Here is a 142,572-nt window from a genome sequence, read left to right on the forward strand (position 1 = left end):
TTGAAGTGTAGAAAACGGCCTTCGTTATACCTTTTTGTAACTTGGCCCTAAAGAAACCGAGAACGTGGAAACAAAGGCATCTTCCTGGGGCCAAGCTAGTGGCATCCAAAGCAGGTGACTTTCTGCCGGACCCATGTGGGGAGAGGGTGGGGGGATGTGAGTGTGCAGGGGTGGGGTGGGGGGTGCGTGGAGGCTGGGAGCCACAGGCACCCCTCACACCCCTCGCACCTCTGAAATCACTCGTCTTGGCAGCCTGGAGAACCAGAAAACAGTGTCACTTATTAGCACATTTTAAATTTGCATTTAATCAGTTTGGGATATTAAAAGTGATCTTTAAAGACGTGCATGTTTCACGGCCTCTTGCCATAACTAACGGCAGATTGAATGAAATAACACAAGGTTAAGGTTTTGTCGCCTGCCTCGTTCAGTTTCAGTTCTTTCTGATGCATTTTAGCAAAACTACCCATGAAACACAATCCCTCTCCCTAATAGGAGTGTCTGGCCCTGGGCTGTGAGCTTTGCAGGAGGAAGCGCTCTCCGCACCGGGCCCTGAGAGGAGGAGGGAATCTTAAATCAGCAGGACAGCCGGCGCTCTCTGAAGTCTGCCAGTTCTCTGCTCTGCTGGCACATCCGTCCCCTCCTGGTCTGAGGGCACAGAGGGGCTCTCCCTGGAACAGGGACGGGCTATGCCCCTCTCCCCTCTTACCTCCTTTGCTCTCTCATCCCCAAGGCTGCTGTAGTATTTTTGTGTAAATAACATATTAGGCCTGCCAAGTGGCTCAGGCTTGTGATCCCAGCACTCTGGGAGGCTGAAGGGGAAGGATGGCTAGGGCTCGGGAGTTGAGACCAGCCCGAGCGACACAGCGAGCTCCAGTCTTTGCAAAGAATTAAACATGTAGCCGGGCGTGGTGGCACCCAGCTCCTCGGGAGGCTGAGGCAGGAGGGTCACTTGAGCCCAGGACTTGGAGGCTGCAGTGAGCTCTGATAATGTCACTGCACTCTAGCCTGGGCAACAGAGCAAGACCCTGTCTCAAAACAGGAAAAAAAAAAAAACCCCAGAAATAAATAACACCTTTATGTGCCTACAGCACACTGTTGTGCAGGTCAATTCCAATCATTTTAGATATTAGTTAAAATGGAAATGTATGAGAAAAATACCCCAAATTATAGACTCATACTTCCTTGTGTATCCCTGTGTTTTAGTCTGAGTCCACCAGGGCTGGGCCACGTGCTTTGGCTCTGCCGTGCTGTCAGCTCCCAGCGTGGCAACTGGGCAATGCCTAGGGAATACGTAAGAAGTCCTGACGCATCATACTCTCGCACCCCCATGAACACTCTCCTCCCCCAACTGTCCCAAAGTTGGTCCCTTTTGGGGATGAAGCCACTCTCGTCACTCTGCCTGGCTTGCATCCTCGGGACTAACAGCCATGTGCCGTTCCTTCTTGGGGTCTGGGGGAGGAAGGCCTGTGGCACTGTCCCTCTGGGGTGGGCCAGCACAACCCTCAGTATGTCGGTAACCCCCCCACCCCCCGCTGCCTGCCCTGGGGACCCTTAGGATGTGAGTTCTGTGATCCTGGGAGGAAGGCAGCTCACATGTTGTCCAGCTACATCTCGCCCAGCAAAGATGGCTCCTAAGGGGATGGGGACAGCAGCCAGGAAAGCTTCTGGAAGACACTCTGAGGTCTTTTAAATCATTGTTGGCTCCCACTGGCCTGGTCCCATGTGCAGGGCTTTGTTGATGACCTCCTGGGGTGATGTGGGGGGACACGAGGCATGAGGCAGGACAGCCACAGGGCTCCAGAGTGTCCACAGGGTCTGCAGGCCTCTCCGAGCCTGCCTGCCCAAGGGCACGACCCCTGTGAGCGCAGGGAGCCCTTTCCGCCAGTTCCAGCTCATCACCGCCCTGCGCACCCTCCCCGGGACCAGGGCCCACGCCCGTGCACCCACAGCCCCTGTGCGGGGGCACCTTTCCCCACCGCCACCCTGGTGTGGGTAACTCCTGCCTAGCCTGAAGACCCTGTTCCGGCATCTTCTCCTAGGAAGGCTTCTTTGATCCCACCAGACCAGACTGAACTAGAATCCTGGGGGGCGGCTGGGGTGGGCTGGGGCGGGTGTGGTCGGAGTGGAGCTAGCGTTCTCGACAAGCTCCCCGGTCTGCGGCCATCACTCTGCCCAAAGCATCCGTCCAAGGCCGTGCTGATGCTGTTTACTTATTTATTTTTGTAAACTTCATCAGTTCTTCAAACTTTCTCCCTGAAAAGGATCTTTCAGTCTCAGATTCTGGACAAGACACTCCAAAATGAATATGCCTAACATGGAAAAACAGGTACCTCTCTGGGTTTGACTGCAGTGGTCCGCGGGAGGTTGAATGGGTGGGCGTTGAGCGTCTGATCTGGCGCTCGGCGGTGCCCGCCTGCCGGCCGCAGGGATGAGCAGGAACTGATGTCTCTGGGCACTTGTGACGGGCCGGGCGTGCTCCAGACACCTCACTGTGCCGACGCACGCATGCCAGCCCATCACGCCCTCACAGGCAAGTACGGCTGTCACCCTTGTTTATGGGGGAAGAGGACACGGAGGGCTGGGGAGGTCGAGGTGGCTCAGTGCACTTGGGATTTGACCCAGACCTTCCGGCTCACAGCTGTCTTAGGTCCGGCTCCCTGGAAGCAGAGCCTGAGATGGATTCTTCGATGATCCAGGGGTGCCCCAGACACTAGGAAAGATGGGAGGGAGCGGGAGAGGCCGGGGAGGATGTGAGGCGGCGGCAGGGGTGTGGGTCCCTGGAAGTGCAGCTGCACGGGCTGTCCCAGCAGCTCAGGTGCACGTGCTGTGTGCTTTGCACCCCTGCCTCTGTCAGTCTTTGGTTTTGGACCTACCCTCTGGACGGGGACACAACTTCCTGGCACCTCTGGGGAGGTGGCTTCTGTTGCTCAGGGACGTCCTCCAGGGGAAGCTGCAGGTGTGAGCTGTCGCCAGCAGCACCTGCAGCAGCTGGGAGGTGGCTCACTTGACCAGGAAAGGGGTCCCAGGTGCCGGCTGGGGGGTACCCAGGGGTGTGGCCACAGGAGCCCTTATCCGTAACCACACACAGGACTGCCGTATTCATCTGGCAGCGCCACGCCCCTCCAGGACGGTTCTTGAGAGGGGACAGCTCTGGGCTTTGCTCTGGGCTCCGCAGTCTTGACTGTGGTCGTCTCGTCACTTGGTTACCAGGCCTCCGTCTGCAGCGCTAGCTGAGGTCTCCTTTTCCTGGGCGTTTGTGGGTGACAGGGGATGCAGAGGGTCCTGCGAGTACCAAGCCCTTCCGCCTCACCGAGAACACAGGCTTCTGTGCTGCGCGTCCTTAGCCCCTCGTAGGGTCTGGCCTGCGATAGCTCTTAGGGGCGGCTTGGCTGTATGAAGGAATGATGAGCAAAGCAATGATGCTATCAGCCTTATTGCCACCAGGTCCCTGGCCGTGCTGCTGTCCTTGTCCAGAAATCCTGTCGGGGAAAACCGAGGCCTTGTTATCCGGTCCCTCTCAGTCTCTCTGCACAGCTGGCAGCCCACCCATCCCTCTCCCAGAACGTGGCCGGCAGGTCCGAGGTGGGTCTCGGGAGCCTGCTCGAGCCTTCACTGTGTGTTTCTGGCATGTTTCCAGCTCGCCGCTGCTGTGCAGGTGAGAAGCGATGGGGTCCCTGCTCTGGGCAGGGGCGGCCAGCCACGGAGACGGTGGGTGGGGACGCCCAGGCATGGTGACTGTTGCTGTTTACAGCCTCTTGCCGTTCGTGACTGTGGCCAGTGGAAAAAGGGCTTCACCGTTGCTTATAAACCGTGAATCAGCAGCCGCCCTGGCTAACGGCTTCCTTGGTGAGTCTCTCGTTCCCTTGGCTCTGGAGCGAGGGCTGGTGGCAGCTGGCACTAGGTGAGTCTGTGTCGGTTCCTATGAAGGGCTGCTGGGCAGCCGCTGTCAGGGCAAGATGCCTCATCAGCCCGGCCCCGCTCCAACCCCTCCCGGTCTGTGGCCACGGTGGGCGGGTGGGAGGGGATGCTGGCTTTCCCCTGCTGGCCTCCACTCTTACTCACTGCTTTGTCACCCACCGGGGCTGGCCCCGCCCACCTGCCAGTGGTTTCCATCCTGGGACAGCCTGGCGGGGAGCCCTTGTTCCAACTGTGCATCCATAGCCTCCTTTGTCCACCCCCAGTGCACCGGTGCTCCCTCCCAAAGGGCTCATCCTCTCCCGGTCCGTCGTCAAGCAGGGTGCTGGGTGCAGAAAGCTCGTGTCCCGTCTGCGAGGGGTGCACAGGACCATCACAGTGTGCAGAAGTGACAACACAGGGTTGTGGAGCACAGACCCCTGTCAGCCTTGTGGCAGGAGGGGACCACTCTGTCTGCGGTGCCAAGGACAGCTGTGTAGCGGAAGTGGTTGCTAAGTGTTCTGGGCAGAAGAGAAGGGAGAGGATGTTCCAGGCACAGAGAACAGTATGAATGGCTATGAAATTCCAAGACTATATTTCTCACTCCTGCCAGAACATTCTGTGGCCTTCAAATCTCTTCTACTCACTCAATCTCCCTAACAACCCTGTGGGACTAGAAAGATGAGGGCATCATTCTCACTTCCCTGGAGAGAAAATTGGAGCTCAGACTCGGAAGCCAACTCCAAGTCCCATGGATGGTCCCTGGGAGAGCTGTGTCCACAACCCACTGCCTGTCCTCAGGCCAGCGACGGCCTAGCCCGCCCTCCGCCTTCACCCCCCATTACTTGGTTGATCCACAAGATGCATCATTTCAATCCATGTCATTTCCTCTCATCTCATTTTATCCTCCTCCCCCATCCCCCGGTTCCAGGCAACCACAGTCTTTTCGCCTCTGTAGATTTGCCTGTTCGCACACTGCATGTAAGTGGGATCGTATAATACGTGGTCTTTTGTGTCTGGCTTTCTTCCCTTAGCGTGATGCTTTCAAGGTTCACCCACATTGTAGCATGTGTCAATACTTAATTATTTTTCATGGGTGATTAATATTCCATTGTATAGAAATAACACATTTGTTTAACTGTTCTCCACTTGATGGGCACTTGGGTTGTTTCCACTTTTGGGCTGTTATGAATAATGCTGCTATGAACATACTTGTACAAGCTTTTGTGTGAACATACGTTTTCAGTTCTCTTGGGCACATACCTAGGAGTAGAGGTGCTGGGTGGTATGGTAACTCTGTGTTTAGCCTTTTGAGAAACTTCCAGAATGTCTTTTGAGGTGGCTGCGCTGTTCTGCATTCCCACCCGGAGTGTCCGAGAGTTTCACTTTCTCTGTGTCCTCACCTGGACTTACTGTCTAAGTCATCCCAGTGAATCTGAAGTGGTGTCTCCTTGTGGTTTTGACTTGCCTTTCCCTAAGGATGATGACGCTGGGCATCTTTTCATGCTCCTGTTGGCCATTCACATATCTTCTTTGGAGAAATGTCTATTCAGGCACTTTGCCTATTTTTAAAAATCGGGTTGTCTTTTTATTATTGAGTTGTGAGAGTTTATGATATATTTTTAGATACAAACCCCTTATCAGATATATGATTTGCAAATATTTTCTCCCATTCCCTGGGGTGTCTTTTCACTTTCTTGAAAGTGTCTTTTGAGAGACAATAGTTTGTGAATTTGACAAAGTCCAATTTATTTTTTCTTTTGTTGCTTGTTTGATGGTGTCATATCTAAGGTTGTAAAGATTTACCCCTGTATTTTTTTTACAAGAGTTTTATAGTTTTAGCTCTTACATTTAGGCTTTTGATCCATTTTGAGTTAATTTTTGTATATGATGTGAGGTAGGGGTCAAAGTCTATTCTATTGGATGTGGATATCCAGTTGTCCCAACAATAATTGAGAACACTCTTCCTTGGAATTGCTTTAGCACCCTTGTTGAACACAAATGTAAGGGTTTATTTCTGGACGCTGTTGTACTCCATTAATCTATGTCTATCCTTACGGGAGTCCCACATGGTCTTGGTTACCGTCAGCTTGCAGTAAGTGTCGAAACTTGGAAGAGTGAGTCCTCCAGCTCTGTTCTACCTTTTCAAGATATTATGGGCCCCTTGTAAATATTTATTAATTTTGGAACCAGCTTGTCAATTTCTACAAAGAAGTCAGCTCTTCCTTTCTTTATATAGAGCCAAATTTCCAATGCCCTGGTCTTATTAAGCCCCAAAGATACGCTCAGACTGGCAGTGGAAGAAACACTAAGAGAGCAGGTGCGATGGAGACAGGAATGGGGGCACAGGCAGGAGGTGGGGGAGTGGACCATGGGCCCCGCTTGCTTTGGTCGGTGCCCTTCCCTGGGATGTGGGTGGATTTAGGGAACCAACAGGCCTTAGAGTCCCATGAGCCTGTTCAGCAGCCTTTGCACAAAGTTCTCACCAAGCTAGGGACCAACTTATGCTTATTTGGGGATTAATAGAGAAGAATTTTGCTGCCAACCTTGTACTTATTCTGCCTTTAAGACAATCAAGCATGTTCATTTCTTGGAGACTTGTGATCCCAAGCAGCTTTCTTAAAACCTGTATAGAAACTTTGAATGTTCCAATTTTGGGTGTGAGCTGAGGGCTAGAAGTCCAGCAAGGAAGGGCAAAAGAGCCTGTGCTTTTCCCTTGAATGTTGCAGGGATATGACTCAGAGTCACTTAGGTGATGCCCATGACATGAAGGAAAAACCAAGGCTGATTTGCTATGTGGAAAAGTCTCATTATAGTGTGTCTCTTAACAGAGACCTAAATAGTAAAATCTGTCTACATTTTCAGGCTAAAAATAAGCAGAATGGAGAAAAACTCAATGTTCTTTTCAGGAAGTTTGTGGTTAAGGGTGAGAGAATGTAGCATCCCACAGAGAGAACCGCAGAAAAACGAGAAGATTCTCGGGAGGGCCTGGGCCTCACAGGCTGGGAGCTGGAGGCTGAGTCCCACGCTGGCCCTGTGATAGGTCTTCCTGGGGCCTGACGCGTCGTGATCTTTCCCTGCCTTGGTTTCCTCATCTGTACAATGAAGATTTTTGCGCTGAATGCTGTCGTGGGAGGCTTTCGGTGACTAAATTCTCTAATTCTGTGGACTGACAGATTTTGGTGTGGCAGGAAGCTCTCCTGTTGCACCAGCAATGCCAGTAGACTCCTGGGAGGAAGAGGCTCACGGCATTCATTAGACTGAAGAGCCGGTTAAGAGTCAGCATCTGTCTCCTTTGCCACCTGACAGCATCCAGTTAAATTGCGAGGAGAAATGGTTTTCGTTGGCAATGCATTTGTTTGCATGCGAGGAATTGAGGAAGCTTGGTTTTCTTCCAGCACTTTTACAGAATTAATCTCGGCAAATGTCATGATGTTTTAAGAGGAAAGAGCGGGAAGCAGTGTGGAGAGGAGTCATGAGTGGAGGAAGAGTGCGGAGTGGCTGCCTGGCTGGGGCTCTCTGCGCAGGCCCATCCCTTCCCCAGCACCGCTAGGGCTGGACTCCGGGTCCCTGTGAAGTCCGTCTTCATCTTCCCTGCTTGGGAGGATGTGCGGGGTTCAAATCTCAGCTCTAGCACTTATCAGAAGGGTAAACTTGGGCAAATTTCTTAACTGCTCCAAGCCTCAGTTTCCTCATCTGTAGATGCTAGGGCTGACGGTGGTCTCTCGTGGAGTTGCTGTGAGGTCAGATGAGGCAAAGCATGTGATGCCCTGAGCCCTGGGCCTGCCCTGGATGCTGTCACTGGATGGGGGTGGCAGGGGCTCCCACAAGGGGCTCAGAGCCTGTGGAAGATGAGGCTTGGGGCTCACTTTCCAGAGACTGGGGCTCCCCAAAGTGACTCAGAGACTGAGAACATGCTGATGAGTCAGGGAGGCACCTGGTGGCAGAGAAGAGTTGGCATTATTAGGTAGTGAAGAACACCCGAACCACAGCCAAACCCCAAAGCAAAAACAAGACCCGAAGCTCGGCGTGTCTGATGTGCTGTCCTTAACCAAGCAGATGAGAGTGACGGCGTCTTTGGGGGGGAATCCCAGCCATGCAGAAACTATGGGCTGGGAGGGACAGCCGTGTTGCAGGAGGTGAGGGAAGAACTTCATGTCACAGGGACGAGCAAAAGCTACCGCAGAATGTCTGGGAAGGACCACTGTGCTTGTGAGCAGCAGAACCTTTAACGGCCAAAGTAGAGATGTCATTAGAGCCCAGTGGTAGGACATGTGGGAGGGGCTGGTTGGCACAACCTCACAAGTGTGGGGTTGGCATTACAACTGACAGGACATGAGCTGGTGGTTTTCAGCTGCTGAGTCCTAACGCCCTTGGAGCTGTGCGGTATTCGTGCCCGAGCAGTGGTGGTCAACAATGATGCCTTGGCCGGCCCGCCATTCAGGACTCATAGAGCTCATCGCGGGTGTTCACCTTCAGGGGCAATGGGGCCAGTGAGCTGTGACCTGGCCGCACAGCTCTGAATTCCTTCTGGGCCTGGCTCCCCTCCTCCGCCATGGGATGGCTGTGACTTTTGCTAACTCTGGCCTGTTTCTGTTTTGAACTTGTTTAACTTTTATCAACAGCTACCCATTGAAGATTTGTCCATTATAACTTTTCTGGGCCACCATAATTTTTTTTAAATGGCAAATTAAATCAAAAGAGGACCTGAGATATATTGTGTGATTTGTCGGTTCTTTGGAGAGTTATAGTGAAATAGAGTGCCACCTGGGCGCAGTGGCTCACTCCTGTAATTTGCACTTTGGGAGGCCGAGGTGGGAGGATCGCTTGAGGCCAGGAATTGGAGACCAGCCTATGCAACATAGTGAGACCCCATCTTTACAAAAAATAGAAAAATTAGCTGGGTGTGGTGGCGTGTGCCTGTAGTCTCAGCTACTCGGAAGGCTGAGGCAGCAGGATTGCTGGAGCCCAGGAGTTTCAGGTTGCTGTGAGCCTATGGTGACATCACCACACTCTGGCCCAGAAGACAGAGCAAGACCCTGTCTCAAAAAAAAAAAAAAAAAAAAAAAAAAAAAAGAGTGCCAGGTGATATGAGAGATGCCCAGTGGAATACTTTCTTTTAGGAAATAACTGCTTTCACTAGAAGTTTCAAAGAACTCAGTCCATATCTTAGGGTACAGATTAAAAGCAAAGAGTAGGATTTGGCCCTGAGAAACAAAAAACTGAAGACATTTTAGGAAGAGAGAGAGAGATGACAGCTAAGCTCCTTATATTTTAGGGAACAATCTTCCACCGTCTCTGTAGCACACAACTGTTGCAATCATACTGCTGACCTAGCCTGCTGGGGAGCTCCGCTCTGATAACAACCCGCAAACCACAGTGGCTTTAAACATTGCGCATTTATCCCTTTCTCACGTCCCAAGAAAGTGGCTGTGGGTCGGCCCCCAGCTGCAGCCTCAGAAGCGGCTCTGGTTGCGGTTTTGCAGCTTGTAGGAGAGGGAGCTAGAAAGTGGGGCTTGTGCAGAAGTTTGTGAGGTGTTTCGTATGTATCCCATCTTCTCACACTTCACCGGCCCAAGCAGTTATGTGGTGGAGCTGACAGTGGGGTGGGGGATTAAAGCCTGCGTGAAGATGGTGCGGTAACGCGTGACCACGGAGGAGATGCTCTGTCTTCTACTGGGGAAGAGAATGAACGATGGACGGTACAAGAACAATAAGAACCTCCACCCCGCTCAGCGTGATTTCCTCTCTCCCTGTCCACAGGGGAAACGCAGCAGATCCTGGAAATGTCGGGTCGACTTTGCAAGGTGGAGCGAGCTGTTCGTCAGACTGTCTCCCTGCGGTTAGCCAGGCGCGCTGAAAGAGTTAAAGAAGGAGGGGTCGCAGGCGTAGTGGAGCTGATCGTGTGTCACGTTCTTTAGTAGCTGTTTTATTTGTGTTGCCTCAAATATTTTAAAACACAAAAGCTGCAGTGGATCTCATTGACGAAACTTTGTACGTTTGGGAAGCAGCTCTCAAAATTATCCTCTGGATTTCTTTTCTAAGCAGGAAAATTTCCTGGGGACACAAAATGGCAGTTTATCTAGAATTAATGCAAAGCAGATATTTATAGCAATGTTTAGAAGTTTTTAAGAACCCCTCCTGAAATAAGGCCCTTGTCTTCGAAGAATGATTAAAAACACCTTTTGAAGGCAGAACGGCATGGCACAGCTAAGACCTTCAGTTCACGTCAACGTCAGGAGGGACTCGTCAACAGCAGCTGTCCTGGGCTCGCGACCACACCATACAGGCGGCGTCCCAGGCCACTCCGTAAATGTTGTCTTCAGGTCACCAGGGACGAGGTTTGCTTGTTGGTTTGTGACGAGGTTGGAATGTCTTGTGCAAACACATCCGTCTGTTTTCATCACGACAGAGAGACTGAGTTGCAGAAGAGCAATAGAAGAGAAAAAGCATTTTAAACAAAGGTTCTCCCCACTTCAGCTTCATAGAGGGCAAACGCTTGAAAGGAGACATCCAGACACAGTAGACGCGCCTTGGCCGTGACATGCAATTATCTTCTACGGCTGCTTTGAAGGATGTTGTGGATTTCAAGAAAGCACTAATGGTTTTCCCTTTTTTTTTTTTAAATTATGAAAATGGAACAGACATGTGTATATAATTTATGCCTGAAAGTTGTAACTTTAAGCCAAAACCTCCATTTCTCCAAATTGAAAAGGATTGCTTTGGGGCAAATAAACTTGGTGCTGTTGCTAGGATCCCCTTCCCCAATTTCCCACCCTTTAATCATCTTCATAAATTTTGAAAATGAAGAATGAAACTGGAAACGACATTATTTGATTTTCATCCTGATTTTGCTTTTCTTTCTTTTTAGAAATCCTTCCCGAAACCACTTTAACTCTTTTCCCCTCGTCTCCTGCATCTAGCCGTGGGAGATGCGTGTGCTGTTCCTCTGCCTCTCCGCGGCTAAGTGTCTTCTGACCTCCTTTTATGGAGCGAATGCTTAGCTGTCTGTGTCAGCCATCCCCCTGCCCTGATACTTGTATCACAGTTTTAGTTAAAGAATTCTGCAGTGCTTACGTGACTATGAGTCCATAATTACTTTCTCTGTGGCTTGCTTACTTGTCTATGAAACTATATATTTTCCCCCAAAACTCCTTCAATAATCATCAAATGCAACACTAACCTGTTTTTCTTCTAGGTTCCCGATGGCCTCCCTCCTGGAACCCCTGCCCTCCTGGTCTAATCCTGGCCCACTGATCTTGACCTTGTGTCCTGCACAGGCTGTTGTCAATTTTTATCTACCTGGAAATGCTGTTTTTGTCCTATTGGATCCCGTCTTCCGGAGTCCTTGTTTTCCTCTTTCCTGGTTTCTTTCTCAATGTGGTGGGGCGCATCCGTTAGTGAGCTCCTGAGCAGAGATAATGGGTAATAACTGGTAGAGATCTTGCCTGGTAGTACCTTTATTCTTCTCTTACCCTTTGACTAGTAGTTGGTTGGGTGTAGAATTCTCGGTGGAAAGTATTATCTTTCCAGGTGTGGTCTCCTTGCTTCCAGCGTTGCTGTTGAGAATGTCTGATAGGTTTTCTGATTCCTGATCCTTTATAGAACCCTGCTCAATCTTTTTCTTTTCTTTTTAACTTTCTGTAAGTTTTTGGGATCTTGTCTTTATTGTCAGTGTTGTGAAATGTCACAGTGATGTGTCTCGGTGAGGATTCTTCTTCATTAATGATTTCACCTTTCAAACTGGAAACTCACACCCTCAAATGCTGGGATTTTTAAAAATATTATTTATTTGGTCATTTCCTTCCTATTTCTGTTCTCTCATCCTGTCACTTCTGTTGCTCAGATGTTGGACCTCCTGGGTGAGCCTGCAATTTCTAGCCTTCCCTGTTTTATTACCTTTCTTTTTGATTTTTTGTTGTACTTTCTCAGGGATTTTTCTCAAGTTAATCTTCCCAAAGACTACTATTGATTTTTTTTTTTTTATTTTTACCATGGTACTTTTAATTTCTAAAAGTTTTTTTTAATTTTATAAATGTTCTCATTAAAAAGCAACATTCATTTCTCATTTCATGAATATAGTATCTTTCCTCTGATCCCTGTGAATATTCACTGTTACTCTGTAGAAAAGTTTTCTTTCTGAATTGTCTGTTTCCTCCGAGCTTGTCCATTCCCCTCTCCCGTCTCCGTTCCCCTCCTTCCTCACCCCCCTTTCTGTTGTTTGCATTTCTGTTGCCTGTTTGGGGATTTCCTTTGAGGGCTGGATTCATACTTGAGAATGAGGCCCGGCAAAGCCAGCTGGAAGCTCTGTATTTATGGATTTATGGGTGGGACTTGGTGAACAGTGGGTTTCCCAGGTGGATGAGAACTTACCTATTTTGGGGGGGACCTTATATACAGGCATCTTATATCTTTTCTTTTGGTTCCGTCAGTTTCTGGAAGGACTTTCCCATTTCTGCTGGGAGAGTGCTATGGCTTGAATTGTGTCCCCGCACAGAGACGTGTTGAAGTCCTAACCCCCAGAACCTCAGCATGTGACCTGATTTGGAAATAGGGTCATTGCAGATGTGATCAGTTAAGTGATGACCAGGTCACACTGGAGGAGGGGGCCCCAATCAATTGTGACCATGTCCTTATGAGAGGAGCAGAGACAGACACAGAGGAGAACACCCCGTGAAGACAGACAGGCAGGAGGAGCCACGTGAGAAGGGGGAGAGATGGGGGTGAGGCTGTCACAAGCTGAGGAACACCTGGAGCCACCAGCTGCTGGCAGAGGCCGGAAGGGCTTCTTTGATAGGCGTTGCAGGGAGTGGAATCCTGCCAACACCGGATTTCAGGCTTCCCGCCTCCAGGGCAGTAAGAGTGTAAGTTTCTACGTTTCAGGTGACCCCGTGTGGCCCTGTGCTGTGGTCACCCTGGCAAATGAGTGCAGCGAGTACCTGAGGGGACAGGGCTCGGCAGGGAGTCCCCTCTTCAGTCCAGACCTCACTTAACCTCCCACCACTTCCACGAGTTTGCGGTCTCGCTCTTACCCCAGTCTGTGTCTGGCGTCCCTGGGCGGAGCGTCTCTGCTTTAATTGCTCTTGAAATTAACCTTGGAGTGAGGAGGGGGCGTGGTCAGTGCAGGGTGGGCATCTGGGGCCTGAGTCCTCCCCACTCAGACGCCCAGCTAATCCTTGTGCTTTCAGCCTCAGCACCTGGTGACAAGGGAACCTCCAGGCCTCCAGCTGACTGTCCCTTGTCCTCAGCAAGGCGGCAGGACCCCTGCATCCTCCCAGAGGGAGGTGAGGGCGCCCTCTTCTGGCCGGCCCGAGCGTGTGCGCCCTGCGCCCCAGGTCTCTGCCAGTGGAGTGAGGTCCTGGGGGGAGTCTCCGCTGATTCATCTCGAGTCACCGCCACTTCCTAGCGCGGCTCTTGCCCACACAATAGCCCCTCAGTGCACATCGGTTGAGTAAATGAAGGAATGAAGGGATTGAGATGGCTTTGAAGCTAAACTGAGTAGACGTCTGAGTGTATGCCTAAGAGAAAATCAACCCTAAGGCTAAGAGTGTTAAAAAAAGAACTGATCCACCCATCCTTTACAAATGGAAATTTATATTTCAAACTGAAAAAAAAAGTGAAATTGGCACTTTAATGTAGTCCTATAATTATAAAACCAAATATCTCCTTGCTAAAATTTTTGAATTCCAATCAACTGCAAAAAGTTTCTTGGATCCTCTCACACTTGGGTTTGACATCCTTAAAATTAATCAGCTGAGCATGGTTTACAGCTCACAAAATTCTAGGAAAAATGCTATATTTTTAACTGGGCAATTTTATACCAAGTTTCCTAGAACCAGCTAAGTGCTGGCGTATTACTTCTCCTTAATGTGATCTTCTCGTTCTCCCCAAATGGAGGGGTTCACGTGCCCTGACAGAATTACTCATTCTAGATAAATATAAAACCTTGTTAGGTTGTCTTCACAAGAATGCATATTTTCACAAGGTGTTTCCTGTACACGTAAAGTCAAAGACTCACTCCAGGGCCCACGTCCTGGCCTATGTCTTGCGTGGCTGGTGCTTTATGAACACGGTAGATCTGATGTCTACTTTACACTTCAGGCCTCTCTGTGCAGTCAGCGACAAAGACTTCCCTTCCTGTCTGTTTTGATTAGAAAAACAGTTTTAGGAAAAGTCAAGGAAAATCAAGATGAGGTGCATTTTCAGCAGAGCAGAAGAAATCATGGAACCACAGTGGGAATTAGCATGATGCCCTGACGGATCTGCTAGGCCAGGACTTGTTTCAGAAATCTGTCCTCTTTGAGTAGATTTTATTAGTGCATCAGGCAGGAATCCTTTCTTGTAAGTGTCAGAACCCAACTTGCATTAGTGTAGAAAATGAGTAGTTTGGGGCTCAAGTAATCTAAGGGAGAGTTGAGATGGGAAGGTGACCACCAAATTCTGGGGCAGGCTTGGGCATGAGGATGTCACTCTCCTTCCCTCCCTCTGCATCTCTCAGCTTCCCTGTCCCTGGCTGGCCTCCTCCAAATGGTGGCAAAGATGGCAGTTCCCAATATCATATCAGGGGGGGCCCGAGACCGACTGGCTCTAGATCCAAGAGAGCAACCCTGGGGAAGGGCTCCCCATCCCTAGATCACCCCGTGGTGGAGCTGCTGGAAGGTTCTGCGGGAAGATGGCAGCTTTCGTTTGAACCCCTGACGAAAGCAGGGAAAGGGCATTCCCCAAATCAGGGCGGTGCTGGTCTGGACACATGACCCAACAGACACGCGTCTGCCATGGGCACTGCTTTCCCTGCTGTGTTTTGTAGCATGAAGTGAAGTGTCATGTGGTTTCAGACCCTCAAAAATTGCTGAGGCCACATTGCTAGAGCAGTGGAATGGCGCAGTGGAGGGTTTGCATCTGTGTGTGTACGAAGTGCTTAGGGGACAGGGGAGGGGTGTCCTCGACCCTGAGCTTGGGGCAGGGTGGGGCAGGAGTTTGCAGATTGGGGTAGGAAAAGGCGTCAAGGCCAGAAACGAGGCAGCGGCAAATACAGTTGACACGGCCCAGACCCCGGGGGTCATGGCTGGATTGTCCTGGACATCACCCGCATAGCTGCCACTCACTCTGCGGACGGGGAATCTGAGCCTCAGAAAGCTCAGCAGACTAGCCCAAGACCTGTGGTCAGTTAGCAGCAGAGAAGGCACTGGGGCCTCCTTCCCAGAGGAGGGCGACTTTCCACTCTGCTGCCTGATGAGGCTTAAAACAGGCACAGGGTTGGAACGAGAAATCCCTGCTGCCCTCGGCCATGGGTCAGTGGAAACTTCAAGTCCTCCTCATTGGTTGCGTTTCCAACTCTTCTTGCCTTGAAATAGTAGAGTTGCCTCTTTGGAGCATTTGGCTTTGAGCTGACTTGGAATCTCGCGCCCCTCCTCTGGAATGAGAGGAAACTCCAGCTTCACAAGGACAAGCAAATCTATTAACATAATTGCAGTTGCATCACCATCACCAGCGGTTGGTGGGGACACCCAGAGGGGTGGGCTTGAGCTGGGCCTCCAAGAATAATTCCCAGGACACCCCGGCACCGATCCTCTGCCCTGTCCGGAATCGGGGAGTGGGAGGTTGCACTGGAGAGGCTGGATTTAGGAACATGCCGCACAGCTGCAGTCCAGGGGTTGGGGGGCAAAGATGGGGGCACTCCTCAGCAACGGCCTGGATGCTGGAAGGTGGAGTCTGGCTGCTGCGACTGCGGTCACAACTTCCCTTCGAGTCCTGGAGCCGGTGGTGGGACTCTGGGGTGCTGAGTCCGACTATGCTGCCGCCCGCCACCGCCTCTTGACGACACTCAGGGAGCTGGAGTCTTGAAATTGGCTTCTGTAGGACCGGGTGTCTGTGTTCAAGTGCCCTGAGACAGAGCCTGAGACAGGGTCCTGTGCGTGTGCTCACGGAGGGGGAGCTCCCAGAAGAAGCCTGGAAGGGGGAGGGAAGGAGGACAGGGTGGGAGAAGCCCCTCAGGAAGGTGCCCTGGTGTGTGAGCTGCGCTGCGGAGGGTGTCTGGCCCAGAGGCAGCGGCCCGGAGTGCACCCACGTCAGACGTCACTGGCTGTGGGCACCCGAGGGAGATGGGATGTGACCCTGTACTATAATAGTTATCTATTGCTGTGTGACAAACTGTCGCACACTTAGCAACTTACAATAATGCACATTTATTTTCTTGGGTCAGGAATTTGGGCATGACTTAGCTGGATCTTCTGTTGGGGTCTCAGAAAAGCGGAAATCTTGGTGTCTGCAACTCAGGGTCTTTTCAAAGCTCACAACATGTTGGCAGAGTTGAGATCCCCATGGTTGCAGGACTGAGGTCTCTTCTCCTTGGTTGTCAGTCGGGGACTGCTGACAGTCCCTGGGGGCCCCCACATTTCCTAACCGTGTGGCCCTCTCACAGTGTGTGGCTGACTTCATCAGAGCCGACGTCTTGGCCCGTTTGGGCTGCTGTGCACAAAATACCATGAATCCGGCAGGTGGCTTTGACCACAGAGGCTCTGGAGGTTGGAAAGTCCAGGATCAAAGTGCGAGCAGATCCGGTATCGGGCGGGGGCCCACTTCCTGGTTCGTAGATGGCGACTTCTCTGTGTCCTCACGTGGTGGGAGGGTTGAGGGGTCTTTCTCTGGCTTCTTTTATGAGGACACTGATCCCATTCACAGGGGCTCCTCCCCTATGATCTAAAAACCTCCCAAAGCTCATACTACCTCCTTGGGGGTCAGGATTGCAACGTACGAATTTCTGGGGGGACACAAACATTCAGACCATAGCGACCAGCAAGACAATCTGTCCCTCTAGTCTTCTAGGAAAGAGTGTTATGTAACATAAGGTTATCACTGGGGTGACTTCCCACACTTTATCATAACCAAGTCCAGGGAGGGACACCTAGCATCTTTGTCATATGCTCCTGGCTGGAATCAAGGCTCAGGTTCCACTTGCACTCAAGGGGAGGGGATTACACAAGGGCTCGACTCCTTGGGGGTCACCTTAGAATTCCACCCACCACACGTACCCCAATATCTCCAGAAGAGGCAGCTCCCGCATCCACGGGCAGTCCCCCAGGAAAGGGCACAGGGGTGACCCCTTGGTGACTGACTGTCATGAAGGGGGTCTGGGAGAGGCACCCACAGCACCTTCCACACTGTGCTTGCAGCCAAAGTAGCAGAACGGCTTCCGGCGCCTCCCGTCCGCCTTCCACATACCACGGCAGGTACCTGAGGGAGCAGCCTCGTCCCCATTCAGAGCCGGGACTACGAGGGAATCTGGGAAATGAGTTTTTAACTTTTAACTTGTGCAGTTCAGGGAAAGATACGGGAAAGGGATGGAAAGAGGTGGCAAGGGTCAGTTCTACCCAGTGGTTAAGGGGAAACTGAGTCACGAGATTCTGTGACTTATGAGGTCCCTCTGATGGCCAGTTGCAGACCCAGGACTCTTGATGTTTAGGTCAGTGCTGACTTTTGGGATGGTTTTCCTCTTGGGACAAGGCGGCAGAGAGGAACTGGACATTTCAGTGAGGATCCCAGACACTGGTGATTAAGTGAGAAAGCCGTAGACCAAAAATCCTTCCTCGTTAGCATAAGGAAAGTTTGCCACCAACTGCCACCAGCTTCCAGAAGTTTCCAGAGCCACAGGCAATGTTGGAGAGAGTGTGGATCATCAATGATTAGTTGTAGTTAAGTGTGAAAGAGTATGGATCCTAAGTGAACAGGGGCTTTTACTCTTTAAATCTTGTTCTAAATTATTTATCACCCTTGCCACTTAAGCCCAGTCATCCCTCGGCATCTGCAAGGGTTGGTCCCAGGATCTCCCACGGATACCAAAATCCCTGGATGCTCAAGTCCCTGGTTTAAAATTGTGTAGTGATGCATATATCATGCACACTTCCTCCCAGTACTCTAAGTCATCTCTAGATGTCTTATAACACATAATACAATGTAAATACTCTGTAAATAACTGTTACACTGTATTGTTTAGGGGACAATGGTGAGAAAAAAGTCTGTACATGTTCAGTACAGATACGATCACCTGTATTTTTTGAATATTTTTGAACCATGTTGAATCCATGGATGTAGAGATCACCCATATGAGGGTTGACTGTAATAGTAATTTCTAAAACCAAGGAATGTGTATTCTTAGCAATCTTGAAAAGAAAAAGGTGTATTTGTAAAAGAAACCATGTAATGGGAACATGTAAAAGGTGCTTGTCCAGTTAACTTTTGTGAGCGGAGCTGCTTGGAGCACGAGGTTGCAATCAAAGGTTGTCTTGTTTGCAGCTGACAATGTGCCTGGAGCAATTGTTCCCTGAGCGCTCAGCTTGCAGACTCTCACCAAGGACGCGGCAGCAAATATCCCAGCGTCCCACGGGGCCCAGTTCTGTGCCTGCTCTGTGGAGAGAGGATGTGGGTGGGACACCCGGACTCCCCCTGCAGGGGAGTCATGTCTTCCCACATGCTACATGTGCAATGTGGTCCACACCCAGAGCCTCTGCGGGGTTCACGGCCACCTGTGGGTGATGAGTGGGGAGGCCCCATAATCCAGGCCTCCATCCTTGCTCCCACCTGATGTCCTGCAAGTGAGACCTTTGGGGCAGAGTCGGGTGAGCCCCTTCATGGGTGAATGAGGGGCCTGGAGCTGCAGAGAGGAGAGGCGTCCTCTCCCCTTCTCCCCTAAACTGCAAGGAGATCATCCTTGGAAAGGAGTTACTGATTTCTCTACTCTTCAAACTTGGCTTTGGAAGGTTCTCAAAGTCAATAGTGCCTTCTAGATATCTCTTGCTATTTCTCATTCACTTAGTTTTCATATGGGCCACGAGATAGGAGAGGATCGAGAAGGTTGGGGGTGTCCCAGGCCAGAGTAGCCATCTGAGCTCTGCTACTAACCCAGGGGACAATAACAGTGTCACTTATCCTCTCTGAATATTGTTTTTCTCATCTGTAAAATGGAACCATAATTTCACCTAACAAAAAGTGGCGCCTGTCTATTTAAAAGTGCTTAGGGTGGTGATGTTTGTGATAAGAAGAGATAATGTATATTAAAAGTGTTTTGAAATGTGCAAAGCTTTGTTGAAACACAAGAAACTCTGAGCGAGACGACCATTTTCATTCCCCTGGTCTGTGTCCTAGAATGGGACTATTAGCCCCACAGTCAGAATCATTATATACAGAACTTAAAAGAAATGTAGCCTCCTTTTTTTTTTTTTTTTTTGCCTTTTCACTGGCAAACAGAGCTTTGGTTAGTGGAAAGTCTAAGCGATTTCAATTGCTGGTTTTTATATTTGAAAGGGGAGGTTATTAGGAGAAGTCTCAATTCAGAAACTTCAAGAAGAAATGGGAGGGTGTGGTGAGGGTTGGGGGGGATTACATTTCCTGTTTTCCTTTCAGATGGTGTTGGAAAACATTGCAGAAAAACCATGGATACCTACGAAGAAATTCCAAAATTTATTCTTTTTGCCACCAGGGGCCCAGCCCAAAGGTGACGAGTAGAAGTGGTCAATTTTTTTTTCAAGAGTTGGGGTTTGCAGGAGTCCAGCTGAACGCTCGTGGGGTGAAGACAGCGTTCGGAGGGTGACATCAGCCTGTGGCGGGGGCCAGGAGCAACAGAGCGCGGGAGTCTGGTTTTCATTTACAGTTTGGGTCAGTCCGCAGTGAGGATGGGGAGAGGAGGGGTCGGGGAGGAAGGGAGGGAGGAGGAGGAGGAGGAGCTGGAGGAAGCCCTGACTGTATCCCTGGCCCCCGTCCAGCTTGGAGCTCAGTCGTCCACCAAAGGCCGCTCAGTTCTCCCGGGCTCCAGCCTCCTGCAAGGACGGCAAGAGGAGTTTTCCTGGCAGCTCCCGGAGTCCCCGCTCCCTCTGCTTGGGTAGAGAAAGGCTGCAGAAAGCGAAGGAGACGCAGCGCATGGGAAAAATATGCGTCCCACTCAAACATAATTGAATCTAGAAGCCCAGGGACACACACATCTTCAGGTTTGCTCAGGGGTAAGTGCGATTTCGCCTGTTTTCTCAAGCTTGCGGTAAGAGGGAAGCGCTCTAACCCCGAGGTAGCCGTTTTCTAGGTGGCTTTAGTGGCTCTTACGTTCGCTCTGTCCGTCGGTTTTCCGTACATGTTTCAGGTCTCTGCAGAAGTCCGCTGATTTTTCTTTCTCACTCTGTGGCAGCTGGGTTTCCTTACCCTGGTTAAGGTCGCTGGTCGCCCGAGAGCCTGACGGCTTTCGGCCCCATCTGCGGCTGTCTCCGCGCCCCGTGGCGTCCCGACTGCAGTGTGTTTCAGCTCGTGATTTATTTGAAGTTCTCTCCTCCTCCGAAAACCCAGTGGGGATCTGCTTTGTCTGCAGAAGTGTCTTTGCTGAGGATAGCAAAGCTACCTGCGGGCAGCTCCATGGGGAGACTTGCTCTGAGCTCTCGGGGTGGTGACACCACGTCAGGGCACGTCTGGTGGGTTTCCTGCTCAGGGCCACCCCTGGGAAGGGGCCGGTGGGCGAATCTGCTGCCTTCAGGAGATTGGGTGGCTCTGGTGCCCAGGCTCGGGGCCAAGGCAAGGGCCACTCCGTTGCTGATCGCCATCCTGGCTTCACCTTCTCAGGAACCTGAAGTCACTGGTGTAGACAGTGCCCTTTGGGGTTGCTTAAAGGAGCTGCGGGGTCAGAGCAGGAGAAGGAATTTGGCGTTTGGGCGGCACGCCGAATGGATAAGGCAGGGCTGCTGGGGCTGCAGGGCCGGTCATGTTGCCCAGAGGTGAGGCCGGTGCCAAGCTGGGAGGCCCAGGGGCTGTTCCCTGGCCCGGAGGACGCAGGGTGGGGCCCAGGTCCTCTCTCCCCGAGGATGGAAAGTGTTCCCTGACAGTTGCTGGCCTGTTTTGGGGACCTGTTTTAAGGGCTTACTATGTTAGAAAATGGGCTGGGATTGCAGCAGGGGTGGGGTCCCTGGGCATGCCCGGGGGGACGGGGGAGTGGGTGAAGAAAAGTCAGCTTTCACAGCAAGCCCAGGAGCAAATTTAGAGGCTGGCGTGGACCCGAGAACAACCTTCTCTGAGCTCAGGGGAGGACCCTGCACCCCATGGGGACGCAGGGCTGCTGCCCGTGCCACCCGGCCCCTCTCCCCGCACATGGGGGAGCCCAGATGGGAACCACGGGACCCCAGAGCTGCGAGGGTGCTCCGGCTCCTGAGGGAAACTTATCCTCAGCCTGGGACCCCCCAACTCCCCGGGGGACCCACTCCTAATACTGCAGAAACTGAACAGAAGTGGCTTACGATCCAAATTATACTGCTCCTACCACAACTGCACTGAAACCGGCTGGTTGGCTGTAGATGGCAGATTTCCGAGTTCTTTGCTGGGCTAAAGATAGTGGAAGAGACACGAGTTGGAAGCCACTGATTTTAAAACCGAGGAACCAGAGGCTGTGAGGTGTGAAGCCCTTGTCAAGGCCGTGAGTGTCTGAGATGGCAGCAAAACTGCTCTCCCACTGCAGGGAGCCCGGGGCAGATGAGCCAGCCCACAGCGATTCGCATCTGGATGGGAAACCCGGTTTGGGCTCCTAAGAAGCTCCCGGCTAAGGGAGAAAGAAGTGAGGCAGACCGCAGGGAGGGGGCAGCGGCTCTGTGGCCAAACATCGAAGCCGGCCCCCCTCACTCCAGCCACCTCCGGGGGTGGAGGCCCAGCGGGGCCTGGGTTTGCCTCGTCCTGGTGTGGGCTTGCAGCTGGCGTGAGGGCGCAGGCGTGGGAGGTGGGCTTTTACAGAAACCAGCGTGCAGGGAGGGCCGTGTGTCTGGACGTCGTCTTTGTTTAGGCAAAGGGGCAAGGGTTTTTCATTACCATGAGGTTTGGTTTTCTCTTTCCCTCACTCACGGCACCGAGAGACCAGTAAGCAGACGTTGAGTGGAGACGAGGACTTGGGAGGGAGCACGGTGGCGGGGGCAGGGTGGGGCAGGGTGGGGCAGGGCGGCCGTCCTGCCTCTGCCTATCTGGGAGTGGGACCGTGTGGCCACAGCACCTTTCTGGGAGGTGGCTGGGGAAGCCTCTAGAATGTTAGCCCTTGTCCAGGGCTCTTCTCCCACTTGGGAGGGTGTGTCCCCCGCCCATGGCTGTGGCCCTTAGGTGATGGGACATGGCAAATGTCCAGACCTCGGCTCTTAATGATATTTTGATAAGAGACATCTTTCTGAACAAGAATCCTCTTTGCTTCTGCACTTCACTTTACTTCTAGAGTGTTTAGAAATAACTACATCTCATTGACTTATCACATGGGCCCTTTGTGATTTAGTATCTTAGTGACTTGTCACTGATGGTAGAGTAGGAAGAAACCCCGCTATTCAATCCATTATCGGTTATTGATTAGTGGTTCAAGGGAGGCTTCCCCTCCTGACCTCAGTTTCGGGTATGGAGCTGGTTGACACTGATGCTTAATGCCGGCTTGGAATGAGACCTCCTTCCTCTTTGGAAGTTGGTGGCGCGGTTGTGCCCGTGACGCTGCCCTCGTTTCCTTGCGCAGAGCGTTTAGGCAACGGGGCAAGGTGTGGTCCCCACCAGCAGGCTGCGCCACTTCCCACTTTGGTGTGAAATTCCACGTTTAGGATTTAAAATTCACTGACAAGTCATGAATTCTGTTGCATGAGACTTTCTTGCAGGCATGCTAACAACTTTAGCAAAACATTTTTGTTTGAAAATTAGTCTTTGTCACTGTTCTTTTTGGAAGAAGCTGAGAATGTGGTATCTCTTGGGGGAAGAATTGCAGGTGGTTTCTCCAGCTGAGGGGAACCTCGGGTTAGGCAGCTCTCCACGCTGACCTATAGAAGCAGACTTTTCACGATGTCCTGGCTGTGGCAAGCAGTAAAACCCTCACCAGTGCGACAGAAATAGCTGACGGTGTAGGAGTGACCTGACATTTAAAAAATGCTATTAGTAGCTCTAGCTGAGGAAATGAAAGCCCAAAATGATTCAGATTTTAAGTCAGGGGAGCTTTGAAAGCTTTCTGCTAATTCAGACCGCCAGCTGGACAGAGCTAGCAAGGATGGTCCTCTTCGTTCCCCCATTTCTAGGTACAGCTTCTCTGTTTCCACTGTCAAATTTCCGGGAGAAAATCCTACTCTTTACATAAAAGACGTTGCTTGTCCCCTCGAAAGCAGAGCGATGCATGTCTTATTCTCAGGGAGTGCCCACAGGTCCTCATTTTGCAAAAAGGGGTTCTCTTCAGGAATTCAGTTTATTAATTTTTTTAAAATATAATTTTTAATGCATGCTGGTCTCTCAGTCCTACTTTGGGAAGGAGATAAGATTTTGAGTTAGCACACTTATCCCGGTACAGCTGTTTCTGAAAAGGCAGTTAGGTTTTCTTTCCTCTAGAGGGCGGCGTATCCCACCGAGCTCCAGAAAAATCTTGGCACGGTGGCTGGAGTCTCTCAGGGTGGGGTTTCGGGTTCTCCGGGACTCAGTGATGCTCATCTTCACAGAGCTTTAGGACAGACAACTCTATACATTATTGTTTTATTATTAACAATAATAATAAAATTATTATTATTGTTAATAATTTTGTGGCTGCTCGTCATAACTAAAGTGGACATAAATTTAGAGCTCTGTTTTTCTTCTATGCTCAGGTGTGTGCACGTTGAGATGAAATTATGTCTTCGAATGAGGCATTCTCCATTCTAAAACAATTGCATTACCGGGGCATTAAACAAGTAAGACATTTTAAAGGAAACATTTTAACCACGTCTGTTAATAATTACAAAAGTTTAAATTAACAGTCAGGTGCTTGGGAACCAAAGCTAGTTTGCCATCTCATGCCATGCTGTGTCCCTGTAGAATTTCTGAACTTTGGAACTGGAAGGGATGCTAAGATTAACCCACCCAGTAACTCCCAAAGTTTTCATTACCTGTCCTTTGATATTTTCCCCTAATGGATAACTGGTTTAATGTATTTTAAAAAAGATTCACACAAACTATAATTATAAATGCCCCATTTTAAATATCTGTTAATAAAAAAATATTACTGACTTTCAGACTTATGATTGTTAGCTTGAGATGACCACTGTTCAGGCCCTGAGGTACAGATGCCAGCTCAGAACAGAGACCTAACCCTTCATTTAATCTCAGTGCCCCCATCTTCACCTAAGCTTGGTGAGACCTACGGTGCTCCATGGCACTGAGCTTCAAGATTGGGGGAGGGGACTTCGCTGAGTAAGACGTGGCCCTGCTCTTGTAGTTGGCCGGCATAGAATTCCTGTTTGGCTACATGAAATATTGAAAAACCATTGCCTTGGTGGATACTTTCCCTGCACCCTTTATGCTTCAGATGAAGAAATGGAGCTCAGAGAGGTGAGTGCCTAGTGCTAAGGCCACGAGCAAGTAGGAGAAGCAAAACCAGCATCTTCTGAGAGCTCTGCACACAACTGATCCATCCAGTAAGCAGGTATCTGGGACCTTAAAAGTGGGACAAGACTTTAAGGGTATATTTTAGGGGACCACGTGGAGAAACACACTCTATCCATTTACAAATCTTCTTTAGGGTAGCATCTTTTAAGTTGACTAAGCAGAGGGGTAACTGTTGTAAAAAAAAGAAATCTGGAAAAAAAAAAAGAGAGAAGAAAAATAAAACAAATACAAAACGTTCTGCCAAGCCCTCTCCCAAAGGCAAATTGTTAGTCTTGTAAGGGTCTGGCTGCACTTGGCATAGCACGGTCCTGCTGCTCTGGGGTTTCAGACTCCTGAAACGCACAGCAACATCGGGAGCTGGGAGTGGCCAGGGAGAAGTACAACGGGAAACCACATTTCTGCCCAATTCCCCCGGTGTGTGCTCTGTGTTCGATTTTCAGGGACCCGGAGCATCGGGAATTGGCCACTGGAAGGAAAAGCTCATGGGTCGGTTTAATTTCAAAATTAAAAATTGAGCAGCAGCTGGAGATGACTCAGGTCTCAAGGGAAACCATTCCAGGAAACTGGCTTTTCACTTCTGGAATCTTCATTAATTGATTCAGCAGCCCAGTGCCGGCACCCAGGGTTAGCGCCAGCTCAGCTAAACCCGCAGATGGCCTGGACCGTGCACTGGGGTGGGGGTGGGTCTCTGCTTCTAACTGGGGCAGAGCAAAGCCATCACCAGTCAGAGCCTCGGCTGGGGTAGCAGATGGAAGACAGCGGTCACAGGACCGTTGCCTGTTCAAGCAACACACAATTACCCTTATTTTACACATAGAAAAAGTGAGGCTGGGAGACGTTAACTGACCGTTACTGACAGACACAGTAAGGAAGTAGATTCTCCCAGGTTGTTACACTAAATCCAGTATTGATATTTTATCAGGTGTTTTTACCCATTTTTTAAAAAGGTCTTTATTTTGGAGAATCATTTTCTCTTCCATACTTGATTATGAATCAGACTAGAAAACAAACAACAGAAAAGTATCTTTTCCTGACAATGTGAGAACATTTCAGCCACTTTACTTGCACAATTTTACAGTGGAACGCGGTGGCGTGGAGGAGGTCAGCAGCGCCGCGATCAGTGCCGGGAAGGGACGGCAGGGTCAGCAGCGCCCTGTGTCGGGGGTGGAATGGGATGGGCACTTGTGCAATTTCCTTTGAAGCATTATCTAACGCATTCTCTTTCTTAGCGTTAAGATGGAAATAGTCTCTGCCTAGTGTTTATAATTAGCAATAGAAACGGAGACAAAAGTCTCATCTGGCTGCCATACATTGAGGAGTGTAGAATGCTTTTCACATTTGCATGGTGGCATGGAGCTTTCCAGACCACAGCAGATATGGAACATTCTGCCTCACAGTTATCATGAATGCTAGGAATACGTTTTAAAGTAAATTTCCAAATATCTGGGCAACTAATCTGGAATTTCTTAAAGTTGCCTTTGTGGTAGGAAGGAAACCAGCCTCTGAGGAGCTTGGCTGGAGCCCGGCCCGTGTCCGCACGTCCTTACATGCTATCTCACTTATGGAGGCGGCCCAGCGCCAGAGGACATCCAAACCCTCTCTTTCGACGTTGCTTTGCTACGGCTCACGAGCTACCGGGCAGGTATTGCCGCGCTGGGCTTTACCAGGAGGAGCTGACGCTCTCAAATCAGCTGCTCAGTATCTCACAGGGACACCAGCAGGTGACAAGGAGGCTGCGTTACCCTAAGTGATGAGAAGAGTTTTTGAATTTTGCTATCACAGGATACATACTCAGGCTGAGTCAAACAGATTATTGTTCTATAGTATTTTCATAGAATAGACATGCAAGAGCCAAGTTGTAAAATAAATGGTAAAAACCCAAAATCTTGATGTATTTCTTGGGAGGGTTCCCTTCGGGTTATTCCAAGTCAGTTGCTCTTGCGGATTTCCCCAAAGATCTTTCAAACAGCAACAGCATGTTAAACTCTACTCTTCTCCCACCCTACACGCAGGGCCTGATAAATCCCCTCTTAGCTTCCTCCCTGGGGACAGAATGGGGACTCCTTCCCCAGGATTCAGGTAGAAAAGGGGAGAAAGAGTGAAAAAAAGCAAGAAATAGGCACTCCTGTTCCAGCAGGCAAGGGAAGGGCGTGGCGAAGGTGAGGGTGGTGAGTGCCTCAGAGTGACTGAAATCTGACTTCTCATTCCACGGTGGGTGTGCGTGGCCCCCCTGCTGTGGTCTCTGACTATCTCTGCAGCTCCCACTTTGAACAGGACAGTCAGGAGTTAACAGGAATCCCAGAACTTGATAGAAGGTATAGCCTGATGTTAAAAAGCAGTACTTGGAGAAAACCAAATAAATGACTTCAAAATGGGAGCTCTGGATGTGTTTAAGCCTTTGTTTTAAAATTACTTCCTTGTGTGTATGTGTGCGTCTCTTTCTTAAAAAAGATTTCCAGACATGGAAAATGAAAAAGCTTTTGAGTGGGCTAAACGAAAACTAATTTCACAGAATTGCAAAATAGCTTGGGAAAGTCTTTGGGATATAATTGGATATGATTTCAAGTTGAAGGGCTGTGTAGGGCAACTTTTACAAGAAGAAGTACATTTTCAAATTCCAAGGAAATGGCAAGCAAATAGAAAAAGGCACCTCAAATCCATTTTAGAGTGAGAGAGAGTGGGGGGAAAAAGGAATGAACAAGTCTAAATTGAAAGATGAGAATAAAAATTTAATGACCCTCTCTTATTGAATCTGTTGGCTTAGGACACAGAATCTATGGCAAAGGAGCCCCCAGCCCCCAGCCCAAGGGTCTTAAGTGGTCATTTCTGACCTTTTTTTTTTTTTTTTTTCATATTTGAAAGAACAGCAGCAGGCAGTCAGGTTCTGTTGACACAGAATCTGTGGTTTGTCACCACCAAGGAAGTCTCTTCCCTCCACCAAAGATATGCAGAGTTTCCTCGCGATCTGAGCCAGATCCGGCCCAGCCTCCAGGGTCTCCTGGGTTTCCCAGGGGATTTGGAAACGCAGACTCGGGTTAGGATTGTGGTTCTATCTGCTTTTATCTGCGTGACTTTGGAGGATCACTTTGCCTCGCCTGGTTTCAGTTTCTCAGCTATAAAACAGAGGGAAAAGCAGACATTGGGTTGTTGGGAGGAAGGCGTGAAATCCTTCCCGCGAGGTACAGGCGCAGTCAGTGTTACTACGCCAGCCTGTGTCCCCTTCCTGGGGCAGTGCCGTGGGAGGGGAAGGAGCGGGCATGGCTGCCTCATTCCCCCTCATTAAAATGGTCAAGGCGGGTGGCCATTTAGCGGGATGGTGTTTGGCATCGTTTAATGATCTAAATTAAAAAAAATTCTCCAAGATTTGCTGCCAGGGAATTCAGTTTTAAAAATTGAGACTCCAGGCCATGATAAACAATAGAACAGATTTAATGACAAACAAAAGCATTCACAAACATTCAGCAGCTGGGCCAGGCACCAGTGAGCCACAGGACTGGCTTCCAGCAGCATGGCAGGAAGAGCGTGCGCAGCCGAAGGCGTTTTTCCCACCCGGGAATCCGGCTGATGCAACCGTGTGGGCCGCCTGGTGGTGAGCGCGGGCGGAGCGCCCATCATCCCAGGGCAGCACCTCCTGCCTCCCCTTCAGAGTTGGAGGAACTTCTGACCACTCCCCCCCTCCGCTTCCCTTAGTACCTGCGTATATTCTGGAAAAAGTAATTCCTGCGAACTGTGTATTTATCTCATTACTTTGTGTCCCAGTGGAAAGCACCTCATTTAGGGAGCCCCTCCTCTAAAGACGAGTATCTTGGAAACAAAAATCTTCACATATGAGTTTCAACCAATTCAAAGCTCATTTTCCTCAGAGAATGGTTGAATGGTGCTGGCTCAGACAGACGTCACAGAGTTCCTCCTGTTCCTATTCAGACTTTCTGGAGTGCTCTTGAGGACAAGAAAAGAATTTTGGAACGGCTCCATAGCGACCCCACTCAACGTTTAACATATGACAGAGTTAGTGGATTTGGAGGGGTCCACCGTGTGAGGAACAGGGCTGCTTAAGATCCGTAAGCGAAACTTGCTCAGGACGCGGTTCACGTTCTCTGTCCATGTTGCCTGCCGAGCCCTCGGCAGCTCTTCCCACCCCGGACCCCACGGTGGTCGGACAGACCTCGTCTCGTCCTGTCCTCTTCCCTCCCATGTGGGTTACAAGGTCCAGTGCTTTGCAATAAGACTCTGTAATATTCTCTTGTTCTTATTCTCAAACAAAAATACTACGTAAAATTGTAAGTCTTGTGGATGGATTCAATATTTAAAATAATTAAACTGGATCTCCCGGAAGATTTGAATTACAATTTTTGACTGAAGTAGTGATGCTTAAACTTTGGAGGTGGTGGTGGCACAGCTGCCTTTTAGAATCACGTACGAACATGGACCCTGTTCCAGAAAAGCCATGTTCACAGATGCAGTTTTGTACACAGTTGTGGGAAGGTCACAGACTCTTTGAATCTGCAGAGCCCATATTAAAACATTTATCGTGACCAATTACAGTATTACAGGTTGTTTGGAAAGAGCAGGCCATATTCCTGGAAAGAATCAAGCAAGATGCTTTTTTTAATATCAAAAATCTGCCATTCAATTTTAATAGAAAGAGCAACATTCTAAAGTGTATATCATCACTTAATTGAGGTCATACAAAAAAAATCACAGACATTGCACTGGCTTTTGTTTTTTAAAGAAACACTCAGTAATGGGTCTAATAGAGTGTGGGGAAGGAAGGTAGAGTTTTCCAGAAATGTCTGGAAGATTCCCAGGGTAGCACAGGCTTGAGGGATTGCTAGAGCAAAGGGGCAAAGCCAGGGCTGCGGGCGCAGTGGGGCCATTCTCAGTGGGGGGCAGACCAGCCACGGAGTGGTGGGTTTTCTATGCTGCCTGTGGGGAGTGCGCTGAGCCTGCATGTGGCTGGAAACTGCTAGAACTTGGGAACGTTGTCAAACCAAAGCACAGAGTGTCGGAGACTGCTCTTCTGTATTGTATATATCCGTGTCCAACAGGCATGGACCGTTTCAAGCCAAGAGGCTTGGACTGTGCTTTTGCAGTCTTGCCATCATCACCACACATTGCTGTCATGTCACTGCAGAGAGAAATACATTCTGTTGATGACCGGCCTCCTGACCGTCATTAGAACGGCATTCCCCTCTCACTTGATGCATTTCCAAGGGAAAGTTGTACTGACAGGTGGTTCTGTTCTAGCTGCTGAGATCATGTCTTCAAGTTCACAGAATCTGAAGCACAGGGTAGATTAGTGTCGTCACAGGTGAAACTTTTTGTTGACCTTCTTTGGCCATCCAAAACCACAGTGGGTTTGGAGCTCATTCCCTTGCTTATGGCTTTGTCTTTCTCCATCCCACCAAGCTTTGGCAGGCCAGGCCTAGGGCCCACACTGTGTCCTGCTCCTCCTCAAAGCTGGGTCTCAAGAGTCAGACTCCAGCTCTTTCCTTTGGACCTGACCTCAGGCAGGAAGGATTTCATGGCAAATCCATGGACTGAGCTTCAGATTTTCTTTGCATCCACCTCAGTCTTGTCCCTGAATAAGGGGCTTCCCCCTTGCTCTCTGTGGCCCTCCCTGCCATCTTGCTAAGTGGTCCATCTGGACATAGTGTCCTGCCTCATTCATGGCAAAGCCACGTCACTACTCAGCCAGACAGACTTTCCTCTGCTGTCACTCTCTAGATGGCAGGGTTGAGAGCATTAGACCATCCTCGTCTCTGGTTCCATTCGCGAGGCGGGGAAATGGATTTCCTGCAGTGCATAAAGGGCAGCCATGAGCAGAATCACAGGGCCCATGGAGCACCTACGGCTGGAGGGAAGCTAAGACGGAGACAGGAACTTAGACCTTAGGTGGAGCCGATTCCGTGGCCCAGAGGACAGTAGTTAGGGCAGGAGTAATGTTTGCCGGGTCTGAATGTTCATGTGGGTTCTCTCTTATTTTCTTAAGACTCAAGTCTTCTGCCCCAAACTCTAACATTCTGCATGCCGTACACTTCTTTTTCCTTTTGGAATGTTTTCTAGAAGCAAGGACAAATACCATGTTGCTTGAATACTGGAGCACATGCATACACTTTCAGAAGTGTTTAGTTGCATTATTTCCCCTTTTTGCCCTTAAATTCCATCATACCTGGAAAAAAAGAGATACCACATGTACGTCATTCCTGTGAAATTGTTGGCTACATTTTAGGTGTATGTAGTTACCCATGATTTTAAAACCCAGAAGGTGGTTTCTCCTGTACTCACTTTTATTTATTTAGTTATTTGTGGTAAAAAACACATAATATTAAATTTACCCTCTTAACCATTTTAAGCATATGGTACAGTAGTGTTAACTGTGTGTACCTTACTGTGTAACAAACATCTAGAACTTTTTGCTCTTGCAAAACTGAAACTCTATCTCTGTGGATCAGCAACTACCCTTTTCTCCCTCCCCAGCCCCTGACAACCACTATTCTACTTACTGTTCCTGAGAGTGTGACACTCTAGACAGCTCATGTCAGTGGGATCACGCAGGATTTGTCTTTGTGTGACCGGCTTATTTCACTTAGCATGACATCCTCAAGGTCGATCCACATTGTAGCATATGACAGGCTTTCCTTCTTTTTTAAGGCTGGATTCTATTCCATTATATGTACATACACATTTTCTTTATTCATCTGTTGATGGACATTAAGGTTGTTTCCATCTTTTGGGTATTATAAATAATGCTGAAATGAACATGAGAGTGAAAGTATGTCTTCCAGATCCTGTTTCCAATTCTTTTGGATATATATCCAGTAGGGGATTGCTGGATCATATGGTAATTCTAGTTTTAATTTTTTGAGGAACCTCCCTACTATGGTGGCTATCATCTCCCCATTGTGTAGCTTTATTGAAAAAGGAAGATCGTTTGATCACATACACAAGGGTTTATTTCTGGGTTCTCTATTCTGTTCCATTGGTATATATGTCTATCTTTATGTCAGTATCATATTGTTTTGACTACCATAGCTTTGTAATATGTTTTGAAATTAGGAAGTGTGAGGTCTTTAGCTTTGCTTTTCTTTCTCATTGCATTTGCTATTTAGTGTCCCTTGAGATTCTGTATCAATTTTAGTATTGTTTTTCTATTTCTATAAAAAATGCCATTGGGATTTTGATAGGGATCGCCTTGAATTTGCAGATTCCTTTTGGTAGTGTGGATATTTTCATGATATTAGTCTTCAAAGCCATGAACATAGGATTTATTTCTATTTATTTGTGTCCTTTAAATTTTCTTTCAACAATGTTTTGTAGTTTTCAGTGCACAAGTCTTTGTTTCCTTGGCTAAGTTTATCTCTAACTGTTTTATTCTTTTTAGTGATATTATAAATGTGATTGTTTTCTTAATCTCCTTTTCATATGGTTCATTGCTAGTGTATAGAAATGCAAATAATTTTTATATGTTGATTTTATATTCTGTGACTTTGCTGTACTCATTTATTCTAATAGTTTTTTAAATGTGCGGAATACTTAGGATTTTCTACCTATAAAATCATGTCACCTATGAATAGAGATAATTTTACTTTTTCCTTTCCAATTTGGATGTGTTTTGTGTCCTTTTCTTGCCTAACTGCTCTGATGAAAACTTCTAGAACTATGTCAAATAGGAGCAGTGAGAGAGGATACACTTGCATTTTTCCTGACCCTAGAGGGCCCACTTTCAGTTTTCCACCATTGAGTGTGGTGCTAGCTTTGAGTTTTTCATCTATGACTTTTATTATGTTGAAGGAATTCCCCTCTATTCCTGTTTGTTGAGTGTGTTCTTTTTAATTATGAAAGTGTTGAATTTCATTGAGTGCTTTCTCTGCATTGAGATGATCCTGTGTTTTTCCCCCTTCATTCACACCCACTGGTTTCCATATTCTGAACCATCCTTGCATTCTAGAAATAAATCCCACTTGGTTATGTTGTATAAGCTTTATAATATGTTGTTGAATTTGGTTAGCTAGTATTTTGGTGAGAATTTTGCATCAATTTTTATTAGGGATATTGGTCTCTATTTTTCTTTTTTGTAATATCTTTGTCCAATTTTGATTTCAGGGTAATGCTAGCCTCATAAAATAAGTTTGAAATTGTTCCCTCCTCTTTAATTTTTTGGGGAAGAGTTTGAGAAAGATTGGTGATAATTCTTCTTTAAATGTTTGGTAGAATTTTCCAGTAAAAACATCTGGACCTGGGCTTTTCTTTGTTGGAAGGTTTCAATTACTGATTCAAACTCCATACTAATTATACCTCTGTTCAGATTTTTTATATCTTCATATTTCATTTGAATATCTGACATGTACTTGAAAACCAGAGAGAAAGATGTTTTTTATTGTCATTGACACTGATATCGAATGCCTTTACATGTTGTAATCCACTAAGTGGACTTTTTAACCTTCAATCCCTATCAGTGAGGTTATAATGGTAACTCAGTCTCCCTAGACTGAACGTATTTCAGTTTCTTAAAACAAATGGAGTTGTCCACTTAACTGTAGTCTATACTATATCATTTCCAATGTCAAATAGTTCTTCCTGAAGCTCAGTACAAGAAAAAAATAATTCACAGTATTAAGCAGTGCCATGAACGTTCATGCTGATAATGAGACTGGCTCTGGTCCCTACCCTGGGCCTCTCTGGAGAAACTTCAGTCATCTGCACCTCCTAACTCTCTCACCTGGTCACTGGGAGGTGGTGAGCTCCAGTGTCAATGGAAATGGATCCCCACTAGCAGTTAGTGGAGTCCAAGAGGGCAGACATCTGCAAAACCAGTGACCTAGGTGCAGGGGAGACCTGGGCAGGTGGGGATGCTTTTGGTTGGTGCTTTTGAGAAGCAAGAATTTAGCAAAACTAGACATGGAAATGAATAGCGTTCCTATCCCAAAGGGTGCAGCTTTTTTCGTGGGCTGTGAATAGCTGTTATTGAAAAAAGATGTGGTGAAATACATGTTTGGGGAATCTAGGTTAAATAAGGTGCGACAGGTTTCTTTTCTTTGTTCTTTACTTCCCAGAGCTGCTGCATTTGATGTATATTGTTAACTGTTTCAGAAGAAGGCATGCTATTCAGTGCTTCCTAAACTGTGTTGCTCATGGGATGACTTGCTTTTTTCCCTTAGAATATGTCATGGAGTGAGTGTTCCATGGAATATACTTTGGGAAATGCTGACAAAACCAGCCTGGGAAGAGAATGGTAGTTAGAACTCACTACTGCCCATGCTCCACCAGGCATTTAACAGGTAGTCTGCCTTGTAATCCTCATAGAAGGCTGGCAATAATAATAATTATTATTATTCTCATGTTATAGAGGAGGAAACTGAGGCTTTGAGCAATCAGAGGACCTGCCTGAGGTTGGGTGTCCAGGTGTACTTGACTCCAAGCACCTGTCTTTCCCCACCATCACTGGCTCCTTCTCTGATTCCTACAAAGGCTATTGAACTGGATAGACAAGTTGTTATAGAATCATGGAGTTTTCATGCTGAGAAATAAAGTTTTTCTTCTTATCTTCCCACCTCTTTACCCTTCATAGTGGCAGGTGCCATTTGAGCACCAAGGTCTCTTAATAGTGTGACCTGGGCCCCTTATTCTCTGAGCCCCAATGTCTTCACTGTAAGCATGAGGATCGGCATATATCAGCAATGATGATGCAAACATAAATGAGATAAATTTAGAAAAATTATGAAAAACAGCAATTGGCACATAGCAGATGCTGAATAACTTTTGCTAACATGACATCAAAAACACTGGCTTGTTAACACCCTAGCCGACTTGTGTCGCCAATGCCGATACTGTTACTCAAATCTCTGACAAGGGAACCCCAGACCAGGAACCCCTGACGGTCTGCGCAAGAAGAGTCACTGACATGCACAGCTGCAGGCGGGATCAGCTACGTAATTTGTGGCCCTAGTACCAAATGAGAACGAGGGGCCTGTTGTCCAAAAGTTGCTAAGAATTCCAAGACAGCAGCAGCAAAGCATTAAACCAAGTGTGGGGCCTGTGTGAGCGTGGAGTCCCGTTGCAGCCCTGGCTGTAGCCTACGGAAAAGTCAGGGAAACCACAACCTCGGGCCAAGGGAGGAGAAAAGAGACTTCAGCCTGGACAGAAAGACCTAGGCCAGCTCTCTGGAGGGGTTAATCTTCAGGGAGACTTCAGCCCCCAAGCTGCTCTCCCTGGATCGGGGGTTGGAGAGTGGAGAGGCTGACGTGAAGGTTTGAGGTAGGAAGGTTGCTGGCAGGGAGAAGGTCTGAGGACACAGGCTACTGAGCCCACGTGAACGTGAACTTGGCTGGTGGGAACCAGCGGTTGTGGGGGTGTCGGAGACTTTGCGGCGGGCACTTAGCCCTCAGGTCTGCTGCAGTGTTGCTAATTAAATCCGCCTGGGCGCGTTCCACTGTGAGATTGGGGGCAGCATACGGCAGGTTTCCTTGGAGGAAAAGTGCTAAATATTAATAGAAATAAGGGCAGGGTTAGCACAGTCCCCGCTGCTGTGGCTGGGTTTGCATGTGCTGTGATCCGGCAAAGCCCATTCCGTCCAGGAACCGAAGCTTCCTCTGAGATTCCTTTGAACGTGATTTGCAAACTTCAGCTGTGTGTCATGACCTCCCTCTTTCTGTGCCTGTGAGTGCCTTTACCCCGAGCCTTTTCCATTCCGAATTTGCTTGGGGATGCGCTATTGCCAAATTGCTGCCTACCTCCCTTTGGGAAGAAAAAGGTTTAATTGCACAGATTTTAGTTGTGGCCAAAGTTGTAGTCACTAGACTCAAAGATCCTCATTTATATGTTTAGTCACAACTACCTTTCATGAGGGATAAAAGCTTGGCTCATTAGTTCATAATCTGAGTAAAGAAAGAGAATATTTCAGATTGTGGAGATACTACTATGAGTGTTCATTAAAAAAATGTAACTGTGTTCTCTGAACTAGGATTGAGACTGTCCAGCCAGGAAAGCGAGCAGCCCCGGCATAGGGCGACCTGTGTCCTGTAACTGTAGGAGGCGGGAGGTCTCCTCACACAGAGAGCGCTGTCCAGCCCTGTCCCTGTGTCATTTGTTCCCTTCCCTCCCTCCCTTCCTCTCTCTTCCTTCCCTCTTTCCCTTCCTCCCTCCTTTCCTCCCTCCTTCCTTCTTTTCTCCTTCCTCCTTTGTCCCTCCTTCCTTCTCCCTCCCTCTGTCATCTACACGTGTGTGCACATATGTGTGTGTGTGTGCGCATATCTGTTTTGTCTGCCTCTCTATCTATCAGTCGGTCATCTACCTACCCATTTATCATCTACCCATTTGCTGCTGGTCTGAAGAACAGACCAGATACAAGCTTCCTTGGAAGTCTAGAAAGGACATAGAAAGCATGGGATTTTGAGTGATTTTGCAGAGTAAAAAATGACTCTTCCCTTTGCCCTGTTTTCTCTTTAGGTTCCTATCTGGTGCTCAGACAAACTCAAAATGAGGCGGCACCGACATGTGCCCTTAGTGGCCGTCTTGTGCCTCTTTCTCTCAGGCTTCTCCACGACTCACGCCCAGCAACAGCAAGCAGGTAAGATCCAGAAACATCCTTGACTTTATAAAGAGAAATAGCATTCTGCGATTTTAGATCTTAGACATCATGAGCTTGACATAAAGCTTAGACATGTTTTTCAGAGATAGCTAAGCCATTTATTATAGGATATTCATGTATTTATAGACCTCTTAAGATGCTCTTTACCCAGTGAGCAATGACTTATTTTTATCAAAGCTTTGGTTTGCTATCTTGGAATTGGTTTGAAAATGATCTGTTTTTACCTTGGGTGTGAATAGAAAGTTTGGATCCAAAGAGATTTTCCCACATTCTGGCATTAGTGGGTCTCTGAGCACATAAAATAGGGAGAAGACAACTATGGAGAGTAAAAGTCATCTTCCTTGAAAAAAAAAAATATCATCCACTCTCTATAACTCTGGACATTGAAAGACATTTTTCATCTAGAATTATTGTATCTTAAAAAAATCTATTTCCAAAACTGTTTTTAAAAATGGATTCTAATGAACCCTATTAGGAATTTGCCTCCAGAGTTTTAAAAAAGTGAGAAATGCTTCATGCATTGCAATCTGGGAAGGAAGGCCGTGGGTCTCCCCGTGCTTTGCCTGGAGAGCAGGGCCTCTGCGGGGTCCTCCCGCCAGGCCAAGCTGCTCTGAGGTGGCGGGGAGGCCAGCGCCACCTTGGGGGAGGAAGAACGTGGGTTGGGGCACCAGGTCAGCCCGAGGTAAGTGGGGTCCCGGAGCCAGCATGGCGCACAGCCGCAGAAGGCCACCTCCCAGGGCCACTGCTGGCCTGACTCCCTGAGCACCTGCCCTGGAGGGAGAACCGGATTCATCTGTGAACAAGACAGATAATGTCAAGTTCTGCAAAGACTTTTCTGGCTCTGAAAACATGCAGTAACTACTTAGGTACCTTTCTTCATGCTCAGACAGCTGGGGAAAAAAATGAGACTTTTCTCTTCTCTGCATTCATACAGATCTTCCTCACTTAAATAACATGTATTTATTTCATTTATTTTTCTTGCCAATTACCCGGAACATTGGGGGTTAGTTAATGTAAAACACCAGTAGTTTTCACTTTCCCTTCTTGCCAAGGCTCAGTTTCATACTCAAATGGAAGAATGAATTTATAAAATGATGGTTGGTTGTCTGTGATAGCACATCCTTCTGGTCTGGTCAGGTGGGTCTTAGGGCTCAAAATGTCGCAAGGAATCATGCTTGAGATACAGACAGCCCAGGAAATGTTTTCTGTTCTCGAGTGTGCTGCTGGCCCACACCTGGTGGTCACTGATACGGAATTTGGGTCAGTGTCTGGGGCCAGCAGCTGTCGGGGCCACGGGCCCAGGTCCCTGTCCTCAGGTAAGTCTGTCCACCTTCCTGCAGGACAAGTGAGGCGTGAACTGCTCAGTAACAGCGTAGTGTAAACTGAATGTGTTTAGGAAGGTTTTTCACTGATAGGAAGTGATTGCTTGAATAGTAGAAAAATCTAAACCAATGTCTTTTTTTAAAGATGTCAAAAATGGTGCCGCTGCTGATATAATATTTCTAGTGGATTCCTCTTGGAGCATTGGAAAGGAGCATTTCCAACTTGTTCGAGAGTTTCTGTATGATGTTATAAAATCTTTAGCTGTGGGAGAAAATGATTTCCATTTTGCTCTGGTCCAGTTCAACGGAAACCCAGATACCGAGTTCCTGTTAAATACGTATGGCACTAAGCAAGAAGTCCTTTCCCATATTTCCAACATGTCCTATACTGGGGGCAGCAATGAGACTGGAAAAGGATTAGAATACGTAATGCAAAACCACCTCACTAAGGCCGCCGGAAGCCGGGCCGGTGACGGCGTCCCGCAGGTTATCGTAGTGTTAACCGATGGACACTCGGAGGAAGGCCTTGCTCTGCACTCAGCGGAACTTAAGTCTGCTGATGTGAACGTGTTTGCAATTGGCGTTGAGGATGCAGATGAAGGAGCCTTAAAAGAAATAGCAAGTGAACCGCTCAATATGCATGTTTTCAACCTAGAGAATTTTACCTCACTCCATGACATAGTAGGAAGCTTAGTGTCCTGTGTGCATTCATCCGTGAGTCCACAAAGGGCTGGGGACACGGAAACCCTTAAAGACCTCACAGGTAAACGGCAACACCGCCAAGCTGCGCCCTGCCCTGCTGCTCTGTGCAGATGAGCTTGGCCACCGCTGGCCTCAGAGCGACACTGCGGCTGCGGGGGGCGGGCGGGCAGGGAAGAGATGAATGTTCACGGGTTTAAAAACAAAGGTTTGATTAGACTATTCTTTCTAGTCCGCTTCTCAATAGGGCACACACCTACATCTGCACCTACGTCTGCACCTGCATCCGGGAGCAGTTTCTTTCCTAAACAACTAATACTTCAACTCTGGAAAAAAACGCCTTCTGATATCCCCATCCCGCACGAGACACCTCTGCCTTTCTCAGAAAAGAAAGCCTCTCCGAGGCCAGCGGGTGTCTAACAAATCCCCTCCCACCTGTCATCGGAAGCATCAAAGAAAGCTCAGAAAGTGCACGAGCTGTGGGGACAGAGCAGGGTGGCAGTGGGATGGCGGGGAGCGCCTCTCTTCTGCCCCATGGAGTTTGTTTCGGAGAATTGGCAGAACTAGAATTGTGACAAGCCTTAGCTACGGTCCAGGCCAAGTCTGTCTTGAAGACGTTGGGTCCTGGATGGCAGGTGACAGGGCCAGCACTGGAGGCCTCCTGCCTTGGCCCTGGCTTTGGGCTTCTCTCTTATCTCTGTGCCTGGCCGTGGCTCTGCCACAGAGGCCCTTCTGGTCCTAGTGGCCCCCATCACCGCCGCTCCAGGAGCGTGGGCGAGTGTGGACGTGACGTTGGCATGTCACTGCACAGTGACCGGTCAGGCCCATTGGCTCTCCTTCCGGCGCTAAACGCCTAAAAGGCTGATGAGGAAGGAATTTGACAAGTAAAATTTCAAAAAGTATCTTACCACAGCAATTTTGCTGAGAGCCCAGAGCTGGGCTTACTCATCAGCGATGGGCAGGCAGAGGGATCCCCCGTTGTGTGGCCCTTTGGTGGCTGACAGCTGAGCGTCCTGGGCAGAACGGGCGAAGGCTCAGGGAGGAGCCGGGGAGGGGTGAGCTCAAGAAAGGGGAGACGTGTCCTCCGAGCTGGGGGACAGGACAAAGGAGCTGTTTCTAAGATTTTTAGGGGAATAAGAGGGATTCTGAGAGTTCAGGCTGAGTTGATATCAATCATCTCAGTAAACGCAAGAAGCAGTAGGGTTTGGGAGCTTGGAGAGACTGGAGTTATTTTGAATAGCGGCTACAGGGATGTCATGAGCGAGTCACAGAACATTCAGGACGTAGCTGCTGACTGGCAGTGACGACCAGCTGTCAGCGGTGACCAGCATTAGCAGGGCCCCTGCCTCTCTGGAGGCGTCTCAGGCACTCCCGGCATCGAGGGGTTTCCAGGTCTGGATCTCGCAAAGAGGGAGGGACCGAGGGGGAAGAAGAACATTGTCCCGGGAGGCAATCAGGAGTGGTAGCTAGTAATTCCTGACGTGTCCCGGCTGGGTGGGCTGGGAGACTGAGGAGCCGAGGACGGCAGCTGGGCGGGGTGAGCCCCGGAGGCAGCTGAGCTGTGAGCGGGAGACACTGCCGGTGTGTGCACGGGGGAACCCGAGGGCAGCCCGTGGGGCTCGGGGGGCTTCAGGAGGGGCTCACAGCGTGGTCCGCACGTGAGCGGGTGCTACAGACAGAGGGGCCGCTGGGAGGAGACGCTGAGACCTGAGAGGCTGGCGCTCAGAAGGATGTCCGCGTAGACGTTAAAGTCTCCGGAGCCGACCACAGTGAGGACGCGGGCTGGCTGGCTCTGCACGCCTGGGAGAGGGAGTGATCGCAGGGAGCAAGGTTTGTGGGCGTATGTCCCCTAGGCTTTTGGAAATGGTCGCCTCCAGGAGGGCTGGGGTGACGAGAAGTCAGGTGACTTCCAGAAAGTCACTCTTGTTAATTCAGTGCTGGAGGTGCGGGGGGGGGGGGGGGGGGTCAGGAGGAAGAGCTGAGGCCTGAGCTCAGCAGCCTGCAGGGCCTATGGCAGGAAGCTAAGGTTGGGCAGCAGAAGGCGGCCAGGGGAAGGCAGAGCCCCTGGAGCCCACAGAATGACGGGTGTCGTAGGGACACCGACTGGATGTTGGTTTTTCATGAGAAGGATTCAGGAAGCAGGAGATGGGAGAGAGATGACTAGACCTCAGCAGAAAGGATCCAGCTGTCTTGGGCAGGCAGAGCTTGGTTAAGAGAAGAGTTTCAGAGCCAACCCATCCCAGGGGGTTTCAGAAGTTGCTCGTGGAGACTCCCCAGTGGGTGCCCACAGTTTCGGCCGAGCTGGGGGTGGGCGTGCGATGCCCTCGCCAGTGGGTCCGTTCTCAGTAGGAAGGACGGAGAGGCAGTCTGGGTTATTTACCTGTAACTCTGAGAACCGTTTCCTGCTTCCAATGAAAGTGCCTTGTCCCCGGCACCACGACACAGGCATCAGTACTGCCAGATTGCAGGACAAGAAGGAGGGTGGCCTTAGGAGCACCCAAACCAAACACTCCAGGTTACAGAAAAGGGCAAGAGGGGTCTCTAATACCTGCTCTGCTCACCACAATAGGCTCAGCATCAATGATTCACTGATCCATCACATTTTCGAACGTAGGGATAATAACAGACATGTTGGAAAACAGTGCAAGGGATCAGTGGAGAAAGGGGACATCTTTTTATTGATGTTTTGGCAAATCCATGAGAAAGAACAGATGAATTTGCCTTTATATTTAACCATTGTATAAATGGACAAACAATGAGATTACCATAGTGAATGCCAAATGAGCCTACCAACATAGTATATTTCCACACGGATGAGAAAACCTTTGTTTTTATGCCAAGAAAGCATCTCTGTCTTCTAGTGTCCAAGCCACTAGCAGCACCAGGGTGGACTATTAATCCATTCATGTTTTCTTTTCTAATTAACATCACTCTGCAATTACTCTAGTACCATGTCCTGCTGCATGTTCCATAGCACAAAAATAAAATAATAATCTAAGTCTCTGCTTACAGTTTTTTTGAAAGGCAGCTAGAAGGGCACTATAGAAATTGCTAACGAGTTAGGGCCTTTCCTTCTCATGATGTAGGTTACTAGGTAACTTTTCCAAAAGAGTATTCTTGATTGTAAAACATATATAGGAATAAATGATCGCCACTGTTCTAATGAACTCTACCCAAGCGATAAATCGCAAATAGGTTGTGTTTTAAAAACCCCTTTGTCATCCTTTTAAAAATGGATAGAACTCAGATACAAAACCTTTGTTCTGATGCAAAAGCTAAAGGCGACGGTGAGGGTTTCAGCATGAGGTTCCTTTTCTTTTTTTCCGCAAAATATGAAGGTTTGAAAATTTTGCGAAACATATCTACGATTTTGTGTTTTGCCTAGGACATAAAAATTTGAACTTTTTTTTTCCTTGACAAAAAGAAGCGTCACTCGAGCTAAGAAGGGCACTGTGCCCACGCCAATGTGCTCGGGGGAAAATAGCATTTCCGGTGCTGTCGAAGGAACCTGTGATTTTTCCGTGGACATTGTGAAACTTTTCCATAGGAGATGCCACAGAGGATGTGATACATGAGCCATACATGCAGAAAACCAGACAACTTCAAACATTTTTGGCTGGTAGATAGATCTGACCGCGGTAGCAGGGATACTGGCGGGCGGTATGCCTTGCTGCACGCAAGAGCTGGCGGCTCCCGTGCGCCCTCGAGGCTTGGCTCCCCTGGATAACACGGCATGCTCTCCTGTGCCCCGTCCGTGTCTGTGTGAGATGGGAATGTTGTTTACTCGGTGATGACAAATTATCCAACGTTTTTCTATGACCCGCTGCTGTAGACGTTCAGTCTTTTAGAAACGGTCAAGGACCTCCCCTCAGGGCTCGTTTATCTTATTTACACTATGATAAGTTTCAACCAAAAAGTAAGTAATAAATGAAGAAGAAATAGTGTTATCCTGTGACTTGACTTAGGTATCATTTTTTTAATCGACCATAGTTAATCCTTATTTTAAATGTCCTGATACGCTGAGTAAGTGACACCTCCTCTCCTGTCCCTCAGGGTCATTGGTTTAGGCCTGGAAGTGTTGAGGAATTCCGGGTGTGATTTGCAGAGCTCCTGCTTATACGATGACGTGGGCCATTTCTGTGGCCTGCCGTGCAACCCACACTCCCTGGCACCACGCCACGCCCGCCCAAGGATCCTCCAGGACTGTTTTGGCCAAACAGTGGCAAATGCTTTGGAGTTCTAAGCAAAGGCCCAGTCTTATTTGACACTTTTGTGTGGCAATTGTTAAAAACACAAGATCTTAACTACTGCAGAAAATAATTATACTCCTCATTATATCTTATGAGAAGGATTGTGATAGCAATATTTCCGAATTAATATATTTCCCTATGCAAAGAATTAGTCTGCAAAGATGTTGTCAGGGACTTCTGTGTACATGAGGGAGAAAAGAGAGCAGTTCCAACCCCAACAGCATTTCAGTTTGCACAAGGAGAGCGCTTTGGGAAGAATGAAGTTCCACTCGTGCAGAACTCTACAATTTTATGAGACAAGCTTTGTAGCCATTTCCATGGTGAGAATAAAAACAATTTTTCTGGCACAAGGAAAATTAATTTTAAATATAAAGTTCTCACTGTCATTAAAAAGATCAGAATGAATGGTCTTACATATAATATTACAGTTATACCCCAAGTGTAGCTTTTCTGGAATCCCAGATAAATATATAAGCTCAGGTAACAACTCTTCCTGTTCCTAATACATCCTTAAATTGTTAAAAACATTTACCAGGGTTATTTTGCTTTTCCTCTAATTTAAATCAGTATAATGTAAATGTTTTAACTGAGCCTCTGAAATTCCCTGCCCCGGTGTGTTGACTTACTGACCACGACTCCGTGCTTTGGGTGTCCTGTAACCCCGTTCTCAGTAATGAGATGGAAGCTTCCGGTTCACCATCAGCCATTTTTATGTCCCCAGTATGCACCAGAGCTCATTCTGAGTAGGGGCTTGTTAGATGTTCATGGTCCTGCGAGGTAATTAGCTTAGGATGTCATAAAAAGAAGGTTGGATAATTATGTCATGACTGGTTTCATATCACCCTGCTTAACGTTGTTCTGCATTACATGGCTGGATACAGAGGCAACAGCGGAGCACGTAGCCCCGTCCCAGACCTGCATCTGCGTGTCATACACTGGAACATTGTGCAAGGAAAGAAAATCAAACAAAAAATTCATTGAAATGGTTTTAAAATGAAACCTTTAAATGTAGTTTGAGTTTGATTCGCAGAGTTGTGTATAGTTGGCCGTTTTGGTTTTCAAAGAAAAGGAGAAGAAATGACAGCAGCTCCAGGAATCAAGGGACACACTGGGGTGACGAGTCCCCAGAGTGTGACTCTGAGATTCTGCTTTGTAGCTGTGGCTTTGTACAAAGAAATTCTTACAATCATTTGCGGAGGCAGAAGAAGTGACCAAAAATTAGAAATAATCTTTCAATTTTTGTTAGTCTACTCATCATTTCCCTCCAAATTTAGTAGAAATTTCTCACATATGTACCCAAAGTTTTTCCCTCAGAAAAGTAAACATGATACTTTGAAATTTAACTACAAAAATGGCGCAAATGAAAAATTGCTGTAAATGCTGCTACGTTGCACGTGATTTCTAAGACGTTGCCTCTTATCCATTCAGAATGCAGAACTAAAAGAGAATTTCACCTTCCTTAATCAACATGTGTTTCATTTGTCCATTATTTCGTGTTTCTTATTGGTTTCCAAAGAAACATGTCAGAACACTGAATAACGCATGTGGTCACTTGTTCTAATGCTTTCACGTTTTTTGCATTTCTTTCTTTTAAAGCACAAGACTCTGCTGACATTATTTTCCTTATTGATGGATCAAACAACACCGGAAGTGTCCATTTCGCTGTCATTCGCGACTTCCTTGTAAATCTCCTTGAGAGACTGTCAATCGGAACGCAGCAGATCCGAGTGGGGGTGGTCCAGTATAGCGATGCGCCCAGAACCGTGTTCTCCTTGGACACCTACTCCACCAAGGCGCAGGTTCTAGATGCAGTGAAGGCCCTCGGGTTTGCTGGCGGGGAGTTGGCCAACATCGGCCTCGCCCTTGATTTCGTGGTGGAGAACCACTTCACCCGGGCAGGGGGCAGCCGAGCAGAGGAAGGGGTTCCCCAGGTGCTGGTCCTCATAAGTGCCGGGCCGTCTAGTGACGAGATTCGTGACGGGGTGGTAGCACTGAAGCAGGCTAGCGTGTTCTCATTCGGCCTCGGAGCCCAGGCCGCCTCCAGGGCAGAGCTTCGGCACATAGCTACTGATGACAACTTGGTGTTTACTGTCCCGGAATTCCGTAGCTTTGGGGACCTCCAGGAGCAATTACTGCCGTTCATTGTTGGCGTGGCCCAAAGGCACATTGTCTTGCAACCGCCAACCATTGTCACACAAGGTATGTATGCTCTTCTCGCCATCTGCATGGGAGTGGGGTGTTTGTGTCTTGGTTTTCGTAGAAGTGAGGTGGGCACCAGAATGACCCACCTCGGGAGAACCTGTAAGTACCCGCAGCCAGTCCTTCCCTGGAAGCTCGCTCCTGGGTGTGATGTTCGTGGTCACTGCAGTGTTTGGAAAAACTGAAGATCAGTGAGTGAATGGAAAGCTCTGGTTGAAGTGTGAGTTGTTGGGAAAGTGTGCTTTTAAAGCAAACTCGACAAACCTGTTACTCTGAGATTATTCAACATCCATGTTATTTATAATCTAGTCATCTTAAAAATGGATTTGAGGGGCTCACTGCAATTCAGAGAAAACTATCCCAGGACAAGGCATTGACCTCTATCAGTCAGCATGGTAGACGTGTGCTTTCCAAAAAGCAATGGCGGAGTGAGGGTGTCTCAAAGTCCTTTCGTGCTGGGGTACTGAGAGTCACACTTCTGAAGGTAAGAAATAACAGGGCATTCACTTGATGGAATATTTGTAAAAAAAAATTTTTCCCGTGTTTGTCAAGTTTATGAGTAATTGTTCTGAGTGGCAAGATTATGATATAGACTCAGATGGAAGGCCTTTGGTAAATAGCCAATTGGAATAATTTAAAAAACATAAAACAACCAACCAAGTCACGTAAGAAACATATACTTAGGAGACATGGCAGGCATTCAAATGACAGGTTCCTCCAGCTGATGAGCTGTTTTCTGAGACAGGAGCCACTTTCCAGCTGTATCAGTTTCAAGACCTATCAGGTCAAGCCAACAGGATGTCACTCAGTATATTAGGGACACTGGGACCCCCAACTTCCTGGAGTTGTGTGTGCCCTGGGATGCTCTGAGAAGATTTGTCATTGATATAAGACCTTGCTCTTGACTGTCCTCCAGCATGTGAGCTCAGTGGAGTTGGAGCGTGAACACCGAGGCTCACGGGAGACGCTGGTCTTCACTGCAACCAGCCATTCACATTTTCTTGGGGGAAATAACATATCTTCACAGCTCTCAGTTGCTGACTTTATAAAGAAAGGCTGCATGTCTGGGTCTATAAAATAAATATTGTGATAAAATACTGCTTTACTCACTGTACAGCTGGGGCTCCAGGTAGGTTTTCTGTTGAGAAAGGAGTGGCAATAATTGACAAGTAAACCTTCTGGGGTAATATGCCATTGTATGAAATCAAGAGCGGAGCATTTTAAATTCTTAATGAAAAACACTGATATCTGCTCACGTGCAGAACTGACCTCCAGCTCGTGGCACTTTGCCGGTCATTAGTTCCAGGGCTGCATCCGTGTAAAGGTCACGTGGCCACATTGCCTGACAAGGGTCACAACATTCAAACCGAGGTAGCTCAGACTTGCTCCAGATGATTTTAAAACAGGGCTTTGGTTGTAATGAAAACTGTAGGCAGAAAGCTCAGGACTGTGACAGCTTTACTTAATTGGGACGTTGGAACGGTGACCTGGCGATGTAGTGAGAAGAGTGTCCGTGAACATTACTTTCTAGAGAATTCTCTTTCTGGCATTTACCGAGGTCAGATGGGCCCATCCTGTGGGGCTTGTGTTTCTCCTCGTACAGCTTTCCGGCTTTCCCCCCTCACTCGGCGGGACCAGAGAACGGACCAAAGTCCTTCTGGCGAGCTAATAGGGAGGTCAGACCCTGAGTAGAATGTTCCGAGCAAAGTGGACAGCGAACAGTGGAATGCGGTGCCCAGAGCTGCTCATGCGCCTGTCCATCGTGGGGCTGGTTGTGACCCTGGCAATTCAGGAAACGATCAAGGGAAAATTTGCAACTTGCTGAGGTTCCCTGGGCAGCAAACTATTTTCTGTGTTTCATAAACACCACAGCTGCCGATGGGAAACCCGGTCTTCTATCCCGGGTCTTACGTGGACCCGCTGTGTGATGCCGGGCAGGTCATGCAACCTCTCTGGGCCCTGATTTCTGGAATTTACAGCACAGGAGTTGTACTAGATGAAGAAACGTCTGTTCCAGGAGGAGTTTCAACTTTTTAGTTAAAATGGGCAGCACGTTGCCATCATTTCAGATTTCCCCTAGCTAACTAGAGTTTTTACTCCTCGATTACAAACATCATCTTTAATATTCGCGGTTAACTTGTTTTCAACAAATATTCCCGACTCTCTGGTATGTGCCAAGCGCTGGAGACCCAGGGCTGGCGAGCGAGACAGACGGGGCTTCTGCTCTGCTGTAGTGCAGTGGGAGAGATAATAAAAATGTAAACTAATGACAAACAGGATGTTCCCAAAGTGTTACATGAGGGCACTAAACCGGGCTGTGACAGAATGAATGGGGGCTGGGTGTGGGGGTGTGCGCCTGTAGTCCCAGCTACTTAAGGGACCAGGTAAGGTGGAGGGGTCCCTTCAGCCCAGGAGTTCGAGGCTGCAGTGACCTATGATGGTGTCGCTGCACTCCAGCCTGGGCAACAGAGCGAGAGCCCGCTAAAAAAAAAAAAAAAAAAAAAAAAAAGAAGAAGAAGGAGAAAAAAGGAAAGAAAAGAAGGTGGGAAGTGAACTTTAGGTGTGGTGCCCAGGGAAGGCCTGTCTGAGCGGCGGTGGGGACAGGAGCCCACGAACAGCAGGGAAGAGCGTTCCAGGCAGAGGGAACAGCGGGAGGGTGGCCCTGCAACCCCGAGGCGCTTGGCCCTTTCCCAGAACTGCAAGACGGGGCTGGGGAATCCCGGGGACATGGCTGGGCAGCCCGGGGACGCGGCTGGGGCAGGGGCGGGAGTCAGCAGCTTTACTGTGGGCGTTAGGTTTAGTGGCACGTGTGGCATTCGGAGGCCAGCACGTCTGTGTCCCGAGGAGAGGTCTGAGAGCGATGCGTGCAGGGTCAGGCGGCTGGAGAAGGGACGGCCTGGGGGCCAGCGGGTGAGGAGAGGAACGCCCTGGGGGGGAGTCCCAGGAGGAGCCATCGGGGATGCGGGACACGAGAGTGTGGGGAGGGCCGGAGTCAAGAGAGGGCGTCCGGGACCAGACTGCTGAGAAGCCGAGGAGCAGGAAGGCCAGGGGCAGCTATAGGATGGTCAACGTGGAGCCACCGGTGCCTCTGGCAGGTCAGCAATGGCGGAGGGGGGACAGGGGAGAAGGGACGGCAGGCCGGGGGAAGACAGGTGAGCGGGGCAGATGGCAGGTGCGGGCAGGCGGTGGTGTGGGTGGTCGGAGTGGAGGGTTCTCCTCCCACGGCTTCTGTTTTCTCAGAGACGTGGCAGGTGAGCCCCTGGCGTGGCGGAGGAGAGGACGGGGCAGAGAGCAGAGTTGAGGGACAGTTCCTCTGGAAAAGGGGGAGCAAACTTCCCAGGGAAGCACCGCAGGGGCAGCTGGGCTGGGGGTTCCCAGCGTGGCGTGCAGGCGTCCCTGGCTGTGGTTTTCTCAGGGGACATCCCTCTGTGTGGGTGACGCATGAGAAGAGAGAGGAGCGGATGGAGGCTTTGTCAGGAGAGTCTGAGGGAGGCCAGGGACGAGGGCGCTGAGGGCTTCACGTCACAGAGGCTATGAGGACGGGCCACGGCCCTGGGGAAGGGAGCCGGACGGGGCTTGACCGAGAGTGAGGAGGGGCAGGGCCAGCAGGTGGGGACCTGGGTGAGGCTGGAAGGGAGGAGGCCGTCCGAGGGTGGGGTCGGTGAGGTTTCAGGTGGCACCATCTGCAGTGACCACGAGGCCGGGTGTGGCTGTAGAGCAGGTGCTGGGGTGGACAGAAGGACACACTTCACTGGAGGACGGTGTTCAGGAACGGCGACAGGGGAGTGGACGGGAGGACAGCGCTGAGGAAGAGGGATGGGGATTTGCACATTTGAGGAGAATCTATTTGGAAGCGGTATGTTGAAGTGAGAAGACACTCACCCCAACTCCTGGGCTGGCGAGGGCTGCCAGAGGCCCAAGAGGGTCGTGCAGCAGGGCCACTGAGCAGTAGGACCTTCCAGTCACCTCCCAACCAGGCCACACACTCAGGCCCAGCAGAGCCGCGTGAAAGGGAGGAGGCGGCTCCGTTAGGGTCGGCGTTTCACGCCAGGCGGAGGAAACCCTCATGCCCCCGTGCCGAGGCTCCCAGGAGGCGCAGCTCTGAGGTTTTTATAACTGGATTTGAGGAATTCCGTGGCGCAGCCCCTGCGTCTTACAGATGAGGAGAAAGAAACCCTGAGAAATTACACGATTCTGCAAAGGTCAGACGACTAGTGCCAGAACCATGAGGTAGAGGCAGGAATTTAATTATTATTTGGGCCATCGGTACTTTCAGTGCTTATTTTATTTGGCTAAGTGCGGTTCTAGGTGTATTACCTGTTAGGAGTTCTAGGACTTTAGACAAACATCAAACGTAAGTGATCTCTTACCTAATCAGAGGGGACCGTGGCATGGAACCTCTGAGATTCACGGAGCCGATTCCGTGTTCCACCGGATCTGGACGTCAGCCCTGCCCTCTGCCCACTGGCTGAATTTATAGTGATGCAGTGGCAGGAGACGTTAAAATCTGGGAGGGCTGAGTGTGACATTGGCCTCCTGCCCCACATGCTGTGCCACTGCCAGGGCTCATAAAGACTGACAGAACCGGCCGGGCCACTGGGTGTGGGGCAAGGAGCAGGGTGGACGCGTGGCATAGTCAGTGCAGATAGAGTGTGTGTGTGTGTGTGTGTGTGTGGGTGTGTGCGTTCTCTCTAATGGCGTAAGGGCGTGAGAATCCACCAGACGCCTGCACATTCAGGTTTATCTGCTAAGATATTTCAAACCAAAATCGAAGGGGTAGCCCAGAGAGACACAAGTTCTAAATCAAAGGAGGGAAGGAAAGCCCGGAAAGGATGTTCACAAATGACCATGATATATGGAGAGAAGGTAAAACGATGATCTGCGTACGCTGCGAGGCCGGTAGGTAACTGCGTAATTGTATTACGGATGTTAGAGCACAAAATGTCACCCTTCTGCTAGAACGCAGATCTCCTCTTGGTGCTGCAGGTGTGTGAATGAGGTGTTGCCATCCTCAAATGGTTTTTTAAGGCACGTGTCAGTGATTCTGACAGCGGGCATCATACTCCCAGCCTCCTGTCCAGACAGCTAGGAATAAGCTATATCTTAAAGATTTGTTATAGGAGGTAGCTCTAATTCCTGGAAAGTTCTTCCTTACCTTTATTCCAAGCCTCTTTCCTCTGCCCAGCGTTGCAAAACCAACGTGCCATACACTCTTTCCGACGGCACAGAGTAGCAGAGGACTCCTTTGCAAACACTCCTCTCTCAGGCGGATCATTTATGTCTTACGAGCCTTGGGGCTCCGTCAGGTTCCCGGACGAGGTGCTGTGGTCTGACGGGGCTCACCGCTCTCCAGACACAGGCGGGGCTGGCTGCACATCGGCCGGCAGCGGCTCGCAGCCACTACGAGACCGTGGTCTCGGGGAGGCGTTTCTGCTTTGTGGTTTGTGGTTAAGTTACAACAGTCCCCCCATGTTACTTAGGACTTCATAGCACAGGTCTCTCATGTGAAGAAAGTTTGTGGCACTTGTTGGCTTGGGTGCTGATTTTCCCTTCATCAGTTTTATGTTAAGTGATTTATTTTTGCCTGAAAAATGAAGATAGAACTGAAGAGAACGGGGATGCGTATGCTCTTTCAGACTTTGCACTTGGCGATGTCTGCCCGCTGTTGAAACCAAGGCTGTGACTCGAGGGCTTGCTAGGCAGAGACTGGATTCTTCACTCACTCAAGCGATGGCTTCACTCTGGCCGAGTTAGATATTTATGGCAGGAAAGGACTTACTGAGGCTTTGATGACGGCATGCTAAATGGGTAGCTACTAAAACTGAATTGGTTTTTGTGTAGCTATTTTGTAAAAAGTTTCGAAGAGTAGGAAGGGTAGGAGGGGGGCCAGCCTACCTACAGGGGGAGGATGCAACTGTCACTAATGTGTGTGTTGTGACAAATTCCTCTTGGGGCACCCCTGATGTCACATTGGCCAAAGCAAATGAGAACATCCTTTAAATAGCATTAGCTTTGTAGAGAGTCATTGCTGAATGAGGCTGGTGAGGGCACTCTACTCACATTATCATGTCGCTACCTACAGTTATTGAAGTGAACAAGAGAGACATAGTCTTCCTGGTGGATGGCACGTCCGCTCTGGGACCGGCCAGCTTCAATGCCATCCGAGACTTCGTTGCCAAAGTCATCCAGAGGCTGGAAATCGGACAGGACCTCATCCAAGTGGCAGTGGCGCAGTACACAGACACTGTACGGCCCGAGTTCTATTTCAATAGCTACCCAAACAAGAGGGAAGTCATAGCCGCGGTGCGGGCAATGAAGCCCCTGGACGGCGGGGCCCTGCACACGGGCGCCGCGCTCAACTTTGTGCGCAACAACCTGTTCACGGACTCGGCCGGCTACCGGGCTGCCGAGGGGGTCCCCAAGCTCTTGGTGCTGCTCACAGGCGGTAAGTCCCTAGATGAGGTCAGCCAGCCTGCCCAGGAGCTGAAGAAAAGCAACATCATGGCCTTTGCCGTCGGGAGCAAGGCTGCTGACCGGGCTGAGCTGGACGAGATCGCTTTTGACTCCTCCCTGGTGTTCGCTCCCGCGGAGTTCCGAGCCGCCCCGCTGCAAGGCATCCTGCCCGGCCTGCTGGCGCCCCTCAGGACCCTCTCTGGAACCACTGAAGGTACGGTGGCAATGGCTTCAGACACACGCTGGGGAGTGTCTGGGGAAGACCTTGGAGAAAAGCACAAAATGAAATGTTATTTGTGTTTAAGAGACAATTGTTAAAGGATGAAACAAGATTTATTTCAGGTTTCCTTTTGCCCTGGGTTGAGAGTAATACGGTTCAAAATGTCATAAGGTAAAATTTCATACGCTAAGAATTGTATGCCTTAAACTCGAGGGCCATGCGGGCACCTGTCTTTGAAGCCTCTGGCCGAGACGGTCACATCTCAGTTCCTATTCCCTGCCAGGTCCCCGTCCTCCTCTGAGCCGCCTTGTCACCACCGAAGTGCCCTGGCTCCTTCCTGTCCCGAGCTGCCGGGCTCCTCCCCAGCCCCAGCCGCCCCATCAGGGCACAGTCTCCCCACTTTTTACCCGTCTCCCCTCTCTAAGGGATTCCCCTCGATGGAAAAGTACGTTGAATGGCTGGGTGTGGAGACCAAACCCAGTGGTTCTTAAAATCCCTCATTTCATATGATCGTTGTCAGTGAAAAGCTATTTTTCGAGACATTGTAAAGGACTATGAGCTTACGAACTGCGTAAGTACAGTCCGCCATCCTTAACGAAGAAGATGCATATCACGGGTCCAGCTTTCCCGCCGTGCACACCTGGCCACCGTAGGGCTGCTCACGCGTGTCCCGTGTTGCATGGATACCTGGTCTCTCGTCACCCTCTCTGGTCTTCTGAAAACCTCTCTCTCTCTTTAAAATTTTTAACAAACTTTTAATCCACACTTTTATAGCCAAAGTTCAACCTGATAAACATAAGATAAAATTAGTTGTGAGGTCTCAATTACAGTGAGGTGTCAGGGAGAAATGAGGAATAAATTATTAAAGGCGCATGCTAAATGTGTTGGGGGAAAGCACTCTAATTTGAGAATTATACTTTTTATTCTTCATGTGGATGACTTTGGCCAAGCCTAGCAAACAGTCTCTTTGTATTTCACCGAGTGCCCACGATCCCGTCCTCTCCCTTTGGGGGAACCCCTGGGCACCCCGTTGGATGCTTGCCCGGCGAGGCTGTGGCACCCCGAGAGGGGAAGAGTGCCAGGAGAGAATGATGAATGGGCAGTCTGGGGAAGACTTCAGAACGAGAACAGCCTACTTTGTTATTGTTTTGCAGCCTTAGGGAACTCACGTTCTCAGGTTAACGTGGGCTGACTGCTTCTAAGCTGTGGGTGGAAAACCTCCTGTGAGTGTAGAGGGGTGGGCCGCAGGGGACACGGCTGTGCACACGTGAACCTGGCTGTGACTCTGGTCACAAGGATGAGCGATGCAGAAAGGCAGAGCAGCCACGTAGAACTCATTTCCAGAGAACGAATGTTCTATTTCAAGGATTCTGATAATCCTTGTTGGTTGCAAACATTCTAGCTTTGGTGTTCTGTCTCTCTGTGAGCCAACTTGGTTTTGTAAACTTGGCCATCAATATGCCTCCCAAGCACCAGCCACCACCGGAGGAAAATATGCAGCCGTCTGCCATATTTTGTGAGATGGAGATGCTTTGCCGTGCTGACTGTCTCTGTGTCCTAAATGTTGGCATGTGTGCACCTGTTGTGGGCACACATGATAGAACCCTCCGCGGTTGTCTATGTCTCACGTTGTTTTCTGTGCTTCACTGCAGTTCACGTAAACAAAAGGGATATCATCTTTCTTTTGGATGGATCGGTCAACGTTGGAAAAACCAATTTCCCTTATGTGCGTGACTTTGTAATGAACCTAGTTAACAGCCTTGATGTTGGCAATGACAACATTCGTGTTGGTTTAGTGCAATTTAGTGACACTCCGGTGACGGAGTTCTCTCTAAACACGTACCAGACCAAGTCAGAGTTGCTCGCTCACCTGAGGCAGCTGCAGCTCCAGGGGGGTTCGGGCCTGAACACTGGCTCGGCCCTGAGCTATGTCCATGCCAACCACTTCTCCGAAGCTGGCGGCAGCAGGATCCGTGAACACGTGCCGCAGCTGCTGCTCCTGCTCACAGCCGGGCAGTCTCAGGACTCCTATTTGCAAGCCGCCAACGCCCTGGCGCGCGCGGGTGTGCTGACCTTTTGCGTGGGAGCTAGCCAGGCGAACAAGGCAGAGCTGGAGCAGATTGCTTTTAACCCGAGCCTGGTGTATCTCATGGACGATTTCAGCTCCCTGCCCGCTCTGCCTCAGCAGCTGATTCAGCCCCTAACCACGTATGTTAGTGGAGGTGTGGAGGAAGTTCCACTCGCCCAGCCAGGTAAACCTCCCCTGCTGCGCGGGGCTCACCCCCTTTCCTTCCGCAGACGCCCCCCGGCGGGTAGTTGGCCAATCCGGACTCGAGAGCGTCACGAACTGTAGAATGACAGATTGGCTCACTGTCGTTGAAATATGGTGAATGGGGCCTGAGACACTGTACCAGCAAGTGCAGGCTCTCTGTCTGAAGGGTGCTCATTGATCAAAGTCTAGAACATTCAGCCTGTGTTCTGTCCGTTTGTCTCACCCTTTACGCAGAAGCTTTCTTCCTCCCTAATTCCTATGACGATTCTGCAGTGCTCATCCAAAGGCTGCGTCTTAATTGACAGTGAAATGGGTTCCAATGGGTTATCATTATTTTTGCAAATTGTTATGGTGGTGAGAGGTGGGTGGATTAGGTCTCCTGGCTTGCAGCATCACACAGGTGGGCAAGACTAAACCGATTGAAACCTACTCAAAATAGTTCTGAGAACTGTCTGAACTGAAAATAATATTCACATTACAGGATGTAGCCCCATTCAGGCTGTCATCCGTGTTTTCCGTTGTCCGATTATAGGGGTTTGGAGAGCACTGAGCTGGACAGCAATGATGGGGCTATTTTGGGTCTTGATCCATAACCTCAAATTTCATGAAAAGCTAATCCAATTAGAGCAGATCTGTGGCAGCCCGGTTATCCTTGGGTTGTTAACCCATATCAGCCTTTGTCCCTAGAGACTGAGATTAGTTTTTTAGCAGGAGTACGATAAGAACCACATTTTCAATAGCTTTATCTATAGCAGTTTGACAGCGCTGCCTGTTCCCCTGGAGTGACTGCCACCTGATGTGAGCACAGGGCCCGAGGGGACTCTCACGGACTTGCTTTGCTGAGGAAGCAGGATGCTAGCCTGGATATACACGTAGCGTAGTTCTAAGCTTTTGCAAATATACACTGTTGTGAAATGGGCCATTTTCATGACAAGTGGCGTGGGTTTTCTCCTCTCTTGCTGGTACAGTGGTCATCGGGTGAGACTGTGAATCCCGCTGTCAGAAGGTGCTGGGCTGGAGTCAGTCTGGGGTCTGTCGCGCTCCCATCCCTCACTGTGTCCTCCTCCACTTTCATTGCAGAGAGCAAGCGGGACATTCTGTTCCTTTTTGATGGCTCGGCCAACCTCCTGCGCCAGTTCCCTGTGGTCCGAGACTTTCTCTACAAGATCATCGATGAGCTCGACGTGAAGCCGGACGGGACCCGCATCGCGGTGGCTCAGTACAGCGATGACGTCCGGGTGGAGTCGCGCTTCGATGAGCACCAGAGTAAGCCCGAGATCCTGAATCTCGTCAAGAGGATGAAGATCAAGACGGGCAAAGCCCTCAACCTGGGCTACGCCCTGGACTACGCGCAGAGGTACATCTTTGTGAAGTCCGCCGGCAGCCGGATCGAGGAGGGCGTGCTTCAGCTGCTGGTGCTTCTGGTGGCGGGAAAGTCCTCAGATCGCGTGGAGGAGCCGGCCAGTAACCTGAAGCAGAGCGGGGTGGTGCCTTTCATCTTCCAAGCCCGGAACGCGGACCCTGCCGAGCTGGAGCAGATAGCGCTTTCCCCGGCCTTCATCCTGGCTGCGGAGTCGCTTCCCAAGATTGGAGACCTTCAGCCACAGTTCGTGAACCTCCTGAAATCGGTCCACAACGGGGCGCCAGCACCAGGTACGCCATGGAAATGCCGGTTGCTTCTGCAGCCCAGTTCTCCAGCACGTGAGTGGGGTGGGCTGCTGGTCTCTGGTCCTCAGACAGAAACCCTCTGGGGTCACAGGGCCGATGGAAAATTAATAGGTGGCTTCCGCAGGACGACAGGGTATGAGTTTTCTTCCCTCGCTTTGACGCTCTGGCTGCTCTCTAGGGCAAAACAGGAGAATCAGGGTGATTATGTTTAAAAGCATTAGAATATTCATAATAAGGTACACCATAAAGATCTAGAAATCAGTGGTTACAATCCTTTTTGAAAAGCACCGTTTTTACTGCGCGCGTAATAACAGCCACACAACATGGCTGTGTTGCAGCTACACCATCTTCATCTGCTGAGTCCCCCAACTGCTTTATTTTAAGTGGGTGTCACGGTGTTAAAATTCCTTCACTGCATTCACTAAAAATTAAAGGCATCAGAGGAGGCAGATAAGTCCCCATCATAAACGCTGCATTGAAGTTCCCGACGGCTGGTCTACGCCACTGTGACTTCGTGTCTGACCACTTGTCATTGGGTGAGACAAACGCAGTGAACAGAGTAACTAATTTCACATATTCTCCCTTTGACTAAAAGCTGAGGCTCTGGAGCGTCTACACTGACGCCTGGGACCTTTCACAGTTGGCTCTGGATGGGAACTCGACCATCGGGGTCACGGTTTCTTCCACGGATCCACTTGTGACTTGCAGCAAATCCCTTCGGACCTCCCCTCTGCAAAACGCTAAGCTTACGCAGGCTTCGCCGTGCTGTGTCTCTCCTCCTACTCCTGTTTTTTATTCAGTACACCTTTGAGAGCTGGCAGTACTCTTCAAGCATTGACAAGTTCTAAAATAAAAGGGCTCAATACATTGGTGTATTAGTTTCCTGTTCCTGCTGTAACAAATGACCACAAATTCAGTGGCAAAAAACAGAAAAACATTGGGGGGAGGGGATGGGTGCACACCTACTTGATGAGTGCGAGGCGTACTGTCTAGGGAATGGACACACTTGAAGCTCAGACTCGGGGGGATGGGGAGGCAAGGGGAATATATATAACCTGAACTTTTGTACCCCCATAATGAGCTGAAATAAAAAAAAAATAAATAAAAAAAAATAAAATAAATACTCTATGTGCAAACATCAAACAAACAAACAAAAAAATTGTCTTCTGACAGTTTTGGAGGCCGGAAACTGGAAACCAGTCTCACCGGGCTGAAGTGCCGGTGCTCGAGGCGCTCTGTCTTCCCCAGGGGATCACCCTCCCTGCCTTTCCCGCCCCCAGAGGCGCCTGCGTTCCTTGGCGAGGCCCCTCCCTGCATCCCTGATGCCAGCAGTGCACCTTCCCCACTCCTTGCCGACATCCTGACAGCTTCTCTCCCCAGCTCTGACTCTCTTGTCCCCCTGAGGACGCGAGTGATTGATGACATGGGGCCACCTGGACAATCCCCGAGTCCTCAGCTTTATCACTTCTGCAAAGTCCTTTTCTCCAGTTCAGGGATTTGGAAGTGGGTGTCCTTGGGGGGCTGCCATGCAGCCCACCGTGCTGATAAGAGGCGTGGCTCTTGTGTCCCGTGTGGGTCACCGTGCTGTCCCCCTCTCAGTTTCAGATGAAAAGGACGTGGTGTTTCTGATCGACGGCTCTGACGGCGTCAGCAGCGGCTTCCCCCTGCTGAAGGAGTTTGTGCAGAGAGTGGTGGAGAGCCTGGACGTGGGCCCGGACCGGGTGCGCGTGGCCTTGGTGCAGTACAGCGACCGCACCAGGCCCGAGTTCTACCTGAATTCGTACATGGACCAGCAGGGCGTGGTCGACGCCATCCGCAGGCTGACCCTGCTGGGAGGGCCGACTCCCAACACCGGGGCCGCGCTGGACTTCGTCCTGAGGAACATCCTGGTCGGCTCTGCGGGGAGCAGGATAGCGGAGGGCGTGCCCCAGCTGCTCATCGTCCTCACGGCCGACCGGTCTGCGGACGACGTCAGGGGCCCCTCGGTGGTCGTGAAGAGGGGCGGGGCTGTGCCCATCGGCATTGGCATCGGGAACGCCGACATCGCCGAGATGCAGACCATCTCCTTCATCCCAGACTTCGCGGTGGCCATCCCCACCTTCCGCCAGCTGGGGACCGTCCAGCAGGTCATCTCCGAGAGGGTGGCCCGGCTCAGCCGCGAAGAGCTGAGCCGGCTGCAGCCGGTCTTGCTGTCTCCGACAAGCCCAGGTGAGGGGGCTTCTTTGGATCCTGTCCCTTGTCATCATCTGGGCCACTTGTTTGGACTGTGGGCCCCAAAGCATTTTCAGTTTTGCTTCCCCTGCCACGTGGAGTGAGAACTAGAGTCACATAAAATCATTAGGCACCCTGTACCTTTTTAGGCCTTGATGGGCAGAAATGGCAGAGGTTTGGGGGCAGAGGGGATGCTAAGATTCATGTTTTTGGACAAATTAAACTCTCCTCAGGGGCATATACTGGCTTAGCGTTCCGACTCCCTGACTCTGCACAAAGGCTTCTGTCCAGATAACCCAGAGGAGGGGCCCTAACTGGTGAGCCCTGTTCACTCGGTCCTGAGCCGCCTGGCAGCTTCAGCCAGCAGCCTCCCGTGGTCGGAGGGAGTCTGCCCGCAGGTGCCCTGCAAGCTGGGCATCGTCTCTGACCCGCTGCTGTCCCCAGAGCTACAGTGTGAAGATTACTTTTGAATTTGCTTGGTGCTGAGAAGTGAGTGTCTTAAGTGGCAGGAAGCCTATTGGCTCTGCCGGCTGTGGTTTGTTCTCTTTCCCCCTTCCTGCTCCCCCTTTTGAGGCCTGGACAATAACCTAGAAAACTCAGGAGCCCCAGCTGCTGAGCAGAGAGGAGGCCGAGATGTATCCGTCCCTCAGTAGATGCCTCCAAGGGCTGCTCTCCGCGTACTCGGGTCGGGTCACTCGGTGAAGGAGGCAGGTGTGGCCTTCTTCCTTCGTGCCTCATGGCACGGACAGGGGAGCAAGGAAGGAAGAGCAGCGGCAGGACACGGTGTCCTTTGGGCAGCGAAGGCAGTGAGGGTGACCGCCTGGGTGCCACTGAGAGGGGCTGCTCCCCGGGGGCGCGCAGGGCACACAGCAGCGGGGCCCACGAGGCGCCACAGGATGGTCTAAGATGCTCGATAAATTTAGGATAAAGTGAAAGGGTTTTTATTCCCCCAACTGATGTTCTTTGTGTGTCTCTGACACAATGAGGGAGAACAGCGTTTCCCGGCAGGAGCTGCAGGAGCCCCTCCCCTCAACGCACCTGAGCCCCTGGGGATGTGGGGCGCACCTTGGAACATCGTCGTGGTGTATGTTCAGTTTCTTTCCTTTAATCACAGAGGGCTCCTCATCCCCTTGCTCTCCCGCTCTTTGCAATGGCCATTTTCTGCCCACCTCCTCCCTCTCCCCCTGTTTCCACGCCTGTGCCCCTCAGCTTGCCCAGCTGGTCACCTTGAGTCTCCTTTCACCAAGAAAATGCAAGGAAGCCATAAGCAGACTTCCAGAAGGTTCCCTGGCGCCCGCCATGTCTCGCGTGCCTGCTGTTGCCGGTGACCCGTCTCTGCCTCCTCAGCCCTCCTCTCACCTGCTCCACGGCATGGTCTGCCTTTCTCCTCCCCCCCGCCGCCCCGCGCCACCACTCTGCTCGGCACTGGATGATTCCAGCAGGATGAGATGCGTGGCTCTCCCTTCTCTCTCAAGAACTCCCTCTGACGCCCGCTGCTCTCCAGCGGCACCCGTCTCCGTTTGAAGACTTGTCCGTGCTCTGAACAATTCCTCTCCTCCCGCCCTCTCAGAACTGGCCCTAATCTGTCCTTCATCCTCACCCCTCCCCCACAGTGCTGTTGTCATGGTGCCTCCACCTGGCGAAGCCAGTGGCCCATCTCAGACGCCATCTTCCTTGGTCCATGAGCAGCATGGATGCAGCTGGGATCTGTCCTTGCTGCAGCTCCGTCCTCACCTGCTGCAGACATAGCTCTTCTGGTTCCGCCTCCCTCGGGGCTACTCTCCTTCATCCTTTGCTCCTCTTCTCCCTGCTGTGCACACACTGAAATGCCCACCACTCCCTCCTTGGACTGGTATTTTAACTATGGTAGTTGGTAGTAGGACTTTAACTCCAGGACAAACTGGGTGGGGGCTCAATAATGCTAAGAATTTGGTGCCAGCCAGGTGCAGTGGCTCAGGCCTGTAATCCCAGCACTTTGGGAGGCCAAGGCAGGAGGATTGCTTGAGGCCAGGAGTTCGAGACCAGCCTGGGCAACATAGCAAGACCCTGTCTCTGCAAAAAAATAAAAAAAATTAGCTGGATGTGGTGACAAGCACCTGTAGTCCCAGCAACTCAGGAGGCCAAGGCTAGAGGATTGCTTGAGCCTAGGAGTTTAAGGCTGAAATAAGCTATGGTGTTACTGCACTCCATTCAGCCTGGGTGACAGAGTGAGACTTTGTCTCTCTAAAACACAAAAGAATTTGGTGCCAACGAGGATGACACCATCGTGGCATTTGGTTGGTTCACAGGTGTCGGCAGCAAGAAGGATGTGGTCTTCCTCATCGACGGGTCCCAGAGTGCCGCGCCCGAGTTCCAGTACATCCGCACCCTGGTCGAGAGGCTGGTGGACTACCTGGATGTGGGCTTCGACACCACGCGCGTGGCGGTCATCCAGTTCAGCGAGGACCCCAAGGTGGAGTTCCTGCTGAACGCGCACTCCAGCAAGGACGAGGTGCAGAACGCGGTGAGGCGGCTGCGGCCCAAGGGCGGGAGGCAGGTCAACGTGGGCAGCGCCCTGGAGTACGTGTTCAGGAACATCTTCAAGAGGCCGCTGGGGAGCCGCATCGAGGAGGGCGTCCCACAGTTCCTGGTCCTCGTCTCCTCCGGGAAGTCTGACGACGAGGTGGACGACCCCGCCGCGGAGCTCAAGAAGTTCGGCGTGGCGCCTTTCACGGTGGCCAGGAACGCCGACCAGGAGGAGCTGGTCAAGATCGCGCTGAGCCCCGAGTACGTGTTCTCGGTGAGCACCTTCCGCGAGCTGCCCAGCCTGGAGCAGAAGCTGCTCACGCCCATCACCACCCTCACCTCCGAGCAGATCCAGCGCCTGCTGGCCAGCACCCGCTACCCTCCGCCAGGTGAGCTCGTGGTGGCGATCGCTCTCCTCAGAGTAGTTTCCATATTAAACATACAGGCTCAAAGGCCACGGCACTCATGACAAATTCAAGCAAAGGTGTTGCTCCTGGACTTTTATGTTGTCCACGCCCACCAGCCAGGGTCCACGGGGACACACCTGCCACTGACCACGCTGGGAGACGCACACCCCAGCCAGCCACGGGGCAGCTCAGGGCGAGGGTGCGAGGAAGGCCTTAGGGGACCTGAGCCAGTGCGGGTCACTGTGTGGAGGCCTCGAGGAAGTGGGACTGTGGCCTGGATTGGGTGTTGCGCAGCAGTGGAGGTGACTCCACCCCTGGCTGTCTCCGCAGACCTGCAGACCTGACCTGGAGGGGGAAGGCCTTGGCGGGGGAGGGTGGGGCAGCAGCAGTCACTCCCGTCAGCCAGGCCAGGGGTGCTTGTCGTTCTCGTGGTCTGGAGCATGTGTTCCTTTTTGTCTGTGTCCCGATGTGGCTACAAAGTGTGCGCACTGTCGTCTTGGCCCCTCACGGTCGCAGAGCGGCCTTGTCTGGTGTTGGTGTTGTGCCCAGGAGGGGAGCCGAGGCCGTGTGTGCCGGGCCAGCGCCCCGCTGCCGGGCTGGTTCACCCTTTCCTAGAGCGAAAGATCCAGGACGCGCCCCGCTCGGTTCACCGGGCTGCGTGCACGGTGACCGGCCCGGAAGAGCGCGAGGCCAAAGGCGGGTTGAAATGTGTTGAGTGGCAGCTTGTTAGTTTAATAAAGTGGCATCTGAGAAGCACATAAAATTCTAACTAATAGGAAAATGTGGCTCATTTTCCCTGGATCCTTTTGATTCATTTTATAGTTAAAAATGGACTCATGTGCAGAAAACAGGGGAAATAATAGTGAAAATAAAAACTTTGTACAAATGTTAGAGAGGTGCGAGCAAAAGAAATAGAAGGAAGCAGATACCTGGGGAGTGTCGAGGAGACGCTGTCCATGGCGTTGTGTTAGATGTGCTGTGCCCGCGGGCTGAGCCAGGACCGGTCTCCGGGGTTGGAGTCGGGATCCTGACGGCTGTCACTCGCTCAGGGGTGGCCTCTGACCTCAGATGTCTCTCTCTTCTTGTACAACAAAGCTCTGCCCCCGTGAAGTCAGTCTCTTCTGGTAGTAACGGTTCATGACTCTGTAGGTTGTGGAAATCCAGAATTAGTGTCTAAATGCTCTTATATTTATAAAATTAGTGGTGACCTAGACCACAAAGCTAAAATTGGAGCAAACTCAGAAAGAAAAAGCTGTGGAGAACTTAAAATATGTCAAGAAGCGGACATTGTTTTGGTGACAGAGGTCTAATTTTTAATGGTTAACTTCAAAAAGCCCAAGATGCGAACAACCCACGTGTATTGGGGTATAATTTTAAGGTTGATTGATATTGCGATTCGACGTGTGGCAAAGTTCAGAAACACAACTGGATGGGGGCTGGTTACACACTGAGTGTTCCTCTTTCCTTTCTTTTACCTGCAGCTGTTGAGAGCGACGCTGCCGACATCGTCTTTCTAGTTGACAGCTCTGACGGCGTCAGGTCTGACGGCATCGCACACATTCGAGATTTTGTGAGCAGGATTGTTCGAAGACTCAACATTGGGCCCAACAAAGTGAGAATCGGGATGGTGCAGTTCAGCAATGACGTCTTCCCGGAATTCTATCTGAAGACTTACAAGTCCCAGGCCCCCGTGCTGGAAGCCGTCCGGCGCCTGAGGTTCAAAGGGGGGTCCCCGCTGAACACTGGCAGAGCTCTGGAGTTCGTGGCAAGAAATCTCTTCGTGAAGTCGGCTGGGAGCCGGATAGAAGACGGGGTACCCCAACACCTGGTGCTGGTCCTGGGTGGGAAATCCCAGGATGATGTTTCCAGGTTTGCCCAGGTGATACGCTCCTCGGGGATTGTGAGTTTAGGGGTAGGAGACCGGAACATCGACAGAGCCGAGCTGCAGACCATCACCAACGACCCCAGACTGGTCTTCACAGTGCGAGAGTTCACGGAGCTTCCCAGCTTAGACCAGAGGGTCATGAGCTCCTTTGAACCCTCCGGAGTCACTCCTGCTCCTCCAGGGGTGGACCAGCGGCCTCCTTCATGGCCAGGTACGAGCTGTGTGTCTCATGCCTATGGAGTGAACCATCGATTTTTTGTTTAATTAAAAAAGTAACTAGCATTCATTTTAGTACTTTTCTTCTCTCAAGGTTGCTTCTGCAGGTAATATTAGAAATTAAGTGCTGGAAAAATAGTTCAGTTGAAATTATAGAGGGAAACATATCCCAGAAAGCACGTGATCATTGATCTGCCATTCCTGAGGCCAACTGTAGCCCCAGTGAAGGGTTCTGTTAAGGTCCATTGAGCGGTAATCGCAAACGCGTTGGCGCTCAGAATAGGACAGCATCCTTGGGATCAGCCAGGCCATTCCCCACGAACGTGACTTTGACGTCAGCCCATGCCCAGTGGTGGGATGCCCACCCTGGTCCAGGCACGCCTCCTTCCTCAGACTGGTGTGACCATCAGGAAACACCTCCCTGGAGGACTTGACACTGTCCACCTGCAGCTCCTAGCCCATGTTCCTGGCTGCCAAGGGCAAAGTGGGTCCCTGCACCAACCACACCTTTCCTTGCTGCTCCTCCGGGTGACGGCAACCATTGGGGTTGGCTTTCCAAGGGGTCTGTATTCCTGTTTCTCTCTCTCACTGCCTCCCCAGGGCTGGCTGTGGCACATCTCACACCTCTCACGCCGTCTCCAATTTTTCCTCCTCTCTACTCCAGCCTCAACTGCTTGATTATAATCAAGAAACTGCCCCCCACACCACTGGTTTCAGCAGGCTCCCACAAAGCTCTCAGACTGTCCTCCAGAGGTTCATGGGGTCCCTTCCCGGTTTCCCATCTGCTTCTCCCAGCCCTTCCCTGCCCTGCCCCTAACACGTCTCTCCACTTCCAGACACCATCTTTTATTTGTAAGCAGAAAGAGTTTAGGGGCATTTCCTAAAACACCTGGGATCACAGGCTATCAAATCCAGGTCCCTGTTGAATTCCTGGCGTAAAACCACTTTGCATGGGACAATGAGGACTCCGTGTCCCTGGGTTTTCGTGGTTCCTTTCCTCTTTGTTTAAATGAGTTATCATTTATGTTCTTTTTGGCATCATGTTTGTGAGCTGTGGATGCAGGAACTAGAGAGGTGTGGATTAGAGTGAAGCTTTTTACTGTGAATAAATTACTAGGAATGTCTTATTTCAATCCTTTAAATTTATAGTTTATATATTTGTGTTCTGGGTATTGAAACCATTTTCACTTTAATCATTTTTAGAGAAGAAGAAAGCAGACATCGTCTTCCTGCTGGACGGTTCCATTAATTTCAGGAGGGACAGTTTCCAGGAAGTGCTCCGCTTTGCGTCTGAGATTGTGGACACGGTCTATGAAGAGGGGGACTCCATCCAGGTGGGGGTGGTCCAGTACAACTCCGACCCCACAGACGAATTCTTCCTGAAGGACTATTCCACCAAGAGGCAGATTATTGACGCCATCAACAAAGTGGTCTACAAGGGGGGAAGACACGCCAACACCAGGGTGGGCCTCGAGCACCTGCGGCTCAACCACTTCGTGCCCGAGGCGGGCAGCCGCCTGGACCAGCGTGTCCCCCAGATAGCCTTTGTGGTCACGGGAGGGAAGTCGGCGGAGGATGCTCAGGACGTGAGCCTGGCGCTCACCCAGAGAGGGGTCAAGGTGTTCGCGGTTGGTGTGAGGAACATCGACTCGGAGGAGGTGGGCAAGATAGCGTCCAACAGCGCCACGGCATTCCGGGTGGGCAACGTCCAGGAGCTGTCAGAACTGAGCGAGCAAGTTTTGGAAACTTTGCACGACGCAATGCACGAGACCCTGTGCCCGGGCGTGTCCGATGTTTCCAAAGGTAACCCCCTTTCCCTGCATATTTCCCAGCCTTTCCTGCTGACGTTTGTGTTTTTTAGCTATCTGGATGCCCAGAGCTGACCTGTGGCTCCTCAAGCATCCGGTTACCTCATACCTCGACTCGTGTTTCCTTATGTCGCTCAGCTGACCACTGCAGTTGGGTGTTCTGTCAGGACAAGAGTGGAAGTTTATCTTTTCTTTTGCTCTTATAAAGATTTATTTTCTCCCCTGTTCTTTAACTCCTCAAATAACTCAGATTGATTGATTTTTGTGTCTGATTATAGATTTATCAGATCAATTATTTGAGATAAAAGTATTTGCCCTTTCAAGTAATTTTAATTTAAAGCACAAACTCATGGGATGCGTCTAAAAACCAACTGTGTGTCATCACGCCAAAATTGATTAACATCACCCAAAAAGCAAATGTATTAAAATTGCCTACAGTTTTGGTTCTCAACAGCCACCCCCATTTTTCCCTGTGTGGGAGGCAGATGTAATTGCTTCTCAGATCTCATAAAGAGAAGATCTCGTTTTGTTCTCGAGCACAGCGAGCGTCCTGTCACTGTGTCAGTAGAATGCATCTTGTCAGCCTCAACTTAGAGCTCATCACCTGCATTTCTTCTCCTTAGCTTGTAATCTGGATGTGATCCTGGGGTTCGATGGTTCCAGAGACCAGAACATATTTGTGGCCCAGAAGGGCCTCGAGTCCAAGCTGGAGGCCGTCTTGAACAGAATCAGCCAGATGCAAAGGATCAGCTGTAGCGGCAACCAGATGCCCACGGTGCGCGTGTCGGTGGCGGCCAATACCCCCTCAGGGCCCGTGGAGGCCTTTGACTTCGACGAGTACCAGCCAGAGATGCTGGAGAAGCTCCAGAACATGCGCAGCCAGCACCCCTATGTCCTTACGGCGGACACGCTGAAGGTCTATCAGAACAAGTTCAGACAGTCCTCGCCCGACAGCGTGAAGGTGAGCGGCTGCCCCTCGGTCCAGACGCTCCCCGCACAATGTCTGCATTTTTACCGGAAAAGGAGAAATACTCTGGTGTCTGGAAGCCCCTCCCCCACGTACAATGCACTTCGTGTTTGCGGGTTTTTAGTGCCTACATGTAGAAGTCCTTTAGTTACTAACCGATCACAACTTCATGTAATGCTTTCCTCAGTTTGTTTGTCTTACTTAAGCTCAAAAAAAAAAAAAGAAGAAATCCTGGAAATCAGTAACTAAGTTGGAATGAGTTGAGTGTGTGATAGATGCATGTTTAATTATAGTCCTGCCCATTAAATAAGGCATGTTCTCTACTGATGTTTCTCTCTCTCCCCTTGTATGTGTGTACTTTACATAGACATACAGTGCACATGCATTATTACTATTAATTTTCTAGGGCTGTCACAGTGAAGTTCCACAGACTGGGTGGCTTTGACAGCAGAAATTTGTTTTCACACAGTCCTGGAGGCTAGAAGTCCTCAAGGTGTCAGCAGGGTTGGTTCCCTCTGAGGCCTCTTTACTCCGCTTGTAGATGCCGTCTTCTCCCTGTGTCCTCATCAGGTTGTCCCTCTGTGTGTCTGTCTCCTCATCTTCTCTTCTTAGAGGGACATCACTCGTATTGGACTAGGGTCCACTCCCATGACCTCGTTTAGCTTAATGACCTCTTTAAAGACCTATCTCCAAACACAGTCACAGTCTGAGGAACTGGGGATTAGGACTTCAATGTTTATATTTTAGGGGGACACAGTTCAGCCCAGAACACACACACACATGTACAGTGCACACACACACATGTACAGTGCACACACACACATGTACAGTGCACACACACGTGTACAGTGCACACACACATGATTTCCAGAAGCTACGTCGTATGAGTGGGAGAGTGACGTCAGCTGTTTTTGTTGTCGCGGCTGCTGTGAGCAAGCACTAAAATTCGCTCCTGCGCTCTGTGTGCAATAGCAGAGACCTGTGCGTGTGGGTGGGTTTTCCTTGACTTTGGCTCTCAGTTTCTTTAACTGGAAAGTGAGTCGGAACCAGTGAATCTCTCAGTTCCCTTTCGATAGACAGTCTGTGATGTTCCTTTTAGTTTGGGCTGGGGTTTGACTCCTTTTTCATTTTCAGGTGGTCATTCACTTTACTGATGGAGTGGACGGAGATCTGGCTGATTTACACAGGGCTTCTGAGGACCTGCGACAAGAAGGTAGACTCCCAGCTCTCTGAGCACGAGCAGTGGGCCCGGCAGGGTGTGCGGCTCTGCCCGGGAGAGACTTCCCTGTTCACGGAGTCCTTTGAGGGAGCGGCTGCTCTTGGAGGACTCTTCCTCCAGCTCTTGGCCCTTCCTTGACGCCGGGGGCTATGGGATGGGGCTTCCTGCCGTGCACAGCTTTACCGCCATGTCCCGGCACAGGCCCGCAGGTTCTCAGACTGGTTCAGGTGGTAGAACGTGCAGAAAGCATGATGTTTTACAAAAGATCATGAAGCATTGATTCACTTAACTTCATCATATGAAGTAGGGTTTAATTTACTCGCAAAAAATATTGTTCTATTTTTGGTTTGCAGTTGTCACAGCTCAAAAACACTACAACATTGAAATAAAAATACATGTAAATAACATGAAATAAATAATGTAAGCGTTAGCACCGAAAGTCAGGCACCTGGAGCCAGCCATGCCTGTTATCAGATGTGATATATGACTATTCACTTACTTTGGAGTGTGGTAACACTGACCACAAAAAGTGGATGCCAACATTAAATGTTTAAGAAGAATTTATGGAAGTGCAGCTTATCATAAGAACATTCTATTTATTAGCTTACTTTTCCAAAAGGAGATGAGACTGCTATTATTTGATTTTGGAGGTGTTAGTATTTCAGATCTTCCGCAGCAGGGCAGAGTTTGAGAATTCATGCATAAAGGTACTTCACGGGTGCCACTTCCTAGACTTATAGCGATCAGCTTAGTTATTAACATATCTGAAATGATTATTCGGCTGAGTCCAAAGTGTCAGTATTTCAACTGCTAAAAGCCAAATTTTATACTGAAGTTTTCTTTAAAAAATATCCAGGAAAAAAGACATTGCAGCTCTCCAGTGCCTGCATGAGCCCTGCTAAATTTATCTTTGCTTGCAGGGGTCCGAGCTCTGATCCTGGTGGGCCTCGAACGAGTGGCCGACCTGGAGCGGGTGACGCAGCTGGAGTTCGGGCGAGGGTTCATGTACGACAGGCCTCTGAGGCTCAACCTGCTGGACTTGGACTACGAGCTAGCAGAGGAGCTCGTGAGTTCTTTTTAGTGCCTTTATACACACACAAGGTCAGATTTTTGGCATCTCGAGAGAATAAAGTCAGTTATCACATGGTGATGGGGGAGGGTGTCTGGGTGGAAAATCTAATTCATTTAGTTCACTGGGGACCTGACTTATCGCCATGACACGTGTGAATCCTGGAACTGGCGACCGTGAACGGCTGGAGCATGGGTCTGCGGGGATGCCGCTGTTGCCGTGGGATGTGCTTTGCTCCCCTTAGCGGGTGCCTCTTTTAATGCCCTTTTGCTCCAACTATTCCTGGGGATGCAAACCATTGTGACCAGCCATCTCCAGACAGGAAACAGTGCCCAGGGCATCTGAAACCTACACAGTGAAAACAAGAATGTGCGGAAAAGAAAGGCTGTTTCTGGGTGGAGAAGTGCTTTTATGGCCTTCTTCCCTGGTTTCCCTTGGTGCAAATGAAGGTGTCCCAGGAGGCTTCCTAGTCCTCCCCGTCCAGCCTCTGTCAACTCCAGGTGTCACCTCTGGGTTTGGAGTGGGGGCGGGGCTCTGGGAGACATGGGGCTGCGTGGTGACCTCGAGATCCTTTGGTGGTGGCGACAGTGAGCTATGGCTATGTGAATGGGACGAGCCGACTCTGCCTTTTCCGCCCCACCTGCCTTGTTCCCAGGGCTAGAATTAGGAATTTTTTATCGGGTGGAATAAGGATGAGTTGGTTGACAAATCTGGAGAAAGAAAGTGAAAGCTCTAGGAAGCTCATTGCAAGGAAACGCATGTGACCACTACCAGTTTAGCAGATGGAAATGTATTTGGGGCGTGCACTTTCCCTCCTAAGGTCAGGGGCTGGCTGGGACAAGAATGTCAAGGGTGTTTGGTGGCTGTTGGAGGCACTGGTGACCTAAAGTTGTGGTGCTCGTGGCTCAAAAAGGCTGGGACCACTTGTGCTTGTCCCCGCTCCTTTGGCTGCTCCTGAGGTCTCCCCCGAGCACCTCCTCTGGGCTGGCACCGTAATTTTGACTGTGACCACGGTTCTGAGGAAGGGCCATGGATCTCGCTTCTGGAACCACCTTCAGTCCTGGCCATGTGCAATTCGTTTGTTAGGGTTTGCACTTTGGAGCTTAAATACATGTGAATTATACTTAAGAATTACCTATGTTGGAAACTTCTAGAAATCAGGTCCAGCCAGAGGTGACCTTGTGGGTAAGATTTATCTTACTTTGGTTGTTCTTTACTCTCCCATTGGTGACATCTCCCTGCCTCTCGACTGCCAAGAGCAGGACACTCAGCCTAGGCCGGCCTTGGAGTGACAGTCTTTGGAGTGACTTCATCCTGCCCTGCGGAGCCCTCATGTATCAGATTTTGACCTTTGCAGCATATTTATGGTTTCGTGCTGGGCATTCCTTGACATTTGAACTTTTCGTTTCTCTTCCCTTTTGCAGGACAATATTGCCGAGAAGGCTTGCTGTGGGGTCCCCTGCAAGTGCTCCGGACAGAGGGGAGATCGTGGGCCCCTCGGCAGCATCGGGCCAAAGGTATGGTGGGTTGGCCTTTGCCCAGTCCTGAGACCAGATGTTGGAAGGCCAGCGTTGCTGCGGCCGGGTCATTTGTCTAATGTCACGGCGGGAGGCGGATGAGGGAGAAGAAAGACGAGCCCAGTGCTGCGCTGCCCGGGGTCCTCCCCCATGGATGGCTCTGGAGGGTCCAAGTGTCTGCCACATTCTCCGCCCCACGGGTTGAGGGGCTCCGTTCTTTAACATTTCATAAAATAACAGAACCAGCGAGTGTCGCTGACTGGCAGCCTCGCTGCCCATGGTCCCTGGGACTCAGCGTTTGCAGCTGGGCTGGGAGGACGGCGACAGGCTTTCCTGGCCCGGGAGGAGCCTTAAGGGTCCTGGTGGCAGGAACAATCCCCCTGGGTGATGAGCGGGGGGCTGCTAAGGTCTAGGAAGCACCTGTGTCAGGGTGAATTTCAGTGCAGCTCTGCCAGACGCAGGGGGACCGCGCAGATGATACAGAACAAAGACCACAGGACCTAAGGGACCCGATTTGCTTTGTTTCAGGGCATTCCTGGAGAAGACGGCTACCGAGGCTACCCTGGTGATGAGGGTGGACCTGTGAGTAACAGTTGTTTTAGTCCTTAAAGTTTTATCCCCTCCTTGTTCCCTGTGTGTTGGGATTGGATTGTGGAGTGTGGCTTCGCTCCGGGGGTCCAGCGCCCACACAGACCTGGGGCCCAGAGGCCCAGCCAACCTCAGCCGCCAGGCAGTGCCATTGGGGCTGCAGCGACACTCCCACCAGGCAGTGCTGAGAGGCTCCCCGGCCCCCGCAGCCTCGCGCAGTGTCCCCGCAGTGAAATCTGCTTTCTAACGCCCGCCTCTCGGTGTTGCAAGCCCTTTGGAGACACAGAGACACGGTGACAAGCAGCTCCAACTTGCCAAATGCCTTTGTTTTTTGCAACAGGGTGAGCGAGGTCCGCCTGGCGTGAACGGCACTCAAGGCTTCCAGGGCTGCCCGGGCCAGAGAGGAGTAAAGGTACAGTGTGGGGGCTCGCGGAACGTGGGGCGGGGGTCAGGCCAGCTGCACGGGCAGGAGGGACGCCCGGTTTCTCCAAGTGCCCTGGGGAGGGGGCGGCTGCCCATCCGGGCTTCTCTGCAGCCTGTGGCCTCTGGCTGGAAGGCAGCCCACAGTGGGGTGGCTTTGGGAGCTTGGGCCTCGGCTGGAAGGGAGCCGAAGAATGGAGAAATAGTTTCCTATGGAAACACGGAGCAGCCAGGAAACATTCCCGAGGAGAGAATGTGGGCCAGGCCGGAGGGAGGCTGGTGCCCGGTTTCGGCCCCTGGCCCTGGGGCAGCCAGGGAGGGAGGAGTGACAGAGGACACCAAGTGGGTCGAGGGCTGATGAGCTTCCTCCTCTGTTTGCTGAAGTGTGAAGGCAGGTGCTGGAGGCAGTTGTAAAGTCAGGCTTTGCCTCCCGAGCCCCTTCCCCTGGCTTTTGGGGCCCAGCCCTCCTGCCCAGGAGCCCAGACCACCCCAGCGTTGGTTCTGGGAAAATTAGCGTTATCACCCCCACGTGATGGACCCAGGAGTGCAAAGGGACCATCTCTGATGTTAGCATGTCCAGACACTGCGGCATTGAGATGTGGGAGGCACCAGCCCCACGGGAAGAGCTAATGTGTCCCCTGTCCCCTTACCTTCCAGGGCTCTCGAGGATTCCCAGGAGAGAAGGTATTCAAGCTTGTTTTTGTTTTTCACACTGAAAAATTTCTCAGTATTTGTCGTTTTTCCCTTTGCCAGAATAGCTTCCTATATTTACTGGTCTGTCTCGTTCCCTTGCAGGGTGAAATAGGAGAGATTGGGCTGGACGGTCTTGACGGCGAGGAGGTGAGTGAGTCACTCTCTGGGTCTGAGCTGCTTCGGTTCTAGTAGCTGTGGTGACATTGCCCCAGGCATGACCTTTCATCACTGTCTTTGGCAGGGAGACAAAGGATTGCCTGGCTCTTCTGGAGAGAAAGGGAACCCTGGAAGAAGGGTAGGTCTATTTCCAATGTTGCCATTGTGGAAAGAATAGAAACATTTCATTTAGGGAATAGTTATTTCCTTTACCCATATAGGTAGAGCCCGCTTCCTCCAGGCAGCCTTCCCTGACCTCCCCTGGGGTGTGCCCGTGACCTCTTGTCAGCTCTGACGTGATACGTCACAGACAGTGCATGTCCCACAGGCCAGGGACTGAATTTGTTTTGTTATAAATAAATCTCCAGAGCTTGGCACACAGTGGGTCCCCAGTAAATATCTGTGAATTAACTGAACAAATACAAAATATTTGGAAGTGAATTCACCTTCATGGCAAATGAGTTAATGGTAAACGCTGTTCTAGTTAAGATTTATGAATTGTGAAGAATGTGATTTTTAGGGTGAGGGACAGATGGAAGCATCTAATTTTCAGCTTCCACTTGTGTTTTTTTCATTTAGGGCGATAAAGGCCCCAAAGGGGACAAAGGAGAAAGAGGAGACGTTGGCATTCGCGGTGACCCGGTGAGGATTTCTCTCTTGACGATTTAGACCTGAGCCCGGGGAGCACGGTGGTGGGAGAAGTGGGCCGAAAGGAAGAATTTCACTTTTGAAATTGCTTTGAAAAGTGTTGGTAAAATATGTGCTTTGTCTTTTCCTTACTCTTTCGGTGTTTTCTGGGAGATGATTTTGTTCGCTAGCTGTAAAGATAAGCAAGTTCTGTAAGTTTCCCTAAAATATGGTCTCAGGACACCTTGAACTTGCTTTGGGAAAAGAGAAGGGTTTGCAGCTTTTTTTGTTTTATGGCTCTGTGAAACCTCTAAGCAAATGACCGCCACCCCTCCAGGCCACCCTGCCCTGCTGCCGAGGACAGGCAGGAGCGCCTGGGGCATCCTCCTCCCCGGGACGATGCCCCGTGCGGGGCTGGGCGTGGCTCGCTGACCCCGTGGCCAGGTTCTGTCAGAGGTGGACAGATGCTGTGTGGATGGGGTGTGGCCGCAGGGACTGTCCCTCAGAGCCTTCCACTCAGGCCCTCACTAATCCTGACCGTCCCATTCCTAGCACATGCGGCTCATCTCCCTGCTGTGTGTTGTTTTCAGGGTGAGTCAGGACGGGACAGCCAGCAGAGAGGACCCAAAGGAGAAACTGGTGACATCGGCCCCATGGTACAGTGCTCTGTGTCCTAGGCTCTCCCTGTGCTGAGAGCCAAAGAAATGACACTCACCTTGGCCCCTCAGCGGCCACAGAGGCCACAGACATGGCCTTTGACGCTGCAGAGCAGCGTGGGGTGGGGAGCAGCGGGGCTGTGAGAGCGTCTGCGGGGGCAGGTGGGGAAGTGTCCGTGGGGAGCCGGGGCAGCCCTGACCAAGCAGGGCTTCTCTGCAGAACTTGTGCCTCTTAGATATTTACGGAAAGTGCTTGTTACGTCAAAGGCTCGTAGAGCTGGGAATGAACCAAAGTCTAATGCACCCCGCAAAGTATCCGACCACCCGCCTGCGGGCGGCTCTTCCCACTGAGTTCACCCCTTTTCCCGCCGTGTCTCCTGCAATATTCCAGAGTTAGACATTCCTTTCTGCAAATGAGAATCTCATGCTAATTTTCTCCCCCACCCCAGGGTCTCCCAGGGAGAGACGGAGTATCTGGAAGTCCTGGAGAAAACGGGAGGAATGTGAGTGTCCTTAGGGCTTTGGGGGGTTCCACGGTAGAAATTTAGCAAGTACCTCATGATCTGCCCAACACTGCCTGGTGCTAGTTACTCAGCAACGCTTTGTTTGAGGATTTTAAAGGGATTTCGGAAAGCGCTGTTACCCAGATCTTGCTGCCGATAGAGATTTTCATTCTTACAATTTACTAGGTGCTCCATCTCTTCTCCCTCCCCCAATCCTGTTTCCCTCCCCTCCCAAAAACATACTGAACAGATGCTTTGAAAACATTATCTTTGCTGTTTTCAAATATTTGGCCAGGGTTTATCTCACTAAATATTTAAGAACTCCGAAAGGAAATACTGACCCTGGGGTCTGAGGGAATAAAAGGCAAGAAGGCCGACGTGGTTGTATATTTGTTATTGTTTTTATAACTATTTGTTTTGCTGTAACTGAAATAAGGAAACTAGGTTTTTTTTTTTTTTTGTTTTTCCTAGTGTATTGCGTCTTTAATCACTTTTAAAAGAAATTTCAGACAAGTCTGTTGCACAATAGTTCATTGCATGCCCAATCTCTCAGTCTTGCTGAAGAAATGCGAAAGCCCAAGTGGTAGAAACAATCTTTAGGAAGCCATCTGGAAGCTTCCAGGGCCCAGGGGCACAGAGAGTGTGGACCTTGTAGCTGGGAGAAGAAGTTCCCTGCGTGGGTGGCAGTGGTCTAGAAGTTTGCAAGTCCTTAGGGGAAGTTCAGGATGCTGGTGCCTGCCTAGGACAGAGCTCTGCTCAGAAACGAACAGAGCACACAGGCTGCAAGCTGGGCTGGGCGGCTGAGAACTGGGTCCCTTGGCCACTTCCCGAGGGGAGCCCCACACGCAGCCCTGGCAGCTGGGTCAGCAGAGTACGCCGGGGAAAGGCTTTCAAAAGCAAGGACTCGCCAGAACCAAACGATAGACTATGGGCATCATTTCGCTTTTAAAATTCACAAGAAAACTTAAACTTTGAAAATATTGTTTTAAAAGATTTGTGCTTTATTTTTGAATAATGATGTGGCAGTTTCAACTCAGTTCCTGAGCAGAGCCAAACTTGGCTTCCTGAAGTGACTGAGAATGTGGTAGTGTGTACAGTCTGCTTCAACTCTGTGCACAAGGTAGACACTCGGTTTGGAACCCAGTTACAGTCAAGGGCTCTTGTAGACTCAGTTCTACAAGAAGTAGGGCAAGGACTGGCCCAGTGGTTCCCTAGCCCTTCTCTGAGGACCCCGCCGCCCTGCCAGGCTCAGGCCAGGATGAAATGTGTCCCTCCCACTCGGCCACCTCACCCTTTAGGCCTCGGCCTGAGCAGTGTAGCCCTGAGCCAGCTCTAGCGTGTCTCCTTGGGCAGGGGCGGGGCCAGATGGTCACTCTGTGGAGGGAGGAGCGACCCCTCCCCCTCCTCCCAAATTTGTCCATGGAAGGTGGCCAAGGTCTTCCACTGAAGCAACTGGCATTACAGTGAATAGTGGCAAAGTGGTCACCCCAGAAGATCACTGGGCTGGTCCCTGGAGATGGAGAATGTAGTTCTCAGGCTGGTGTAGTGGATGGGCCAAACCCTGTGACAGAGCTGGCAGGCCACTGTCCCTGGAATACCAACCCCTACCCTGCGAATACAGGCGGGACATTTGCGGATTCCCACCCAAACTCTCTGCCGCAGAGGAAACAGTCATGAGTTGGGAATTAATGGATTACTTAGGAAGTGAGCCCACGTGTTTGAACTACGGGTCACCTCTGGAGCGTCCAGGGAGAGGTTGCCAAGTCATGAGCCCGACCTGAGCACAGGACACTTTTAGGTTCACATATGTGCGTTTTGGATACTTTACTTAACTGAGTCTGTGTTGTATTTGGCCTGGAGAATTCGGAGAATTTGGGACTCCCTTCCATCATAACTAATGGATTTCGTTACTTCTCACTACAGTGGGGAAAATGGAAGGAAAATAGACAGGTTGACATTCCCTCTTCACATTCCGTATTTGACGCTGGCCGGGCCTGTGTGCCAGAAGAAGTCATTGTTTTGCTTGGCAGGTCTGCGGCAATTCTCAGAACTTCCACTGGGGTGACTAACAGGAGCCACGAGGACGCAAAGCTTCACCCAGACGGGGGCGGAGGATGGGTGTCCGTGTACGCGAGCTCCCCTGGGGGCTTCCGGCATAGAGCGGGTGCTTGGAAGGCCCCCGGGTCCCCTGAGCAACCGAAAAATACAAGGGTTAGGTCTCAGGGAGCCCCGGGCTCTGTGCCGGGTCCCATTCTTCCCGCTGACACTGACGGCTTGTGTGGCTTTTTCTTCCCCAGGGCGGCTTTGGCCGAAGGGGCCCCGCGGGAGCTAAGGTAAGCCTCTGGGGTCAGCGATCGGAACATTGCTTACGGGGAGCTCCCAGGAGACTGTCCTTCAAATGGCCCAGATACAGCTCAGCCCAGGAATTAGAAAATACTCTCTCCCAGGGCTGTCAAGACACCTGTGGCTCAAACAGCAGCTACCATCTCCTTTCACTTGGCCTCGTCCGCAAGGCCTGGTAAAGCGATTCCCAGTGGAACCCCGGGGGAAAGGAAGGAAAGACGCTTGGGGGGGCGGGGGCGCCGTGTCCAGGGCACCTCCCTGCTAGAACGTGGGCTCCTGCCTGGCCTTCAGTGAGCTGCGCTTCCTGGTGTCTCTGTCCTCCCGCCTGGGCAAGGCAGTAGGTTCACAAAGCCGTGTTGAGGAAAAGGTGGGAAACACTTGCAGACGTGCAGAGAGACGGCCGTTTTGATGACCTGAAGCCCCAGAGAGCGGCGTGTTCCCTGGCTGCTTTCCAAGCCCCCAGTCCAGAAATGCCTGGGGGACAAAGAGCCCACGTGGGTCGCACCCGCCCTGATCCCCCTGCGCCTTCTCTTGTTTCAAAGGGCAACAAGGGCAATCCAGGCCAGCCCGGCTTCGAGGGAGAGCAGGGGACGCGAGGTGCCCAGGTCAGTCCTCCCCGAGCCATCGCACGCCCTGGCATGCTTTCCCACACTCCCTGGTATTGTCTTTTTTAAAACTGATGTTTGTATAATGCGAAATGAACCATTTTAAAGTGAGCAATTCAGTGGCATTTAGTACTTTCACGATGTTATGCAACCATCACCTCTATCCAGTTTCAAACCATTTTCATCATCCGCAAAGGAGACCCTGTCCCCATCAGCAGTCCCTCCCCATCACCCTCCACCCCATACACCCTGGAAGCCACCAACCTTCGTTCTGTCTTTGCTGCCTATTCAGGACATTTCATATAAATGGAGTCATCTAACAGGTGGCCATTTGCGTTTGAATTTCTTCACCGAGCATAGTGTTTTGAGGTCGATGTGTGTCGTGGCCCGTACCAGGACTCCACTCCTTTTCATGGCTGAATAATATTCCCTCGTATGGATATAGCACAGTTTGTTTATTCACTTGATGGACATTTGGGTTGTTTCCAGTGTTTGGCTACTGTGAATAACACTGCTGTGGACATTCACGCAAGGTTTATGTTTGAACTTACAGTGGCCTTTTCCTTCCTCAGGGCCCAGCTGGTCCTACTGGTCCTCCAGGCTTGATAGGAGAACAAGGCATTCCTGGAGCTCGGGTGAGCCCGTCCCTATTCCACCCCCACCCCCTTGCTAAGCACAGTGCAGTGGCCAAGCAGGTGGAGAGTTTCTGGAATGATACTGTTGCAGACAGACTTCCCTTTCCCAACACAGACCCCGCGTCCAGCCTCAGTCCTCTCCCTGACTGGCTACCTCACCCCAAGGAAGCAAGAGTCCCTTTTCCTTGGTGCTCCAGGGGCTTCTCAGTCCCGATATAGTCCTTCCAAATCTAGGCTCCAGGGTGGTAAGCAAGGGAATGTGTGCCTCATCTCAGAAGTCTTAGGATGGAATTGTGTAAAATCTAAATCTACTAAAATTCTTAGATTATGCCAAGTGTTTCATATTTGGCCCCTAGAGATAGCCCCTGTGGTTCAGTATTTTGTATAAGGAGTTGCTCAAGTTTATCCTCAAGTTCAACACAGAAGGCGTGCTGTGGCCGCAGACATTTACGTATACCGTGGCTATTGGCAATGATCAGCAGAAGCGTGGTGCTGTTGCCGGGCTGGGATCAGGTGCCACAGAGCTACGTACAGATAATCGGGTTTCTGGTGCATCTGAGATGATATGTAGGGAGACATCCTCTCATTTGTTACAGAAAAAATAATGACGAATGAACTGGAAATGAGCTGGTCTATTGCTGCATAAATGCACAAAAATATTTTACAGTGGAAGCAGGCAGGAACTTGCTTAGAAAGCCCTTCTCTAGCTTGAGAACTGATAATTATCTATTTTTAAACCTTTTGTGAGTTTTTAGAAAACATTTATTTAACTTCTAATTAATCAAGAATTTAAGATGGCATAGACACAAAGCTGTTCATATAGTCATCCAACAGCCCCAGAAACATTTATTAATTTGTACTTTCCCACCATCTGTCTTGGGTCATTTCTGGGGTGCGTAGGCTACACCACGTTTTACAAGTCAATTTCATTCATTGCTTTATTCATTCACCCAACAGGCGTTTATGTACCTGTATACATCAGGTACTCATCGTGGGAGTATAAAAGGGAAGGGAAACAAAGTCCCATAAAATCTGAGGGCTTATTATCCAGTTAGGAACGTACGATATGCATATTGATAACTGCAATTTGCATTACTTTGTGAAAACTGGCACTGAGAGGTAACGCTAACGTTTTAAATTTGCACAGGACATTTCTGTGCGTGTTTATATTGAGTCTATAGCCCCGTGTGCCATTCTTAGTGCTTGGGATTTGCAGTCAGGGATTTGCAGCTTGGGATTTGCTCTGACCTCCATGCAGGGTTGGGATGGGGCGGAGCCAGGATTCAGAGATACTGTTGCTTGGACGGTTGAAGACCTCACTGACACATTCCTCTCCTTGCCCGCCAGGGACCTGCAGGTAACGCCGGTGTCCCTGGAGAACGTGGCAGAACCGGTCCCCTGGGAAGAAAGGTTTGTCTGGAGAAAGGTAGAGCTTTTCTAAGGACAGGGACCCGGCCAGCTGCACACGGCCCCACGCCCTCTTTTGTCAGTCTGTCCCCTGGCTCAGGCTTACTGTGCACATCTCTTCTCCTCCCTACTGCTGGTCTCCACGCCAGCCTCTCTGTTGGCAGCCAGCTCAGCCAGTGGGGTCCTCGTCCCAGCCAGCATCCCTGATCAGTAGGCTGCTTTCTCCTGGCCTGAGCCCGCCGTCCGCCGGCAGATCCATCTGACTCTCTCTTGCCATGGCGTGTGCCCGCAGTGCCGCGTCCTCTGAGCCTTCAGGGCAGCCGGGCAGTGCGTGGCGCAGCTGAGATCATGTGGGATGAACGGTCTTTAACTGCGGGCAGCGCACACACAGCAGCGCTGCCAACCATGTTTACAGCATCCAAGAGGCCCCGGTCCTGACTATTGGGACACCAAGTTTGTTGCTGGAAGGCTGCCTGAGAGCCACTTTCTACCAGGCTTGAGATTAGCTACAGTTTGTAATGACCAGTCTGGAAACACAACGTTTCCTCAGTAAAAGAAATGTGTCCATGTAACCCACGATGGTCTCTCTGCCTCGCTGGTGGTGTTGGGTTTACTGAATTCAATGCCTGACGCCTGTCCCATGGCCTTCTGCTGGCTGTTTCTCTCCCTGCCCTTCAGCAGGTCCCCCATGCCACGCTGGTGAAAAGGACAAACACAAACCGTCCTGGATCTTTTCCCAGGAGTCCACACGTGAATACTGCAATTTAGGAAATCATTCCATTGAAAGCTCACAGGGGAAGCAAGCAGGTGGCGGCATCCTCCCCTAGATCAGCAGGGCTTGGCATCACGTGGCCACCCAGCCTCAGCCCAGAGTCTCAGCTGCTCTGTCTCTCCTGTCTAGGGCGAGCCCGGAGGCCCAGGACCCAAGGGAGGCATCGGGACCCGCGGCCCCCGTGGGGAGACGGTAAGAGGCCCGCATGCTCGGGCTCTTTGCTGACAGGTGCAGGAGGCCAGGAGAGGGGCCCAGACTGGCCTGACTTGAGCCCTGCTCCTTGTGTTACTGGGGGTACGATTGGAAACAGTGAAACCTGCTGCTCATTGGCTGCACATTTCAAAATAAGCGTATTTCATTGGCCAGGGTGGAGGGGTGGTGTGGGCAGTGGAGGGGACATTTTTTCCGGATACAGCGGAACGTGGTGGTGTACTGAAGCTCGAGCCACCTTCATTTTAGGTCTTGCAGAGGCTTTGTGAGTGTGACTAGAGCTTTTCTGCAAAGGAGTAAATGTCCTTGGGTTATTAATAAAATAGAATTGGATTTGAAAAGGTCTCAATCCAGACGGAAACAATTTCTTTTGAATGAGACATCCTAAGAATAGAAATTATTACCTCAATAACTCATTTTTGAAAACACTATTTAAAAATACTCTGGCTACTCACTAACAATGATTTTATAGCGTGCATTTCTATGTAGGAAAAAGAAATCTACACTCCACTGAGAATTTTTCTAAAATGAGTCACCGTACCTAAACACTGTATAAACGGACCAGGTTGATCTGACTGCTGTAATCCCCACGCTTTAAAATACTTCCCTTGTGTTCTTTCCAGTTAACTGAAGTTTAAAAAGTCTATTTCTACTACTTTTCATCTCAGAAGCACAGGGGGAAAAATCTATTTGCACTGTTGAAGGAAATCTCTTCCCGATTCTGTTTCTGTAAATCTGGGGACGAGAGAGCCATGGGGAGCTTTCTAAGTGTCAACATCTGATTAAAACTGCAGATTAACTATGTAGCGATTCCCTGCATTCTAGAGATATTAGCGTCTGCCTCACACAAATTCTTCTGGGTCCTTTGAAATAACTAAGGGTGTCCCATTCTGGACGCTCCCATGGCAGAGTGACAGGGACACACCCGCGTGCACGGGCAAGTGGGTGCTGGGGAGGAGAGGTTTGGAGGCGGTGACGTGGAAGGAAGGGAACAAGTGTGGGGAGGGGCATGACCTGGCACAGAAGACTCAGCGGGCCCCCCGAGATGAGTTCAGTGTTCTCGCTCTCAGTACAACCAAAGACTCTCAGATGCACAGAGTCCACGAGCCCTCCCCCATCCCTTTCAACTCCAAGCTCCTCTGGTTTCATGAGTCATTGATTCCACAGTGAAACAGTATCTTTACCAAAAGCTACTAGACGTTCTTTATATCTGTGGTTCACCGGCACCCTTTCCCTAAAGGGGTCCTTTGAGCCGACCACCTGCAGACAAGTCTCGTTCACACTCGGAGGATGGGCAGGAGCGGGAACCTTGGTCTGGAAACATGTCAGGGAATCAAGGGCCCTCCGCCCAGGGCAGTGGCAGGGCAGAGGTGCTGGTCGCGATGCGCCCGCACGGAGACCTGCGGTAACTGTCTTTCCCACCCTTAGGGAGATGACGGGCGGGACGGAGTTGGCGGTGAAGGACGCAGAGGCAAAAAAGTATGTATCTGCCGGGGGATTCTTAAGAGCCCCTGCTGCCGGGAGGCTGCAGGGACAGCCTCGGATGTGTTGTGTTTGAAAAGAATTATTCCTTTGAATTTTGTTATATTTGAGGGATTGTTTTCTTTTAATGATTTTGTAGATTTTTTTCTTTCAAGATCAATTTATTTTAGATGCATTTAAATTGGGACCGAGTATTGAGTCATTTGTTTATCTTTTATAGGGAGAAAGAGGATTCCCTGGCTACCCAGGACCAAAGGTAAATACTCCCCTGGAGGTGAAACGGCATCATAGTTTTTGGATGAGTCTGGTATGTCCAGGGACTGAAAGTCAGAGTACCTTGGCATTAGTCGTGTGTCAGCCACTTACTAACCTGGCTGCCCAGGGCAAGACTCTGCCTTCTCTAAGAAGTCCCTCATCTGTCAAATGGGGGTGACAATACTCACTTGTCATGGTGCTTATGAGGTTTAAATAAAATACTATGCAAAGTACTCTGTAAGCTGTAAAATGCTGTAACCTATGCCATTTTTGGTATCATTATTGACTAAGTAAACGAAGGCTATCTGCAGATGCTGCAAATGTACTAGTGACCCACTGGAAAAGGGAACCAAGGTTGGCCATTTGGCTGCCTGGGAAATGCGGTTCAGACGCCCCGTTGAGGTCCTGCCCCAGGGGGCTGCAGGAGACCTTCCACCCCAGGGCGTGACGTGCGCCTTCTCTGCTCTCTTCCCAGGGCGGCCCCGGCGAGGCTGGGGCAGACGGGCCATCAGGACCCAAAGGCATCAGAGGCCGGAGGGTGAGTCTGCCTGGGCATCGGCTGCAGGTGGGAATAGGAACGTGTGTAGCAGCGTGATTGACTGCCGAGGGCTTTGAGAACTATTGTTCTTTGAAGATAATCCTTTACCTGCAACCCGGCCAGTGAGGGTGCAGGGGGGAAGGAAGGGAATTCCAAGCCCCAGACCAACGTCCTCAGAGTGCCACCAGGCTGTGGTCCCAGGCTGTCCCTCCCAGAGCCTCGGTCCCCTCGCGGGGAGGTCCGAAAGCCCTTCCTATGATGACCTCAGGGACGCCAGCTCCAGTCTCAGAATGGGTGACATCGGAAGTGTGTGCAGTCGCCTCCGGCCACACCCACCCAGCCACTGAGGCCTGTGACCTGCTTCTGAGGGTCCCAGGCTGATGGGCAAGCCAAGGCCGAGACCAGGGCCCCCACCCTGCCGGTGAGGAGGCGCCTCTTCCTTACCTACCTCTGGGTCTGGATCACTCTTCAGTGGGTGTTAACTCACCCCCAAGATGCCACCGAGTCTTGAATGGGCAAGTTGTGGCCTAGATGTGGGTAAACGTTGCCAACAGTTATTATCGGTCTGAAGTACCGTTCATAATAATCATAATTTTCCTGTTAATTTGAACAGTGAAGACAGTCCAGCTAGATCACTTACTACTCAAGGTAGAGCGTCAAAGCCTTGCTCAGTAACCTGTACTGAACGATGGCCTCATTCATCGTCTGTTGCTAATTCCCGTGGGCATCCATAGATAATCTTATTGTCTTACTAATGGTTCTTGGGCAACGATCTGCCACCTTTACCTGCCAGAGAACACAGCACCCCCATAGTTGTGGGGGGCTCCCCTCAACTCGAGTTTAGGGGACACTTAGGCTCCCTGAAAGTGAGAGGTCTCTCAGGGCAGTGGGGACCCTTGGATTAGATCACCTTTACCATCCCTTTCACCTGCCCAGCTGAGAACTTCAAGTCTCTCGCCATGACTGAACGATGCTTGCTCTGTCCTCTAGGGAAACTCGGGACCTCCAGGAATAGTCGGGCAGAAGGGAGACCCCGGCTACCCCGGACCGGCTGTAAGTACTTGTCCAGTTCTGGCCAAGCCCCTGGGGCTGGGTGCTTCATACATAGTCTGGGGAAACTTCCGTCATCTCGCTTCCCCACAAGCAAGGTGTTCTGCTCTGCTCTCGCTGGTTTTTTTTAACCACTTCCTTTCTGACATCCCAATGGAGAGAAGAGCTTTTGAATTTTAGAGTAGTGAGAAACTTTTCTAAAAACGTTTCATGTCACCCTCTGCAATCTAGGGTGTATCACAATTTGCCTTTAATAGTTTCCTGGTATGGATTTGTTTGAGGTTTGCGCACGGGGGAAGCCAAAGAAAGCACATGTAAACGCCTCCCGCTTGCATCCTGCAGAAGCGGCACAGTGACGACAGGCCTTGGTTTGGGGGCTGCTTCCTTTGGTCTGTGAAATCCCCCAGGGAGCTCCCCGCCACGGTTTCAAGCCCACCAGTCATGCTGCCACCGGGAGCCGGGAGGGTGTCCTCCCAGCGCCCTCGGCAACATGTTTGTTGTTCATATCTTAGTGTCCTCATTTGAATTTCTCCCGATATTGAAATTGGTGAGGTTCAAAGAGGAGCGGAAAAGATAACTCAGGAGTTGGACAATCATGCCAAGAGGGAAAGGATAAGGGATCAATGTGGCTGAACTAGGGAGGAGAAGGCTGGTCAGGTGCTGCTTTAGCGGGTGGGGTGTGGAAGGGGGGACGTTAAGCCAGTTCCTGCAGCAGACCAGGCAGGCGGAAAGAGCCTCATGGAAAGATGCCCAGGGGCCCATGATGGCTACTGGACCACCAGGGTGGTGGTGTGTGGGTGCTAGGGCAGCCTCCAGTGTACCCCCGAGCTGCTGGGGCTGGCGTTGTCCAGCCAGGATGCCTTAGCCGTGGGGGGAGGGGGTGCCTAGGAGTGCTCAGCCGTGTGTCGCTGCCTCTCCTGGGGGCACGGGCTGTATTAAACAAGCACGTGAAGGCAATCACTCTCCCCTAGGAGAAGCAGTGTCTAGACTCAGCTCAGAGATGCGATTTCCATGGATTGGTGATGAGCTGCCAGGATTTTAGGACACGGGGCTATTTCCAAAGCCAAGTCCCCTTACGGGGGAAACACTGGTTCTCAAAGTGTTTTGCTTTCCAAGTGATCAAGTCAGATTTATTGGGCAAGACTGGATGATCAAGGTGGCCCAAAGCCCCCTTTTGCATCCTCTGCCATGTTTCCATGGGCCAAAAAACGTTCTTTTACCTTCCACATCAGTGCTTTTGCCGCACACCTCAGCCTTTCCTTCCTTGGTTTTTCAGGGTCACAAGGGCAACAGAGGCGACTCCATCGATGTAAGTTGCATGTGTCCAGAGCGAATCGTTGCCTCGCCAGCCTGTGAGCAGCTCTCCTTACATGTTCTTTTATTTTCTTTTAAAGCAATGTGGCCTTGTCCAGAGCATCAAAGATAAATGTCGTAAGTACATGGTTTCCTACTGGCTATGACAGTTTCTATTTTCACATTTGAAATTCTCACGTGCAAACATGTCTTTCACGCTCTCTTCTCTCTTTCTTTTATAGCTTGCTGCTATGGTGAGTTGATTTCAGTGATTGGACTTTCTTCTGAGGAAAGAAATCCCCCCTTGGCAGTAAGTGAAGTTTGTCTCTGAAAACCCCCCACTTTCCCCAGGGCCCCTGGAATGCCCCGTCTTCCCGACAGAGCTGGCCTTTGCATTAGACACCTCCGAAGGCGTCACCCAAGACACCTTCAGCCGGATGAGAGAAGTGCTGCTAAGCATCGTGGGCGACATGACCATCGCCGAGAGCAACTGCCCACGGGGGGCCCGAGTGGCCGTGGTCACCTACAACAATGAGGTGACCACGGAGATTCGGTTTGCCGACTCCAAGAGGAAATCTATCCTCTTAGACAAGATTAAGAACCTTCAGGTGGCTCTGACCTCCAAACAGCAGAGTCTGGAAACCGCCATGTCCTTCGTGGCTAGAAACACGTTTAAGAGAGTGCGGAGCGGATTCCTGATGAGGAAAGTGGCCCTGTTTTTCAGCAACAGGCCCACGCCCGCGTCCCCGCAGCTCAGAGAGGCCGTGCTGAAGCTCTACGACGCGGGGATCACGCCCCTGTTCCTTACGAGCCAGGAGGACCGGCAGCTCATCAACGCCCTGCAGGTCAGTGCCCTGCGGCTTCTCCCTGTCTTCCTGGGCTCGTGGTGGGTGTCAGGCACGTCCTCGCGCCTTGGTGGGTTCCTGTCCCATCGCTTCTGAAAGGTCCTAGGCGAGGCCAGTCTGTCTGAGAACTTCTTGGTGAGGTTTCCAGGACAGTCTTATGGCCCCAGCACTGGAGGGACATCCAAGTGCCTGGAACTTACTCCCCCCAGGTCCCTGCTCACATGTGGACATCTCTTGCCAACGAGTGAGGCTCTGTGTCCTCACTGTCCAGATGGAGATGTCAGCACTGGTGACTATCTAGCTACTGACGGGGTGTTGTGGCTTATTTGCTTTGTTCATGAGGACCTGGACCTTTGGATCTGGTCTGACTCCTCCCAGCATTGCCTCATGTGGTCACTCTGAGCTGTGTGTGACCCTGTCCTGGGCATCTACTTCCTGGGACAGGTCAGTGGGGTTTGTGTCATCAGTGTCACCTCATGGATAAGAAAATTCTGCAGTTACAGTGGGGCGCACATGATCATGGGACCGTAGTCCCACAGACTCTGCAGCCCACATGCTGTGACCCCCCATCCCACTCTGTCCTGACAGCCCTGAAGGCGATCACCCTAGGGTGGCCCACCCTCAAGGTCTGCAGTCTCTTAGTGAGGTCCCCAACACATCAGTTACCCAGTTCTCCCAAACTGAACCACTGTGCAAACCCTCCTTTAGCCAGGCTCCAAGGGTCAGCCCACAGAGAGGCCAAGCGTCCCTTGTCATTTGATTAAATAACTTATTTAGTTGTTACATCAGTTAATACCTGTTCAGTGCATGCTGGTGGGGCTGCTCGAGGCACAGGGAAGATGGCAGGCGTGAAAGAGCCCCAGCCAGGAGTGCGGCGGCCTGGGCTCTATCTAGTTCCAGCCCACTCACCTGTTTAAAGACACCTGCACTTAACCTCTCTGTGTCTTGAATCTGCCACCTGCAAGATGAGGCTGAGGCGAGGTGATTTCTGGTGTTTTTCCTTCCAAACTGGATATTCTATGGTTTTGTCCCTGCCTGTATCAGCGAGAGACAGCTGGGTCATTGCCGCCATCCCTCAGTGTTTATTCTGCCAAACCGCAGGCCAGTGTGAGCGCGGACCACTGCACACAGCATCTGCCCTTGTGTGGGCCGATGATCCGGAACCGCATGCTTCTTAGCGTGGTTTCAGAAGCAGGATCAAGAAATTATTCATGCATTCATTACTCATTCATTCATTCAAACTGGTCATTGGTTAAGTGAATAATTACCAAGTGTGAGCCAGGAGCTGTGACGGACAGGATGTTTTGCTTCTGCTTGCATCGATCTCGTTGCTTGCTTTGTCGCTGACAAGACCCGGGAGGGCGGGGACAGATGGGCTTGCACTTGCCGGCTGCTGTTGCCAGAAATAAGGACAATATTCACGTCCCCGCCACTTGCTAGAGCATACCCAGGTACTTTATACACATTATCTAATTTAATCCTCCAAATGACCCCACTAGGAAGGTACTTTTATCTCTATCGTACAGTGGGGGAAACGGAGCCCCAGGGACGTTGAACACTTTTTGCTTTGGGCCCAGCAGAAATCTGTGAGTGGGATTTGAATCCCGGCTCATCCCATTAGAATAAAACCCGTGTTTTTCTGTTACACTCAGCGCTACTTCATCCCCCAGTGAGAAGACACTGAGCTGTTGGCAAGTTTATTTTGTTGATGTGGCTTCGACGTATTCCTCAGCTGTGTTTTCAAACAGTTACTCATCACGTTCACGCCTACCAAAAATCTCTTTTGTCTGAACCAGATCAATAACACGGCGGTGGGGCACGCACTGGTGCTGCCCGCGCGGGGAGACCTCACAGACTTCCTGAAGGACGTCCTCCTGTGCCACGTGTGCCTGGGTAAGGGGCTTCCCCGGGGGGACAGTGTGTCCCGCTGCCGCAGCAGACGCCATCGCCGGAGAGGGACATTTGAGCGAATGACCGTGATGTGTGTAAAGAGCTTGAGTTAAACTGAGACTCACACAGCCTTGTGTTTACCAGGGCAAATGCTACGGAAGTAGTTTCCGTGTTTAAAGTGGACCTCCCCAAACAGGGCTTCTCTTGGACAGGGGAATCATTAGTTTTATAGGTAACCAAGGAGGACTCCGCTTAAGTTTTGACCTAGAATCTAGAATGAAAATGTTTGGCTCTAGTGACTTTCTAGGGCATTTCTTCAAAGAGTGGCAAAGAACTCAGGTAATTTTTTTTTGTTTTTTAATGCCTGTCCCATGGTATGCTACAACGACTTTAGTTACTGATTTGTTTTATCTAGTAAGTATTAGGTGGTGAAAACTGAAATCTGGCCATAATCAAGGTGGCCGGATAGTAATATAAAGAGGCTTCTATTTTACGTGACAATTTTACTCACCCCAGACGCCCGGCAGACCGCCGTGCCGCGCTGCCCTGCGGTGGGGGACAGAGAGTGAACGGGCTGTCCCGCTTCTTTGCAGACATCTGCAACATCGACCCGTCCTGCGGATTCGGCAGCTGGAGGCCTGTCTTTAGGGACAGGAGAGCGGCAGGGAGCAACGTGGACATCGACATGGCTTTCATCCTGGACAGCTCCGAGACCACCACTCTGTTCCAGTTCAACGAGATGAAGAAGTACATAGGGTACCTGGTCAGGCAGCTGGACGTGAGCCCAGACCCCAAGGCCTCCCAGCACTTCGCCAGAGTGGCTGTCGTGCAGCACGCGCCCTACGAGTCGGTGGGCAACGCCAGCATGCCGCCCGTGAAGGTGGAGTTCTCCCTGACCGACTATGGCTCCAAGGAGAAGCTGGTGGCCTTCCTCGACAGGGGGATGACACAGTTGCAGGGAACCAGGGCCTTGGGCAGTGCCATCGACTACACCATAGAGAACGTCTTTGAAAGCGCGCCAAACCCCCGGGACCTGAAAGTCGTGGTGCTGATGCTGACGGGCCGGGTGCAGGAGCAGCAGCTGGAGGAGGCCCAGAGAGCCATCCTGCAGGCCAAGTGCAAGGGCTACTTCTTCGTGGTTCTGGGCATCGGCAGGCAGGTGAACGTCAAGGAGGTATACGGCTTCTCCAGCGAGCCGAACGACGTCTTCTTCAAGCTGGTGGATAAGTCGACCGAGCTCAACGAGGAGCCTCTGATGCGCTTCGGGAGGCTGTTGCCGTCGTTCGTCAGCAGTAAGTCCTGCGTCGCACGGCGGGCGCCCTGGCCCTGGCTCCACGTGAGCCCACCCCCGTGGGCCGGGAGAAGTCGGGGAACAGTCCCGGGAAAGACAACCCATGTGCTGACACTAACTTGTCCATTCATTCAACAACCATAATTGACACCCCCATATGTCAGAAATGTTTTTAGGAGCCAGAGTCCGCAGGGGACACACAGACAGCCATGCTTGTCCTCATTCCCTCACTGATATTCCACCACATTGGGCCGAGCACCTCCAAGCCGGGGGCACTGTGGTGTCCCTGATAGTTTACAAGGGGGTGGGAAAATGCATTTATTATGTGTGACATAACATGCGGGGTTGTCAAGAGAAGTGTGTCTGGGGGGGCATTGGGGAAAGCTTCTAGAAGGAGCTCTGTGGATCTGGGCTTGGCCGCCAGACCCCCACCTGGATAGCTCTGGTCTTTGCCGAGGGGGCTGTCCCTGCCTGGGCTGCTGTCCTCCCTGCTCTAGCAGCAAGTCCACATGCACCTTCGCAGCTCAGGCCCAGCCACCCCCGGTCACTGTGGGGCTCCCACTGCCAGTGCCTGCTCGTGGTTGGTCTGGACGCTGTACTTACCGCATCTGTTATTTGACACGTGGCCTGGGGGTCGTTAATTTGTGGGTCTGTGGGCCCCAGCAGACTGCATGTTCCTTGAGGAGGTGCAGCCTGTATCGTTCCCAGAGCCTGACACAGTGCACGGCCCGGACTCAGACAGGCAGAGTAGCCAACTAATGAGGGAGATTTATAAAGTACAAATAAACACAGATGTGCTGCAAGCTTATCATTCAAGGGGAAGATGATGTCTATGAAAACAGCATTCCCATTTGTGAAGGCCTGTCCCCCAAAACGATTTAGGGGAAATGTCTGAAGCAAAGGTAAGCCAGCCAGATCACCCAGGGGTCATCGTTCCTGTCTTCAGATAAAAAACAAATGCTTTGTTCAACAAAGCACTGAGAAATATTAAAAGTAATTCGATTATAATTTGACATTCAAGAATTTGGAAACTGTTAAACTCTCCACTTGATGTTTTCCTATTCCTGTCTTCTCCCTCACGTTGAGGAAATATGATCTTTAACCTAGTCACTGAAATATCGCCAAATAGAACATATTGGCTTAATATGTTTCACGGATCGAATGACATCATACTTAATATTTAAGTATGATGGACATAGCTTGTCTGGAAGAATTAATTCAACAAATATTTAGGGGCTAAATAAATATTATGTGATCCATTTAACTCATTAATAGATTAATTTTAACTTTCATGTAATTCTCTTACACTTCAAATTTTGTTTTCTGTTTTTCTCTAGGTGAAAATGCTTTTTACCTGTCTCCAGATATCAGGAAACAGTGTGATTGGTTCCAAGGGGACCAACCAGCAAAGAATTCTATGAAGTTTGGTCACAAACAAGTGTAAGTGAATCTAATTATTGTCCTAAAAATTGTAGTGCTAATGGCAATGCAGAAGTCCTCCATCCAACTCCTAATTGTATGTACGAGGACATCGGAATTCAGAAACTGTGACTTCCCAAGGGTAATGTAGGCTATTCTTCTCAAAGAATCTGTTGTATTAGTTAGCTTTTGCTGCATAACAAACTACCAGAAACTTAGTGGCTTAGAACAAGAACCATCCATTTAATTATTATGTGGGTGAGCAATTTTAGTCTGGGCTCAGCAGGGTGGTTCTTCTGGTCTCTACTAGGCTCACTTACATGTCTGTGGTCAACTGCTTGTCAGCTGCTTGTCCTTACCATGGTGCTATGATGCTAGCCCTGCTCAATCCTTATTATTTCTCTGGAACATTCCCTAAAGTTGGCTCAACCTTTTTATCTTTAGGAAAACAGAATGAACTAAGTAACCTATTATTTGAAATTTTACGATATCAAATTGAAAATATACTTCATATGACGCATAGCGCCATATGTCTGTAAAATAATGAATTTTCCTCTAAGAGCAAGAGAGAAACAAAATGTGGGTCTGTGTAGTGGAGTCTGTTTTGACTATGTTGCTATTCTATCCAGGGATTCACAAGGGATCAAGAAATTAAAAAACAAACAAATGAACAAACAAAAAAAACAAAATTAAGGCCAGGCATGGTGGCTCACTCCTATAATCCTAGCGCTTTGGGAGGCCAAAGCGGTAGGATCGCTTGAAGCCAGGAGTTCAAGACCAGCTTGAGCAATGTAGAGAGATCCTGTCTCCACAAAAAAAATAAAAAAAAAATTAACTGGGCGTGGTGGTGCACACCTATAGTCCCAGCTACTCAGGAGGCTGAGTCAGGAGGATCATTGAGCCCAGGAGTTTGAGGCTGCAGTGAGTTGTGATCATGCTACTGCACTCCTGCTTGGGTGAAAGAGTGAAACCTTGGCTCTAAAAAAGGAAAAAAAAATCTGAACAAACAAACAAAAAAAGCCCAGCCAAATTAACACAAACAAAGCATACGTATACTCCCAATAATAAGCCCTAGGAACAAAATGGTATTTGCTGACTTTATAATTTTCTAGCCAAACAGGGCATTTTGTTGAGTGGATACTTGCTTATAGTGAAAGTAGCTAACTACTGATTTTATTTAATTTTTGGTGCATGTTTCTGTTGGTTAATTGTTATAATTAGAACATTTTTAAATATCATGTATTATGCTCTCTTTTACTTTCTCCCTGCCTTTTTTTTATAAATTGAAAATAAGATGTCAGATGTATTTATAGTACAATATAACCTTCCTTGTTAATGGTTCCATTTTTTTACATGTTGCTGAGTATTATTATTATTTTTTTTTTTTGTGGCACAGGTCCTAAAAAGAAGGAATTTAATATATGCAGTACTATACATAATCTCTAAAAATACTGCATGCATTTTGCTAAAACAGCAAATTTCAGATAGCTCACGGGGTTATGTCTTTATTTACTTTAGATAGCAGGCAAAAGTACAGGTAGAGGTAATATTTATTTTGCCTTAACAGAAACATTCCAAATAATGTTACTTCAAGTCCTACATCCAAACCAGCGACCACGACGAAGCCAGTGACCACAACAAAGCCGGTGACCACCACAAAGCCGGTGACCACCACAACAAAGCCGGTAACTATCGTAAATCTGCCATCCGTGAAGCCAGCTCCTCCGAAGGAGTCGGCCGCCGCTGCAAAACCAGCCCCTCCGAAGGAGCCGGCCGCTGCAAAACCTGCCCCTCCAAAGGAGCCAGCTGCTGCAAAACCTGTGGCTGCCAAGCCTGTGGCCACGAAGACGGCCACGGTCAGACCTGCGGTGGCGGCGAAGCCAGTGGCAGCAAAGCCTGTAGCAGCAGCGAAGCCAGCAGCTGTGAGACCTCCTGCTGCTCCTGCAAAACCAGTGGCCACCAAGGCCGAGGCTCCTAGGCCACAGGCAGCCAAACCAGCCACCACCAAGCCAGCCACTGCTAAGCCTGTGGGTAAGAAAGCCTTGTCAGGGCCGCCATCTTGTTACGTCCTCAAAGCTTGTTTGTAAAGCAGTTGGAATATAACATTGATCTGAGGCCTGGACATACGGATGATGTATTTCAAAAGGTGCTGGTCAGAGCTGGAATTGTCAGAACATTGTTTTTTTCCTATGTTAGAAAGCAGTCTTTGTCTTCTGATCCTCTGTAGAGGGTGGTGAGTGCCATAGAAAGTGCAGCTGAAGTGGGTCTCCGGCCTCTGCTGCCTCCTTTCTCCCACTCCCCCCCCCCACGCCCCCAACCCTGCCTTGGGGTAGAGGTGGGAGGCCCCCTATACTCTCTGGGATGTCAGTGGGGCACAGTCCACCTCACCCGGAAATTGAGTTGTCTTAATCTAAAGGGAAGAGCTTCTATGTCGAAGTAGGTTTTAGACACCATTTAGGGAGTTAAAGAGGAAGAAAGAAAAAGCCCTGCTGTTGGTTCTTAGGCGGTGAAGAGGGTGTTTCTGTGCTTAGTGTCTGGAGCCAGACCCTCCCCCCCAGAATAGGACTTGGAAAGATCTGGCTGGAGCCCTCTATAACCACGAGCTTTGCCCCGCCGTGATGCACCTGCAGAAAAGGAGCCTCAGCTGTGTGCTGAGGCAGCGTCGGGGGTTTAGCTCAGCAAACTGCAGAGGCAGAGCTGGGATGGTCAGCCCTTCCCAAAGGCTGGGACCCACACTGCCACCAGCCCTGAGAAAGACAGGTTTCAGACTGAACTACGGTCAGAGTGTGTTATTTCCTCGGAGAGGTATTAATTAGAAGACTCTAGAAGGTCACAAGCTGCACAGGAAGGCTCACGAAAAGATGAGAATTATCTTCATTTTATGAACAGAGAGAAAACAGAGACTTCTTTAAAAGAAATTCAGGTCATGCCCTAAAATTTTATGACTTAATATATTTTAAATGATGGGGCTCAATTTGCATTGAACACAACTTGCGATGAGCATGCTGGGCCTGGCATTTTCAAAGTCTCTTCTGAACGGTAGATATTTTTAATAGAAAAACAAAAGGCAGCTATGTACCTTGATGAAAAAGGAGATTTTTAATTACTACAAATTTCACATTTCACGTATGCGGTTAGATGACAAAACCAGTGTTTTTCTGGAGCTTGAGCAAGAACTCAGCTCCCTGCCTCACCTGAGCCTCCTCTCGACTGTCCGTTAACACATCCCCTTCAGCTGTTCTCTCTCGCCGCGACTCAGCCGAGCAGGGTTTTGTGTTTTATCCGCTCTCTGCTTTGGTCTGTCTTCCAGCGAAGGCATCCCGAGAAGTGCAGGTGACCGAGATCACCGAGAACAGCGCCAAGATCCACTGGGACAGGCCCGAGCCCCCGAGTTCTTATTTTTATGACCTCACAGTCACCTCCACCCAGGATCAGTCCCTGGTTCTGAGGCAGAACCTCACGGTCACCGACCGCGTCGTCGGGGGCCTGCTCGCCGGGCAGACGTACCACGTGGCGGTGGTCTGCTACCTGAAGTCGCAGGTCAGAGCCACCTACCACGGCAGCTTCAGTACAAGTAAGTGCACGGCAGGTTTAGGAGACGCCACACCTGAGTGATGCGTGGACTGTCACACAGGACAGGAAAGGAACATTCTTATTTATTGAATCTGCTCTGAAATAGCAACAAAATTAAAAAAAAAAATAGCCCACGAGCTCTGGGTGATTTGGTGGCACCCTAACTTTATAAAACAACAGAATGGAAAGGGGGATTGGGTGTGAAATGTGGCCCTGCCCTCGGGTCCTGGGCTACTTGGTGGAGGATCCAGCGGCCTGAGTACGGCCCCTTCCAACGCAGCCCCTGGCGAGGGCTCTCTGCTGCCCGCCCTGCCCATGCTTCCTTGTTCCGCGAGCGACACAGCTAGTCGGTGGCTCCCTGGGGAGTGACGGAGGTGCCCCTGGAGTCCCACTGCCCCAGGGGTGGGAGAGGAACGCCCTCCACTCCTGCAGAATTGGCCTCCTTGGTCCTGCTGCGCTCGGGCTCTGCCCTCTGCCGGCTGCTGCCCCTGCAGCTGCCCTGCTGCGCTGAGGCTGACCTCAAATGCTTTCCCAGCCCTTCTCAGTTGTTCATGGTCCCTTCTCTCTCCTTTCTAATAAGTTCTTCCGGACTCCCCTCACCTCTCTTCTTGATGCCTCTGCTCTGGGGACGTGGAGGGGGAGCCTCCCCTTTTCTCTTGGAACCGTGCTGAGGAAAGGGAATTCCCATCCACACCACAATTAGGCCCAGAGAGACAAGTGCAAAGACCCCCCAACCCTAAGGCTCTGTTCTGGATGGCTGCAGAAGAGGTCATGTGGGGGATGAGAGGTTTGTTCGGAAGTTCAGGGATCTCTTCCCTTTGCTTGTGCACAGATGGTTGCAACTTGCAGACCGCGGCATAAGGGGTGTACGCAGAGACTTCCTGCATCTCTGTCTTTCGATAGCCACCCTCAGATGGGACATTAATCAGGAAAGGCAACCTCACACCAGTTGCTAAGGATTCCTAAGCCCTTCAGTTTCTGATTACCTAAGAGTGATGTGTTATCTTTCTTTTACAGAGAAATCTCAGCCCCCACCCCCACAGCCTGCAAGGCCAGCTTCTAGTTCAACCATCAATTTAATGGTGAGCACAGAACCATTGGCTCTTACCGAAACAGGTGAGTTGTGAAAATATCAGGTCGATTAATGGCACTGAGAAAGCATTCTTCTAAAAATTTTTCAAGTTTTGAAGTCTTGATTCCAGGCCATCTTCCTGGGTTCTAATCCTTAGGGCAGGCATGACTTCTATGGGGAAAGGTCCAAAGTGGCTCTGTGCGGCCAGTGTTACCTTACTCGCAAATGTCCAGTTGTACATGGAGACTTACCTGGCCTGTCACCAGACTGTTAGTGAAAATTCGATGGGAGTTGCTTTGGGGGCTAGAGCCAGAGTTCATGTACCTGTTAGTCATTTACCCTGTGTCCCATACTGGCCTGGAGGGGATTTGTGGTCTGTGATGCTGCAGAGGGTAGAGTTTTGATTTCCTCCAATAAAAAACTGCTCAGAAGAACACAAGACAAGCCAGAAATACCTGGGTTTGGACCTGACCCATGGGGTGGTCCTAATTCCCTAAGCACTACATTGGCCTCCTCTGTGATGGCGCTGTCTGTGGCCTGAGCCCCAGAGAGGTGAACATTCTGTTAAGTCAGTGACGAGTTAGGTGTGATTCAGGGACTGACAGCTGTGACCTGCTCTGTTCCTGGGCAGTGGGACTCTGAGAGACCTGGAATCGCTCACTCAGCAGGATGGGAGTGTGGCTTGTGCTTCCACGAGAAAATGATTATTACAATAGTCCTTGTGCCTTGCTTAAGAGTATTCAGCAAAAGATGTTGGTACTGATGGAAAAAATTGAAATTCCATGGGAATTTAGATATACTATTGTTTTATAGACCTGAGCAAAAACCTTCTCCTAACTATGGGGACGATTGGTTGTTTTTTGTATATCGGCGCAGTCAGGAGAAGGAAAGCGTATTATCTCTTTACAGTGTTTCTTTCTATAACTGGTATGGTAAGTAGGCGTGTGTCAAGCGCCTGGCTGCTTTTGTACTGTGCTAGATTTAGAAACGGCTCTGCCTGTTTAATATGCATTGTGTTGTCAGAAGCAACAGCACATTGTTTTTGGGCTATCAAACACATATTCTTCATTTTACTCTTTCCACTGTTTTTAAAATGATGTTTTTTTTTTCTCCATCTGACCCTTTCTATGGAGTCTGCACCCTGTCTCACTTATGTTTAAGGAAAATCAGATGGTTCTAGGTGTTTTCTGAAGCTACACTGGCCTCTCTTTGAGTGCCACTGGAGGAGAATCTCTTCTTTAAGAGAAAGCCTTCTTCCACTGGTGGACTCCCCGGTGTCCACGTGTCTGTGTGTGTCTGTAGGACTGTGACCCTTCATAGGCCACACCCATGCTGACATGTGGCATCAGCGGTTACTAGAAAGAAAGCAACCAAGTCAGTGCTGGGATCGTGGAACCGTTGTACACACAGATGTTTAAGAAGGTAAATAAGTCGCCTACTTATAGCTGAAAGGTGTTTAAAATAGTTTGCCTTTGTAGACAGGGTTAGGAATTGGCCAGTGTGAGAGAGAGCCTTGCACTTTTCACCCTCCTCTAGCCTTTCAGTGGAAAGACTGAACCCGAAACTTCTTAATAGAAATTTATGAAAATGAGCCACGAGTTCATGGTAGATTGGGTAATTAACTTCTTAGCCATTCTAGGAAAAGATTTTACAAAATAATTTTACTGTTACTATTTTCAACTTAAACTACAAAAAATGGAAGTAAGCGTGTGACGTGAGGGTTGGGTGGAGACGTAAGAGGAAAATTCAAGGCTCAGACGTAGTTGTCTGAGTCCCAGGTCACGGGACCAGGGCCTTTGGCCTCTGCACCGGTGACATCCGGCAGCTGCTGTCACACCCGGCTCCCTCCTGCGTGAGCCCCTCCCGCCAGCCCAGCGTGGTGCTTGAGCTCAAAGAGAAGCCACAAAGGACACACTAGATTTTCCACGGACATGCGGGTCCAGCTCTCACTGCAAAGTCACGGAGACCCGTGTGCACCGTTTCCTGCTCGTGGGTTAGCTTTACCCCAACACAGCGTGGGAAGTATAAAACTTCTAGCCAGTCCAGTGCTTGCCTGAGAGAAAATGACCTGGACTAAACCAGACAGCAAGATACGGGGATGTTTTTGGTTTTCTTATGTGTGATCCAGAAGGGATAAGAATATATAAACAGTCTTTATATAAAGACACAATCTTTTTTTTTTTTTTTTTTTGAGACAGTCTCGCTCTGTTGCCCGGGCTAGAGTGAGTGCCGTGGCATCAGCCTAGCTCACAGCAACCTCAAACTCCTGGGCTCAAGCGATCCTCCTGCCTCAGCCTCCCGAATAGCTGGGACTACACGCATGCGCCACCATGCCCGGCTAATTTTTTCTATACATATTTTTAGTTGGCCAGATAATTTCTTTCTATTTTTAGTAGAGACGGGGGTCTCGCTGTTGCTCAGGCTGGTCTCGAACTCCTGACCTCGAGCGATCCACCCACCTCGGCCTCCCAGAGTGCTAGGATTACAGGCGTGAGCCACCGTGCCCGGCCTAAAGACACAATCTTTAAGCAAGAGTCTGGCTGGGCTGGTTATTTTTATTTTTATTTATTTATTTCAGCTTACTATGGGTATTTTTATTTTTTTAAATACTGAGTTGTAAGGTTCAGAATTAGGAAGGTGCTTTCAATCCAGACCTTTAACACTTAGATCTCTCTCCATGGGATAAAGACAAAAGAGTTTTGAAATTGGGGCATGTGTTTCTTTCAAGGCTACAAGTTGTTTGTTACAGATGAATCTGAAACGTTTTTCCTTCATACTGATGAGTGCATAACCCTCAAACCCAGGAGACGCACGTCCTCTCGCCATTTCATGCGTGTGTACGTGTGTGTATACGTGTATGTGTGTACCCATGCATCCGCGTGTATCTCCTACCCAGTGTGAAGATGCAAATTCTTGTTTTTCTTAAGAACAATTGACCTCTGTAATCCGCACAGTAACAAACAGCGCGTTCCCTGGAGAAGGTGCTTCTACACATCAGCCCAATGACTGTACGCGGGTGCACCCATATACATGTCACTTTTGAGAGCTCTTTTTGAATTAAATTAATTGGATATTCACTTTAAAATAGCTACAATTCAAAATGCACTGTCCGAATTAGAGGATGAAAGCTTATCTTCCCCCCACCGGCCCTCCCCCCGGTTTTTGTCATCTTGGCCATTTTCCTCGGAGGGGTAAAATATTTTAATGATATTTACATTTTTTGGAGCTATAAAAATGAGTGGCGACTAACCGCTCTTTATTAAATAACTTAAAAAATAGTAATCGCATTCTCAGTAGTTGCAGGTATATTTTGCATCCAAATATCAATGACCACAACATGTATTATTTCTTCAAAGATGTGTTTTCTAGATAATTGAGGAAAATTATGTTTAAAGCTAGCTTTTTTATATGGACATGTATGCATTTTAATTCCTCTTACGTTCTGCAGTATCCATTAATTAGAAACATGGCTTAGGTTTGCAGAGTTGGGTTCCTTTCTTGGTATTAAATGCTAGATACTATTGTTTGCTTGTTTCACCTCTGTGAATAAAGGATTCTGTCTTAAGGACCTATACTTTTCGTAGTTTGCCACTTTAGATTTAGGACATGCGGTGACCTGTGTTTGAATCTGTGCAGGAATCTGTGGGCAAAACCAGTATGAGACGAAAAAGTCCCTAGTCCTGGTCACCTGCTGCAGGGGAGAAGAGATGAGCAGGGTTAACACTTGAGTTTTCGTTCGCATATGTTCATGTTTGCCCATTGGGAATTCATATCTAAACAGGTATCGACCTGTTTACCAGGAAGTTGACACAGGTACACAATACGAGGACAGTCTGGTCAGGGGATTCTTTGCCTCCTGCAAGTTGTGGCCCTGCTTGGTGCAGAGGGCTGTGTGTGGCAAGGAGACCTCAGCTCTGAGACGACGGTAGATTCCATAGCAGACCTGTGGCGTCTTTACTAACATTCAGGATCCCCAGGCTTTGCAATATTACATGATTCAGTTATAAATGGTTAATACTCATTTTTCTAAACAAAACAAAATGAATCCCTATAAGAAAACTCACCCTACTTTGTGCTTTCCTCAGCATCTAAGAGAATTACACCCCAGCCACTTTTCTGTGATGCATTCACTGCCTCTAAACGACAGCAGCAACTGAACAGGCCTTACTGGGTCGCTTACGTAGCTCTGAAGGAGCCATCAGTTTTGTGTTTGTCAACATTCACTAATTTTATTGATTCTAAGATGCACAATTTTTTCCCCACTGTAACACTTCTGAAACTGAAATGTGACTTACAGTTGATGACAAGTCATGGCTCACTGGTAGTATCTTGTGTTACTTATAGGAACATAGAATAATAGTGCATCATAAAGTGCAGATAGCTTAGATTTGATAAAATGTAGTATTTGGTTAGCCCCGATCCACTATGAATATGTGTCACTGATTGGCATGAAAGGATGTGATGGGGGAAGTATCTGATTTTATGTTAATAATCATTTAAAGAACTAACTAATCCCATAAGTCGAGGTACATTAAGTAGCTACAAACATTTGCTCTATTTGGTTAAAGGGAAGCAGCCACCTTCGAGGCCAACTCTTTGTCGCTGTGTGAGGATGCCTTTTGTCAGTTACAGAGTTTGGGCTATGGTGAGCCTCAAAGGGTATATTTTTATCATGAAGTCTTAAAAATATAAAAGTCTGTTTGTCGAGGTCTGAAGGAGTAAAGGATCCGAAACTTAACTATGGCTACATTTAAAAACAAAGTTAAAAATTCAGTTACGTTTCCTTGGTACCTTTGGAACCAACCAAGGCTCCAAATGTGGATGCCGGAGAGTTTTCTCATTCAGGCAAATCATACCTGGCCTGAGGTTTGGAAGCACTTTGTGCCGTACCCACAACGTGGAGTCCTAAGGTGACTAAATCTTCTTGGTTTTGAGACCATGAAACTGCTGAGGAACATGTTTACGACTGCGGCGTGAGCACCTCCCGCCCCCCCACTTCATTCTGCTCGAGGAAGCGCGTACACGGTGACAACTTGCTGGTTTTGAAAACGTCAGAGCTGAAGCCTTTAAAAATGCCTTCAAACACTAGGGAAAGTTCAGACTATGAAACATGGCAAGATTTTCCAATCAACATGTTTTCTGTTTCAAAAAGTATTTTCTTTTTCTTTTTTGCTGATTATAAAACTAATAGCTATTCAGTGTAAAGAATTCAGGACATACAGGAAAATAGAAGAATATGTGATTCTCACTGTCACAGCATTGCTGGCCACTATTGGTGACCCAGTGCGTATCCTTCTTGATTTTTTCTATGACTACCACATGTGGGCAGGTGCATGCACTAGTGTGTGTGTGCCTGTGCTTCTTAGGGTGCCTTGCATTTCACTGCTGTTGGGTGTTTGTTGTTTACACGCCCTAGGTGGGCCCCTGTGGCTTCTGTGAACAGGCAGGGTTTCCAGGATGGTGTTTTGTCCTGACGTTGCTCCTGCCTCAGTTTCTTCTCCTGTGCTTGGACACTCTGATGTCCAGTGGTCAACAGAGAGGAAGCTTCACCAGATGGTGGTCCGAATCAGGCAACCATCACCTCTCTCTTAAAATGAAACTTATTTGCATTATTGTTCTAGGCAAAAAGCATGAATGGATATTGGTAATTTTCGGTCCTTACTGTCTTTCAGGCTCCCACTACATTCTCAGTAACAAGGAAGAGCAAATTCATGAATGTGCAGCCAACACTCCTCTTGGACAGAGAGGACTCTGCCTCCCTCCCGGTTGTGCCCAAAGGGGCAAAGGTTTTAGAGGGAAAACACAAACAACTATCATGTCCAAAGGCTCATTGTTCTAGGGAAACATCCAGGTTAAATTCAGCGAGGGCCAGCTGTCTGCCTTGCACTGCAGGGCATTTTATTTGTGTGTTTACGTGTGCACTTATGTACCTATTTTTGCGGTACAGCAGTTGCTTTAGCACATGTAGACACAGCTTAGGAGAGTCCAGACTAAGTGGTGGGTCTCAGAGTCTAGATGATGTGGCGTTTAAAGCTGGAACATAAAATCTCCCATTTTCATGCTTTAAAAATGGAGAATCCCAAACTTTTGTCTTTGAATAGTGTGGGGCCCTCATTCCTATATTTCTCTTGTTTTTGTGAGAATCCGTGTGCCCACAGTGACACTGTCCTTGTGTTCCACTGGTGACTATACAGAGTGCTAGAGGTGATTCCTGCTGGGATAAGGGCAGAGCACGAGAGAGTGGGGCTTGGGCGCTGGGAGTGAGCGTGAGCAGCACAGGAGGTGGGAGCAGAGACCCTGCCCCGGGGCTGCCCACACGCTGGGGCCTGGGTCTGGGCAGGTTTCTCGCAACATGTCAGCAGAGCCCAGCGGGTGGGAACTGAATAGCTAAGCACAGACGGCCAGGACTCAGGTGTGCTCGGAACAAATGAAATGGGACAAATGGGGGCCACTTAGGAGATGCTCTGGGAAGGAAAGGAGAAGGGACCAGGCGGCCATTCACTCGGGCCTTACGCCAACTGGGAACCCTCCAGTGGACGAGGAGTATAGTTGGGTGGTGAAATAGTCTCGCCTTGCTCGGTTCCCTGCAGGACATCCTCTGACAGCCGGCGTTTCCCTTCACTCATTGGCACATTTAAGAGAAAGAAGGTTGTTTTGTGAATTGTCAGCATTTTATCCTGGCTTCCTTGGGTCGTCCAAGGCTCTCGGTGGTGCCCCTGGCTTTCTGGGTCCCGAGAGGGCCTGCAACTAGGAGACGTTGTGGTCGTGGGGACACCAGCCCCACGCTTGGGTGACAGCTTCCCCACAACAGCCAGGAAATGTCTTAGATCGATTCCTATGTACCTTTGAGTCTGCTCCCTTGTGGGTGACCCAAGCTTTGATTATTGACCTGAAGACTTAGGTTTTCCTTGTCCTTTTGGCATTCACATGAACGGCAGATGCTCAGCAAGCAGCCTGCCTAGCTGGGGGAAAGGCCAGGGGGGATGTGGCCTTTTGTGGGAGGGCCAGGCACTTCAGCCCTGTAGCTCCTCACGTAAACACACCCATCACTGGCTCCGGGAGGTATTGTAGAGAGAAGGCTTACGGTTTTGTTTTACATTTTCAAACTTACAAATAGATAACGGTTGACATCAATGCTTCTCTTTCTCAGCAATAACCTGGAGTTTGCCAGAAAACTCTGTAAACAGAAGTCTTACTGTGTACGAACTATAAACTTTTCTCTCCAGGCGTTGAGGGGACCTCAGCTTTCCTTTGCAGCTGGGCTACATCAGAAGTGTGCATTCAAACATTAACTTCCTTAACTGGAAAAAGAATGCGTCTCTGTCTTCAAAATAGCTTTGCTATGTGACATTTGTGCGGTTGTGCATTTTACATCAGTGCTAGCTCTTCTCTTTGCTTACTTGTTTAATGTGGCAGGTCATGAAGGCACTGGCTACACACACACACACACGCACGCACACACGGGCTCACACATACACGTTTATAAGGAATTTTTCTTTTACACTTTACCTTTAATTTTCAATGTACTTGGCTTGTAGTGAAATGCACAGCCTTATATTTGAACTATATTCTGACGGAATTTAATTGCCATTTGGCCTAAGAATAGAAAACTCTCAAGGTTTTAAAATTCGGTTTCTTCTTTGACTATTTAGCATTGAAGGGATTAGAGGTGAATGGCCAGTGATTGAAAAGGAGAAAAAACAATTCATTGCATTTTAAATTATCCAAGGATGCTAGCTGATGTTTGGGATTCCATGAAAATGGGACAGTTTATGACCGTCCTCTCATGGATATCACTTCATTTATCCCTAGCAAAGCCGTAAGTGACCGTTATGTCCGTATGACGGTGAGGAAACAGGCTCACGGAGTTTGAGGCCGTTTCTGCCTGGAAGCTCTTTTCTCTTTTCTGTCTGTGGCAGTGCTGTGGCCACACATTGGCCCCTGGCGTCGGGAGCAGAGAAACAGGCCCGTCCTAACTAATGCTCTTTTCTCATCTTATTATTAAAGATATATGTAAGTTGCCGAAGGAAGGAGGGACGTGCAGGGATTTTGTACTGAAATGGTACTACGACCCAAAGACCAAAAGCTGTGCCAGGTTCTGGTACGGAGGCTGCGGTGGAAACGAAAACAACTTTGAGTCACAGAAAGAATGTGAGAAGGTTTGCGCTCCTGGTAAGTGGGTCTTCTTCGTGTTTCTGGCTTCTGCAAACAAGAAGAAATTCAGGTCAATTAGTCACCTTTGGAAAATATTTGAATTGCAATGATTATGATATATATGAAAAAGAAGATAAATTATATCCTCGGATAAAAAAGTTGTTCAAAGAAAACACATAAAATTATTTTTTGGATTGTTGTTTTGTTTCCTAAAAACATACTTGTATCCTTGTATTTTTGCGAATGAAGAAACACATGGCAACTACTTGTCGTTCTTCAGAAATGTTACTAAGTCCCTGTTACTCATAAAATACTGCACCAAACACGATGACTGGGAAAATAATGTAAAGAACAATTATAGACAACACCAAAGATAAATAACCCCTATGTATTCATGTTTAAATAATTTTGCTTCCTATAAATAATAATGTCAACACTGGGGCCATCACTATCTCCGTTATATTGGGAAACTTGATTGGCAACGAAATAAAAACTTGGAGCAGAGCCTGGGTTCAGCCCCAGGACAGGGAGGGTGCAGTTTGCACAGAGGCCTGGGGGACGCTGCAGGGCAAGAGGACGGACTCAGACCGCACAGGCAGCCCCAGCCCCAGGCCCAGGGGGCCACAGGGAGCTATTGACGGTACTGAGCAGAAAAGTGAGAGAGGTGATGAAAAGCAGAGGTGGTGGGATCATGTCATGAGGAATGCAGGGTCCTTCCTGCTCAGTAACGTGGCTTTTCTTCTCCTCCTCTCTGCCGGCCCCTCACCCCGCCCACCTACCTCTCATGGCCCAGTGCCCGCCAAGCCTGAAGTCCTGAGTGCGATCGGAACCTAAGCGTGGCTCGCCAGCGACATATACCTCTTGAAGAAGAAGGAGTCAGCCGTTGCCAAGTCGTCTCTGTAGAAGCTCCGGGTGTAGGTTCCCTTGCACGGTACCATTACACGCTTTGACTTACACTCGAGCTGGGGGGAACCTTCTGCTGCCCGCCCTGTGGATATGGTGCTAACTGTGTCTGTGGACCCAGCACTCGCGTCTCCCGGCAGCTGTCGTACACCTGGAACGCTGTGTAACAGTTACCCACTGCCGGTGTCGATGTGAACATTCCCATGCATTCAACTTCCCTCTGGAGTTCTGTGTTATGCCTGTTTTAGGCAAATGTAAAGTCTAGAAAATAATCCAGATGTCACGGCTACTCTGTATCCTTTCGCTTGGTTCATTTTTTTCCTCCTCTTAGTTAAGCATGACTTTAGACGGAAAGCCTGTGTGTAGTGGAGAAACAAGACTTCAATTTTTCATTCCCCCCTAATCTCCTGGATTAGTGTTCAAGCTAATTTTCTTTTTCTGAAGCCTCTAACAAATGATGTAGTTAGAAAGAAGCCAAATCCCTTGCTCTGTGTGCACCGTTGGGACCAATGCCTTAATTAAAGAATTAAAAGAAAGTCGTAATAGAGAATATTTTTGGCATTCCTCTAATGTTGTGGGTTTTTTTTTTTTTTTTTTTTTTGTGCGGGGTGGGGAATTAATTTTAATTTTAAAATTTTTAGGAAATTTATACAAAGAAACTTTTTAATAAAGTCTATTGAAAGTGGTGTGGGTTTGGCATTCTTGGCCGTCTTGCTTCCGTAGCTCGGGGTGTCGGAAGCCCCCCAGGCTGGGGGACTTGGCCTGGTTCTGGCTCCTGTCCTGGGCACCCAGTGGAGGGGGCGAGAGGCTCCACCAGCCAGCGCTGCAGGGACTAGGCGGAGACAAACCACCCTTCCCTGCGGATTCCCCACACGCTCCGACACGCCACGGCGGGGGAGGGTGCTCCTTGCCATGGGCCCTGGAGTCTTGCTGGTCGGAAGGCCAGGCTGGCTACCATCTCCCCTGCCTCTCGGCTGCCCGCAAGCTGCAGCCTCCCCCCTGCCCTCCTCCCTGCAGTGGTCCTTCCCCTGAGGTTTGCTTCGCTCCCACCCGCTGTGGCTGGGGGTGGGATGTGTCCCCAGGACTCCCTACCCCTTTCCTGGAGTCTTAGAGACAGAGTATGAGGTCTGTTTTTGGTCTTTTCCCCTTAAAGACCTTTTTCTTTTGTCTTCAGAAATAACACAAGAGATCAACAAATCCATATTCACATGTCACCTGAATTCCATGTAGGAAGAAAACTGAATTTATTTAACAAAATAACACATACCCTGAAAAGTGCAGAAGGTAGAATTATAGGGCCTTGGGTGTGAGCAGAACTGTCTTATGTAGGGGCAGGGGGTGAGCTTGTCAGTTGGTCTGTTGGGAGGGGAGGGAGGAGGCGGAGGGTGTGTAGAGCTGGAGGCGTGAGAGGAGATGGGATGTCACGGGACCACCCCCCGGGGTGCCCATCCTGATCCTGGAGGGAAATCTCTAGATGCTCGGAGCAAGTGCACCTTCATGGAAATTGGAGGGGGAGCTGAGCCTCGTGCGGGGTAACCTGGGAGAAGTGAGAGGTGATGAGGCTGGACACCTCTGCCTGGAATTTGTGGGGACTTTCACATCTATGACCTTGAGGGTTTGAGTTTACCTGCATCTTCTTGGGACTGGGAGGGCCCAGTGGAACCTCAGGGTGGCTTCAGAGGAACTGCAGAGCTCTGGGGACTCCTCCTGAGCTCTCATGAGTCCCTAGACCATGTCTGGTCACATGGCCTCCAGAAGTCTCAGGAGATGCCTCTCTCTGTCACCACTCTGGGAGAGGGACGAAAGAGCACGTCATCCCCACTCTGACAGCCCTTCCAGCTCTGGGCCATGCCCACTGTTCACCATCTTGGAAGCCCCCTTTTTAGCATAAGGCCAGCTCAGTGGACCCACAAAGAGCCCAGTGATGGTCCCAAGTTCCCTTCAAATGGACATTCAGACTGGGTGGGGAATGTACACCTGGGGACTTTCTCAGGGACCCCCACCTCAGAGTCCCCAGCTGTGCGGGAGCAGCCCCGCCCACATAAACACGAGCTTCCCAGCGAGTTCATCGCTGCAGCAAAGAGGCGCCGCTGGTGGAGCTCGGGGGGCTCTCTGGCGTGGCGGGGGGTGTCAGACACGGAACAGTCTGTGCGAGCTTGCCAGAGCTGCCCTAACAAAGCACCCCAGACTGGGTGGTTTAAAACAACGGAAATGAATTTTCTCATAGTTCTGGAGGCTGGAAGTCCAAAACCAAGGTGTTGGCAAACCACGCTCCCTCTGAAAGCACGGGGGAGAATCCTTCCTTGAGCCTCCTGCCCCTGGTGGATGCCGCAGCCCTCGCATTCCTTGGCTCATTGCCGCGTCCCACCGGGCTCTGCCTCTGCCGTCACGTGGCTTCTCCCTGAGTGTCTGTCCTCACGTGGCGGTCTTATATGGACATCAGCCACACTGGACTCCAGTGTGCCCCATCTTAACTAATTACATCTGCAACGACCCTATTTCCAAATAGGGTCTCATCCTGAGGTTCTGGGGGTTGGAGCTTCGACACGTCTTTTGGTGGGTGGCACAGTTCAGTAACAGTCTCCGCGTTTCCCAAACCGCTTCCCACTGTGCTCTGCTGACCCACCGCCAACCCTAGGCAGCAGCTGCAGTGATGGGAGCCCAGCTGAATTCTGTCACTGCCTAGTCATTTTCAGCTACTAAAACCATCACTCTTGGGTCTTGAGGCTGGTCCTGTCCATGGCAGAGTTTAAATCTCGGATCCAGTTCAAAGCTTCTCCGTTCTTAACTGCAGTGCAGGCTGACCCGCCGCTCCGGTGGGGTTTGCGTGGAGAGGTCCTTGGCCTGCCCTCCTACCCTCCCTCTCTGCCCCGCAGGCGGGGGTCTGCCGCAGCTCTTGCTGGGCTCCCAGGGGAGGTCTGAGCGGACTTCCCATCGGTTGCTGCTGGTCACTCTTCACTTGTCCTGCCCTGGGCTCCCGTCTGGGGCAGTTCCCTCTGCCAACTCTCTCGGGCATATATGGGTTCTCTGCAGGAGCCTGCGGCTGTTAGCGAATCTCCTGCTCCCTCCCACAGCCTCCTGTGACGGAAGTGCCCCCGCCAGGCTCTCAGTCCTGGCTCCTTTACCCAGGAGACCACCTTCTTGGGGGTGCAACAAAGTTGGCTCCACCTAATCCGCAGGAAACTCACACAGCCTTGTCACACCAGCTGGGTCCCCTCTTTCTGCTCAGCAACCCGCAGGACCAGCGGTCAGGCACCCGGTCGGCTGAGGGCTGGTCTCAGCCCTGTACTCCGTGGTGGCGGGAAGGAATGAGTCAGACCCACCCCAGCTTCAGGTGTTTCTCTTCGGGCTCTTGGGCCCCTGGCGTCGGGGAAGGATCAGCTGAACGCCCCTCCCTTGTCCCTCGAGAGGTGAGGGAGGAGCATGGTCCCTTTTAGAAGCATGTTTTACCCCCTTGAGGCCACGATGGCCTTCTCCCCTGTCCCTCTTCCATCTCAGCAGTGACCGTGGTGTACTTAGTTCAATGTGCTCTGAGCTGCGGCCCATGGTGATCAACCCTGGGAAAGTGGGGTGCACCAGGTGCCAGGAACTTGGGGAGCAGAGAGCTCTGGGCCCAGCTCCCCTAGGGATGGGCCGAACCCTGCATTTCTCCAGGGATCCCCCTGTCGGTTCATGGACATAAAGTGAGCATCATGACATGGTTGGTTTCACTATTAGGGTCCCCCAGAAGCAGCCCCTGGGACTAAGGCTGCAGTTTATTTGGGAGGTGAAGGAAACTCTGAGTGGCTGGGGAGTGGGAGTGACACGGGGAGGAGAAGGCTGCTGTTAAAAAGTGTGTCATTAGTGCCCACTGTGGGCGGCTGCAGCCTGAGTCCCACAGGGAGACTCTGGGAGCCCCTGTGGCACGTGTGACTCAGAGCCCAGCAGAGGGGGAGGGAGCTGGGGTATTCACACACCTGCTCCCACCTGCCACTGGCTGCTCCTGGACAGGTAACGGTCCGGTTCTCTGGGCTCATACACACATCCTGGCACCGGCCCTTCTGTGGTGTAGGAGAATGTTCTTGGCAAAGACTTGCGGGTGCTCACACGTGGAGGCTCTGGAGCCTGGGGCCTGGCCAGGGCCAGGGTGTACAATGGGACACCATTATTTGTAACTTACCTGGAGGGTCTGCTCCAGGCCTGTTCCAGAGGAGCTGGGCTGGGGCCCATCCCTGGAGGACTTGCTTCCACCTGCTCCGGAGGCCGGACTCCCCTCCCTTCCTGCCTCTATTGCCAGCACGCCCACCTCGCCACGGCAGGTTTGGTTCACCCATCCACGCACTGCTTCTCTGCGCCTGTCCCTGGGCTGTGCGAGGCTGCTGGGACAATCACAGCCACGGGTTCACCTGCGTCAGGAGAGCAGGAGATGACAGAAGTCTAGGTGAGCGGCTGGTTGGGCTGGCTGCACGCTGGCCAACTCAGGGGGAAGCAAGGCTCTCAGGTAGTGGAGGGGCAGGTTTTCCCACTTATTTCCACAAAGCAAATAAAACAAAATCCTTTGTCGGGTCATCTGTCCCAAATTAGGGTTCAGCAAAGCATGGTCTGAGTTGCAGGACTCTTGACCCCTTGATAGCTTGTGCATTTCTCCTTCCAAGACCCATCCTTTGCCAGACCACACTGAGGACTCTGTGTCCTTCCTTGAACCCTGGCGTGTCCCTGACCCTAACATCCACTCAGCTCTCTCTGGGGCAGCCTCCAGCCTGGTCATGTGGAAGGTGGCTTGCCAACAAAGAATACCTGTTTTGGATTTTTTGAGTAAGAAGTAAATTTCTATTGGGGTAAGGTGTTGAGGACTTAGGCTGTTTGAACAGCTAGTGTGACCCTAATGAACACAATTCACCTGTATCTGGTAGCTGTTGTGGGTCAGGCGCTGTACTAGGTGCTTCACACGTATCTCAGGGGGCGCCATTCAGTAGCAGTCATTATCCTAGTTTTAAGATGATGAAACAGAGGGTCAGAGTGGTCTAGTTCACCCAGCTATGTTCTAATGGAGCATCTGAGCAAGTTATCATGACCCTGAAGCTCTCTCAGAGGTTCAAGGTCATATTGGTTCCTCCTGGACCCTCATTGTCGTACTCCAGAGGCTTCTGTTTCCTGGAAGTGGGATCTGAGCTCTGTGTCTTCTCCCAGAGCAGAGCACACCTTCCCCAGAACCCTTCCCAAGACCCTCCGTGGCTCTCCCTCCTTAGCCTGAGGTGCTCTGGCTCCGGGCAGGACTTGGAGGGCTGGAGGCTCTGGCACGTGTTTAGGGCTTGTGCAGGAGGTGGCCTGGGCTGAGTGCAGCCTGCTTGGGCTCCGAGGCCGAGTCATGGGACATCTGTTTGGACTCAACCATTAGCACATCTCTGTGCTTTCATCAGCATCTTTGCTGGAGTTTTGAATACAAGCGATTTCTGCCTTCTGTTCCCTCTTTACAATTTTCCACATAATTAAAAAGAGATCACGATACGTGTGAATGGGTGCCAGGCTTTTGTAGGAAGCCAGGATTATAAACCCTCAAATGCATTTGAAATTCCTCCCCGCAACCCCTGGGACTCATTTTTAGGAGATGGTTAATATTTTCCTGCCAAGTTCTCCTGGTTGTCAGATTTCCAGCTGGACCTAGCTGTTCTTCAAGAGCCAGGCCGTCAGGGTTCCAGATACCTGGGTGTGGCTGGGGAGAAGTTGGGGGGCTGCCGTGGTGCCGAGCCTTGGGCCGCGGTCCAGGCGCTGCCCTCTGCCCTGCCCTCCCCGGCTAGTTTGCTGGGCTGAGCTTTGATGCTCCCTGTGTCCCCTTCCCGGGGAGCGGAACACTGGCATGAGCCACCGTGGGGGCCGTCGGATTCTCGGGGGGTCTTCCTGTTTGCTTGGAATCTTGTGCTCCAGAGTTAGATCACCCTTTAGGGGTCCTGGGGCCCCGTGTGGAGCCAGGTCAGGGACCCCTTTCCATGTTATCCCTGATTCTGCAGCACATGTGGTGGCATAAAACTGCTGAGGAGCAAAATACCAAAGCAGTAGCATTTGAACACCCAGTGGCAGCCTGCAGATACTCGGAGGTGGTGACGGGGAGCAGCCTGTGCATAATGGGGACACCTCCCAAGCGTCACTCGGCCTGGAAAACATGTAGTGTTTCCCTGCCCTAAGTCAGAGGCGTCTGTACAAACCCTCACGCTGCTGTTGCAAACATCACCTAACAGAAGGCATTTGGGCATCTGTAGAGGAACTAGCCGTACTTCTGATTTCAAGAGAATGATGAATTTCAATTATTGGCATGAATTTTCCAGGAGATGCTAGAAACAGAAATAGTGAAATAAAAAGAAATTGGCGGAGCCTATATGCCTGGGAAGGAGCATTTGTTCTTGAAGACTCAGATTAAAGCAGCTGTGCTAATAGAAGTTCTAACTTAAAAAATTAACAGGTCATTTGTAACCAGGCTTGTTCTGATTCCCTCAAAGGCGGACCCTGCCCAAATGCTGGCTGCAGGTTGTCTGGGACGGTACGTGGGAAGCAAAAACGAGACAACCGCGGAGCAAGACAGGGGGGTGAGCAAGGCAGCAGGAGCAGGGCCACCACAAGCCCGCGGCATCGTGGGCACCTGAGGTTCACCGGGGGACCCCCCCCCCCAGGAACTGGGCATTTCCCTATTGACTCGTGTCTCTCTTTGGTTGGCGTTAACCTGGGAACATTAGATCTCAGCATTTCCAGGCCACTCCGCACACACTTACTAAAGAAGCAGAGAGTTGTGCCAGTGAGGTGGATGCTGTCAGCACACCTGGAACCTTCCACCGTGGGTGCAGGTGAGCGCAGAGGTGGGCCAGGGGTGTGGCATAAACCAGCCAGTTTGGACATGAACCTACAGGCACTGCAGTGGAGGCAAAGGCAAGTTGAGGAGAGTGCTAACGAGGGTGACAGTAGGGGCCACACTGTCCACCCCTGATTGCCCTCGTGGACAGAAGCGAGGAGGTTCATGGGTTGAGCACATGTTCTGAGGTTCATGGGTTGAGCATGTGTTCTGAGGTTCATGGGTTGAGCATGTGTTCTGAGGTCTTGCCGCGGCCCCTGCGTGCCCAGCACCCAGCCAGCTATGAATCAGCAAACTTTTTGGTAAAGGACCTGCCCAGCGTCCAGGGCTCCGGGGGCTCCAGCCAGAGCGACGGAGCCTGTGACGTGTCTGTGATGTGAATTTTGGCTCAGCTCTCTGGTTTCTGTCTGTTTTGGGAACTGACCCTAGTCTTCCCATTGTTGCTGTAAGCTACTCAATATCCCTCTGATAGTACAATTTTCTGCATGTGTTAACCAGAGTAAGTTTCTGTCACTTGCAACCTAGAGCCCAAATTGGTAGATATTCATATATTTAATCACTTGTTCAACAAACATTTGTTGAGCAACTAACATGTGCTCGGTTTCATACAAGGCACTGGCGATACAGTGGTGAAAGACATGCGTTCTTGGCTCTCATGCAGCTCACAGGGCCAGGGAGGTGGCGGCAAAGGTGCAGAATCCTGAACGAGGACGCATCACCACAGCAGGGACCGCCTGGTGAGCTACTGGGTGTTGAAGACAAGCCTTTCTGAAAAGCTGATTTATAAACTTAAATCCAAAAGGCAAGACGGAGCCCACCCTGGGAAGACCTGAAGGGAGAAGATTCTAGATTGAGAGAAGAGCTTGGTCAAAGGTCCCAGGTGGAACTGGGTCTAACCTGTTTGAGAAAGAGCGAGACGACCCGTGTGGCTGGAGCAAAACAAGTGAGGGGGACATTTCGGGAGCTGAGTCAGAGAGAGAATGGCCAGGCCAGGGTACATCAGCCTTTCAGCCACAGGAAGGGACCTGTGGACTTCACCTCAATACGACAGAATCCACTGCAAGGTTGAAGCAGGGGGGGTTTTGGTTTGCCACTGGTTTCTTTCTGGGGATGGGGTGGGATGAGCAGAAGTTCTGTTACGTGCATTGGAATTCGGGGTGCCCACTGGACTTTCAGGAGGGGACAGGAGGAAGGCGCTGGAAGCTCAGAGGAGAGGCTGGGCTCTGCCTGCAGCAGCTCTGGAATGTGCGGTGTTTCAAGCTGTGTTGCGGGAGAGTCCCTAGCTGAGAGTGTCGATGAGGAAGGAGTCGGAGGAGGACTCTGTGTGCCGGCAGCTAGAGGCTGAGCAGAGAAGACAGACTCCGCAAAAGAGGCTGAGAAGGAGCGTTTGGAGAAATAAGAAGGGACTCGGGAGAGGAAGGCATCGTGACAGCAGGAAGAGAAGCTGTTTCAGTAAAACAAGTGGCCACCTGTGTTGAACGCAGCCACGCGGTGAGCAGGACAAGGACAGATTTCCCGCCTCTCTGGGCTGTTTGCAGCCTGGCATCCGCCCTCAGGCTGGAAACAGGAGGGTCTCATTCAGACACGATGACATTTAACAGAACAAGGAAGACCACTTCTTCCTGTGGTTCTCTCAGGGGTGAGAGCAAGTCTCTGGAAAGCTCCCCTGTGGATGTCCCCTTGCACTACGTTGGTGACAAACGATCCCTGGTCTTCCCTAAGCCGACACGGGCACCGGCAAGGAGAATGGGATTCCTTAGATCAAACAAGCCCCTCCCTGTGGGAGGTCCAGGAGGCTGAGGACACTTTCGGCCGCTGCACTGCAGCCTCTGGCGGGGCACCCGGGCTGACCGTGTCCGTTCCTGGGCCTGCATACGTGTGCGTGCCCATGACACACAGTGACCGGTGCCATTTAACAAATGGTCTGCAGTTTACCCAGTGGTATAAGCTTTACTCTTCCTAATTATCTTGAGTTTTTCCAAAGAGAAAGCACAACAACAGAAACAAAACTTCATAGTCTTTGTACGAGGGAAGCGCTCGAACCGATGAGGCTTAATGACATTTAGTGTCTATTGGGTTCCCTCGCTGCGGGCCGGCAAAACCAGTCCTTACGTGACTGTCAGGCCAGCTGCCTCCGCTAGACGCTGACTCTGCCCAGTCTCTAGATGTGGACGTGGGTGGTCTGTGCCCAACACCCCAGTCCACCCCGAATTCCCCAGCCCCTTCGCTCTCTGGGGCCTCCCCTAGCCCGGGCGGATCCAGTGCTGTGACCTGCGATGACGACTGCAGATGGCACGGTGGTCACATGAGGTCGGGGCTGCGCAAAAGGACTTCACGACTGTGTCTGTGTCTGTCTTGCCCGTATCTGTGCACACTGCTTTGATGAATTTCCCACCTCATTAGGGGAATCAATGCTACTCGTGGTAACAAAAATATGAACCGTTTCCAGAAACAACAATTTGTACATGGTTAGCATTATTCAGAATAAAGACCCCCAATTAGAATATATTCTAATTCTGTTCTGTTCTGTTTTAGAATATATATACTCAGAAAACCGTCTCTGTGAGGTTGCCCTGGGAAAGCTCGAGCTGAGGCTGGGTCTGTTTAACATCAGGCTGTAACCAAGTGGCCAAACAGCTTTGATTTGTAAAGTAAATGTCTGAAGGGAATTTATACGAGTGGCTCTCGGGTCCCTGCCACAAATGAATCATACAAGGATCATCTTTCCTCGGATGACCAGAATGCAATGCAACCGTCGGCTAAAACACTGTCCTTATGTGAGCTTGAGAACAAAAATCCATTTTCACGTGGAGCATGTCGTGGGTGGGTTCCTGTTAGTTCCCTTGTCCCCCCAGAGCTCTCTAGGGTGGAAATCGGTCCCCTGCTGGGCTCCTTGCTGCTGTCCCTGCTGCCATGTATCGACTTTCCCCTGCCTTTTAAGGAAGCGCGCTCTGCACTGGACGCGGTTCAGCCGCGGCATTCCAGCCTGCACACATGGAACGCGTTGCCGGCAGCGGCCGGAGAGCCCAGCCAGCGTGGCAGGGAGGGCTAAAAATAGCCGGCGCAGTTCTGCAGGCTTCTTTGCCGGGCCTGCTCCTCTTCTGTGCAGACAGGCGCTGCGTGCGGGTCTCGCTGGAACTCCGCTGACTCCCTTGTTTGGCAGAAGTTGTTCCTCAAACGCCACCCAAGTTAATGGTTGGTTTACAGAGAAATGGCACCAGTCTCTTGGGATCACTCCCTCTTGCAGCCTCCCTGACCTCCCGGGGCCAGGGGTCCTCACCTTTCCCGCCAGAAAACTGCAAAGTGGGCAGAACGAAACAGGAAATGTATTGGCAGCCAAAGCAGCCACTGCGACTGTGTCTCAGAGCCCCTCAGACTCGGTCCCCTGTGGTCTGTTCTGAGCACACTGAGGGTGCCAGGCCTGGGTGCGGTCCCAGCCCCACGAGTTTGCAAGGCCAGCGGGTCTCACGGAGGAGTGAGGTCGAGGGCGGCAGTGGCCACTGCTGGGCTGGGAAATAAGGAAGATGTGTTCATCTACAAGGCATCAGGGTTTGAAGATTTTAATACTTCCAAGAAAATGTCTTTTAGGCAAAAACGGCCCTTGGGCCACCTGTTTGCAATCTCTGGTTCAGAGGCACCGAGTTACAGTTCACTTCCACATGCACGCTTCTGTGCCTAACCCGCGCAAAGCTTCGCAGCTCTCCCTGGGGACGGGCCTCCCTGGGGATCACTGGACGTGACCCCAGCAGAGGGACTGTGCGGTGACAAGGCCTGGGCTTTGTTGTGAGTGTGTGGCTAAGCGTGAGGGCTGCCGGGGCTGCCGGGAGGCCCAGCTGTGTTAAGCAAGGCTGTTTTTACAAAGACTAAGCGGAGTCCTGACACGACGTAGGTGAGTGTCCTCGATGTACCACTGGAGTCGGGGCCACAGGGAAAGAGGAGGCCGAGCTGCAACATGAGTCACATGTGGAAGACATGTCCACAAATGGAGAACCTGAAAGAAGCAGTTTCTGGGAGTAAAGCTGCAGGCCAGGGCCTCCTTCTCAAACTGGCCTTGGGAAGTGGCCTGCGCGGGTCGTCATCGTATCTGGTGGTTGTGAAATCCCAGCAGATCTGAGCGCAGCCGTGCCAGCGTGCGTGGCCGTGTGAGCTCTGATGTCTAATGACTACTCTGGTGCGTGGTTAGCAGGCAGGGCTCTGTGCTGGGTGGTGGTGCTCTGCTGAACTCTGCATCCACAAGGACGAACCCGTGAGCTTTCGTCTACTCGGCCTAGCGGGGGAAACAGATGTGTAAACAGTAACCGCTGTGTGGCGTGACGAGAGCTTGGACGGAGGCGTGCACGCTGTCGGGAGGCCCTCTGTGAGCTGGGCATAGCAAAGGGCAGTGAGGATAAGCAATTGAAAAATCTAGGTCCTCGCTCTTAAATGGCATTTAGAGACAGGTGCACAGGGAAGTAAACACAAGACGGTATCTGTCTGAGCGGAGGTGAGTGAGAAGAGTGGGAGTTGAGGAGAAGCACATCTAAGTCTACGTCTAAGTCCTGGCAGGGTGAGACAGACGTCCCTGCCTAGTGAGTGCGTGAGCAGGTGCAAATGCTGGAGGTCTCCGGGGAGAGGAGGGTGTTTAGGGGACACGACCTTTGCTATCGCTGGCCCCTCCTGGGCGTGGAGACGAGGCTGGGCTGACAGCCAGCAAGGAGGTCTTGAAGGGCCCTGCTTGCAAAGGAGTTCATGTTCAAGACAGCCGAGAGGGAGGGGCATGGCCAATAATTCAGGCAGGCAGAGGGCATGATCGGAATGATTGTGTTTCAGTGGAGCGGGACAGGCTGCTCTCCGCCTCCTGCTGTAATGACCTGTTGGGTTCCTGCCCAGTGGACAGCCCGGGGGACAGGGGCTGAAGCCCTGCTCAGGGTGTGGCCGGGGGCTGGACCGTGGGGAGACTGAAGAGCAGGGAAGCAGGCGCTGGGTGGACCCGGGGCCGGCTGGGCACGGCTGGAGAGGAGAGGGGTACATGGCGACAGCTTCCAGCTGTCTGGGCGCACGGCGGATCCACTCCTGAGACGGGGAACACGTGACGGCGGTGGAATGGTCAAGAAAATAATGAGTCCTGGTTTTGAGGTTCTCACGGGGCAAGAGTTCATCAGCAAGCGGTTGGAGCACACGTAGGGAGCGGGGGAGGGAGTCGGTTGGGTGACAGTGGTTTGGGAGGATCCCTGGCAGCGGACGCCTGGGACTCATGCGCTGCTGCCCAGAGGGTGAGAGAGCAAAGAGGAGCCAGGGCCGCTGGGAACGTCCGCAGTTAGGCCGGACCCGGGCAGAGCCCTCGGCAGGAGGGTGGACGCTAGAAACCCAGTCCGGCAGCAGGAGAGCATTTCAAGACCACACGACTGTGTCTCTTGGGACCGATCACGACTCTGCGGCACGGACTCCACAAATCCTGCTCTCCCGTGGACGTGCACGTGCTGTGGTCACACCATGCCAATCTGTTGGACACCCACGTCAGTTTTCCTTGTTCACAACATAGCGATGAGTAACCGTGTGAACAGATATTTACCTGGTTCTCTTTTGATTTCAGACCAAACAATAAGGGATGGAACACCTGGGTCCCGACCGCCCATTTTGAAGCCTTTCGGTGCACATCCCCGAGCTGCCCACCAGGGTCACGCCAAACATGCCTACTCACGCGCTTTTAAATGTCTCATCTTTCCCATAAGGACATGTCCATTTTATTAAATCTTTACTAATCTGATGTATGAGAACTGATGTTGCATTATTTTGATTTTTCAAATTACTAGTGAAGTTAAAATTTTAAACAAACCGAATTTATTCTAAACGATTAAAAACCCCCCACCAAACTAACAGTCATATAACTAATGGCTTTTCTGGGCCAGGGGTTGTGCTCCATGCCTGGCTCACGTTGTCACATTTAACACTCCTCAAACTGATGTGAGCTTTTCATTTTGTGGACAAGGCAACAGAGGCTCAGAGAGGGTTTTTTTTGTTTTCGTTTTTTTTCGAGAGAGTCTTGTTCTGTTGCCCCAGGTAGAGTGCAGTGGTGTCATCCTAGCTCACTGCAACCTCACACTCCTGGGCTCAAGCCATCCTCCTGCCTCAGCCTCCTGAGTAGCTGGGACTAGAGGTCCGCACCATGACACCCAGCTAATTTTTCTATTTTTAACAGAGACAGGGTCTCACCCTTGCTCAGGCTGGTCTTGAACTCCTGGTCTCAAGCAATCCTCCCGCCTCCGCCTCCCAGAGTGCTGGGATTACAGGTGTGAGCCACCTCGCCCAGCCGCTCAGAGAGGTTTTGCATTTGCCCTTAGTCACACAGCTGCTTTTGCATTCACCGCAGTCTGAAAGTTTATTTTGCTAGCTTGCAGTCTTTGTTTTTCTTTTTGCCTATTTACTACTCTATTTTAAAGATTTCTTTACTTATTTAACAACCTTCACAAACTTTGTGAATTTTTAAAAAACATCATTTTCTTTTTATTTACGTGGCTTTAAATTTTTTTGAACTTGTATCTATTTCCCTTACAAAGCTCACCTCTGCTGCCTTGCTTATAAATGCCATCTCTACTTCCAGGTATAAGCAGTGCAACAGGTGCAGTGCGGTGCCTGCCTTGTCCTGTGTCTCCTCTCTGAGGATGGTCCCTTGGTCCCCAACCCTGCTCCCCCAATAATTTGGGCTTCAAAGAACCAGATTGACTCAATGAATCACAGCAAAAAACAAAACCCAAAGGTCAACTGCTAATCGCTAGAAGCAAACTGCGTTTCAATTGTCACATCAGGCAGTCAGGGGTTTAGGGATGGCTGGCACTCAGAGATTTCAAGCTGTGACCCAGACACGGCCATTGCAAACTGAAATTGAGAGACAGCTCATGAAGGGTCTGCTGCCAGGGAAACTGCAAGTGGGTGAACTGAGGACCCAGGATTCTCAGCATCTCAGGTCATCTTTGAGCCCAAGAACCCATGGGCCAGCCCCAGCTCTAAGCGGTCTGCCAGTGGAGAGAAAGAGAGGCTGTCAAATACCGGGACACAGCAGCAGTGGCACCATGGCGTGACTTTGCATCTTCAGCCACGCCTCTCTTGTGGCATGACGCTCAGCCCACGAGCACTTCCACCTCTCGCCTCGGTGTGGAGCATGGGAGAAGTGGCCGTTGGTGCCACTTGTCTTTTGCTTCTTGATTCCAACACTCCGGAGTTTAGTCTTCTTTTCTTTTCGTTAGGGTCTGGAAGAGTGCCTTATTTGGTTGAAGCATGCAGGGTTGAGCAGTTGAGTAAGGCTGCGTATTAGCTTTACGAGCAGCCAGAGCTGTGCAGCACAGCCCTGGACAGGGTAGTACGAGGCTGGTGGGAAGGGAAGGAAGGAGAAGAGCAGAGCAGAGCCGTCTTCACTTCCCAGAGCATTCCGGGTCTTACTTTAGTCCCACATGTGGCCTTTCTCTAAAAGATCAATGACAGAATATCATAAATTATAATAAATTCACCTTTTATGCTTATACTAATAGATATAGCGCTTGAATTTTTTTCTGGTACTCATAAACAAATAGAAAACCATATAGAAAATGCTCACCATATTTTCTTCTAGTATTTTTAAATTTAAATTTTATTTAATTTTAAACATCTAAAATGTGGATTTTCTTTTGGTAGGAGGTTTAAGGTAGGGATTTGACTTTTTCCCAAATTATCAATCGATTGTCCCTGTACAATCATTTGTTCATATACTATCATATCATTTTGCTATAAATAGTATTTTGTATTAATTTCCAACATTTACAGCTGCTATTTGTTTTTCCTATTTTATGAAACTGCCCAGTACGTACATATTATGGTGTGACAGTAAGCATTTGTATCTTCATTGGGGATGTCTCATCCATTGTTGTTTGATATTAGCTCTAGAATTTACATTTTTAAACAATCGTGCTATGTACTATTGAAACCGTGCCCCACAGGGTTAGAGAATTTGGTAACTAGCGAAGTTTCTCGAGCTTATCTAGCAGGACAGCTGGGAATAAAACAGTTTGTTATCATACAGTCCCCTTCGTTCACAACACAATTGGCTGAAGGCTGAGACTGGCTGGAACCAACAGGGCTGACTGGAGACTGTGGAGAATAGACCTGGTGCCCAGTGAGTGACCCTGACATCACTGCCCGCATTTCCACTGCGTGTAGCATGTCAGCTCTCCCTGGATTTGCACGTGTGACCCCCGAAGAAGCATGAAGGGGCAACAGCACATGCCCACGGGACTTTCCAATCTCCCTTCCTTTCAGCTAATCGCTGTTGAGCCCTGAACCCCCACCTTCAAAGTCTCTCCCTGAAATCTATGGCCGCAAGGCCGGTGCAGAGGGACAGATTCCAGCCGACGCCTGTCTCCTCGGTTGGCTGCCTGGCAATAAGCCCTTCTCCCTGCAAAACCCTGGCGCTTCTGTGTTTGGCTTTCTGTTGCACACAGGCGAAGGGACCCGGTCTGGCTTGGTGACACTGTGTTATATATATGTATTCACACACACACACACACACACACACATATATATATGTTTTTCACTTTTAATTTATTGAGTTTTTTACAATTAGAAATAAATATTGAATTTTATTAAAAGTATTTTCTTCAGATTGATAATTATAGTTCAGAAATTTTCTTATTTTTTAAAAAATTTATTCTAGTCTATTCCTAACCTCACCTCAAGGCAGGACAGCCCTGTGGTGTAATCATTGTTCCAGAATTTCTACCAGACCAGGCTAAGGCTAGACTTTACCTGAGATCACAAAATTGCATGATTGCTTTGACTTTCTGACAAATTCATTAGGAAGGTCACATTTGTAAAAATGCTTCAGGTATTCAACCATTTTCCCAAAGGCCTCTCTTAATCTCTTACTGTTTGAGATGTCCTGTTGTGAGTCACTGATAATATCAACAATTTTGTTAATGTTTTCCCTTTTCAGTGATAATTTGTCTACCAGATTTTGTGATTCCAGAAGTCCTCTAATATCACTGTAACCTACTACACAAAAAAACTCCTATATCTTTTGAAACAGTTTGCAATTAATTTGCATCATGTTTCTGTTGTATTAACAGTATCCTCTGAGCAAGAACAGAATGGCTTAACTGGGCGTGGCCTGGCGGGGTCCCGCAGCTGCAGCTGTGAGCAGGAGGAGGCTGTTAACGTGGGGGACGCTGGTGAGCGGTCAGTTCTTTAGTAAATATTTTCTGGTTGAGAACAGTTTTTGCCTCCTTGTGCAACCTTGTTGCTAAGGGTACTCTGATACTGAGGACGCACTCAGAAATGAGGATGAAATGTGTTTTCTTTGTAGCAATTGGTATGAATGTTTATACCAGGAGACACCAGGAGGGACTCTACTATATTATTAATAAGAATGACCCTGAGTAGGTGAGTGGGTAAAGTGTGGCACACACATACAGTGCAACATTATTCAGTCTTTAAAAGGAAGGGACTTGTGACTCATGCTACCTCCAGCGTGGATGAAATTTGAAGAGAAGAAAGTGAAATAACAAATGAAGTAAGCCAGTCACAAAAGGACAAATATTGTGTGATTATTCTTACAAGAGGCACCTGGAGCAGTCAAGTTCACAGAAACAGAAAGTACAGCGGTGGTTTTCAGGGGCCAGGGTGAAGGGGTGACCGGGGTTAGTGGTTCATGGGCACGGAGTTTCGGTTTGGGAAGATGAGAAAAGTTCTGGGGATGGATGGAGGTGATGGTGACATAGCAATGCAAATGTGCTTGATGCCACCGAACCGGGCACTTGAAATGGGTAAGATGGTACATTTTGTGTTACCTGTATCATAACACATACAGACACACACAGAGGAATGACCTGGGGGCCTGGCCTGTGCAGAGAGAAGCCACCAGGCCACTAAGGAGCTGGAGGGAGGCCCGGTGCCGTGGGCACTGTGGTGCGCTGCCCAGACCCTCCTTCAGGACCGGCACCACATCCCCGCTGCCGGGAGCATTAGCTGCCGATGGCTTTCAGCGAGTCCCTCTCTGAGCGTGGCCCTTGGCCAGAAGTCTTACTCAAGACTGTGCCTGTGCCCCTTCCCTGGGGGCAGCCTGTGTCCAATGACTAGTCATTGGTGGGTACTAAGGCACGGGCCCCTCAATTTGAGCCAACTCTGAAGGCCCCCTCCCAGCTTCAGTGCTTCCTTTGGGATCAGCTGTGCGCTGTGCAACTGCGTCACGGCCCAGCTGCTCTCTGCGCCCAACCCGGTTCTTTCTCTGCATCGCAAGCGTTGATCCGTGAGCTCATCTCCTCGGGCTTTCCGAGTGCAAGTCTGCACGTTGGTTCTGTGAGCCCCATGTGGCCTCGAGAAGCTGTGAGTGGCGGGAAAGGGCTCTGGTGAGCAGGTGGCTGCTGGGGGCTTTTCCAGCGACGTCCTCTGCACCCAGGTGTTGCTTGCCTCCCCTGAGCCCATACCTAATGAGTAAAGCTAGAAAAAGGAGGCACAGCATCAAACTGATTTAGTTTGAAGTTGACTGAGACCAAAACAACGCCTTCCCATGAAAATGGGAGATCAAGGCTGGAGGCTAGCGGGGTGGAGAAAACAGACGTCTGAGCTTCAGGAATTTTTGCACGTAACTGCTATTCCTTACTGTTCCACGAGGTCTTTGGGAGCAGGTTTGGTTCAGCTCATGTGCACGTCCCACAGATCCAGACGGCCTCTGCCCAGCACACAGGCAGGATGGTGGGGACTGCGTGCCGGCGGCTGCGGGTGGTGAGGCATGTCAGGATGTCTCTAGGGACACCTGGGGCTCTGGCCAGAGTCCCCCTGAGGGCAGTGTGCCTCAGCGACAAGGGCTGAAGGCTTCCAGACCCTCGCCTGAGCCCGGCAGGAAGCCAAGCGTTTGATGCGATGCCAGTTTGACGTCGCCCGGTTTCCGTACCACACACGGGGGCAGAGGGTCCTGCTTTGTCCAGGAATGAACTGGAAGCAGAGCTGCCGCCTCCTTCATCACCGCCCTTCAGGCCTGTTCACATCACTCCACCATCATTAGTCTCAAATCATTTTTACTTTGTTCCTCTTGAATCACTTTTGTCGTCTTTTAATCTTTCGAATGGCGTCTTGCTTGTTCATACCCTCAGTTTATGCTACATCACTTTAACTTTCTAAATTTAAAAACTTTTTTAGGTTAATTATTGTTTTCATTTCTTTCAAAAGTAACTTTGCAAAACTTCCGGCCTTGTATCTTTTAAATTTATTTTTACTGCTATTAGCTCATTTTCTTTAAAGATTTTTAGTTTATCGGAAGATGGACATACGGAATTAGCCTATGGGGACCCCCTGAGATCCAGCCCACCCAACCCTTCTCAAACGCTTTGCGGATGGGCGGAAGCTGGGACGATCCTGTGACAAATCGCGACGGGGTGGGGTCCCAGCAGAGTTCCCGAGGATTCAGGAGCCGACCCACATGTCCCTGAGCGTGCGAGGACTCTCCTTTAGGAAACAGGTCCTGGCGTGCTGAGCACCAGGGGCCAGCGCAGATGCGACCCAGCCCCCCAGCCCCGGGTCAGGCGTGCCAGAGTCTCTGTGTCATTCCGTGAGGGCAGGGATTGGTGCCAGCAGGGTCAGGAGACACAAGGACATGGCATGTGTGAGCTGCACGCACTCCCACGGTGCCTGTCTCTGTCACCACAATGCCAGCCCTTCCTCCAGCCCACCCAGGACAGTCGCTGCGGAGAAAAAGGGACCACCATGCACAGATATCTCTGCCAGGCATGCCAGCGACACATGGAAGTTGCCCAAAGCCGTGTCAAGCCCTTGCTGGGGGTGCCCTGAAGGACAGCAGAGAAGGGAAGCCCCTCCCAAAGCGGGACTCTGAGTGGTCGTCCTGTCTACGCAGCATGCGGTGACCCCAGGCACCACGCCCTCCTCCTGTTCACCTTTCCGTGGTAACTGGGGCTGCAGAAAGGCAAGAGATGGGCTTTATGCTGACGCCGGAACTGTGAGGTGGCAGTCAGGGACTCAGAGGGCAGGACTGGAGGATTCGACACCGGGAAGTTTGGGGCAAATGGCTGGTCCTTTTGAAATGGGCCCCAAAGCTGAGAGTGTTCACCTCCCCTCAGAAAGCCTGCAGCGAGTTCTTTCCGTGCCCGTGGGCTGCTTTCCTCGCAGGATCAATGGGCAGAAAGCCCAGCTGGCCTGGAGCCAGGACGGAGACACGACTGGGGTCCGTTATGTGGACTCCGCTTCCGCAAGGCCGGGCGGACCCTGCAGCTGTTGTGTGGGTGACTCGCCAGCAGCCACGGCCAGCCCTGACCCGTGGCCGTACCTGGGGGACCAGCCAACGACCCCCTGGGGGCTGACACCATCGAACCCACTCTGGGAACTGGGAACAACAGACGCTTTTCCGAGTTTGGGTTTGCGGAAATTCCCCAGGTTGCCACGTGCTGCCGCACCAGCATCCGTGGACCTAGTGCATGCCTGGTCCGTTGTCACGGGATGTCACACAGCGTCGCTCCTAACTGAGGGAATCGCTTTCTGGGAAGGGAAGTTCCTTTCTCTTATCACGTCCCCACAGTCCAGAAGCAGCTGACCTTACAGAAGAAAAGGGACATCAGTTACAGTGGCTTACGGGACGGCGGAGCAATAGACAGCCCCAAACACCCTTCAGGTCCGACAGCCTGACTCGGGCTGACGGAGGCTTTGCCTGGACAGATGCCGCCACCGTGACCGAGGCTGGGTACAGACCATACGGCAGCTCACACCCGGTGTGAGTCAGTGTTCTCACTTACCTGCCAGCGGCCAAACCAAGTTGTGAGGCCGAACTCAACTCCTAGTGTGTGATGAAGAACTGTGGTCGCCTTGGTGACTCACGTAAATGGCTTACTGGGGACTGGATTCGCGCCCGCTCCGGAGCTGCCCTTCCGACTGTGCGGCGCTGGCCCACAGGCTGTGCCACGTCCTCTTAGCCAGAGACCAGCGGGTGGTGCTGGTTCTTCCGTGACTGACGAGATGGAAGGGGAGGCGGACTTTCTCCCGATAACCCAATTGGAATTATTTTCCCCGTTCCCATGACTCTGAAACCTTCCGTGTTAGAGATTTCAGTGTCCTAAGGAGGACTGCTTCTACCAGGTCTTATGACGACGGTTCCATTCATCAAACAGGAAATACTGGTGTCACTTGACCATCCTTTGCTAAACTAACCAGCAAAGAAGTGAGCTACAGTGCCCGTGCGATCGGTCCTGACCCTCCAGGGTAAATAAGCCATTTGCTCCAAATCGGGTGGCGAGGGGCATGGCTGGAGCCCACAGGATTCCCGCTGTGCTCCCGGAACCACCAAGCACAGTGACTGAGCTCAACTGAAGACTACTGCAAAGTCACAGAGGCAGGACCACCCAGGGCTCACACTCCTCCTGGCGGGAAACCAAGCAGCTGAGGTGCCAAGCGGAGGAAAAGGGACCACAGAACAGGGGACGGGGGAAGCCCTACCTACCAGCTGCAGCCTCATGACCAGAGACAAGGACTGAAGCATTTGCCGCTATCTTTTCCTGTATGTCATGCATTTAGCTATATGTTGTAATTAGTTTTTATTCGTTATCCTCTTCTTTGCTTCCAGATTTTATATAAAGTATGTTGATGGAGACTAAATTACCTTAGTGCATAGTTTCCTGAATGCTGAGATGGGATTATCATAGAAACACCGGCCACACGGAGATCCTGGCCTTGCAGCTGGACTCAGTGTCCTATGAGACTGGACTTCCTTGGGGACGAAGCGAACACATTCTCAATTGCAAGGCGCTAGTTACATCGAGTTAGGTTGGCCACTTTTGGGACTAAACATGTGTCTTACTTAAATGAGCAATTCGTTCCTGAAAATCAGATATTCTGAATGAAAAGGTTAGTTGGGAGCCTATTTATCATTATTTTTTTCATGACCCCCTCTAACACGTATATCATTATTTTAAGTGGAAAAAATATGATGCGTTCCATGTCAACACAAACCCCCCAAATAATTTCCTGCAATATAATTACAATGCAGTAAAACACCCATATATAAGTGACAAACTATCACGTTAAAATGTCAAATGCTCGAGACCCCCTTTCCTAATGTCCACCGACACAGCTGTCACGGAACAGTTTCTCCGCGTGGGCCGACGCGCTCAGCACCACGGCAGCCGCGCCGCACGCGCTTTCTCAGACGTCCTCCCGCCGCGTGGCTGTTGTAACGATCTGTTTAGAACATAACTGGAGACTGTCACCACGTGCCATTTGGTTAGAAATGATTTACAGAGTTTGGGGCATGTTCATCATACTTTATAAGTTTTTTCTCCGTAAACATTGACTGAAATGTATTGAGAAATGCAATATGTACTTTGACTATTAAAATATCAAATGGCGACGTGTCAATATTGGCTCATCAGTGGGACCACGTGGACCACACAAATGGAAGATGTTAACAGCAGGGAAACCCTGTGTGGGGCGGTGGGGCACGGGGTAGAGGGAGACCCTCCTTGGCGTTTCTGCTCAATTCTTCTGTAAACCTAAAACTGCTCTAAAAATAAGAGCAGTTTTAATTAATTTCAAAAACCCAAAACCAAACCAAAACAAAAACCCAGATGACATTCTAATGGGAGACCATCACCTGCGGGCGTGTTCTGTGGGGGCTGCCAGGCAGGACTGTGCGAGCGCCGGGCAGCCCGAGGGCTTTGCTGTCGTGGTCAGCTCGTCATTCGTGGCGGCCCGGCTTCCTCTGCCCCCCAAGCAGCATGCCCCCACCTTTGCTGGTGCAATGGCAAGTCCAGCGCCCCCCTCCCGCCATTGTGGCCAGAGGAGCTAGAACTTCTCATTGTCCTGGGGTAGCAGGATGGTGACTGTGATGGTCACTAGACTGATCACAAATGTCCCAGTGATCATTTCCTTCTGGACCATGGTAGAACTGCCTTTCCTGCCTCCTGGATGTTAGGGGTGGCCACGTGACTTGCTTTGGGACTGGCATGCCATGCTTTGGGGTGGAAGAGCCAGGGTATGGTGGCCTTCCGTTCCTTTCCCTGTCTTTGCAGTTGAGGAAGGAGTAGCAGGTGGCTCCAGTGGCCTGTGCCCTTGAGGACGACGTTGAGCAGAGCTCCCTTGCTGGACGTACAGCGAGAGCAAGAAAGACAGTGGTTGTAACAGGTTTGCAGGGTTTGAAGCATCACCTGCTACTTAACTCCAACCAGTAAAAATAGAAAACTGAGAACACTTGTGAGTGATAAAGGCTGACTGAAATGTGACCTTGGCTCGAGGATCAGAGTAAGGGTAGAGCCGTCCCCCCTTCCACATTCACAGCTGTGCAGGTATGTGTGCAGTAAAAGCAGGAAGGGAGAGCTTATCACAGTAGCGCTGCCCCCGTTATAGGACACAGGTGATAGATATTTGCTTCCTCCCTGAACCTTTCTGTTGCCAGGTTACGTTTTATTTTGATATTTTCAGATTTTGTTGCATTTGTTTTGGATTTTTAAAATATTGCATTAAAATTTTACTTATCTTGATTGCTGAGTTTTTGGTGACCCCTAACATTTTGTGCCCAAGGTGAGTGACTCACCTGCCTCATCCTAGCTCCACGCTCCCTCTGCCCATCACGGATGTGTCACCCCAGCCTGTGCATCTCCCTGCAGGCAGGGCCCGGGTGGTTCTTCACTTGCTGTTGTAGAGACGACCTGACATAGCCCCTGGGGTCTTGCGGGAACGGAAAGAATCCTGGCTGATAAATGGACATATAATTCTATACTAATTAGAGTAATAATAATAATAATGCCGTGCAGGGGATATGTCAGCATCCTCGGCTCATCAGCTGCGGGGTCCTGAACTATACTTCTGCCGGATATCGAAGTCCTGCTTCCCCAGCATCTAGTGTGACCTGCGTGGTGCGACAGCCCCTCCTGCCTGGGGCTGCCATTCACCCCAGGACTGGGGTGCGGCCTGAGCCCCAGCCTGCTGGCTGAGCCCTGCTCCCCGCAGGACTCCTGCTCCCACCAGGAGTGCTGGGTCTCGCTTCCCCGTCTGCAGATCACCTGAGCCAGGTTGTTGAAGGGCATCAGTGCCCCCCATCCTGGGTGCCAGCCGAGCCACCTCCCAGCTGTCCTGGTGGCTCTTCTTTGGGAGGCCTCATCGGCCTGCATGTGTCCAAATGTGTTTTCCCCATCTGAACACCAGGCGTGTGTCTTCCCACGCTCCCCAGTCTTGTCTGATTTCTCCCTAACCCGACCGCCTGTGTGGTGGAGATCCCAGCCTGCAGCCTGCCCTGTGCCCAGACTCTGTTGATAGTAACCAGAAAGGGAAACAACGTTGGTATGGGCCCAGGGAGGCATTTTCAGTATTAGGGAAGAAAGGGGCGAGAGGCGAGTTTAGACATTGGCAGCAGTTTGGTGTGACAGAGGGGGTCTAGAGGGGAAAGGCATGGGTTTTGGAGTCAGACAGGTTGGGTTTGAACCTCAGCGTGAGTGTGGAAAATCTGTGTAGCACAGAGAAAACTCCTTAACCTCTCTAAGTTTCAGTTTTCTCATTTGCAAAAGGGGTTCACTGAGCTACCACATATGAAATGTTCTTCATAAACTGTGCAGTTCAACTTTAATATTATTTTAAATCTTGGATGATTTAAAATAATACTATATTTCCTCATTATAAAAAGGTATTATAAATATTAACACTGAAGCTGGAAGCTGCTGTGAATTTATGTTAATATTAATAACCTTAATCAAAAGTAAGTGGTCTCACTCCACTCCACTTTTAAATGATCTTTTTATCTTAGGTTTGGAAATTCTGTTATTGCAAATTCAGACAATCTCAGTTCATTTTCTGAAGTGCGTATACACTATATAAAATTTTGTTTTAACTACAAATAGATCTGCTGGGATGTAACGGCTGCGGGCTCTGACACCAGGACGGATGTTAAGTTTGAGATCAAAGGCGTGTGCCCAGCTGTGGAGGCTGGTCTTGTGTGAACGAGCCATGATTCATCTCAAGAACCACAATTCTTGGGGGGTTAGTCAGGAAAAGTCCTGCGGTCCAGCCTGGCATTGGGGTAGGCAATTTCAAACACATTATTTCACTTAACGCCCAGGACAGACCTATGAAGAAGGCACAGCGGTGAAGAGGGCACAGCAGACCCGCTCTGCAGAGGAGGAAGTTGAGCTCTGGGCCATGCAGCAGCAGGTCAAGGTCGCACACCTGGCGAGGGAGGGGCGCTGGTCTTTGCTCCTCACCACGCCTTGCACACGTCCAATAGCTCCCAGGTTTGTTCAGTCAGGAAGTTAGGGAAACACAGCCTCATCCTCTGTGTCCATCACCTGTTTGATTTTAGAGTGGCCCCAGCTGGCTGGTGCCACTGTGCGCACAGGAGGTCTCCAGGCAGAACCTTTTGAGACTAGGGATGATGCTGTATGACATCCTGCAGTCCCAAGCAACGTCCCATACAGGGCGTATGTGATCAAAGCTAGCCTTTTGATGTCGTTGGCTGACTTCTTTCTTTGGATGATTCATTCCAAAGATGGTAGAGCTATGGCTTAAGCACTTTCATAAATACTAATCAAGTTGTGAAGTATGAAATTTGTTCTATTAAAACAAAGCAGGATTAACATTCCCTTGGGATTAGTGTCATTATGGTTTCCAGTCATACGAATTGTCTTTAACCTCCAAACTGTCCATATGTGGTAGGTGCATTTTTAAGAAAGTTATTGCAACTAGAGCTTCCCTGAGGGTTGCTCCCAGGTGTATGGCAGTCCTGAGCTGGTGGAGGACACCAGGGTGGGGCCATGAAAGGTGGACAATGTCATGACTGCTTCACATGGATAGCCTGGGAGGGCATGGCCGTGGTTTTCACAGCTCAAGTGCGTTCGCTCACCCTCAGTCACAGAGACAGGTAGAGCAGACTCCACGTTCAGTTCATTGAAAGGAAACCGAGGAAGCTCAGGACCGTGTGCAAAGGCATCTAGGGCAGTCCCGGTAAGACGACTCTACTCTTCCGATTCTGTGTCTTTCCCCAACTGCAAGGAAGATCTCTGTGATTCTGTATGAGCTGCCTGGTCTGACGTCGTTCCAATCACTGCTTTTCACTCGGTGCAGGATCTGGGGAAAATACTCCTCTGAGCACAGTCACCACGACTCACCCATCTCACTGGGAAATGCGGTTGGCACAGTGTGTCATCTGTTCTCCATCAAGGCGTTTGACAAGCCTTTATGATCCAGTTGTGGACAGAAATGTGGGGTGGAGGCTGGGACCGTTAGGCAGATTACTAACTGGCGGTGGCATCCGCAGGAATCATTGACTCAGAAACCCAAAGGATTTTGGTCTTGTTTTGCAGGACTCTGTCTCCACTTTTAGACCATTCAGCATTTTTATCAGTGCCATGGGCAGAAATATAGAAGTCACTGTTGTCACATTCACAGATGGCAGGAAACTGGGAGGGACAGTGAGGAGACCTTGACTGAAGGCGGTGGAATCTACAAAAGGACAATTTAATAGGCATGAGTGTAAATACTTTTATTTGGGTCCACTCACCCCACATCCCACAAATAAACTGCTTCCCAATATAGGATAAAGGAATCATACCCTAGTCATAGCATGTTGCCAATATCATAACAATTTAAATCGGTGTTAAATCAGTTAAATCTAAATAAGTACAGATTTAACTCGCCCCATGATACACCCACTGAAAAGCTGTTTGCTCTTGTACGAGTTTATAGTCATATGGTATTTGGGTGGGGGTGATTAGAACACACTTGAGGAATTACCAGTCTTTTGGGGGCCAGTGGGTAAAGTGTGGCGGGCACAGGGTGGTGTGGAGGAACCAGAGATCTCCCACCTGGCAAACAGAAGATGTGAGGGTGAGAGGTCACTGGTCATTTCCTCTGCGTATCTGAAAATCTTTCCTATAGAAAGATTATTCTTGCTCTCTTTACCCCTAAGGTTTAAAACCAGACGTGTGGATGGTAGAAAACAAGGTGGATGACGCTGCGCTGGGGTTGGCTCCTCATCCCAGATGCATCCAAGGCTAGACTGTAAAAACACTCAGAGGGGAGGGCGGGTGAGGATTTGGACTCCGTGGCTTTGATGTTCACTGGGAGAGTTTACTCAGGAAATGCTCCGTGGCAGAGATGAAAGTCTTGCTGAGCTTTGAAGAATTAGGAGGCTTTGGATACAGGGATGCTCAAAGTGTCTCAAGAAGCCATTTGGTGGTGGTGGTGGGGGGGGGCCGCGCAGAAAAATCATCATGGCAACCAGAGGAGAGGCAGGAGAATGAGAGGGCTGTGACCCTGAGCTTTGCAGCTATGCTTGGATTTGAATCCAAGCTCTGTCACTTGGGAGCTTTGCACCCTTGGTGTTGGAGGATAAGATAGTCACCCCCTTCTACCAAGATGTTCATATCTGAATCCCTGGAATCTCTGAATATGTTACATTATAGAGCAAGAATGAATTAAGGTCGCAGATGGAATTAAATTTGCTAACCAGGACATAAAGAGATTATCTTGGATTGTCCGTTGGGCCTAAGGTAATCGCAAGGGCTCCTAACAGCAGGGGAGCAGGGAGAAGAGAAGGGCGTGTCGGAGAGTGAGGAGGGCTGGTGGGTGCAGGTTCAGAGGGACGCTCTCTCCCTGCCTTTGAGGCTGGAGGACGAAGCCATGAACCAAGGACGTGGCAGCCTCTGGAAGGTGGAAAAGGTGAGGAAGCGGATTCTCTCCTGGAGCTTTCGGGAAGGAGCAGAGCCCTGCAACACCGGGACTTCCTCTCGGTGACTCCCATTCCAGACTTCTGACTCCCCAAATGGTGAAATAATAAATTTGTCTTATTTTAAGCTGCTGAGTTTGTGGTATTTGTTAAGCACTGATACAAAAATAATACATTAAGCATTGATAGAAAAATAATACATGATAGAAAAATAATACAGAGAGGTTTAGTTTGACCTCTCTGAGCCTGATGTTTCATGTGTAAAATAGAAATATTAATAAATCTACTTCCCAGAATTCTTGCAAGTGCCTAGTACCCTGCTTGACATATTGTATATGTTCAACAAAAGATAGTCATCACCATTATTACTAAAGACAGTTTCATATGTGAGGTTTTCCCCCAACATCATTTAGCTGCCACAAAGACCTGGAACGGTACTTAATATTCTCCTCCTCCACCTTGTGGGACCTCCTCATACCTCCCTGGCTTTCTCTGCATCAGAAAACATCACGACTACGATGCAGATCTGCAGCTGCCTGGCTCCCCCATCCCAGCCCCTGGGGAAAGAGTGTGGGCTGGCTCTGCTCACCCTAACCAGACTGACTGCACCGGGAGCGGGACGGGCAACTAGGTAAGCTGTGCTAGTCAAGTTGTCTAATCTAGTCTAGTTGGCTGCTTAGTGTGCATGTGTGTGCACACACACAGATACGCACACATGCAGATGGGCACACGCAGACACACAGACACCCGCAAACGCGTACACTCACCCACTGTAACATCACAGAGCTGCTGCTGCTCTCTGAGCACAAGATCTCGACGCAGTCTCGACGCAGGCCAGCCATGGCTCCTCTCAGCCTGCAGCACGGGCGCTAAACGTCCATCACATCTGACGTGCGCGGGTGGAGACGAACCAAGGTGGAAACTGGGAAGCCCCACACGTTGGTCAAAGGTCCCGAGCGCATAGTGTTTTCCCCTGGACGGAAAAAGTAATGCACGTGTTTCCGTCTGCACTTTGCCCTGGAAAGGGACTGCGCTCCTGTCTTGTGGCCACAGCTTCCGCCTGATCGAATGATTTCCTTGTATCTAGTGTCCTTCTAGAGTAGGGAGTTGATGAGGCTAGGAAGTAGGCTTGACATTTTCCTTTACCTGAATCTTGGTTTCCTTTCTGTGAAGCCCCAGCGGATTCAGCAGCTCCCCACATAGCCCGTCCGTCCTGTATGCAGGGGCTTCCGGCAGTAAAGTCCAGCTGAGGAAAACCGATGAGTGTCCTTTCCTGTTGAGCTCACAAGAAGCCTCGCTCTTCCCTTCCGTCTCTCTAAGAAGGCTCATGCTTTTGACCGTGTTGCTACAGAACTGTGGAGGCTTCATCAGCCTGGATCCTTGGGTGACCGTGTGGAGCAGAGGCCCCTGCTGTCCTTTCTAGGACAGGTAATGTGAGTAAAAATAAATTGTGTCATTTAAGCTCCTGAGATGTTGGAGTTGTTGGTTACTGCAGCATCACCTAGCACCTGGCCCCAGTCTGCCTCGCCAACACGCCACTTGAAAGATGACGGAGATACACCACCTGGCCCCTCGTATTCAAAAAATCTACATTTTTATAAAGTGCTGTGATTGACAAAATCTCACTCCAATCTTTACGCCTGCCACTGCATGGTCACTCTTTGTGGGGAGAGACATTATTTAATGTGTCTCTTTTCCCCCAGCACCTGACACAGTGTTTAGCACGCAGTAAACATAAAAAAATCAAGCATTCTTTATATCAGTTATTTCCCAATAATGAGTCAATAAGTAAAACATGACTCAGGGCCCTTTACCCTATTTTACATTTTCATTTTCATACTTAAATTCCTCTGAAGTCATTGGCATTATGACCACAGGAAAAAAGCCTAACTGATTCAATCAGCTTTTAGATTAAAACATATCAACATTCATTTTATTTCTCCTATAAGTCAGTTAAGGGAAATCTATGCAAATGGCACTCTTCTATGAAAAATGGAAAAGTGAAAGTAGTTTTAAAAATTTGATCTCGCATAGAGGAATTTAAAAAACTGCTTGAGAGTTTACTGTAAGCCCGTGCAGCATCTCACTGAAGCACAGTGGAAGTGCTAAGCAAAGAGACATGCTTGGAAATAGATTTTAACAGCTTTACTGACTTGACTTCTCTGTGCCTCAGTTTCCAAATATGTGAAATGGGAATAATTTTACAGTTGAAGACACTAAGAAGCAGTCAAATAAGTTGCTTCAGAGCAGAAACTCGACTGTCAGACTGGGTTCTCTTCACAGGCTTGCCACTTACCAGCTGATGAGCAAGTTACTTACCTTTTCTGTGCCTCAGTTTCCTCATCTGTAAAATAAAGTTAGTAGTACCTATTTTCTAGGGTTGCTGTGAGAATGAAATGAGTTAACATTTCAGGCATTACCTGATATATAGCTATGATAATGTGTTAACTGCCTCTATTTCTGAAAGGTTTGCTTAAAACATCAACTATCATATCTTCTTACTACAGTGCATCTTTACTTCTAGTTTTCTCCTTACTTTTATTGCCATAAATGCCTATGTTTTACCCAACTGTAAATTTGATGAATTAACTTAAATGCCTTATCAAAGTGGATTCCTCTCTTGCCCACTTTTCAAAAATAAAAACAGAGAAGATTATCCACTCGGAAGACGGCAGCCCCACTGGAAACGGCGTGGAAAGGCAGCAGCCCTTCCGAAAAAGCAGCGGCGCTGAGAACACAGCCCCGAGTGGTCCTGAGCCTGCTCCAGATGAGTCATGATTTATGAGCGGGAAGTCTGGGTCGGCTGCGCTTCAGTCGAACGGTGCAGGGAGATGGGAACCAGATGTTGAGCCTCCATCCCGGAGGCCCGCGAGCCAGCGGCGGGAAGGGGTGAGTGAGGAGGGGAGCGAGGGGCTCCGGGATGCGGATGCGGCAGGGGGCGTGTGGCACAGGGAACACGCACAGAGGACAGAGGAGAAGGGAGGCAAGGGAGGCAGGAGAGAGGAAGAGCCAGACCCACAGGCACTGACGGAAATAAAACACCCTCCAGAGTAACTCAGAAAACACTTCACCAGCCAGAAAACCTGCGGCTTGCTCAGGATATACGTTTTGTGTTCATCTATGTTCCCATGGAAACCTGCTGGAAAAGTTCAGACGTTTTTGTTGACTTCAACTACTTGGAGTACAGAGGCTGTGTGTGTGTAAATATATACCATGTGTTTCAAAATATATTTCAATGAAATGCCTCTTCTCTTCCCATTAAATCTCTGCCAAAGTCCAGTTTCCTAAAAGCTGAAAACAAGATTGACTTTTAAAGTAACTCTGGCAAAGAGAAGGAAATTTAAGTGTGTATTCTTTTTTATTGCCAAACTGTCTTAAACAAAGAAAATCAGAGATCTAGGACAGGGGACAGCAAACTGTGACCTGTGGGCAAATTTTGGTCCACAGACTATTTCAGTATATTCCACGGTTAACAATATTTTTAAAACATCTTTAAAGAGATGTAAAAAAAAAAAAAAAAAGAAGAAGAAGAAGAAGAAGAAGAATGTGAAACAGTATGGTGTGTAGTCCACAAAGTCCAAAATATTTACCATCTGGCCCTTTACAGAAAAGTTTACTAAGCCTTGATCTAGAACATGACGCTATTGCAAGTGAAGTCAATGTGTATAATAACATGTCAGCTTGGTAATAATTTCTATAAATGAAACAATGTTTAGAAATATTTGTATAGACCCGTAGAGTGCTGGCTGGTTTAAAAAGTTCATTTGATCACTTCATGGTAAGCCCCTGTGCCTCACCCTCAAAACGGGAAAAGCTACAAGTAGCGCACGTGGCAGGGGAGCTCTCTGGCCGCGCCGCGGGCAAAGCTCTCGATGTTCTGGGTCTGTGCGGAGCCGCGCTGGCTCCCAAGCTCAGAGCTGGCACTCATCTTTCAAGCCTCGTAAAAGAGCATGAGCAATGGGTTGTGAAAAGTCTCAGAAGAATGTATTTTGGGCCTCGGAGAGACCCAGAGAATAAGGCACACAAAGAGAGACAGTTAACAGATTATACCCTGGCTTAGATAAAAGTGACCCTGATCAAATAACGATGAGAATGATGTCATAAACAAAACCAATAATTAAGCTAACAGCAACTAAAATTTATTAGGTGTTTATAGTGTGCCAGGCATTGTGCTAAGCACTGCCCTTGAATTATCATATTTAATCCTCATAATGACCTGAAAATGATGGAACAGACTCAGAGGTAAAGTCACATTTCCGAAGTCAAATAGTCAAGAGGCAGAGCCGTGGTCTGAGCACAGACTCCCAACCAGGGCCTGGATTGCCTCTCGGTGAGGACGCTCAGTAGAAAGTGGGTGTATGTAGGGCACCAACAGAATTGGAAAACATCTTTATTGTCCATATTTTATCTCCCTTTTTCTTTCAAAACTCACAATAATAAAATCCTAAGCATTGAGGCATTACCACATTTCATTCTAGGTTTTATTTTCTGTGGAATCTGGGATGTGCTGTCTCAGGCAAGCCTCAGCTTTCTGGGCTGCTTGAAGGCGTCTCCTTCCAGGACAGTCTGAGTGTCAGTTTTTCTTGGTTGTTCTGTGGTGTCCAGGTCAGCTGTCCATACAATGTATCTTGATTTGACTTGACTCCACTTGGGAATAAAAATCTATTTATAATATGTGCATTTTCTTCTGTAACTGCTTCAGAATGATCAAGGGTCCCTTATCAAATAAGTGTAAAAAAGTCCAAATGTGCCACTCAGCAGCAACACTACATGGGAGAGTCAGACTGTGCTTGAGGAGAGTAGATGTAGTCCCTTGGTCACAGCTATGAGGACACTTAACATACAGAGCTTTGCTCAAGCAGGGAAGATGGCTGTTGGCTGGGACAGTCAGATCTCTCTCTCTTTCTCTCTCATAGCCTGCATGGTTTTTAAGACTAAGTCGTCTGTGCCAGTACCATCTAATCTTTGACAAAGCAGACAAAACCATGCACTGAGGAAAAGACTCCCTATTCAGTAAATGGTGCTGGGAACATTGGATAGTCACATGCAGAACACTGAAACAGGATCCCCACCTCTCACCACTCACAAAAATCAACTCATGATGGGTAACAGACTTAAACCTAAGGCATGAATCTATAAGAATTCTAGAAGAAAAAAATGTTGGAAAAACTCTGTTATAGACATCAGCCTAGGCAAAGAATTTATGAGGAAGACCCCAAAAGCAATCACAGTAACAACAAAAATAAGTAAATTGGATCTGATCAAATTAAAAAGCTTCTGCACAGCCAAGGAAACCATCATTAGAGCAAATAGACAACCTATAGAATAGTAGAAAATATTTGCATGCTATAAATCCGATAAAGGGCTGATAACTAGAATCTATAAAGAACTCAAGCAAGTCAGCAAGAAAAAAAATCAAACAACTCCATTAAAAGTGGGCAAAGACATGAACAGAAACTTTTCAAAAGAAGACAGACTAATGGCCAACGAACATATAAAAAAATGCTCAACATCTTTAATCATCAGGGAAATGCAAATCAAAACCACAATGAGATATCACTTAACTCCAGTGAGAATGGCTTTTATCAAAAAGTCCCAAAATGACAAATGTTGGCATGGATGAGGAGGGATAGGAACAGTCATACACTGCTGGTGGGACTGCAAACTAGTGCAACCTCTATGGAAAGCAGTATGGAGATACCTCAAAGAACTACCATTTGATCCAGAAATCCCACTACTGGGTACTTATCCAAAGGAAAAAAAGACATACTAAAAAAAAGACATCTGCACTCGAATGTTTATAGCACAATTCATGATTGCAAAGATGTGGAAACCACCCAAGTGCCCATCAATACATGAGTGGATCAATAAAATGTGGTGTATGTATACCATGGAGTACTACTCAGCCACAAAAAACAATGGTGATCTAGCACCTCTTGTATTATCCTGGATAGAGCTGGAGCCCATTCTACTAAGTGAAATAGCACAAGAAAAACAAGCACCACATGTACTCACCATTAAATGGGAACTAATCGATTAATACTTATGTGCACATGGAGACATAATATTGATCGGAAATCACGCAGGTGGGAGGGGAGAGGAGGGACAATGAACACTATCTGGGGGATGGGCACACTTATAACTTCAACTCAAATGGCACAAAAGCAATTTACATAACCAAAATGTTTGTATCCCTGCAATATCCTGAAATAAATTTAAAAAAGAATAAGTCTTCTATAAATTCTTATCTTTGCTCTTATGTTGGTAATGTGTTTCAAGATTTTTCTTTACTTTGGTTTTTAAGAAGTTCACTGAGGTAGACACTGGGAGGTACTGCCTTCTTGGGAGCTGCATGACTTCCACTGTCTGTGGTTTAGAGGCCTGGGCTTTGCGGGTGGAACCGTCACAGGCTTTTACAGCCAGGCTTGTGATTTCTTTGTCAATACAATCTTTCAAAACTTAAAAAATAAAAGTTAAAATATAATGTCAAGGGGTGTTTTTATTCCCCTCAATATTTATCTTGTTTTGAGGTTCTCTAAGTTTCTTGGATCTGTGGTCTTATATCTTTCATTGTTTTGATAAATTCGTGTCCATTATCTCTTTAAATATTTTTTATTGATTCTCTCTCTTCTCTTTCTGGGATACCAATTGCACTTATTTTAGACTTTTTGGTTGTGTTTTAGTTGGGTCATTTCTATTGAGCTACCTTTAAGTTGAGTGATTCAGTGGTTGTGTTGAGTCTAGTTGTAAGCCTGTGAAAGGCTTTTTTCATGCCTATTTTTATTTCCAACATTTCCATTTGATTTTTTAAAATAATTTCTATCTCTCTGCTGAGATTCTTCATCTGCTCATGCATGTTGTCCACCTTTTCCACTAGAGTATTTAATGTATTAATCATAGTTATTTAAAATTTTTTCCTCTGATAGTTTTAACATTTGATTATCTCTGAGTCTGGTGCTATTTCTGTCTCTTGGAAGTGGGTTGTTTTTGTCATACTTCTTTTCTGTCTCATAATTTTTTATCAAATGCCAGACATCATGTATAGAATGGAAAAGTCTGAGGTCAATAGTATTTACCCCTGTAAATGAACACACCTTTTCTTTTGGTAGGCTGTTAGTGTTGGGTTGAGTCAGTCTTGCCAGGAGTTGAACTGCAGTTTGATTTTGCTGTTGCTAGGTTTACCCTCGTGTCCCACCAGCTTCAAATTCCTCTAATGTTCCCTAGTGCTTATAGTGGATGCTGCAGGGTGTTTCTCAGTATTTCTGCTCTTCTTTTAGCCTTCTCTGTGAGATTGCTCCTTAAATAGGCTCTGTACCTGTGTTCTTACCCCTCTCCAAACTGTAGTTCCTGGTTTCTCAGTGCTTTCTAGCTCGATGGAGCAGGGGATGGGGGTTCTTGTTGTCCTGGTGCAGCCTCAGTCTTAGGCAGATCCTGTGTGCTTGGATCTTGAGGGTGGATCCTTCCCCTCCTGCTCGTGGCAGCCAGACTGTCTTGTATGCTGTCCGTTTCCAGCAACAGGAGGCATCTAACACCACTGGAACAGAATCCGGGGCCCAGGACTCTTCCTTCACCTTCCCCTTTGGAGAGAGGAATTTTCCTCTCAGTCTTCCCAGAGGTACAATGGATCTTTGCTTATGCCCTGGGGGAGTGACAGGGCTTTCTGCCCTTCTTACATTGGCTTGATACTTTTGTTCCATGTGCCAGACCTTCTTTCAGTCCTACACCATCCAGGGAGCACTCCCTGGTCCCCACCCACACCCCCAGTCCACTAACGAGCACCAGGTGGGTGTTCATGGGGAAGAGCTCTCGAATGGGTTCAGCCCCCCTCTGTGTCTGGGAATCTTAGGAGCTCCAGCTCACCATGCTAGCCAATACTCGGTTCTTAGAAAGTTATTACAACATTTAACTGAATTCCTTCCATCTGTTTGTATGGTGTCTGGAATGGAATGTCTTCCTTCTGTGTTTGCATCTTGTTTCTCTGGTGAGGATGTGGAACAACAGAACCGCTCATTCACTCCTGGTGGGAATGCAAAGTGGCACAGCCACTTTGGAATAGGGTTTGTCAGTTTCTTACAAAACTAAACATACTCGTACCATACGATTGCATAACGGCTCTCCTTGGTATTTACCCAAAGGAATTAAAAAACCTGCACATGGATGTTTGTAGCAGATTTATTCATAACTGACAAAACTTGGCAGCAACGAAGATGTCCTTCAGTGAGTGAACAAATAAGTAAAATGTGGTGTATGTAGACAATGGAATATTATTCAGCAGTAAAAAGAAATGAGTTTTCGAGACACAAAAAGACACAGTAGAAACTTAAATGCGTATTACTCAGTGAAAGAAGCCCATCTGAAAAGGCTACATACTGTATAATTCCAACTATTTAACATTCTAGAAATGGCAAAACTGTAAGACGGTAACAAGATCGGTGGTTGCCAAGGATTGGGAAAGAGGGAGGGAGGAGCAGGTGGAGCACAGAGGACTTTTAGGGCAGTGGGACTACTCTGTGTGACACTTTAATGATGGACATATGTCATCACACATTTGTCCAACCATAGAATGCGCAACACCGAGAGTGAACCCTAATGTGAACTCTGGACGCTGGGTGACAATGATGCGTTCATATAGGTTCATCAGTTGTAATAGATGTACCCTCAGGGGGGATGTTGGTAATGGGGGAGGCTGTGCCTGTGTGGGGGCAGGGGATACATGGGAATTCTCTGTACACTCTGCTCAGTTTTGCTGTGAATCTGATCCAAAAAAATAAAATCTATTTTAACAAAAAGGACAAAAAATCAGCCTAGACTATTTGCAGCAGAGAAGAGAGGAAGGGCGGAGAGGATGAGGGGGAGGCCAGATCACTAAGGTGTCTGTCCTGAGGAAGGAATGGAACCCACTGGAGGATTCCATGCAGGGAAGTGACATGGACTAATTTTCACTTTAACAGGATCCTTGTATATGATGGGTAGAATGGATTGGTAAGGGGACAGAGATAGCTGCATGGAGACCCATGAGGAAGAAGAATAGAAGTTTCAAAGCAGAGACAATGACGGGTATAGAAGAGAGAGAATGTCAGCATTAAAGACATTCATAAAAGAGATGCTACATTGGACGTGGAAACTCACAGATGTCTTCAGAGTTGGGTCTTGAGCAAGAGGCGGGATGATGATCTCATTCACCAACATGGAGAGAAGCGGGGTTTCTCTTGGGGAGGGGGTGCAGGGTGAGCTCGGTGTGAAGCACACTGAGTTTGGCGTGCCAGTGAGAAATACACATGGAGCTGTCAGGAAGACAGTGAGAGTTTATGGGTCTGCAGCTCAGGAAGTGGTATGGGCTAGCAATGGAGATTTTAGGATCTTCGGCTCATCGATGGTGCTTGAAGAAGGCACAAAAAGAGCTCTGCCAGGATCCAGGCAAGAAGAAGGAGGACCCGGACGTGGGTGGGGTAGTGGAGGGGTGGGTGGGGGAGGCGGACTCCAGAGTCGTTTAAGAAACAGCATGGAAAGGGATTGCAGTTAGATATCTAGTGCCTTAAGAAGTTTAAAATCTAAAATTTCCATCATGAAAGCATTATTCTTAGAGAAATGGATTATTAAAACTCATTGTCAACAGTACAGATATAACTTATTCCTTTAAAGATACTGAGTCACAGGCATTGTTACAAGTTGGTGCCACTGTATCTCTTTTTGGAAACTACCATGTGTCTATGTTCATTTCATCCATTTCACATACAAGCCATGTTCAAAATTATTAAATGTTTCTCCTCAGCCACTGGGCACACACAACATTATCTGTCATAATACCATTATAAGTGGGTCATCACTGAATATAAATGTCTTGATGATATGCAAATTTACTAAAAATTCTGTCTTCCAAAGTTGAAAGCACCAATCAGAATTGCTAAAAAGCACAAGCTGTCAATGGTTCTAGACCGATCATCTTAATACATCCCAATTCAAAATCTAGCTTGATTACACCAGAAGCACACGGCTTGGCTGTAAAGAAGTTGTTATCACCGCATGGTGGAATTCGCTAAGGTGGTGCAGCAGGACTGTGACCACCTGCCAACATTTGCTGCCAAGAATTCTGTGACGTTTCTTCCTAATGTAAAAACACACACTACTGAATTACTTCGCACACGAAACATCCTCACTTTTAGGTTGAGTAAAAAGCTGATGTCAGAGCGGTGGGATGCGGGTGGTGGGTTTCGAGGGGCTGGACAGGAGGACGCTCTGTTCTGAGATTTCCATCTAGGTCCAGACACACAGGGGAGGCTTCGGGCTGCAGCGAAACACTCGGAAACAGTCATCAGCAGAGGCTCTACCACTCATTCCAGCTCTGCTCCAGGACAGAGAGACACTGTCTCCTCCACCGACACAATCCCAGCTGCAGGGGCAGTGCGGGGCTTCCTGACTGCACAGCGCTGCTTCCAGCACCTGGTGGTTCCTTTCTCTCCTCGGTCTTAGTATTTCTGCTGCTCCATTCACACGCTTATGTTTAAGTAAGATATTGCCTCCTTCCCTTCCTTCCTGCCTGCCTGCCTCCCTTCCTTCCTCCCTCCCTTCCTTCCTCCCTCCTTTCCTTCCTTCCTGCCTTCCTTCCTTTTTCCCCTCCTTCTTTTCCTTTCTTCCTTCCAAAAATACATGAGCACCCTGTTATGTCCCAAATACTGGAGATATACCAGTAAAGACACAGATAAAAATCCCTGTCCTCATGGAATTTGCATGCTAGTGTGGGAGGTAATTTCATACGACCATCAGGTGAATAAACTGTGGGTGTCCTTTGCCTTGTAGTGAAGCCTGAAGACCTGAGTTTGAATCTTTGCTCTGGTCACTTTCTGGATGATTTAAGTTACTTCACGTTTACAAAATGCCTGGGAGGATTAGGTGTTTTTCACACAGAGTGTGGTGTTCCTCAATGCAGTGTGTGACTGTACACACAGACGTAACTGAAACTGCAGATCCAGCAAGCTCTATGGCATCTAAATGGTTGCTGGATTTCTAAATCCTATAATCCAATACTCTGTGTGTGGGCTCCTTTGTCTTGGAGATGAGACATGATTTCCAAAATGAGGTCAAAGAACTTTGAAATGCATTTCCCGGGATGATGCCCAAACCAGCCTGTCTTTGAGAAATCCCACCATCTAGGCGTGGCTGACTTTCTGGCTGCTCTGCGGTCACTGGGGCCTCCAGTTCCACTCAATTTGCTCTCTTGGGGACTGCGCCAAGGACCCTGCCAGAGCCTTATCATTTCCATCGTTGCTTATGCTCTCAAGGGCTCAGAGCATTTTGGAAGTGGGATGACATTGCATTTTACACCTAACCTTTATTAGTAAAAGGAAATTTAAGTCACTAAGAAGCAAGTAGGACGCCTTCTATATGCACGTTAGAACAAGACTTTTTCGTTTGCCTCCAGTTGCTTCAAACTGACGTTGTGATTTTCACTGTATGGTATTAGAAACTACAGATAATTTCCTTTGAGCCTCTAGAATTTCCTTGCCAAGGAGCCCCTGCCTGTCCTGGACTTTTCTGGGCTTCATCATGAACCTGACCCTTCCTTGTCTGACCACTCGGGTCCACTCTTCCCAGCAGCGCCCGAGTCCCACAGAAAGCCAACGACAGCCTCTGGGTTTGCCACCACGGTGCCAGACGGTTGGATTTGTTGCTTCAAAAATGTTCTTTTTTCACTGTATGCTTTGATCTTATGTAGACAGGGCAATGCTCATTATCTGAATATTCTTATTTTCCATGTAAAAATAATTATTATTGTGTAAAGATGGTACAACTCTAAATTATTTCAACAAATTAGAATGTCTATTTTATTAACTGTTCTTTATTTTAGAAGAAAAATAAATAAAAACAAGATTAACATCAAGACATTTTTCATGTAACGTATTTATTATGCACCTACTGAAGCAGGACATTGCCTTGGGCACTAAGGACTCTGTTGAGAACAAGAGAGACATGGCTCCTGACTCCATGGAGCCTGTCTCGGGGAGGGAGATTGATTAGAAATGGAACAAAGTCATCACTGGGGCCAATATCCTTTCAGCATCACCTCCAACCATTCATGCCTGGTCCTGGGAGTTAAGAGGGGCTGAGAGAGGCTCCCTAGATGGTGTCACCAAAGAATGAAAGTGGACAAACATTTTAGAAATCCTTTTTAACATAGGTTGAAACAAATTCATTTAACCAGAAACCCATTTCCTATTTAACCCAGTTAACTGAGAAGTCACGCAGACCATCAGAAGGCTCTGAACGTTATCTTCTGGAGAACTTTCAAGTTTGCAAAGACTCCAGCCCTGTATTTCCTTTAAGCCTCCCCGTGACCTGGTGAGGTTGGCAATGCAGGAATTATTGGTCTTATTTTACAGTTAACTTTGGTGGAACCGTGGCTTTGAGTACTCACTGTGTACAGAGCCTTGTTCTACCTGCTGTGGGGGGTTAAAAATGAAACTGAAATGAAAATGATTGAGAAAGTGACCTAGATTATGTTATTAAAATGAAGAACTCTCAGGATGTTCCAGTGCACAGGATGTGGGTTGTCCAGGGGGAGTTCCTCTGAGCCGGGCGGGTCAGAGCAACCTCAGCGAGCCCGTGGGCCGGCTGGCCCATCGGGGCTGACTTCTTACCCCAAGCCATCGGTGTGGGCGACCGAAGACATTCCTGCAAGATACAGATGACGGCTGATTCTCATGGTTCGCATTAGGTGCTACTGAAGACATTTCCTTCTGGATGATTCATCGGGGGAATTTCCTATAACATGGGGCGGAGGGGGATGGTTTCTGAGGTTTTCCTTTCCTGGATCTTCCCGACGCGTATCAGCTCCCACACACACATCACTAGCTGTTGAGTTTCCTCTCATTCCAAATATGTACAAAAAAAGTTTTTTAAACTCCAGTGCAGAAATTTGTATTCATCCCTTTTGAATTCCTTCTAGTTGGTTTTGGCTCGCTCTCCCAGTTTCCTGGTCTGTAACGTGCGTGGGTTGGAGTGGAGCGCAGCAACCTTGCCCAGCTGTAACCCCGGCCAGCCTCGCACTGCTGGGTCCTGCCACGTCCCGAGCCGCCGTGCCGAGGGCCACGCAGATGAGACTCTGTGGAAGGGTCCTGGGGAACCACAGTGAGTGGGGACGGCAGGAACCGCAGGGACAAGAATCACTTCTTACTCTTTCTTCAATGTGCAGTGAGCTTCTGTCTCAGAGCAAGTAAATATGTGGACAGCCAGCCCGGGCAGACGCCAAAGCTGGCGTTTGACACTTGAGGCTTTCCTCGCGTGTCCCCTGCCCCCACCAGCCCACAGACATCTGTGACCCTTTCATCGCTGCCCTCTCCCCTGGAAGCGGTGTCCCCTGCAGACCCTCCACCTGTGTTGAGTCCCCTTCTCTCTCCTAGGAACCTGGACGCTGCCAGTCTCTCTTCTGTGTGGTCAGCGTTTTTCTTCCACGTCGTCCCCATCGGCAGCAGGAGCCCCAATATCTCCTGTCCTAAAGCGAACAAGCAAACAAAAAAGGCAACAACTTCAGCAAATTCCTTTAACCCCACGGACTTCTCTGGCTGCGTCTCACTTCTCTGTGTCACAGCCGGGCCTTCTTTACACAGCTGTCATCAGGCTTCTGTCCCCACCGAAATGCTTTTTTCCCAGGTCAACGTCCTCCACATCACCCAGTTCCAAGGCTATGACTCTAAGGTGCCAGTGGAGTTTGGTACCCATGACCTTGGAAAACCTTTCCTCTCCCAGCTTCCATGACCCGAGAGCAGGAGGCCTCTGTCCCAGTCCCAGCAAGGCCCGCCGGACCTGGCCGTGTCTGTGCGCTCCCCGCCTGCCCGGTGCCCCCCACGTGGACAGATCACGCGTACATTGCAGTAGTTCAGCATGGCCCGGAGGGTGATGGTGGAGCCCAAACCAGCCTTCACATCCGAGAGGTGGTAAGAGGTAAAATGAGAGGGCTCCCCAGCT

General features: G+C 49.7%; 1 protein-coding gene across 1 annotated transcript; it reads left to right on the top strand.

The window, feature by feature from the left end:
• The first annotated feature begins 19,726 nt into the window (after positions 1 to 19,726).
• COL6A3 (collagen type VI alpha 3 chain) lies at positions 19,727 to 102,736 on the top strand. Its single transcript, XM_069466630.1, has 44 exons — positions 19,727 to 19,886; positions 35,725 to 35,845; positions 37,334 to 37,951; positions 43,734 to 44,336; positions 50,419 to 51,003; positions 52,662 to 53,261; positions 54,362 to 54,934; positions 56,549 to 57,157; positions 59,449 to 60,054; positions 61,554 to 62,168; positions 63,377 to 63,976; positions 64,605 to 64,942; positions 66,083 to 66,161; positions 67,088 to 67,233; positions 68,661 to 68,753; positions 69,282 to 69,335; positions 69,682 to 69,753; positions 70,419 to 70,445; positions 70,557 to 70,601; positions 70,696 to 70,749; positions 71,190 to 71,252; positions 71,828 to 71,893; positions 72,343 to 72,396; positions 74,694 to 74,729; positions 75,282 to 75,344; positions 75,917 to 75,979; positions 77,327 to 77,389; positions 78,288 to 78,350; positions 79,797 to 79,847; positions 80,071 to 80,106; positions 80,581 to 80,643; positions 81,634 to 81,696; positions 82,970 to 83,002; positions 83,088 to 83,124; positions 83,229 to 83,240; positions 83,338 to 83,831; positions 85,628 to 85,724; positions 86,315 to 87,013; positions 88,350 to 88,452; positions 89,999 to 90,462; positions 91,742 to 92,005; positions 93,022 to 93,120; positions 101,084 to 101,248; positions 102,024 to 102,736. The coding sequence occupies exons 2-44, from the start codon at positions 35,755 to 35,757 to the stop codon at positions 102,062 to 102,064; spliced, it is 9,600 nt and encodes a 3,199-aa protein (XP_069322731.1). The 5' UTR covers positions 19,727 to 19,886; positions 35,725 to 35,754; the 3' UTR covers positions 102,065 to 102,736.
• The last annotated feature ends 39,836 nt before the right edge of the window (positions 102,737 to 142,572 follow it).

The sequence above is a fragment of the Eulemur rufifrons genome, chromosome 1 (assembly GCF_041146395.1).
Source record: "Eulemur rufifrons isolate Redbay chromosome 1, OSU_ERuf_1, whole genome shotgun sequence".
Taxonomy (NCBI): domain Eukaryota; kingdom Metazoa; phylum Chordata; class Mammalia; order Primates; family Lemuridae; genus Eulemur; species Eulemur rufifrons.

What these genes read in the sequence shown, in the direction of transcription:
- COL6A3 (XM_069466630.1), top strand. Translation starts at nt 35,755, where the DNA reads ATGAGGCGGCACCGACATGTGCCCTTAGTGGCCGTCTTGTGCCTCTTT. An exon ending in AAGGCATTCCTGGAGCTCGG is followed by an intron (nt 75,980 to 77,326) that starts GTGAGCCCGTCC and finishes CTTGCCCGCCAG; the next exon opens with GGACCTGCAGGTAACGCCGG. An exon ending in AGCTCATCAACGCCCTGCAG is followed by an intron (nt 83,832 to 85,627) that starts GTCAGTGCCCTG and finishes TGTCTGAACCAG; the next exon opens with ATCAATAACACGGCGGTGGG.